The sequence below is a fragment of the Mytilus trossulus genome, chromosome 1, assembly GCF_036588685.1.
Source record: "Mytilus trossulus isolate FHL-02 chromosome 1, PNRI_Mtr1.1.1.hap1, whole genome shotgun sequence".
Classification (NCBI taxonomy): Eukaryota; Metazoa; Mollusca; class Bivalvia; order Mytilida; family Mytilidae; genus Mytilus; species Mytilus trossulus.
In genome coordinates, this window is record NC_086373.1 from 73,735,937 (window position 1) to 73,880,115 (window position 144,179).

Genomic DNA, 144,179 nt, shown 5'->3' on the forward strand with positions numbered 1-144,179 from the left:
TGATACATTAATGGAAAGGGATACAATTGTGTTGCAATTTATAGAGTTGTTTGTAAATAAATATGATAGTTATATATTTTCAACATTATTTATGGTGTCATATATAAAACTTTAAATTTAAATAATGATTTCCAATTTTATGGGTTTTTTTTACGGTTGATTTAGAACTTATGAAAAGAAAATATGGTTTTAAATACCCCGTTAATCGTCCACGTAATATTTAAAGCACAACAACAAAGTTCGACGTTTATAGGTCACTCCGTATAAAACAAACAAATTAACAGGCTATTTTGTCATTTGGTTTTGATAAAGTGAATGACCAACATGATAAAACAAGTGGATGCTTCCTATCATTGTGGAATTTTGTTGATATTTTGTGTGTTTATTGCACAAACAACTTCAAAAACATTGAAACTAAATACAACAAAAGAGTTGGATGAGGATTATTCATTTACCGGTTTACCGGGAAGCTGTCTTCTTTCACCTGTTGATCAAAACATTGCTTATAAAGTGGATAAAATGGCTGAGGACGGTGCAAAAGTTATATATATTTACTTCAGATTTCAAAACTTCACCGGACCTTTGCATGAAGAGAAGCAAAGCTCTGTTTATAGACCATTATCCTGGGTTTGGACCGTAGGCAGGCACGGAAGGAGTCTTCTTTTACTTCGACCACAATACGAGGTATTTTCATTAACATCCCTTAGTCTTGGAACAGAAAGAATTGAAGTTTCTGTGAAACAAATACCGTTGAACTGTCTGACGCAGTATAATGCAACAGTTGTATCTGATGCTCTAGGAGAATTCTTATTGCACAAATTTCAGACGCCGAGTACTTACACGTCAGCAACAATGGAGACTTTAAAGGAAACGGAACATGTTTGTAATCTTAATATAGCACCACGTAATAGTAAGGCGATATTTTATTATGTCTGTTGCCATAAAACCTTAAGTGGCCAAACTGAATGTCAAGAATTAAAATCAGACAGATATCTTACTATTTTATTTATCTGCATATTTCTGATGAACTTTTTTGCCGTCATGTTCAGTCCATTGGTAATACCTTCTAAGTTCTACAAAAAGAAATTTGAAACAACTTCATATGAACACGAACTTAATGAGCCAGTAACATTGACAGTGAGAAAATCGTCTACAAAGTCGGAAGAAAAGCATACTTTTCCTATTTCTTATTTCGATAAAATGACCGAGTTCAAGAAGACTATTGAAAGTCTATGTACTGATGTAACATACACGGTATCTGTACGAAAAATTGACATCGTCACTGAAATGGCCCGACTTCTTCCTTCAAATCGTGTACCCGTAGGTTTATTCGAATCTTTACATTCAGCTTTAGTTAATTGTGAAATCCGAAAGAAACCTTCGATGAAGGATTGTTGTGAAAGCAATGTTTGTGGACCTTGTAAACCTTGCAATCGTGTTTTTCCTTGGTATAAAATACTGAGAACACTGATGCAACTTCTTATGTACATACTGATTGGAAAAGTTTGGATTGTTCGTCTACATTTCTTTTTTGAATACGAAGAATCCGAACGAAAACATAGAGAAGATGCGGCATCTCAGCGAAATTTAGGTCTAACTTATACTGGCAATCTTACGTGGTACCTCACTCCTATTCACATGACTTTTATTGTCTGCTACTGTATTTTTGTTGTGGATGTACTTCTATTCGGAATAATTAGTGGACAAGTTAAACAGACCCTGCAGAGAGTCATGCGAAAATGTCTTCGAGATATGCGTGAAATATCTAAAAGAAGTGCTATTGGATGGTCTGTACAAATTTTACTCCAACCATTTAAGCATTGTGGTATATTTGGAATCTTCTTTGCCTGGATTTACTATATTCCCGCTATTCCGATAGTTATTTTAACAGTTGCATTTTACTGTTTTCCAACAATAAACGTCCTTGTGAGACTTGTCATTTACTTCGTGGCATATTTTCTACCTTATGGACGTAATAGTCTCACAGAAAGATGTTGTCTGAAATCAATTCAACTTTGGCGTTATATACACAAAGTTTTCCGAATGGAGATTTTAACAAGTCAGGAATCAATCGAACGTCCAGAAAAACTATCCGTAAAAAACAAAATTTTACAGCTGATTGTAATTTTTGCATGTTTGTTGACAATTTCATCGTTTGTACTTCTGGCTATGGAATGCATCGTGTTCATAGTTGAAATTGTAATGTACACACTTATCGGAGTAATAATAAACTCTGCGTATACACTGAAGTATCTATCTTTAGTATTTCTCCTTGGGTTTTATGCGCGAGACTGTTTTACTACCGTCACAGTAGAGTATTTAGCCTTTAACAAATTCTTAAATGGATATCTAGTGGATAAAATGAGAGAAAAGGTAGAAAATATAAGCATGCGAGGTGACGTAGATCAAAGAAATACAGCCTTCCAAGCCAGTCTGAATGATACAGAAGGTAGGGACGACCAGCCAGTTCATCTGACAGTTGCAAATGACAAACTTAAATGGAAAATTAATCGGTTGGTTTTATTTCTGGATAAAAATGACACACCATACGTAACATCTAAGTTTTTCTTTGATACATGCTATTTGGATCAAGCAGGAGTTCCGGGACCTTTGGTAGCCAGTCTTCTTCGCGCAATGCAACGCTTTATTATCATATGTGTTTTTCTGTTCTTCGTTGTCATTGTTATTTTAGCATTTGGAGATGAATATGGAATATCAGCAACCAATCAAATGTTTGCTACCCTAGCCGGTGGGTTTTTACCTTATATACTGAGGTGGGTTTTGTTTAAGCAACCAGAACCTGTCACTGTTGACCCTAACAATCTGAGTTTCAAAAGTAAATTTCAACGAAAAATTGAAGAATATCAACAGAACTGGGAAGTTTCTGATATTAGAATTGTCAGTAGTCCAAATAAGTTGATTCCGACAAAAGTTGTGGATGACAATGGTATTAAAACGATTGAAGATGCAACTGATGATGAAATTAAATCAAAAGACAATGATATCATGCTGGAAGAAATTAAGCCAATCATAAAGGATGAATTTACTGACAAAGTAGATATTTTGATTTATGACGAATTTGTAGTATAACCATAATAGATATAATTAATTTGCATAAATGTAGCATGTTACGTGTTGCATACCAAGAAATGATATTGTTTTTTTTATTGTACTGTGAACTGTCTAACATAAATTTCTCATATGAAGCACAATAGTTGTTTTTAAATTAATCGTCCTTTGAAATATAGGACAGATGAATATACTTAATCACAAAGTAATTCAAAGAATGAAAAAAGAAATCGATGAAAAGTCATATGAATTTAATTGTCGGATCAGTATTTCAGTTTCTGAGAAACAAACACCTGACCATACACCCACATATATATATATGTGATAGTTAACTTTAGGATCCTCCTTTGTGTGTAAAGTTTGAGGCTAAATTTACAAAGAAAAAGCAACTTTAAATTACTAGAATAATCATTTTCAAGCCTGTAACCCAAAGCCAACAAGAGGTCGACATACCATCTTCAACAATAGCCAGAAACATTTGAACATTTTACCTGAAAACAGACAATGTTTTAGCGTTGCAGATGAAGGAAAGTAGCAAAAAGACCAAACCAAGAAAAGAGGTGGGATGTTCAAACAACCAATGATAAGAGGACGTGATCGTAGACATAGTCATGGTCATAAGTGAAACAAATATTCCATAACGGTCACAAAATGTAAAGTTTACAATATGAAAGCTGATAAAATCTCTTTTGTCGCGATGGTTGTTCTCAATCAACCCTCATGGTCAATTTCTTGAAATAAGTTAAGATAGGAGGACTGTATTTGTAAAGTCCTTCATTTGAAGTTTGATTGGATAGTTTCTTAGTAGCCAGCTTGAGTGTGAAAACAAGTCATCTATTTCCCTCCGTCAACAATGATCTTCTGTAGATTTTTTGATTCACATAAGGCTGAGAGTCCTTGGAAGAATGAAAAAGAGGCTGGCGTTATCCCTTAACTTCACTTTCCGCCGTATCAAAATTATGTTCTCTAGCTATATAATTCAAAGTTTGTTGACGATGTTGAACACATTTACCACATCGATCTATTCAAAATATAGACCTCGGATTTCGTTATATTACTAAGAAAATTAACACCGATGTATAAAAGTTTACTTATGGAGATAAAGAATAGGGTCTATAATCTATATAAAAATATGTTACCAAATCGAACTTGAAATTAAAGATAAAACAGATACAGTTAAGTCTGCCTCACATCTTGATTTACATCTAAAACTTGTCAATAAGAACAAAACTTCACGACAAAAGAAATTATTTCTGATTTCCAATTGTTAACATGCCAACAGCGCCTGCATATCATGGAGTATATATCTCCCATTTGATACGATATTAAATGGACTGTCTTTCCAATCACGATTTCCTTAACAGAGGATCGCTGCTCACAGGGAAGTCCGATATACAACCAAGAGTTCCAAATGGCGGATATACCTTCTATTACAATTTTAGTTTCCCTTAAAAAAGATGTTTAATTTAAAAAAAATAATTTTCGATTTAGTAGAAAACAAAACTACTATACTTAAATAATATACCTGTATGTTTATGAAATCATAAGCAGGAGATTTCAAAAAATGAATACGATTTTCAAATTTAAGGAAAATCCATGTTTTAAAGTATTATCAGTTATCGTATATGATAGATATAACAACAGCTTTCTTCAAATGATATCAGTAATTTCAACAACCTTGAAACATTGAAACCCTTCTTCCGCGTCCCGTCTAGGTCGACGGATAAAATTATTGGAGTGTCAAAAGGAAGATATCAATGACACCTGATGCCTCTGATATCGAATAGACCTTTATACAAAAATGTTTACACACTTTTATATACGTGCTGTAATTGAGATACAAATTCGTAAAAGAAGGTTTCTGTATTCTTTTCTTTTTTATTCTGAGAAAAACCCTCATTTTAATCGCATGGAAATGTGATATCGTGTTCATTCATTACTTCCTTATGCAGTTATGTTGCGTCTTTAACATGTACACTTGTAAGTACACAAGCAAACATTTGATACGGTGTATGTCCACTTATAGTTTTATTGTTATGTTATCATAAATTAACGTTAGAAAGTATTCATCAATATACAAGTGCAAACGGAAATTTAAAGCTTCATGGTATCCGTTATCAAGTATAACAACTACATTTTTTTATTGTATTACGTAGATTTTAAAAATACTACAAAGTTGTGTGTTCAAAATGAACAAGCAAGCGGCTTCTTTGTATTTTCATGGAATTTTGTCAATATTTTGTATACTGATTGTACAGTCCATTTCACAAACTGTCAGTCCGGACAGAACAGATAAGTTGGAAAATCTAAGGACTGGTGTTCTACAAAATTGTGTTCTCGAAACAGTTGATCCGAATATTGCGACAAAAATAGACAAAATGGCTGTCGATGGCGCAAAAGTAATTTATATTGATTTCAACTTGTATAATTTCAACGAGAGTTTAATTAAACAGGACCATGATTCTGTTTACAATCCTGTATCATGGGTTTTGACCACGGGAAGACATGGACAGAGTCTTCTTCTTCTTCGGCCACAGTATGAGGTATTCTCATTGCGTTCTTTAAGCCTTGGCACAGAAAGGATTGAAGTTTCTGTGAAACAAACACCGATGACCTGTCTGGCAGACTATACTGCTACTGTCGTATCTGATGCACTTCGAGAGTTCTTACTACATAAATTTAAGACACAAAATCGCAATGCTTCAGTGTCTGTGGAGATTTTGAAAGTAACGGATCATATTTGTAACTTACATATAGTCCCCGAAAATGGTAAGGCGATATTTCATTACATGTGTTGTCATAAAACCTTAAGTGGTCGGACTGAATGTCAAAAATTGAAATCAGATAAATATCTAGCTATTTTATTTGTCTGTATATTTATAGTTAACTTCTTTGCCGTTATGTTCAGTCCACTTCTAATTCCATCAAAATTTTACCAAAAGAAATTTGAGACAACATCATATGAACACAAGCTAAGAAAACCAGTGATTTTAACAGTTAGGAAAACGTCTGCAAAATTGAAAGAACCGTATTCATTTCCAGTCTCATATTTTGAAGAAATGACCGAGTTTAAGAAAACCGTTGAAAGTATGGGAACAGATATTACATATATCGTAACTGTCAGTAAAATTAACATTGTAACTGAAATGGCTCGACTTATGCCTTCAAACCGAGTACCCGTTGGATTGTTCGAATCTTTATATAAAGCTTTAATTGATTGTGAAGTACGGAAGAAGCGTTCTATGGAGGGCTGTTGTGAAAGTAACATATTTGGATCATGTAAACCGTTTAATCGGGAGTATCCCTGGTACAAAATTCTAAAATTAATCATGCACTTTTTACTGTATGTACTGGTAGGGATGATTTGGGTCATTCGTCTATATGTCTATTTCAAATTTGAACAGTCAGAACGCTTGGGTAGACAAAATGCTGCATCGCAACGTAATTTAAAGCTTAGCTATACCGGGAATCTCACGTGGTATCTCACTCCAGTTCATATAGTTTTCGTCACCTGTTACTGTATTTTTGTTGTGGATGTAATTCTTTTCGGAATAATTAGCAAGCAAGTCAAACGGACGCTTAAAAAAGTCCTGCGCAAATGTTTCCGTGATATGCGAGAGATTTCAAAAACGAGTGCGTTCGGATGGTCGATACAGATTTTACTTCATCCATTCAAACATTGTGGCGTATTTGGATTTTTGTTTGCCTGGCTGTTTTATATCCCGGCTGTCCCGGTATTCATAGTAACGCTTTCGTTTTATTGTTTCCCCACAATAAACGTGTTGGTGAGGTTAATTATTTATTTCGTAGCATATCTGTTGCCATATGGACGCAACTGCCTCACGGAAAGGATTGCGGAAAGATTAAAACAACTATGGCGTTATATCCATAGAGTTTTCCTAATAGATATCTTAACCAGTCAGGAATCAATTGAACGACCGGAAAAATTGTCAGTGAAAAATAAAATATTGCAGGTAATAGTTATTTTTTCGTGTTTGTTGACTATTTTATCGGCTGTTCTATTAGCTATGGAATGTATTGTGTTCTTAGCCGAAATTTTCATGTACACGCTTATCGGAATAGTAATAAATTCGTCTTTCACCTTGAAATATCTATCGTTGGCGTTCCTTCTTGGATTTTATGCGCGTGACAGTTTTAATACTGTTACAGTAGAATATTTAACCTTTAACAAATTCTTGAATGGGTTCTTAGTAGACAAAATGAGAGATGAAGTCGAGAAAATAAGTATGCAAAGTCACGAAGATCAAAGAAATACGGCCTTCCAAGTCAGTCTGGATAGTATGGAAGGTCAAGACGATAAACCGGTATCTTTGACGAATGAACATGACAAACTGAAATGGATAATAAATAGCTTGATATTATTTTTAGATAAAAATGACACACCATACATAACATCAAAGTTTTTCTTTGATACGTGTTACATGGAACAAGCAGGAGTTCCAGGACCACTAGTTTCTAGCCTACTTCGCGCAACACAACGATTTATGCTTATCTGCATTTTCTTATTCTTCGTTGTCATCGTTATTTTAGCATTTGGAGATGAATATGGAATATCAGCAACCAATCAAATGTTTGCTACCTTAGCCGGTGGATTTTTACCTTATATCCTGAGGTGGGTTTTGTTCAAGGATCCAGAACCCGTCACTGTAGACCCTAATAATCTTAGTTTCAAAAGTAAATTCCGACGAAAGATTAAGGAATACAAACAACTTTGGGAAGTTTCTGATATAATAGTTGATAGATTTAAAACAAATGAGACAGAAGATGACAATGAAGTCAAAAGCACGGCAGCTGCGACAGACGACGAAAACATATCACAGAACGAAGTGATCGTTCTCGAGGAAAACAATTCAAAAGACGACACAATCATGCTAGAGGAAATTAATGCTACTGTGAAAGACAATACAGTTCGGACAGTAGATCTTCTTATTTATGACAATTTTACTGTCTGATGATCTTAATCTGTATTTTTAATCTTCTTTGTAATTACAAAATATTTTATCAGTGAATTATTTCTTCAGTGATGTTAATATAAGATCTTCTACGTCTAATATTTTCAAAGGATATCAAAAGCTTCACTCAAATATAAACAGTCGGTATGTATTTTGTCGATGTACCGTTTATTATTAGAGGAAGGTTGATATTCTTTTAACGATATAAACATATATGTATACTAACATTAGATCATACATGTATACGTGTGTATAAGTATAACAAGAGTATTTTTTAAAGAAAAATGAAAGATAACAAAAGATTAAAACTCAAGTCGAAAACAAACTGACAATGACATGACAAAACACGAAACATTGCGAAAGACAAATAGTATACAAAACACAACACAAAAAACAAAGACTGAGCCACACCAAAAATTGGGATGATCCCAGTTACTCTGGAAAGGTAAACAAATTCTGATTCTCATGTGGCACCCGTCAGGTAGCTCATGTATTAAGAACAAACCCGGTGATATGTTCATGTCACATTCGAAGAAAAGTTTCTCATTATTGATAAGTAAATGAAGAATGTTTTGAATAACTCACTTATTGTAAAGGAAAGGCTCTGTATTTCCTAAAATATAGATTCGATGTGAAAATTAAGAAGTCGGAGTGGATTTTAACATAACAAAAAATACCTACGAACAATGCCAAGTCTCAAATGTGCTTTACAACAAACAAAAAAAGACAAAAGAAAAAGACAAAAAGGCAGATTTCACATTCCTGCTCTCATTTTCTTCATTGAAATTTCGTTCAAAATTTATATTCTATATTATATAGTTTATTTAAGTACACTGATAACTTTAACTTCCAAAATCTACTTCTAGAGTAGAAAATCTTTAGATTTTATACACCAACTGGATCAACTATATATAACGATAGATATTAGTGTATAAAATCTTAAGCACTTTTATACACAAGGAAAAGGTTTGAGGGAAATATTTTGGAATTAAGAGTTATCAGTGCACTTTAAGTAAGTACCATTATATTGACTTTTATGTATTTTTTATTCGCGCTTCGCTGATGATTCTTCTGTGGAAGAAACACCCGTCTAACAGAATTATGCATAGTCCCTGCATACATGTAGTATCGTTAATGAGTTTTTATTTAATGATTGTCTTGGTTAACACACTGAATGTGATTCCATCCAAATATTCAAAGTTCATTTACCAAAGTTATATGAGAATGAAGTGAAGTGTATGGTGATTTTATTGAAAATTAATGTATTCATTCCCATAATATATTTTTAGTAAAAGGTAAAAATAACTCAAAGCTGAATTTCCTGTATTCAAAGACTCACTCAGAACAAGCTGTATTCTTGCAAACCAGATACAGATTACAAAATAGACTCTACGTGGATATCATATATTAAAAATATTTTTGATAATTGTGGTATGTCCAATATATGGAATGCACAGTTTGCTGATAAATGGGTGTCAAAATATTTGAGCAAAAACTCAAAGACCAGTTTCAACAAGAATGCTTTGCATTTGTTGCAAAATCAGCTAAAACTTTATGCTATCGTATTTCTAAAAATAATTTTCAATTGGAAAAATATTTTTCTGTATAACCTTACAAATTCATTTATACATTATGCAAATATAGATGTGGTAGTCACCACTTTCCGATTGAGTCTGAAAGGTGGCAGGGTTTATCGAGAGAAGACAGAATCTGCCTCTCTGTGACTCAAACGACATTGGTGACGAGTACCATTATATTATGAATTGTGGATCTTTTATGTTTGAAAGAAATAATTTTTTACCTACATACTGCTGGTCTAGGTTTGAACAACTGTTTATTTCATGTAAATTTTTAATATTAGAAAAACTTTGTAAAATCAAAGTTATAAATGTGAAAGTCAGTCCTCCATGTTAATTTCATTGTATTGTTCACACATGCTTGTAAAAGTTGTACCTTATAATCATATTTATGGATGTTGCTATAACTATGTAATTGTAGTTTTATTAGAAACAAAGTATTCGTATTCGATTCCAACAAGAAAAAACTCACAATGCAGAGAATATATTCGAACTTACAAGAAACATATTTAGATAACGAGGAACTTTCCAGATAAACTCGGTGATAAGAATATCTTCCGAAATGACCCATCCAGTGTTGAGTTCTCCTCTGATTCCACAGATAATAAGTTATATTGAAACTGTCTGGTTAAAACAAACGAATGACTTCTCTTTCAATAGGTGTTTTATCTGTTAGGTTCATGTTCAGTGACTCTTGTGATACTCTAATTATTTTGTTTGAATAGTTTTCAATGTTATACTTGGAGTCAATCAGAGAAACTCAGAAAAAAATTAAGATAAAACGTATGAATAATGACAGTTTTGTAATAATATGCGTCACATGCTTGGGAAGGAACAACATTTCACTAACACGGAACAGAGTTGTGACATCACTGGCAACTTTTTAAATAAACTCATGAAACTCTCACGAAATCAGCTGGAAGTGGCTTGGTCCATTAGATCAGTACTAAGCATACAAATAAATAACAAACAAGCAAATAACTTGATAAAGTACCGATTTGAGTGTACTCCGCCGAAGTTTAAAAAATAATGTCAAACTAATCAAACAATGTAACATTAATCAGTACACTAATTACAATGGATTTAGTGTAAATTCAGACCTTAAAGGCAATCCGAGAAAAGTGTAAAACTTATACTTTGTCTTTTCCTTTTCAGCCATGTCATTGTCAATTATTTGCGAATTAAAAGTTTGAATGTCCAACAAGTTGGAATTTTTCTCCTCTCTTTCGACTGATAGTATCCCCCTTTTATTATATTTTTCAGTCCCGCGAAATATCACCCCTTTGATCTAATTAAAAAAGACATTTGCTTAATCAAATAAGGAAAAAAGAAAATAACAGACAAAAACTATTTTAGGAAATGCCAGAAAATTATAAGAATAAGCCAGAGACATAGGCTTTAATTATTTTTAGACAATGTATATTCATAAACAGAAAACATAATCGGATACGCTCTATCGTACAAACAAAACATTTATTTTCCAATTCTATTTTCTTGAAGTTTTTGGTAGCTTAAAAAAATAAACAGCGCTGAAAAGTAAATTGAAATTTTACTTGAACAAAAATATTTTTAAAATTCGTTTAACATAATAATCTGGAATTTGTATTTGATTACCCAATCGGGGCACTTGCAAGAAGAAATTTGATTGGCTGCAATCTGGTGTCGAAGGTATACAAATATGGCGGACGTAATTGGGTTAGGAGCTAAAATGTCTTAACACAACTATACTGTAAATGCTGCAGCGAATGACATCACAACAGGACGCAATATTTAATGTTATAGAAGTAAGAAAACAAAAAATATAGTTTTCGACATACATCTTCCCAGATCGCCAATAAAACTGTGTTGATGACAGTAAACAAATAATTATGATGTCCTGGAAGGCTATTTTGATGTTTACTTTGACGCATTTCCCGGCCCATAAGCCTTCTATCAAAATATGAAAATACACCCAGCAGACTGCATGATCAGCTGGATTAAGATGACAAGTAGAAAATGTTGAACCAACCAAGGATTTATACCCTACAAATCCCTGAACCAATTGTTCCCCACAATGTTGATGTAATGAACATCTACATTTTGTACCAGGGGTTTATCTGGGTATTTTTGGAAAAAGGACCCTGGCCACTTTTGGGAATTTTTTTACACGATTTATATAGAAATTGGGAAAACTACAAATAAACCAGAAGTCAGTTATAGTATGTATCATACATATTCATTAGAAATTATCTTTTTTTGTGAAAATAAAGAAAAACTTCAATACATGATTCATTGTCATTTATACTTTTATTTTTCTGTCCTTTTTGTTTTTAAATGTCTCAAGAAGACGATCAAGCTTATCCTCTGACAACTCTGCTCTGTCACTGGTACCCTCTAAACAAATTCTCATAATTGACTCTAATGAGCTCTGGCCAAGTTTAGATCATCATTTGAAATTATATTGTCATTGGAAGAAACATCAATAACATCGGTAACACTTTCAATTGATTCAGTCTCAGATAACGCTGCCTCTGACTCATTACATGCAGTTGTGGCATTGTCAATTACAGCTCTTGGTTTGAAAAAAGATAAGATTTTACAGGATTTGTTGCCGTCGGTGTTTTTCAAATTCTTCACATAGTATTTACTATTGTGAGACGACATGTTTACAAAAGGAAAGAAGTTAACAAATATTTTATTATATTATCAAAATTTGGGGCTTCTTAAAGCGCACATGTGATAAGGATTTCCTGCTTTTTTACCTTTAAAGGGAAGAGCGTAGTTTTGGAAAGGCTTAATTGCGGATTTCAATCCGGACTTTTCAAATATGAAATTTTGACTACATTTGGGAATTTTTACACCTGAAATTGGGAAAAATATAGGGGTTTTGCCATTGGGAATGGGTCCGAATACCGGACTCAGTGGAATGCTAGAAAAATCCATGTGTACATTTCACATAAAAGGTCCATCAACAGACAAAACACTAAGACAAAATGCCTGTGTTTTCACCATTTAGATTCTTGGTGTTCAGACAAAACTGTACAAAAGCAATGTGCTGTCAGCCTTTATCAAAAATTAAACAGTTTTGCAGAGCTCCAGATAAGCTGCGTAATTGCGTGATGACGCAATACAAATAATAAAAAACCCAATGCAATTGCCCATTGCAGGGTTTAATAACTCAATCAATTCAACGGAAAACCCAATTATATGCCAAAACCATGAGTTCTCAACCCTTTTATTAGCTACCGTATGCGTTATTTACCCTTATCTGTTTACAGTCGTCGCATAAATCTATTTTTATAGTATTTATAATTGGAAATTTCCTTTCGTTCTAAAAATAGATACTTGCATCAAGTAGCTGAAATGGGTCCTTGTTGGAGTTTTCAGTTGCTCAATAGGTACACATGTTTTTGAAAACATTTTGATCTTCTCTGCGTTTATCCAATCAGCGTGTATCATGTAATCATATTTTTTTCGCATTGCATGGGATTTATGTATTACATTGAATTAAAACGAAAGTGAATGTCCATTAAATATATTGAATAGAAGCATGTTGTCTGCTTCTTTTGAAAAGCTGAGGGAAAGTTATGATAACAAGACTCAGCCAGTGTTTTAGGAAGTGTCCATCGAACGCACGGGTGTGTGTGCGTATCTTAACGAGAACATTGCTAATAAACATGGGGTTTCATCAAAAACGAAATCAGTTGGAAAAAGTGAAAGGCCAAATCAATTATGAAATGATAAAGAATCAAAAACCAAAAGTTCTAATAAAAGACAACTAAACCCAGATTTATGTAAATTGAATAAAACACCAAAGTATAATTAGAGTTTATATACTATTTTTTTTCATTTTATGGTTAATTAATGAATACACACACAGGCACTTGTCCCAGAATTTATTATATAACGGTATAAGACGAGTGCCTGTGAATACACATATCCATTTTTGTGAGAAAATTCAAAACTGGCAGTAGGTTTGAAATGGGACACAAATTAAACCTACAATGACTCCTGAGTGAATAAACCAAATAAAACAGCTAGCAAATAACCCTAACCCTAAACCAAATAAAACAGCTAAACAAAGAAAGAAACATATTTAAGATGGACAAAAATCTGGGGTTGATACTGCCTTAATATTCAATATTGTGTTGATGAAAAAACCCAATACATTAAGGAGCTTGGTGGTGAAATCCCAATTTGATATTAACATGAGGGGTGAATTGGAATTGATAATGCAATTAAAAAACTTAATCACCCAATTACATAAGAAAATGGTGGGTAAAAACCCCAATTTATGAATTCTTATCTGGAGCTCTGAGTTTTGTCTATGCTAAAAAAAAAAATTTCATGATGTAAAGACACCGCTAATTTTGTAAACATGTACATGTATTGATGAACCCTAACAACAGTCAGTGCAAAAAAAACCCCTAGTAACATGAGCTCTGTAGAAATTGTACCAGTATCTGTCACATACAATACCATTGCTATTTGTCCGCCATTACTGGAAATCACTTTGTACCACTTTGGGGCAAATTACAGCCCACCCACCCCACCCTGTGATCACCTACATTAGATTTAAAGGAATTGATATGATACAGCAACAGGGCTACACTCATTTGCAGAACTCACACCCTCAAAGTGAAAAGGGATTAATATAAGTTGCAAAACTTGTTTCCCAATTCACTATAAATATATATGTTTAAACTAAGCTCATTTGCATATAATTTGCACATTTTTGCAAATAAATGAAAAATTAGACATTTTCTGAAAACAATTCAGCGTGGTAAGGGTTAAGATTAGAGCCAAACAGACTTGCCCTATGTGGGGTTTTAACTCACAACATAAGTGTTGACAGGCTAAGGATACAGTAGATGAACTACTTAGACCACTCAGCCACCAAGGCTTCTTTGTAAGCAGAATATATTGTTAAAATATAGGCAATGTCACCTCATGCATCATTAGTCCTTATAATTATGACATCTTGAAAGACTTAAACAAATAAAAATTGCTGACAATTTTTTCTTACAAACTCAAATTTACTGAATGTTTGATCTATTTTATCCAGCAATCTAATATATGAAGTTCAGTGTGTAGAATTACATGTATGTTATGCTATCTGAAAGTGAAGGTTCTTGTAATGTGTTGGAAAAGATAATGGCGAATTATGTCATAGTCATCACTGGAGTTTTTACTTATTGTTTCGCCTGCTATGACTGATAGATCAATGATATATATTTATATGAAGTTACATTTATGGCTTGATATCTCAGTTTGTCAACCACCTTCAGGACCTGTCCACCAGATCATGGTTTAGTGACTGAATTGATAACCAATGTTGGTGTCCATCAGATTGTCTTTTTCAGAATATTATGTCTACACACGAGACTAATTTGGTCAACAGTTTATTGTGGTATGGAACCATTTTAAAGCATTCACACTGTCACATGACTGGCAGGCATATATCATTTGTCTGTGACCTCATTTTCATAGTTCATTGGTCAAAATTATTCAGGTCTTCTTTCAAGATACTATTAGGGGCATGAGGAATAGGTCAACTACATTTGGTGTATGGAATGTTAAAAGGGTTTATCTGACCTTGACCTCATTTTCATGGATCTTGAATAATGATTTAAATCTATACATGGATGTTAATAACTTCAAACCTTACAAAATAAAAAAAGAATACCATAATGTGTCTTTCAATAGCAATTTCTTAAAATGATAATTCATATTTAATATTTTATATTTACTATCTTGAAGAATAAAGAGCAGGAAAGCTCAAGAAAGAATGGGTCTCCAGGATTTTATGACAGTGTTCAGTAATTTAGATCCTTCATGTAAAGGATTTGTCACCTCACATCAAGTGTTAGAATTCTGTCAATCAATTTACCACAGCAGTATATCAGTTGAGCAAATTGAACATGCAATAACACAGATATGTGGTTCTACATCATCAGGAAGAGTCAGTAGACAACAGTTTATAGCTGTTCTTGAAGAAATTGAACGCAGGCGTTCAGTAGAAGAACAAGCTTATTGGGACTTCCAAGCTTTAGACTATAAAGGAACAAACAGAATTTCGTTAAAAGATGCCTTGATGATGTTTAGAGAGTTTCATGGAGACAGATTCTCATTGTATACATGGAAAGAGTTTTTGCAATCCCGAGATGATCCTGGTGAACAAGTTTACTTTGATGAGATAAGACTGTGGTTGTGTAATTACCCTTCAGGTGAACCAGCTTCCAAAGATCAGATAACTCAGGAAGAAGAGCAACTAATCAAAAGGCAATCTACACATCAGAGTGATACAATCAATAAGTTAAAGCAGATTCAGGTAAATGTTTTAAAAGATAAGTGTGTCGTATTCACATTTGTAAGTGCATGTGTAAAGCTTCCAAGGAACTATAACTTTTATACTATGACTTATCATTATGCATTTAAATATCTTTTCAGTAACAGTATCTTAAATTTCTTTTACAGCCGATTTCATTGAGTTTGTAGCTAAAGGTAATCTTTGGTTAGCTTGCTTGTTAGCTGAACCGTGAAGTGATTATTAGGTCAGGTATACTATGTATACCGTCCTTTTGAAGTAGCCTAATCCAACAGACAGACAGATTGATTATCTGCTGGAGTAGTCTACTCTTAAAGGAAGGTAGTTTACCTGAACTTACAAAAGACTTCACTGTTCAGTTAACAAGCAAGCTAACCAAAGATATTACATTTGGCTTCACGATATTTGATATTTAATATCATCAAACATTAGATTATTTCTGCAACCAACCAAAAATATTTTTGCACATTCTGATTATTTGATTTCTTAGAAACAAAACCTGAAATTGATTCATGCTAATGATAAATCAGTTTATTGATAATACCACTATAATGGTATAACAGTACTGAGTTGTCAAGTTTTTCAATACAGGAATAAATTACATGTGTATGACACATTTTAAGGATACTACTCTAACAACATGAAAACAGAAACTTTTATTGTTTTAAGAGATAAACTTCTTTTATCAAATGTATAGAATATGTACATGTATTTATCTGACCCAGTTTTGTGTACCGGCATATATTTTAATTGTATGTTTGAAGGACGACAAAGAAGAAATACAAGAGTACTTGGATAATGCTCAGTACAATGCACAGAGAAGAAGAAATAAGTAAGCATAAATAACAATTGTGACTTTGTCATTGCAATTTAAAGAAAATCATTCAGCTTTGAATTGTTGAATTGTAGACTAGAATTGTCTGTTATTTATAGTAAAAAATGTCACAGTAAAACTGAGTTTTCCCCCTTGATTTTTTAATAGCACCAGGGTTAGCAAGCCCCTTTAGCGGTTGAATTTGAAGCAGTTTATTATTATGATTTATTTACTTGTATGATAAAGCTTGATAGAAGATTTTAATTTTGTAGATGGGACAGACAAGGACTTGAAGCGATGTTATTTGATGATGGTTTGGAAGCAGACGACGACACAACATCTACTAAGTCGAAAGATACAATTACCATGAGTGATGTAAATGATGCAATGACACAGAAATATGATAAACTCAAGCCTAAACTGCTGTGGGAAATGGCTAAAATGTCTGCAGGTATAACAGTATTGTCTGTAGATTAATGTGAGAAAAAAGATGATTAGTGTTAGATATGACAAATAGAACTTTGTGAAAAAGCAAATTTTCCATATGTATATGAACAAGCTTTACTTAGTCTTAAACTAATTTTTAGATTAGACATCAATAGTCAGAAGAATGTTTTATGCATCGAATTTTGATCTAACAAAATTTTCAGACTTTTTTGCTTTAAGACCAGACTTTTGTATATAATTTTAGCAATGGAAAGTGACAGACATGAGATTTTCCAGCAGCTAAGTCGTGAAGAGAAACAGTACAGTAGAGAAGGTAGTTTACAGGATAGAATAGGTGGATTATCTGGTTCTCGTCTGGACCTTATAGCCACACTGACAGGTTTAATGGGTGAAGTCAAATCATATGACTTAAAGAGAAAAGAACAGGCAGAGAAAAAACGCGAAACACTCCGACAACAAGGCATGAAAGAACAGGACATTGATAAAGCCATACAGACAGAGTACCAGGGAGTTATAAGTGGTAAGATTTAAAAAGGCTCTTCAAATATTATCATTAGTTTTGGTGGTTTGTTGGCATTTTTACCACATCTCCTTTATAAATCTTAAGATGGAAATAAGGTCGTTTGAGAATAATATTATAAAGCTATGATTAATGAAATGTAAAAAAGTCATGGGAACAGAACACCAGAGAGTCATGACCAGTATTTTTACAGATGTAAAGAAAGATATGTCAACAGAAGATCAGGGATATGTGGAAAGAGCAAAACATGGTAACAGCAGACAAGTTTTCAAGAAGTATATTGTTTAATATTAAATTATTTTTGTTTCAAATTCATAACATTTAGGGAGTTGATTATTTTAGTTTTATAAAACAACAATAACTACATTCATGTCTTATGGTCAGTGCAAGAAAAATGTTTCTTTTAAATGTCAGGAGATACAACATGTGGAGCTACCTTAATTAACTTGATAGAAAGATTTAAGCTTGAGAAGGAAGAAACAATGATGGCAGTTAAATCTAGAGCCAGTATGTCTTCTGTTGCTTTAGAGAATGAATATTATAGGTTACTACGACAACACTTGTTACTGACAGATGAATGGGGTTTCCCAGCCTTGGCCATGGCAGTAGGATTAGCAGAGAGGCCACAACAATACAGATCACCCAAGTAAGAAAAATGTTATGCATGATATGGGATAATAAAGTCATAAGAGTACAAATATTTATTTGTCTGTTTTCTTTTAGGTAAATTTATTACATACTATGTGATCAAGTTCTAATTACCATGAGTAGTTTCAAGATGCAAGAATATGTTTTTTTCCTTAAATCTGAAGGTACATTTTTAACAAACAAAATTCATGTATATATATATCAATATCAATGTATTTCCTAAAATTTTTTTAGAAAGACTTTGGTAAGATTGATACCCCTGCTGGCTGTAGAAAAATATGCATTGCTGCTTGTCTTAAGGATAGAAAAAAATAGATTTTAGTAGACATACTCAGCTCTGTAATGCACTATGATGTATATTTGAATTCATTATTTTAGAGGGAACGATTGGGACAGGAATAGAAGTGAACAACTCTCACAGATTCAGTTGGAGGACAGGAAGGGGAGAAAACTCCAGCACACACCTGCTGATTTAGTCGACACCAACAAATTAGATGATTTGGGTTTGACAGATTTAAAGCAGCATCTTATCAAGGAAATTGTACAGAAACATTTCTATGAAAGAGAGGTATAAATAATTCCATAAAGCTTTTTATCATTTAAGCACTTTCTTTGTGTTTTTGGTTCATTTTAGTTAAATGGATTAAAATACATGATTGACTTGTGCCTTTACAGATCCCTGATACTATCATCAATATAGCACAATGAATGTGAAACAATAGACATAACAAAATATGTAATAACTCAAATACTACTAGTTATATTCCATGACAACATGAACATAAATGACACACACAATTTAAGTACATGGATTGGAGTATTTAAACCAAATGCTACTAAATTTTGCTGATGTATAAAGAGTAAATGAGGTGCCACAGTAAATCAAACATTTCAACCTGTTCATAACACTTTTATTATTTATTTAATGATGTGTATATCAGGTAGCAATTTGAGTTCAGACAAATTTATCAAGTTCCATGAATCTTATGATGAAAAATTAAGAGAAAAAAAACTTGCTTTTGTTTTTATTGTTATTTGTACTTTGTATATACCCTGTTTATTTTTGTAGGCAATGATAAACATGTTACAAGGTAGAGAGAGTGAACAACAAAAGAAGAAAGCTCATCAGATGAGCAGTCAGGAGAGAAAGAAGAGACTAAAAGTTCTGAGAAATCAGCAGATCAGTTGGTCTCAGTCCAACTCAGATGACACTCAACATTTACACCAAATCCTTACTGAAGGTAGGTCTCAATCTAACTCCGATGACACTCAACATTTACACCAAATCCTTACTTAGGGTAGGTCCCAATCTAACTCCGATGACACTCAACATTTACACCAAATCCTTACTTAGGGTAGGTCCCAATCTAACTCCGATGACACGCAACATTTACACCAAATCCTTACTTAGGGTAGGTCCCAATCTAACTCCGATGACACGCAACATTTACACCAAATCCTTACTTAGGGTAGGTCCCAATCTAACTCCAATGACACTCAACATTTACACCAAATCCTTACTTAGGGTAGGTCCCAATCTAACTCCGATGACACTCAACATTTACACCAAATCCTTACTTAGGGTAGTTCCCAATCTAACTCCGATGACACTCAACATTTACACCAAATCCTTACTTAGGGTAGGTCCCAATCTAACTCCGATGACACTCAACATTTACACCAAATCCTTACTTAGGGTAGGTCCCAATCTAACTCCGATGACACTCAACATTTACACCAAATCCTTACTTAGGGTAGGTCTCAATCTAACTCAGATGACACTCAACATTTACACCAAATCCTTACTTAGGGTAGGTCCTAATCTAACTCCGATGACACACAACATTTACACCAAATCCTTACTTAGGGTAGTTCCCAATCTAACTCCGATGACACTCAACATTTACACCAAATCCTTACTTAGGGTAGGTCCCAATCTAACTCCGATGACACTCAACATTTACACCAAATCCTTACTTAGGGTAGGTCCCAATCTAACTCCGATGACACTCAACATTTACACCAAATCCTTACTTAGGGTAGGTCTCAATCTAACTCAGATGACACTCAACATTTACACCAAATCCTTACTTAGGGTAGGTCCTAATCTAACTCCGATGACACACAACATTTACACCAAATCCTTACTTAGGGTAGGTCCCAATCTAACTCCGATGACACGCAACATTTACACCAAATCCTTACTTAGGGTAGGTCCAAATCTAACTCCGATGACACTCAACATTTACACCAAATCCTTACTGAAGGTAGGTCCCAATCTAACTCCGATGACACGCAACATTTACACCAAATCCTTACTTAGGGTAGGTCCCAATCTAACTCCGATGACACTCAACATTTACACCAAATCCTTTCTTAGGGTAGGTCCCCATCTAACTACGATGACACTCAACATTTACACCAAATCCTTACTTAGGGTAGGTCACAATCTAACTCCGATGACACTCAACATTTACACCAAATCCTTACTTAGGGTAGGTCCCAATCTAACTCCGATGACACTCAACATTTACACCAAATCCTTACTTAGGGTAGGTCCCGATCTAACACCGATGACACGCAACATTTACACCAAATCCTTACTTAGGGTAGGTCCCAATCTAACTCCGATGACACTCAACATTTACACCAAATCCTTACTTAGGGTAGGTCCCAATCTAACTCCGATGACACACAACATTTACATCAAATCCTTACTTAGGGTAGGTCCCAATCTAACTCCGATAACACTCAACATTTACACCAAATCCTTACTTAGGGTAGGTCCCAATCTAACTCCGTTGACACTCAACATTTACACCAAATCCTTACTTAGGGTAGGTCCCAATCTAACTCCTATGACACTCAACATTTACACCAAATCCTTACTTAGGGTAGGTCCCAATCTAACTCCGATGACACTCAACATTTACACCAAATCCTTACTTAGGGTAGGTCCCACTCTAACTCTGATGACACTCAACATTTACACCAAATCCTTACTTAGGGTAGGTCCCAATCTAACTCCGATGACACTCAACATTTACACCAAATCCTTACTTAGGGTAGGTCCCAATCTAACTCGCTGACACTCAACATTTACACCAAATCCTTACTTAGGGTAGGTCCCAATCTAACTCCGATGACACTCAACATTTACACCAAATCCTTACTTAGGGTAGGTCCCAATCTAACTCCGATGACACTCAACATTTACATCAAATCCTTACTGAAGGTAGGTCCCAATCTTACTCCGATGACACGCAACATTTACACCAAATCCTTACTTAGGGTAGGTCCCAATCTAACTCCGATGACACTCAACATTTACACCAAATCCTTACTTAGGGTAGGTCCCAATCTAACTCCGATGACGCGCAACATTTACTCCAAATCCTTATTGAGGGTAGGTCCCAATCTAACTCCGATGACACTCAACATTTACTCCAAATCCTTACTTAGGGTAGGTCCCAATCTAACTCCGATGACACTCAACATTTACACCAAATCCTTACTTAGGGTAGGTCCCAATCTAACTCCGTTGACACTCAACATTTACACCAAATCCTTACTTAGGGTAGGTCCCAATCTAACTCCTATGACACTCAACATTTACACCAAATCCTTACTTAGGGTAGGTCCCAATCTAACTCCGATGACACTCAACATTTACACCAAATCCTTACTTAGGGTAGGTCCCACTCTAACTCTGATGACACTCAACATTTACACCAAATCCTTACTTAGGGTAGGTCCCAATCTAACTCCGATGACACTCAACATTTACACCAAATCCTTACTTAGGGTAGGTCCCAATCTAACTCGCTGACACTCAACATTTACACCAAATCCTTACTTAGGGTAGGTCCCAATCTAACTCCGATGACACTCAACATTTACACCAAATCCTTACTTAGGGTAGGTCCCAATCTAACTCCGATGACACTCAACATTTACACCAAATCCTTACTGAAGGTAGGTCCCAATCTTACTCCGATGACACGCAACATTTACACCAAATCCTTACTTAGGGTAGGTCCCAATCTAACTCCGATGACACTCAACATTTACACCAAATCCTTACTTAGGGTAGGTCCCAATCTAACTCCGATGACGCGCAACATTTACTCCAAATCCTTATTGAGGGTAGGTCCCAATCTAACTCCGATGACACTCAACATTTACTCCAAATCCTTACTTAGGGTAGGTCCCAATCTAACTCCGATGACACTCAACATTTACACCAAATCCTTACTTAGGGTAGGTCCCAATCTAACTCCGATGACATTCAACATTTACACCAAATCCTTACTTAGGGTAGGTCCCAATCTAACTCCGATGACACTCAACATTTACACCAAATCCTTACTTAGGGTAGGTCCCAATCTAACTCTGTTGACACTCAACATTTACACCAAATCCTTACTTAGGGTAGGTCCCAATCTAACTCCGATAACACTCAACATTTACACCAAATCCTTACTTAGGGTAGGTCCCAATCTAACTCCTATGACACTCAACATTTACACCAAATCCTTACTTAGGGTAGGTCCCAATCTAACTCCGATTACACTCAACATTTACACCAAATCCTTACTTAGGGTAGGTCCCAATCTAACTATGATGACGCGCAACATTTACACCAAATCCTTATTGAGGGTAGGTCCCAATCTAACTCCGATGACACTCAACATTTACTCCAAATCCTTACTTAGGGTAGGTCCCAATCTAACTCCGATGACACTCAACATTTACACCAAATCCTTACTTAGGGTAGGTCCCAATCTAACTCCGATGACACGCAACATTTACACCAAATCCTTACTTAGGGTAGGTCCTAATCTAACTCCGATGACACACAACATTTACACCAAATCCTTACTTAGGGTAGGTCCCAATCTAACTCCGATGACACGCAACATTTACACCAAATCCTTACTTAGGGTAGGTCCCAATCTAACTCCGATGACACTCAACATTTACACCAAATCCTTACTGAAGGTAGGTCCCAATCTAACTCCGATGACACGCAACATTTACACCAAATCCTTACTTAGGGTAGGTCCCAATCTAACTCCGATGACACTCAACATTTACACCAAATCCTTTCTTAGGGTAGGTCCCAATCTAACTCCGATGACACTCATCATTTACACCAAATCCTTACTTAGGGTAGGTCACAATCTAACTCCGATGACACTCAACATTTACACCAAATCCTTACTTAGGGTAGGTCCCAATCTAACTCCGATGACACTCAACATTTACACCAAATCCTTACTTAGGGTAGGTCCCAATCTAACACCGATGACACGCAACATTTACACCAAATCCTTACTTAGGGTAGGTCCCAATCTAACTCCGATGACACTCAACATTTACACCAAATCCTTACTTAGGGTAGGTCCCAATCTAACTCCGATGACACACAACATTTACATCAAATCCTTACTTAGGGTAGGTCCCAATCTAACTCCGATAACACTCAACATTTACACCAAATCCTTACTTAGGGTAGGTCCCAATCTAACTCCGTTGACACTCAACATTTACACCAAATCCTTACTTAGGGTAGGTCCCAATCTAACTCCTATGACACTCAACATTTACACCAAATCCTTACTTAGGGTAGGTCCCAATCTAACTCCGATGACATTCAACATTTACACCAAATCCTTACTTAGGGTAGGTCCCAATCTAACTCCGATGACACTCAACATTTACACCAAATCCTTACTTAGGGTAGGTCCCAATCTAACTCCGATGACACTCAACATTTACACCAAATCCTTACTTAGGGTAGGTCCCAATCTAACTCGCTGACACTCAACATTTACACCAAATCCTTACTTAGGGTAGGTCCCAATCTAACTCCGATGACACTCAACATTTACACCAAATCCTTACTTAGGGTAGGTCCCAATCTAACTCCGATGACACTCAACATTTACACCAAATCCTTACTAAAGGTAGGTCCCAATCTAACTCCGATGACACGCAACATTTACACCAAATCCTTACTTAGGGTAGGTCCCAATCTAACTCCGATGACACTCAACATTTACACCAAATCCTTACTTAGGGTAGGTCCCAATCTAACTCCAATGACGCGCAACATTTACACCAAATCCTTATTGAGGGTAGGTCCCAATCTAACTCCGATGACACTCAACATTTACTCCAAATCCTTACTTAGGGTAGGTCCCAATCTAACTCCGATGACACTCAACATTTACACCAAATCCTTACTTAGGGTAGGTCCCAATCTAACTCCGATGACACGCAACATTTACACCAAATCCTTACTTAGGGTAGGTCCCAATCTAACTCCGATGACACTCAACATTTACACCAAATCCTTACTTAGGGTAGGTCCCAATCTAACTCTGTTGACACTCAACATTTACACCAAATCCTTACTTAGGGTAGGTCCCAATCTAACTCCGATAACACTCAACATTTACACCAAATCCTTACTTAGGGTAGGTCCCAATCTAACTCCTATGACACTCAACATTTACACCAAATCCTTACTTAGGGTAGGTCCCAATCTAACTCCGATTACACTCAACATTTACACCAAATCCTTACTTAGGGTAGGTCCCAATCTAACTATGATGACGCGCAACATTTACACCAAATCCTTATTGAGGGTAGGTCCCAATCTAACTCCGATGACACTCAACATTTACTCCAAATCCTTACTTAGGGTAGGTCCCAATCTAACTCCGATGACACTCAACATTTACACCAAATCCTTACTTAGGGTAGGTCCCAATCTAACTCCGATGACACGCAACATTTACACCAAATCCTTACTTAGGGTAGGTCCAAATCTAACTCCAATGACACTCAACATTTACACCAAATCCTTACTTAGGGTAGGTCCCAATCTAACTCCGATGACACGCAACATTTACTCCAAATCTAATGAAGGTAGGTTAACAAAACCAAAATTTGCTTCAAAACTTGAATTTTTTTTCCTCATCTGTTGTTGATTTATTATATTTGTTGGATTTCAATTTTCATGGATTCAGGGACAAAAACAAATTTAAATATTCAATGAATTACAATTTTTTTTTAAAAGTATGCACACTTTGCCAAAACCATGAGATTAAATATCACAAATATGCAAGTTTTCATTAAACCATGAAAATTGGTACAGACAAAAAAAAGAAATCTACAGCAAGATGGAAATTTGGTAGAGCTGGAACCATCAATTTTGACATTTGCAATTTGACAAATTGAATGAAGATTCATGTGTCTTGTTTACAAATAATTATACCTTATAGGTCTAGGTGAAATCAAAATACTAAAGAGAGAATAGTAATCATGCTGTCTCGACATTTCAGTAATATTTGTCCTTGAATATATTTTTTAGCTGTAGCACTATACTGTGAAGTAAGGAGAGAAGAACTTCTTCCAACTGCTAGCATTGTAACAGATAATGTGGTAGCAGAATGTGTTCTTGCTGACCTAATACAAAGACAGGAAGTAGAATATGAAGCAAGTTTGGAACAATTTGTTTCAAAACAGGTAAGCATTATAAGTTTTTGTTTAATTTATATGGTTATCTTCCAAATACAACTCTTAACAGTTTCTAAGTTTTTGTAAGTTAATAATTGCTGTTAATTTTAATTATGAACTATCTATAGTTGATCTGTCTATAGTGATTGAAATTTATGTCTTTTATGGTTTGTGAGTGGGTAGAGAGCTTCATTCTGTATTATTTGATTTTGCTGTATTTTTTATATTTTTGGCTTATTTATCTCTATCAAATTGTAATTATTTTGGCTCTGACAGGTTTTTTTTTAACAGTTTGGCATATATATAATAAAGTACTTTTTCTTTCATTTTACCAAAATTGTATTATTATGAATTCATAACCTGCTGAATGATTTATAAGTAAAAATATACATGAAAAAGCTAGCATAAAATGTGATATATTAACTTTTGTCTTTGATAGGTTAAATCTGATGTGGTATTTTTGATAAAGAAAGAAAACAAGATGCGTATTAAAGAACACTTTGATAATATATCTTTTGTTGCCCTTGGAACCATCGAGATCTCAGCAGAGGACAAAGATTATGTAGATGCTTTAGATGTTAAGTATGATACCCTACGTAAAAACATTCTCAGGATGGGATTAGAATATAAGATGGGCACTGAATGGAAACAGTAAGTTTATTATAGATTCTTTCTATACTGAACTTCTTATACTATTCCTGTTGAAACAATTGTTTCTTTTTTTTAAAGAAATTGGAATATATTCCTAAGTTTGAATTGGTTGTATTAGTTTAAAACAATCGTAATTTTTATTCTTGTTATATATTGATATTTTTTTATTTGTAAATAAGTATTTAGAGTTTAAACTGAAGTTTTAGTATATTGAAAGACTTTTTGTCTGTTTTGAAAAAAAACAATTGTTTTTACAATATTTCAAACACAACAATATAGCCTTTTGTGCTGATAAGGCATAAAGTTATCACCAATCAATCAATCAGAATTAGACCTTCAAAATATACGTTACTCTTATTTCCCCACCAACAAAAAGGGAAAGAGAAGTTTAAAAGCTGCTTAGAAATCAATTACTTAAATCAATAGAAAAAATAATCTTCTAATCTTTTAGAATATTAGCTGTTCTTTGAAAAATGCTATTTAACAGGATATTTGATATATTTTGTTCTTGTAAGTTAAAGACTTAGTTGTTAAGAAGTGCTTCAACACAGAGTAATGACCCCCCATCAAAGGGCTTAAAAAGGGACTAGTATAAAACCATTCAAACCAGAAAACCAACTTTATCTTACTTTAATCCAGATACATATTAAAACCGCATTCCTACTTTTAGACTTAATGAAAAGGAAAGAAAGAAGCATATAAAAGAAAAGGAAAAGGAAGAAAGAAAACTAAGAGGGTTGGGACAGTTGCAGGATATGGAAAGTCTCATTGGACCAAAATCAAAGGTATTTTTCCTCATACTGTATAAATTGTAGGTTTAATCAGTTTATTCATAAAATTTGTTTTGGTTAAACTATTATGATTGCGATCACTTATAAATATAGACTTTCTAATTAACAAACAAATTAACTTTCACTTTTAGTCATTACCTTCACTTAGGCAGCTTATTGGTGAAGAAAAGACCGAATATGAGAAAAGATTACAGGAACAGAGAAAAACTGGACAAAATCAAGGTATTATTATAATCATTCAATTTATCCAACACTAAGAGTATATATAACATATATTTCAGCTTCACATGAATTAGGTGACTCAGAGCCTACCATGGGCACTGGGTCATAATTGATGTTTGTATGATGATCTCCAGATAAAAAAAAAAGAGTCAATATATCTTGCTGGATTGCTATCTTTTGACATCTGAAGCATTTTTAAAACTCATATATAATAAGTGTTTTCTATAAAAAGTGACTTTGTTTAAAGTTGTAAAACTAATTCAAAGTAATTTGTAACTTTTCAGTGCTTAGCTTCAATATACAATGTTATTAATGATCTGTGTTCCCTTATAGCAGATGAACCCCCTGCAGAGAAGTTCCCTCATATGAATGTTTTGGCTGATCTGGTACCAAGATATGACAATGAACAGGAAGCCTTGTTAATATGGTTAAAATCCACCAGTACCAAACAATTACCAGTAAAAACACAGAGACTCAAAATTGTACTGCTGAAACTAGAAACATTTTGTGCACAATTGGAAGAAGATTTTGAAGTTTCAGCTCTCAGTGTTGGGTTAATTGAAAGATTAATAGCAGCTCTTCAAAACAGGTGAGACATATCATTGACTTCATATTATTCTGCTGGCTTACGTTTCAAAAAAATCTTACGCTTAAAATTGATCGTATTCTTACACAATTTAGTATACTAACAATCAATTTTAGTCATAGGTTTTTTGGTGATCTGGTGCCGAAATTGCTTTCAAATTATCAAAACTTTGTCTTGGTAGATGATACTTATTTAAAAGGTACCAGAAGTGATATGATATATGAAAATATTAGTAACTCAATAAATTTTCCATCTCTGTGAGTCGACTTTGTATTCTTAATTTGTTAAATCGTAATTTTGCAATTATAATCTCAACCAAATACTACACAACCTGTCGAATGGAGCAGCCCAAACCAGTAAATATCCCTCAAAAAATAAATATTCTCAGAGTTAAATATAAAAAATTACTGTATAGTCGTTTAACTATATGGCCCTGATCACTTATTAAAACCAGTATTATTTTTTTCAATAATAGCAAATTTGAGTTATCTCCCATGTTATTTCACGAGAATCAATAAAGTCGATAAATTATAATATTATTTTTATTTATGCGTATTTTATCAAAAATAATAAAGCACGTGTAATAGTAAATAAATATTTAATAGCCAAAACAAAATATATCAAAAGGAATTCTAGAATTTGTAAACAAGATTTTGTTTATGTACCCATTCTGGAAATTTTAAAATTTTCTTTAGTCAAATATTGACAATTTGTTTTCCAGTTGGCTTCTCTTCCCATGAAATTCCCTCTACCTTTCATCAACTGCTGCTGTGCTATTCTTCCTCCTCTAACATTTCCCTCATCAGGGAAACATTGTGGTGTTTTGCCACATTTGTTCACTTGTGAAATAGAAATTGAGCTGGATTATTGCTGCCTTTAGTACTTGTGTAAACTAAAAATTGGCCAATGGCAATGGGTTGTTATGTTTTATGAATTGCTATGGTACATGTTAGAAAGTAACTTTACATACAATTCGTGCACAATATCTCACCGCCTCCTGCACCATAGGTACAAAAGGTTAAACTTGAAATGACTCTTTTAAAGGAGTAGTGCTAGTTTTTAGACGTTATTATGGCCACGCAACAAAGTTGTCGGTGCCATATAGTTTTACCCTTGTCCGAAATTCCAAAATTCTGTCATTCCAAATACAACATACATTTTAGACAAATACCTGAGCAAAAAACATCTGCAAAGTGATGTTTTATAGCATATTTGATAGATTTACTAAATTAAAATTTTATCTTTAATGACCAATTGAGATCATTTTTAAATACATGAACAGATTTAATCAACTGAAGTAGACACAATAGTGTTAAAAAAATGTCAAACATCTTTATCAGATGTACTTCAAATTTAAAACAAAATAAGCTCTTCAAATTTTTGATTGCATTTCTTTTTAATCAACAGGCATCCAAAAGATCAGAGTCGACAGTATGATTTAGCTATGAGGAGAACTCGACTTAGATTTGCTAATTTACAACAGAAAGAACCAACCAAAAAGAAGGAAAAGTCATTAACACCAGAAAAAGGTAATACATGTACTTACATATTATTTTAAATATGCAGAAGGGTTATAGAATAAACCCTTAATCACAAAACAGGGTAAACAGTTCTCATAAAGGATTAATGCATCAGATTTTTATCTGCCTGAAATAAAAATTAATAGTACAATATGTATAGCTTTACTTCAGAGAGTGTAGAGCTTTTGACTATCAATCTCTGTCTTGGGAGACTTGAACTTTGACAGGTATCTGAAAACTAATATACTGCAAATTTATTATCATTCGTGGGATACCAATTTTCATAGATTTCGTGGCTGCACATGAGTCATGAATTGATATTTTCAAAGAATTACAAACTTTCTATAGGCATATGGCTATATGCAGACTGTTGTTATACCATGAAATCCTATATGACATGATATTGATAGTTTTTGTCGAGCCTTCGACTTTAGTCGAAAAAGCGAGACTAAGCGATTCTCAATTCCGGCGTCGGCGGCGTCCACAAATATTCACTCTGTGGTTAAAGTTTTTGAAATTTTAATAACTTTCTTAAACTATACAGGATTTCTACCAAACTTAGACAGAAGCTTGTTTATGATCATTAGATAGTATCCAGAAGTAAATTTTGTAAAAATAAAATTCCATTTTTTCCGTATTTTACCTATAAATGGACTTAGTTTTTTCTTTGGGGAAACATAACATTTAGTTTTTTCTTTGGGGAAACATAACATTCACTCTGTGGTTAAAGTTTTTAGAATTTTAATAACTTTCTTAAACTATCCTGGGTTTGTACTAAACTTGGACAGAAGCTTGTTTATGATCATTAGATAGTATCCAGCAGTAAATTTCGTAAAATTATAATTCCATTTTTTCCGTATTTTACTTATAAATGGACTTAGTTTTTTCTGCGGGGAAACATTACATTCACTCTGTGGTTGAAGTTTTTAAAATTTTAACATCTTTCTTAAACTATCCTGAGTTTGTACCAAACTTGGAAAGAAGCTTATTTATCATCATAAGATAGTATCCAGAAGTAAATTTTGTAAAAAGATAACTCCATTTTTCTGTATTTTACTTTTAAATGAACTTAGATTTTCTTCCAGTTAACATTACATACAGTCTGCAGTTAAAGTTTTCAAAACATTTATTTGATTCATTAACTATCCTAGATTTTTACCAAACTTGCACAGAAGCTTCTTACAATCATAAGATAGTATAAAGAGGAATATTTTTATTGAATTTTTTCATCACTTTTGTTGAGCCTGCTATTTACAGCAAAAGTAGGCGAGACACTGGGTTCTGCGGAACCCTTACAAATTTTATTATAATTTGCATACATAACTTTTTGGACATGGTCACTGGGGAAACTGCTTGTTGTAATCATGACAACTCTTACAATTTTGACCAAAATATTGATAATGAAAAGCAGGAGATCTTTTTTTTTAAATCTGAAGGGCAAAATGCAATCTATAACACTAAAATAATGAGGTCCAATTTATCAGCCGTCATCAGGTAAAAACGACAAATCAAAGAATTCAACTTTATATATAGCTAATATAGGACAATGGTGTAAATTAAAAATTACACCACTCCAGACCCTTTTGTTTTCCACATAATTATAGCGAACCCTATTGAACCTTTCTATAGATTCACCTGCAAGTTACCTGTCCATTTAAACTTTTGGCAGTTCTATTGTCCCATCTAACAAATACAACAGGTATTGTTCTCTGTATAGTTTATTCACTCAGACCTTTAAATTTCTTCTAAGAGAAATATATCACTCATTGATTAATCTACCTCAGTAGAAAATTTATCTGCTAAATTGATAGAAATTACATGTTTCACAGAAAAAAAATGCCTGTGATTTCGTGTTTATTAAACATTTATATTATTTTTTTCAATATGTTCAAAATAAATAATAACTTAATCATAAACAGTTTGTTTTTAAAATAAAAAGTATTGTTCATATGAAAATTTGCATTTTTGTCGAGCCTTCGACTTAAGTCGAAAAAGCGAGACTAAGCGATCCTACTTTCCGTCGTCATCGGTGTCGTCGTCATCGGTGTCGGCGGCGGCGGCGTCCACAAATATTCACTCTGTGGTTAAAGTTTTTGAAATTATAATAACTTTCTTAAACTATACTGGATTTCTACCAAACGTGGACAGAAGCTTGTTTATGATCATAAGATAGTATCCAGCAGTAAATTTTGTAAAAATAAAATTTCATTTTTCAGTATTTTACCTTTAAATGGACTTAGTTTTTTCTGCAGGGAAACATTACATTCACTCTGTGGTTAAAGTTTTTAAAATTTTAATAACTTTCTTAAACTATCCTTGATTTGTACCAAACTTGGACAGAAGCTTGTTTATGATCATAAGATAGTATCCAGAAGTAAATTTTGTAAAAAAATAAATTCATTTTTTTCCGTATTTTACTTTTAAATGGACTTAGTTTTTCTGCGGGGAAACATTACATTCACTCTGTGGTTAAAGTTTTTAAAATTTTAATTACTTTCTTAAACTATCCTTGGTTTGTACCAAACTAAGCCTGAAGCTTGTTTATGATCATAAGATAGTATCCAGAAGTAAATTATGTAAAAAAATATACATTTTTCCGTATTTTACTTTTAAATGGACTTAGTTTTTCTGCGGGGAAACATTACATTCACTCTGTGGTTAAAGTTTTTAAAATTTTAATAACTTTCTTAAACTATCCTTGGTTTTTACCAAACTTGGACTGAGAAGCTTATTTATGATCATAAAATAATATCCAGAAGTAAATTTGGTAAAAAGATAACTCCATTTTTTCTGTATTTTACTTTTAAATGGACTTAGGTTTTCTTCCAGTTAACATTACATACAGTCTGCAGTTAAAGTTTTCAAAACATTTATTACATTCATTATTTAACTTTCCTAGATTTTTAACAAACTTGGACAGAAGCTTCTTACAATCATAAGATAGTATCAAGGGGATAATTTTATTGATTTTTTTCCTCATTTTTGTTGAGCCTGAGATTTACAGCAAAAGTAGGCGAGACACTGGGTTCCGTGGAACCCTTACAAATTTTTTAGTTTTTGTTTAGTTATAGAATACTTTTAAGAAGGCCTTAATATGTAAACATCCACATTTTTAGGTTTTTTTTATCAATTTTTTTTTGGAAATAGGAATAATGTTAATTTTTTTTAGGAATCAACTTTTATTAATGTTTGAATCAGTGTTTACATTCAACAGATTGAAAATATAATACATTCAAACTCATATACAGTTTTTTATAAATAGTACACATGTTATTTCCATCTAATTTAGCAGATAAAATTTTTACTCAGGTAAATTAATCAATGAGTGATATATTTCTCTTAGAAGAAATTTAAAGGTCCTGGTGAATAAACTATACAGAGAACAATACCTGTTGTATTTGTTAGATGGGACAATAGAACTGCCAAAAGTTTAAATGGACAGGTAACTTGCAGGTGAATCTATAGAAAGGTTCAATAGGGTTCGCTATAATATTGCCAGTAATTAACAAGTTCCGGGTCGAATCGAATACTGATACCAATTATATTCACCTGTTACCTATTACCTTATCTGTACATTCTGCATCTGACAGGCGCACCACCAAACGGTGTATTTGATTTTGCTATCATAATCACAGGGTTGACACTACTAAATTAAATAATTTGTCAAATTGTTCCCTATTGTATGATTTGTAGTATTTTAATCAGTAAGACTTTCTAAGATAACAATAGGAATACTAAAAATCTGGACTTAAAATAAGCATATAAGTACAGTTTTCAATTTGTTAGCGGGCATGACGTAAAACAGTGAATCAAAGAACTCAACTTTATTGGACAATGCTGTTGATTAAAAAATACATAATTCCAGGAACTGAATATTACCAATAATTGATAAGTTTCAGGTCAATGGGTTCAAACAGAAATATTTGAAAGCAGAGAAAACTGTGTATCTTATAATCAGCACGACTTTATCAGATGACATTACCAATACTAAAATAAGGCTTACGTGCATAGTTATATACTTGAATTCAGTCAAGGACCCGCATATCACAGGTGTGTTCTAGTGTTTATATATAAAAAAGAAGATGTGGTATGATTGCCAATGAGACAACTCTCCACCAGAGACAAAAATGACACAGACATTAACAACCAAAGGTCACTGTACAGCCTTAAGCATTGAGCAAAGCCCATACCACATAGTCAGCAATAAAAGGCCCCAAAAATACAATGTAAAACAATTCAAACGAGAAAACTAACGGCTTAAATTATGTACAAAAAATGAATGAAAAACAAATAAGTAACATATAAACAAACGACAACCACTGATTTACAGGCTCCTGACTTGGGACAGGCACATACATACAGAATGTGGCTTTCATTGGCCTCTTTCTTTCTTTTCGTCAATTTTAAGTTTTTTGATAGTTCAGAAAAAGATTGATCCCACCAATCAATAATTTAGAGTTGATACTGAGCTTGAATTTTATTTCTAGGAGATTTAACTGGATGGCAAACAGCTTATCTGTATGAAGTGATGAAGAGACATCTAGATGAGAGAGAACAGTTACTGAAGTACTTACAAGACGAGTCAATCACAGAGCTAATGGAGGCTGCCTCAGAGATGTCTGCTGACGAGAGGAAGACAAGACTAGCAGAACTTCAGACAAAAAGGAGGAAATTAGATTTAGCCAACTCAGGTGAGACAAATTGTAAAAAAGTTACAAAGTGTATGAAAAAACAATGTAGCAGAGGGGGCATTAAATTTTTTCCTTGTCCTTCTGTACATCTCAAAATTGATTTGTGTTCTCTTACTTTGGCTTCAACCAAATTATATGAAACGTATTAAAAGATTGACATGAGAGTAAATTGTTTTAACAGGTGACAAAGAGGATTATATAAGTATCCTAGAAGAGGCAGTAGCAATTAGTGCTATTGGCAGGAAATCAGGTAGAACATCAATGGAGGAAGTCACTGTGACAACACTGAGAGATTTACAGGACAGACAGGATAGAGAACTTGCAAAATTGTTACAGAATATAGAAAATGTAGTAAGTATCAGAAGCATACATACAAGATCATACATTTATTTAAAAAGAACCAGTTCTTGCATGTTTGTCTGTTAACACAGTTGTATTGTACAATGTATTGTAAAACTAAAAAAGAAGCTTGATTTCATGTTTATTTCAAGGTCTCAGATCAGAAACCCATTATTACAGATTTTCATCAAAGAGCTACTTTCTTGCAGCCATTCTTTAACTGAGGTTTGGTCCACTAAAGTTAATGAAGACTAATCTTTTTAATTTTATACTTATGTGTCAAAGGTCTATGGCACTTAATAGTGCCTTTGTTATAAAAAAAATGCCGTAATTTACAAAAAAGATGAATGAATACCTTCCAACTATTAGATCATTTCTGAAGCGTAGAACTGATATGAATAAAATATATAATGGTACCGTAGAAGAAGTAAGTAAAATAAATATCATTTATGTATTTCAGACTGAAGAACAGTTAGAAACTAAACTGGAGGAAGAAAAGGATGCCAGACAACAGGGAACAGTTCACAATGTGTTTGACATACTTACACAGACAGATGATACTGTCAAAGAAGATGAACTTATCATGGTAAACTTTATAAATTTTATTCTGTGACCTAAGCACAGAGAGATGTCGGATTATTAATGCCCACTTGTAGCCATAAAAGTCAGTTTTGATAGAATAGAGAATGTGTCAAAGAGACAACAATTCCACCAAAGAGTAAAAAAACAGCTGAAGGACACCAATGGATTTTCAACACACAGAGATAATCCTGCACCTAGAGGCACACTTCAGCTGGCTCCTTAACAAAAATGTATTCTAGCTCAATGAAAATGGACATCATACTAAACTTGTAAACATATAAATGAACTAAAATTAAAAAACACACAAGACTAACAAAGGCCAGAGGCTCCTGACTTGGAACAGGTGCAAAAGTGTGACATTGTTGAACATGTTAAGCGAGATCTCATCAAATTTCTATCTTTAATATTTCAGGCATTGGAGAAGAAATACTCCAGATTACAGGATAGTTTGTTATCTGAGTGTCTATGTCAGTCATGTGGCAAGGAATCATGGGATAAAATGACTGAGAAAGATAAACTTGTAAAACAAGCTCATCTAAAAGGGCAAGTCAAAGACATGATACAGAAAGGTAATTACTTGTGTAATAGAATTTTTCAAATTCATCATTTAGTTTGATAATATTAAGATATTTATATTAGTTTAGTAATTTCTAATAGACAATTTCATATTACAAATTAAATTAAAGTAAAAAAGACAAAATCAATCATATAATATATATATATATATATAAGTAAAATTTTGGGGAAATGAACCTTTTTATGTTTTCTATACATGACGAATTCATCATTAAACAGTAGAAGATATGCAATACACCTTATCGCTATTACCCTACTCGGTCGGCCGACCCGGCCACTTGACCTTTTGACGCATTCAACAATCACTTTTCCATTGTGGCGTCAGATGTTTTGTTTTATGACGTCAAAATTTTACGGGAACCTGTGTGATATCCAGTAATGGCGGACAAATAGCAATAAGGTGTATTGTGATAGTCTGTTGACACATATTCTTATTATGATTTATTTTAGGTGACCATGTTGGATTGAAGGGTTTAGTGGATGTAATTACATTAGAAAAGTCAGTAAGATCATTAATGGGAATTCACAGACACCAGTTTCTACAAAAAGCACTGGGTATGTTTTTGTCATAATTGATTTATAACTTTTATTCCTATTATTAATGTTATATAGTTTTAGAATGCCACAAGTGAAGTGTATCGTCAGAATCATGTTGGATAATGTGAAATCATTTTCTAAAATTTATCTTGAACTTCTTTTCATCTTTGCAATTTGGACAGATTTGAATGAAATTGTTGAGATTCGTTAATTTCTGTCAACAAAGAATTAAACTAATGTGTTTTATTCAAATATTTTTAAGATGAAAGATGATTTCAGTATTAAATAAGAATTAACAAGATTTTATTTCTGGAAACTTTAATCAACAATCCATTAGATTATTTTTCTATTGTAGGTGATGACCTAATTAATGAAGAAGAAATAACAGACAAGATGAATCCCATTTTAGAAATTCACCACAGAAATCAAGGGGAAGTTGATCTTCTTTTACAAATGATTAAAGGTATTGAAGTGTGTATAAACATGTGAGAAAGACTCTTACCATATAGATAGCTATGAAAGGACAAGACATGAAAAAATGAAAAATAATTCAAATGAGAAAAACCAAAAGCCCAGGTATTGAAAATTAAACATAAAAACCAAATATGATAGACAACAACCAATGATAATTACCAGAATAAAGGCTCCTGACCTGGAACAGACACATTCTATGTTTAGAATGTGGCAGGTTTAACAAGTTTTTAAGTAGTCAAGCTCCCCCTTAACCGTGGATAGTGGCCAAACTGCACATTGTATAGAATCAGTTGAAAAAAATGACTCGAAGATAAAAATAATTAAGCATTAAACATTTAGGAAATTTTTTTTGAATTATTCTTCAGATTTTTATGTACAAATACGTTTAAGTTTTATTGAATATTGTTAAGTACGAGCATGTTATGGAAACTCTTCATGTTATGATTTTTTTCTTATAAACTAGATAACACGAGTAAAACAAGAATGTGTCCATAGTAGTGGGATGCCCCACTCACTCTATCATTTTCTATGTTCGATGGACCATGTAAATTGGGTAAAAATTTTAATTCATATCATAGGGAACATGTGTAATAAGTTTCAAATTGATTGGACTTCAACTTCATCTAAAACTACCTTCACCAAAAATTTTACTGAAGTGGGACAGACAGACGACCAAAGGAACAAACGAACAGAGGGACGAACAGACCCACAGACCCGAAAACGTAATGCCAATCTACTATTGTAGGTGAAGCACAAGAATTATTTAAATTTTTTAAAAGGTACTGGCCAAACATGTTATCCTTAATTTCTTTTTTATAACTTGCAGGGTCAGGTAGCATGTTTATGGATGAAGCAGAACAACAAATACATCTCATTAGGTTAAAGAGAGAAGTTTTTATAGGCAGCCATTTTGACTTTAGGTTTGCCACTGTTGCTATGGTGATGGGTTTAGCAGAAAGACAGCAGGCTACAGGAAAACCAAAGTAAATGAACATAAGTATAAGATTATTGTCCGATATGTAGAGGATATGCTATTTTCCTTACATATTATTAATGTAAGCTGACTTTCTTTTGCAAACTTGTGAAATTTTAATGTAAGATTTATTATTTGGCGTACCGACAGTAGCATATAAGTAAAATTCAACTGCTGTTTTGATTCATGAACCTTGAGCATGTTTTTGATATTTCAAATTGGTATTAATTGGCTGTAAGACAAAATTTAGTGCATTGAAGACAAATTACCTTCTGATTTAAAAAGAGTAAAAAATTGTTGCAAAAAAATTTGATACTTTCAAGATTTCAAATTTTTGTAACAATATATTAAGAAGAAATAATAGGCATCACTTTTAATTTTAATCACTAGTTATAATGAGATAATATGTTTTTATAGCCGATCAAATTAATGGACAGGTATCAAAAGTAAATGTGAAAACCTCTATGTTGTTCTATATATACAATGCCTTATAAGGAAGTAATGGATCACCTAGCAAATGTGCAAACAACTTGTATGCACTAAATAGATTATCTTAGATTACTTAGTCATATGTTGATGTGTTTATTTCCTAGGCTTGTTGATGATAGACAGCGAATTGAAATGGTTTCCATTGCTACAATGCAAAACTTCAAGCAAGGTCGTTTCTTGAAGAAGAAAGATGTTAGAGATGAAGTAATGAGGGGTCCAGGAAAACATCTCATGATGGTAAGTCAAAATTTAATGACTATAATTTGGCTTTGCAGTACTTTTGAAGAGGAAAATAAAATTGAGAATAGAAATTGGGAATATGTCAAAGAGACAACAACCTGACCAAAGAGCCGAAAACAGCTGAAAGCTACCAATGTTTTACGGGTGGAGCATCCTTTATTATACACTGCAATGTGATAAACATATGTACAGAAAAAAACAATGTCATTGTGTTTAATTGAAATACCATGAAAGATGTTCAATATGAGCTGATGATACACATTTTAATGGTTATCACATTTGTCATTGCAGAGTTATACAAACTAACATTGAGATTATTTCTTACAAAACTTGAGAATAAATCAAGTTTGGTGTACGCAATAATATGCTAGATTCATTGTATTATAGGAATATTGTTTCAATAGAGATAAAAAGATATATTATGAGTGCCAATGAGACAACACTCCATCCATGTCAAAATTTGTATGAAGTAAACCGTTATAGGTCAAATTAAGGCTTTTTAAACACAAAGCCTTAGTTTCATTGAACAACAAGCTATAAAGGAAAAATGACTAGTGTAAATCAATTCAAATAGGAAAACCAACAGTCTAATCTATATAAAAAACGAGAAAAAAACTGTTAAACAGCATCAACAAACGACAACCACTGAACAACAGGTTCCTGACTTAGGACAGGTGCAACAAATGCTGCATGTTTAAACATTTTAATAGGTACCAATGTTTGTATACTAATTTGACTGTTAATCTTTGTTGCAGAACTATTGTATTCAATTTGATGAAACAGTTTAGAATATCCTTAATTAATTACCAATGTTTTTATCTGTTTTGTAGGAATCTGTTATAGTTCTATTAGATAGAAGCCATCAAGATGAACAACAATATTTACTGTTGCTTTTGACATCACCACAGAAACCTGATGTTGTCATGGAGATACAGTCTTGGTCACAACAACAGAGAAAGGATCAGTTATGGAAGCTACATTCCCAAAGACAGGAAATATTGGCAGGTACAAGTCTTCACAGTAATTAATATGATAGATACATGAAGATGTAGTGTAAGTGCCAATAAGACAACCCTTCATCTAAGTCACAATTTGTAAAAGTAAACCATTATAGGTCAAAGTAAGGTCTTCAACATGAAGTATTTTTGCTCACACTAAACACCAAGCTATAATGGGCCCCCAAAATAACTAGTGTAAAACCATTTAAACAGGATAGTACTTTAAAATTTATAATTTAACTATCGAGATTGGATAAATCAGATAATCCACGAGTAACTATGTAAGAATCTGTTTCTCTAATGATTTAAAAGACATTTTCTTTTTTTGTTTACCGAAAATCCCCTTCAAGTGCCTTTCACATTGCACGAAGTTGTCAATTTCGTTAACACCTGTTATCATATTTTGGTTCATCCAGTTAGCCAAAAAGGTCATGCCCCGTAAAATCATCCAATGATCTTCTGAGATCACCAGCAACCACACGTTGATTAAATTTTTTTATACAATGGGTTCCAAAAGGGATAAATTTCCATAGAATTAGAGAAAACTTATTATAATTACAGAAGTTTTGTTAGCTTCACATACCTTTTTTTATGTCATTATTCAAACTAATTATCTTCATAGTTGTTAAGCTAAATAAATTGTTTTCATATTTTTCCTTAACATTCACAAGTTTTTAAGTATCATGTTAAGTAACTCATCAAAGTTATACATAATCCTGTGTATATTTGTAGTGCCAAACAGTCGAGAGTTTAACACAATATACAGCGAAGGTGTGATAATTAAGAAGGAGATCTACCGCCATCGTCTTAACAATGAACAGAAAGAAGAAGTTGATGATGAGATTTTACATAAAATGTTATTGGCTGATCTTTTATCTCAACAAAACTGTGATGCTGAAAAAGTTATTCAATCATTTATAGAGGTTGGTAATACACATTTAGGAAAGAGTCATTGATCATCAATTCACTTGTTGTATTGACTTTTGACAATCATCATATATGTTATGTTTTAGTGTTATTGACATTAACATATAATTATCAAGTTATTATGATTGAATCAATTTCAGTATAAATATTTATGATAGAACAATCATACATGTATATGATGAACTGTTTGATAAGCAACAATTCTTCTTATTTGCAAAAAATATAAGATAGCCCAGTTTAGGAAGAACCTGTGTTATACTACCAATATATTGTACACTGTTCCAAAATCATGCTTGATATGAGGCTCCACAGCCTATATGTGACAACAACAAAAAATCTGTTTTTGGTTTTGATATTAATAATTTTTAAATTTTGTACCATAAAAATATTTTGTCGGTACTGTGACTTGAATGCAGGTTTTGCTCTCCACCTTTTGCATTCCATTCAAAATTTATCAAACAAAAATAGAAAAAGGTGTGTTTGATTGAAATATATTGTATTTATACTTATATAAATATATGAATTGCTTAATTTTGAGAAAGTAGAGCTTACAGATCAAAGATGTTTTCATGCATTATGTAACTACTTCCCAATTCATTCACTAGACAGATAGTAGTTATCATCAATAGTTATCTCTTATAAATAGGAAGGACAAGACTTTATCAAGCTCCAGACAAAAATAATAGAAGAAAAGAGAAATGAAGTGAGAGAAAACATTGCTATAGTCCTTCTGACATCAGAGACATGTGATTCTTCTAGTAATGAAGAAACAGAAATATTGGAAGCTTTAGATGGAAAATATGATGCACTCAGGGACAAACTACTGGCTGAGGTTCTAATGAAACAGGTAAATTATATCATATAGATTACTCACTAAAATGTCTCGGTGTTCCAGCTAGGCTAAAAAACTGAGTATGAATATATTATATTTCAGTTATAGCTATCATAAATGGCTTACAGAAGTTCTTTTTATGTTTATATTTGACTTCAATGATAAAAGCGCTCCTGAAACAATTAATCACAACATCAGAAACAAACCCTCTTCAACAATGTCTCTAGATGGAAAAACATTGTGACTCGAGGGATTAAAAGTTACTGTGTAAGATATTAAACACTGTCATTATCTTAAAATGGAATAATTATAAATATAAGATATTGAAGCCATCCAATGTTAAATGATTAAACTCTTTATTTTTTAAGCTTGGAGAAACAGAATGGAATAGGTTAAGTGAACTTGAAAGACAGAAAAAACTAGCAGAATTAAAGCTTAAGGAAAGACAACTTAGAAGGGATGGAAAATATGATGAAGTTGCAAATATCATTGGTGAGATGCTGTTATAAATCTATAAGACTTGTTAAGAAAAAAATGTAACTTAAATCAACATTACTAAAAGTCATTACAACAAATAAGATACAATTTGGAATAATGTGTTTTTCCATGTACAGAGTAAGTTGAATCTAAGGTCACTTTCACTGTTCTTGAGTTATGTCCCTTTATAAATAATTTTAAAAATGCTGAATTTTCTGTTTAAGCACTAGAACTTTACTTTTCCAGAAGTAACTGGTTTTAAAAGTGAATGTTTATTACATAAGAATGTACTACCAAACACAGATCAAATTCAAATTAGGGTGGTGTCATGTTCACTGTTCTCAAGTTATGACGCTTTATAAATGGAAATTGCTTAGTTAATCGTCTAAAGTTTTGAATTAGAACATTGACTCTTGCTATTTGGAAATATTCTTCTTTTATTTATACTTTATGAACCAGGAAATGGTAATTTCTACATATAAATTCATTTAAAAGGAGAAGGTTCACAAAGATTTAAAAATGGCACTAACTTTTAATGTTTTTTCAAATCAGGCCAAAAAATTACAAATATCACATAGAAATACTTGTGATGATACTATTAAGAAAAAAAAAAGTTTTTATATAGATGAATTCTATATCAAAATTGGAATCTTTTGGTTACAACATATTTTGGATTGTAGGTGGTAGCCAATGCGTTTTTCAAATGCTTTTCAGTCTGAAAATTGCACAAAATCATCATATTTTTTTCAAAATGTCCAAAATGGGTTTACTTTGGAGAATGTTATGTACTTTTATGAAAAGAACTGATGTATTTAGCATTAAGACTTTTAAAATAGGATAAAGTTGATATTTAAGGGGGCTCGCAGGTCTAAATCAAATTTTTTATTTAATATAAGATTTTGCTAAATTTTTCTCTAAATGAACTTTATTTTTTACCTAATAGAAAAATGAAATAAAAAAATGGGGTCACCTGTCATTTACGCTCACAATATGCCTTCGAAAGAAGCATACATTTTTGTTAATGTCCATTTTTTTCTGTTGAACTAATAGGAGAAATAGCGGTAATATCGAAATAAAAAAAAGATCTAAATTACAGAAATCGCTTAAATTTTACAATTATTTAGTTTAACGTACAGCTTATTAGAAAGCAATAATAAAAAATATAGGTCACCGATGAGTTAAAAAAGATATTTCAATTTTTATGCTAAAAAATTGCATTTTTGCACCAAAGGGAGATAATTTGGATCTTTTTCAATGATATCTACATTTTAAAAGTCACCTTGGGCCAACATGTATTGAGTTTTTGGAACGATTTTTGTACCATATGATAAAGTAACAACTACTAAAGGTAATTAATAAGGTTTGTAATGAAAAATAAATGTTTGATTTTTTTCTGAAAATTTTATACCCGCGAGCCTCCTTAAGCCATTTTGAGCCATAAGTAAACCTTGTCCTTTCAATTTTGGGATGTTATAAAATTCTATTAACCAGGATTTTATTTTTTTTGTATTTGTAAAATTATTACTTAGACTAGCGTTAGATCATCCAATCTTTAGATTTCTGCTGAAGTTTTGTGCATATACAATTAGGAAATTAAGTTTACTTTTGCAAAATGAAGTTGAATATTAAGGTTTAGTTGTGAAGTGCCTATTGAGAATGCAACATTGTATATTTAAGGTGCTGCATTGGAAGATCAAGAAACTTTAGACAGATTGTTTGGAGATAGTAAGGAAGAACAGGAAAGAAAGATGAAAGAAAGACTACATAGGAGAAAGCAAAGATTAGCTTCAGGTTAGAATTAATATACACTTACCTTCTACTAAAAGGATTTTCTTATGTGTTCACCTCCATCTTGGATTGAAAATGACAGCCAATTATCATTCCAGATGTTTACTGAAATAAGAGGAATTTGATGCTGTAATGCAATTTATGTGTGATACTTTTAATTTAAAGGAGATTATCGTATAGTTTTATCTTCAGTGATCGGGAAGGACGTGCGCCCTGCGCCTATAGCGCATATCGACCAGAAATGGCGCATATAGTGACTAATGTAAGCGCCCACGTGGCGCATGACATTTTCACTTCATTTCGAAACGTTTAGATATCGTCAAATGAATTTCAAATCGTGTTCCGTATCGCCATGTGTGTAATGTTCCCCTATATATTTTTGGGATGTCTCGATTGTCGACGTATCGGGTGTTTTCTTATTGTAATAGAACCATGCGGTTTAAAGACTCTGGTGTTTTCGTATGGTAATAATAGAACCATGCGGTTTAACTGATTACCCAAAAAATGTAATTAACCATCATTCTTGATATATTTTTTTGTAAACAACTTTAAATTTGTGAAATTTGGCTAGTAAAGACGATTGAAAAACCCCAAAGCCTTTAATGAATATAGTTTATGTCTCCATAAAAGGCGCTTAACTGTCCTTGTCATTTTTTGGTCTTTGGCTCGTTTTGACATCTTGTAAACATTACTTCAGCGAATTGTTGTTTTGTTCTATCAATTAATGATACTCCCTACTGTTAGTCTTGTCATTGTCATGAAGTAATAATAATACAATAAGTGCAGAGGAAATGCCAGAAATGTCCTCTGATAAGGAACGTCTGGAATAACTATGGTTTCGACTAAGACCCAAATTTAATAAACAAAAAAACATGAACATGTACAAGGCAACAGAACCAGTTTGAATATTGTAAATAATTGTTATCTTAGATATTGTCCGGTTTGAAAAAGTTAAAATAACTTATTGTACATTCATTTAAATTGAAATTACAAAATCACAGGAACAATATCCATGATATAATTTAAAATCATAAAGGTAAGTACCACCACCTCTTTGCACAAATATACTGATACTTTTTTTTTTTACAGTAGTCAATTTAAATGGCCCACTCATTTGACAACATGGCCCATTATTTTTTAAAATGGCCCATTGAATTTATTTTTGGGGGGCCCTGGGCCCATAGTGAAAACATCCTTCCAGATCACTGTATCTTATACGTAGAAGATATTTTTCTGTACAGATAATGAAATTTGGTTTTAGCTGATAAAAAAAAATTAATTATAAGGGGAAATATTCTGTTAAAAAAGTTATGAAATTTTAATTTTTCATGTATCAAGAAGGCATGTGCTGTGACTTTTTTTTTTCTTTAACTTTTAATTTTGAATATCCCATTGGTATCTTCCTATCTCATTTTTATGTAAGTAAGTTTTATCTTTTGTGTTTTAGGTATGTCTGAAAAGGAATGTGATGAACTTGAAGCTGAAGAAATTAAACAAGAAGAGGAGGAAGAAAAGAAAAAAAGAAGAAATATATTGTTAGATTTGGATAAAAGATGTGAACAGGTACAGTGACAGTGACATTTTTTATATCCAATGCTGATTTTTTTTGTGATAAAGTGTAGTCATATTCTGATGTCAATATCAATATCCATTAACATCTGTTTTATAAATAGATCTGCCTAATATATTGAGCTAGCCGTTTTTGATTGGAAGAGACTGACTGAGAATGGAACAATCTATGCTCAAATACAGCTGTAAAACCAGGTTTAATCCACCATTTTCTACATAAGGAAATGCCTGAATATGACAGTTGTTTTCCATTTGTTTGATGTTTTTGAGCTTTTGATTTTGCCATTTGATTATGGTCCTTCTGTTTTGATTTTCCTTGGAGTTCGGTATATTTGTTGTTTTACTTTTTAGTGAAGCATTTGATCTTGCACTTCATTTACCAAAAATTAAGATTGATTTGTTCAATTTGTTTTATTTGTAACTATTTTTGGTCTTAAAAATCTTAGTATGGTTTTCAGAAATAACGGGTTAATATATTTCTATTTATACTCAAATAATTGTTTAATATTTGTAATGTTCAGGAGAAAGAGGAACTCATGAGAAGACTTAGAGAACAAAAAGATAGAGTATCTCTAGAAAGACAGAGACAGTTAGAACTAATGAAATTAAAGCATGATGAGAAGAAAGCAAGGAGAGAGGAGAAATTTAATTCTGCTGCTCTAGTCATAGGAAGGGCAAAAGATGAACAGAAAAGGTATGTGGTTTTAAATATATTAAGATATGTTTCACAACTGGAGAAGAAACGAAAAACAACTAACACGTTAAAAGATTTTGGTCAAGATAGTTAACACTGAAGTTGTGGTCACTTTAATTTGAACTTATTATATGCCACGTTATAGTTTTCATTCCAATTACAAGGTTCCCTGAACATGGAAATTTTGAATGTGATAGTATGAAACCAGAACATTCTCAGGTCAAAGGTTTTTGATATGGTAGTTTATCTTGAAGTTGTGGTAATTTTAACTTGAATCTTAAAAGGATGTTTATTTTGATATAAACTTTTTAAAGTATATGCCAAATTACTGTTTTGGGCCCCCTATTTCATATTTCACTGAACATGGAAATGTTGTTGTAGAAAATGGACACATTTTGTTGTTCCTTCTTACTTTGAACAACAATATTGGACATGATAAAATTTCTTAAAGAAGTGTGGGAAAGTCTTTAAACTTAGTTATAATGACATGCTTTCCAATCCTTATATACTTGAAATGCTATTATTTTCACAAAAAATGTTATTTAAAGGGAAAAATGATGACCTTTATAATCCTCTTTTATTTAAGATTGGAACAAAATCAGGATGATGAAAGGCAAAGACAAGAAAGGTTAGCAAAAGAAAGATTAGAGGCTGCTAGGAAACGTAGAGGAAAGAAATTGCCCCCTGAACTAGAAACAGTGACTGATATGGAGGATAAGTCTTCACTACAGGATTCAGTTGGAGAACTGATTGACAGACGACATAGACAAGAAAGAGATCTCTTAATACAGGTATACAGTTTTAATACATTGTGACGTGTATTGAGGGTTGTCTCATTGGCACTTATTACGCATCTTCTTTATATAAAATAAGGTTTTATTATAAATTTTATTGATTTTTTCTCTCTTTTTATTATGATAATTATTTAGAATAATAAAAAAAAATGCATTAACCACTGCATATTTTACATACTTGTACTTATAAATGGGGAATATATACCTTAAAAAACAGTAAATAAGCAGCATGTACTGATGCAGTCTATAATGAAAAAAAATCAGCTTGGAACACTGTCTGCACTTGGTAAATTTAAGAATATGGATAAGTCCCAAGTAAAATACTTAGGATACGTTTAACTGCAGAAACAAGTAAAAAAGCTCTCGACAGCATAACTTGCAAATACTTAACATATGTTTGGATCTATTTGATGGAATAATTAGTATGATAACAAGTACAATGGTATTGCTGAAACATAATTTTCATTTTGAAGTTTTAACCATCTTATTTATATTGTACAGTTACTGGATGATGCTACAACAGATCCTAACAGACAATCAGTAGCTGCCATGACTGAAGGGGAGAGACAAGAAAATCTGGAGAGAATCAGGCTAATGAGATCAAACTGGAGGTCAAAAGACGAAAGAAATAAACAAGATCAAGCAGACTTACTAAAAGTATGTAGTCAATTTTGCAATTAAAACTTTTGAAAAAATAAGTTGATGCTCCTTTCACATTTTTTATATCAATAAAAAGCAGAATTATTATATTATAATTCATTTGCAAAATACACCCATTTTGGTCAAGCAAACACAAATACAAACATAGCTTATACAGATAGTGAAGAACTACAATTATAAATATAAAAAAACATATTATACAATCTTTTTTTTTCAAATTATTATCGATCCAAAACATCTCATATATGTTTTATCTTAGTTATCCTCCCTTTATGAGACGAAAGATGATGAAATTTATTTTTCTAAATTGTAGGAAGCTGCTGTGTATCTTTTAGAGAGTAAACTTCATCAAATGAGGACAGACGGCCTTGATGTCTCAGATGACAAGGTCAAGGTTCAAATTGTTGTAGACTTTGAGGAAAAGCAAAATGAACAGAAGATGGTCCAAGGCAAGGAGGCTACTGATGAAAATGTTAAGGTGGACGTTCTTTCAGATTTGCAAGAGATACAAGATGGGGAATCAAAGTTCTTACTGACAGATCTATATGATAAGGTATGATCACTATCATTAATTAGTTAATTAAGTGACATATTCTAAGCACCCCATAGTTAAGTTCAATAAAAAAGAAAACTTAAACATATATTGGTTCATGCAAGAAAATATTGTTCTCTGATACTTAATTTTGTAAAGGAATGTATGTAGACTGGTATTTATTGAATTTAATTATTATGACACACAGTTCTTGATTGTATAAATGGCAAAAGTAATTCCATTAAAAATAATGAAAAATCAAGAGTTGTCTCCCATTTTAAAGTGCAAATTGGTGTGAAATTCAATAGCTATGTCTGCGATTCATTTTTAATTGATATTTTTTATGACAGGTTTGAGACTGTGGCCAGTTTGTAGTCAATTGTGTGTTTTGATGTTCTTTATGAAGGAACAGATATTTTCCAGTAATTAGCATACATTTAGTTTTCATTTTACTTGTAACTGCCATGACTAACTTATTTTGTAAATCAGGATCTAAGAACACTTCAGCAGATGGTTAAACTACATAGGAAGACATTAGATAATGGTCACCATGATAATGTATCATCTGTTGTCCTTGGTGATGATGATGTCACTATTACATCAGACGACAGTGATGTCACAGAAGAACAGATCAAGAAAGCAGTAGAACAGAAATATGACATTTTGAAAGGAAAACTTTTAGAAGCTGTAAGATAATAGACTACCTTGTTTATTTCTTCATTATTTTAAACAACTGGGTGCAATAAGGGTCCTTTTTGTCATAACTTTTTATTGACCTAGAAATTTTAATTGAAGATTTCCATTTATTTCTGTTTAAAAGATGAGGCAAAACAAAGATTAACAGTAGGGGATTATGATTGACACAGAAAAGGTCATTCTTTACTTTTTCACAAAACATATTGAGATTTGGGTCATTTTTCAGATAGTTAATGGATTCACATTTATGGGCAAGTACCAGTAAAAAATAATTAACCACAACACTAGTCTAGGTGAACAAAATCTATCATGGTAATACTTTTGTTTTACATGTACTTGCATATTTTCCACTTTCAAATATGAGTGAAAATGCTAATTTCTCTTTGTACAGACATTAATCATGCAAGTTGGTGAAAATGAATGGTCCAAACTGACTGAGAAAGAAAGAGAGAAGAGATTGATAGAATTGAAAATGAAAGAGAAGAAATTAAGACAGGAAGGAAAGAATGATGAAGCAACAACTCTATTTGAAAACCTTGTAGAAAGTGATGAATTTGGTAAAGTTCTATAATTTTGATAATTAAGGTAGAATTGCAAAAAAACTTTCAAAAGTTGAAACAAAATGGTTCCAAAAGCATTAGATGTCACTTGGTAATTATCGATAAATAAATGAAAAATGCTTGGATTTAAAAAAAAGTTTAGTGTCAGAGTGTCAGACATACTATGTTAATTGTCAGCTGAAACTATAAGTAAGAGTTAAAATCAAAGAAAAAGGTTTATATTTTATCTTTATAGATTTCAGAATAAATACTGTTTATATAAGAAATATGTATTTGAGAAGCAAATAATCAGTATCATTTAAATGATATAAATATTGGATCATGGTTTTTTTTAATTGAATGATTACATATTTTATTGTTTGATCTGCTAGAACCAGAACCAGGTATGTATAGAAAGAGTGAATGATAACAACCCCAAGCTATTCCCAAGTCTTGCTTAATCCTGGATATTGTCTTGGTCTGTGAAAAGATTGCTTTCTTTCATATTATGCCGTATTTCAGGATAACTCTCAGCCTCCAACATCAAGCAACTTATTTCTCTTTGAATTCCAAGAAAAAATGCAAATAAAGGAAAAGTCATCCATTTGATATTAGAAATTTTTATATGAGCAATTGAAATAATAAGGCTATAAGGTGTTAGTAAAATAGAATCACAAATTTTACTTGAAAACTAAGTGAGGGGGACTTTAACAAAAGAACCTAAACATTCTATTGTAGTATGAACCTGGAAGAACTGTGTTGATTGATTTAGGGAAACTATATTAAAAGCATGAAGAATATCAAAGTGCATGTATATATATATATATGAGTATTTATAATAATATAAAACAAGTTATGCATGAAAGCATTAATCAAAAATAAAAAAAATAAAAATATGACTGAAAAATATTTGACAAATGTTTGATTTTTAGTACATGTATAAACATCTATACTGGCCATTATTTTTAACAATTTTTAGATGGAGGTTGTTGGTTAATGATTTTGTTTTTAAGTGGCATGAATATCAAAAGACTTTTATGAATACATTTCGTAGTAGACATCATATTACCTTGGTTACAAAAATTGATTAGGGTGTTGATATGTTTTTTAGCAAATTAATGTTAACTGGATGACCTGCAGTGACATAATATTGAAAATGAATGCACTAAAATGTATATTGTACCACATCCAAGCATGCATCACTAAACAATTTGTAAGAATACTGGATTAACAATAAATTACAGTGTGAATTTTTTAATTGTTTTAAAATTTATAACAAAAAAAAAACATATACCGGTAGTTTACAAGGCAAAAGGTGAGATGTTTAAGTTGATTTTTGTGCATCATTTATGGACATTTTATTTTTATGCCTCACTTACGATAGTAGAGGGGCATTATGTTTTCTGGTCTGTGCATCTGTTCGATCGTTCGTGAGTCTGTCTGTTTGTTCGTCCATTCGTCTGTCCGTTCTCCTGGTTCAGGTTAAAGTTTTTGGTCAAGGTAGTTTTTGATGAAGTTGAAGTCCAATCAACTTGAAACTTAGTATACATGTTCCCTATGATATGATCTTTCTAATTTTAATGCCAAATAAGATTTTTTACCCCAATTTCATGGTCCACTAAACATAGAAAACAATAGTGCGAGTGGGGCATCTGTGTACTTGGGACACATTCTTGTTTGGTATGTGTATCTGTTTGTTCATTGTCCTTTCATCCGTCTGTCCTGCTTAGGTTGATGTTTCAGGTTCAATTTTTGAATGAAGTTGAGGTCTAATCAACTTAAAAACTGAGTAGTTAGTACACATGTTCCCTTTGATATGATCTTTCTAATATTAATGCCAAATTAAAGTTTTGACCCCAATTTCAGAGTCCACTGAACATAGAAAATGATATTGTGAGAATGGCATGGATATACTATGGAAATATTTTTGTTTAACTTTATAGCATGGAAGCATGCATAAGTTTTTTAATCATTGAACATTTGAATTTGTGGTTCACCTGTACACACGAAACCCATGAAAATTGGTATCCAGCATATGATAAGAACTCAACAGTATTTACAAAATATTTGATGAATTGCAAAGAAATTTCTTCTAAATTTGAAGTAAATATAATGTTAAAGGACTTATATCTCCCTTAATAGTCTGTTTTAAGCTCACTTGGCCCTTCAGGCCAAGTCTGCTTTTCCCATCACTTTGCGTCTGGCATCGTCGTTAAATTTTACAAAAATCTTCTCCTCTGAAACTTCTTGGCCAAATTAAACCAAACTTGGCCACTATCATCATTGGGGTATGTAGTTTAAAAAATGTGTCCGGTGACCCGGCCAACCAACCAAGATGGCTGCCATGGCTATAGATAGAACATAGGGGTAAAATGCAGTTTTTGGCTTATAACTCAAAAACCAAAGCATTTAGAGCAAATCTGACATGAGGTAAATTAGTTTATCATGTGAAGATCTATTTGCCCTGAAATTTTCAGATGAATCGGACAACCCATTGTTGGGTTGCTGCCTCTGAATTGGTAATTTTAAGGAAATTTTGCTGTTTTTGGTTATTATCTTGAATATTATTATAGAAAGAGATAAACTGTAAACAGCAATAATGTTCAGCAAAGTAAGATTTACAAATAAGTCAACATGACTGAAATGGTCAATTGACCCCTAAGAAGTTACTGTCCTTTATAGTCAATTTTTAACAATTTTCATAAAATTTGTAAATTTTTACTAACATTTTCCACTGAAACTACGGGGCCAAGTTCATTATAGATAGGGATAATTGTAAGCAGCAAGAATGTTCAGTAAAGTAAGATGTACAAACACATCACCATCACCAAAACACAATTTGTCAAGAATTCATCTGCTTCCTTTGTTTAATATTCACATAGACCAAGGTGAGCGACACAGGCTCTATAGAGCCTCTAGTTTTCTTTTTTCATTGTTATTTTGGGGGAAGGGGTCTAAAAAATTACTCGTCCCTATGATAGTGCTAGATACTGCAGTTACTTTATATTGATATGTATGTATGTTGCCTTAAGCTCAATTTCTATCACCGATATTTTGTTTGGAAAGATTGGGTATAGAAGCAGAATTTAAAGAAATATATTAGGTTTCCTTACAGTTTGATCATATTGGTGAACATGTTAAGTTCAACATCAATAATATAAAACATTTATAAAATATAACATAATATTAATAATAAATAAATTGAAATATACATCAACTGATTTGTACTTCTCCTTGACAATACCTTTACTTTTTTTCTAGTCATCTCAAAGAAAATTATTTTTCTAGTTTTCTAAGGATTAATGAGGTTTCACTGCTTGATATTTCATGCTAAAACTTTATTTTGTATCTCTTGTCACTGTCTCAACTGAAAAAAAATGGGGCCAAATAATGAGTAATTGAAAAATCCCAAATAACTAATAATGTAATTTCTTTGTTCTACAGCTTTGGAAAATTTATTTGGTGAGGAGGAAATAGATGAAGAACAGAAAGCCAGGGAAAGAGAAGAGAGAAAGAAAGAATTACAAAAAGAGAGAGAAGAACAAGGGCTTCCTACAGATGATGCTGAAATTGACAAACTATTGGATGAGGAAGAATCTGAAGCAAAGAGACAGAAGAGAAGGGTATGCAGAAAATAAATCTTTTATTTGTATTTATGCTTCATCATTAATAAGTCACTGTATATCGCTTTACTCCTTTCTTTTGTTCCATCATTCTGTTGTCTCTCCAATTGTAACAGTTATTGAAAATGAATGATGGTTATTAATGAAACTTTACACAGTTGTTCAACCAAATCTGATGATGTGCATTAAGGAATGTATTATTTTGCATTTGTATAATAATGTCCATGGTGATTATATTGTCCTGCTCTCTCAGTCATTGTTCTGTGACTTAAAATTATTTGCATAGTTTATATTTTATAGTTTGTGAATATGTAAGTTTTAGAGGAACTACTTGCAATAAGGCAATGATATTTGGTATGCCTTTACATTAAATTTGACAATGCCCAATTCCTGGAAATTCCTTGATCTTATGATCTCAGACATGGTTAATTGTCTTTGCATTATAAATTTGCCAAATTACATACTGATGAAAAATATCTCTGTAAACAGATTATTCTTTTCATCCTATAAAAAAGCTTAATATATGTTTCTCATTATTTAGAATGTCCTTGACGGTTTACAAATGATGTTAGAAGATGAGAAAGCAGCCTTACTGAGACAACTGAAAGAACAGGTCAGTGGCATTGATCAAGAGCGACAAAGACAACTAGCCCTGGTTAAACTGAAGATGGACAAGAAAAAGATGGAAAGAGAAGAGAAATATGATTCTGTAGCTCTTGTACTAAAACTTGCAAAGGAAGCTGATGAAAAAAGAACTCAAAAGTAAGTTTATTAGAAGTAGATGTTATATAAGTATTATTAGTATGAGGATGTTTTTTTCACAATTAGAGGCTTTTTTCTTTATAAGATCTTGTTTGTTTTCATTTTATCAATGCTTTCAGTGTGCAGAGATTTTTATATACTGTGGATTCATTATATTTGTGGAATACCAATTTTCGTGGATTTTGTTGGTACAGGTGAACCCTGAAATCAAATGTTCAAGGAATGGCAAATTAAAATAGGCTGGTATGCAGACTGTGGCAAAACCACAAAATTAAATATCCACGAATATGCAAGTTTTCCTTTATCCACGAAAATTGGTACCCACGAAAATAAATGAATCCACAGTAGTTATACTTAACATAAGAAATGGATCTTAAAAAGGCTAGCAGGAAGAAGGTTTATTAGTCGTGCTTGCAATTTGTTTTTGCATCTCAAATATAAAAACACAGAAAAAATATGTCTCATCTTTTCCAAACAAAATAAAAACAATTTTGGCAAGATAAGATATTCATAGATATTCAGACCAATCAATTACAAATAAAACAGTTACTGTTGTAAATAAAAAAAAAAATCAGATGAGGTATGACAGCCAATGTGAGAACTGTCCAATAAAGGGCAAGGGACAGGGATGTAAAGAAATACTCATATCTGTATCAAAAGAGGTACCCGACTCTCTTGACCTGTTTATTAGTAATTGACAGCTGTGTATAAAATAATATAGATTTTGAAACGAATGTACAACAGTTCATTAAACAACACAAAAGAAAAACTTAGAAGACATTGCTATGTGTACCACATCATAATGAAGTAGTAACTTTTTCTGAATATAAAAAAAGATATGGTATGTTTGACAATGAGACAACTCTCCACAAGAGACCAAATGACACATAAATTAAATTTATAGGTCACTGTAATTCCTTGACAAATGAGCAAATCCCATACCTCAAAGTCAGCTATAAAAGGCCCGAAATCACAAATGTAAAACAATTCTAGTGAGATTAGTTGGTTTTTCATTGATACATTTGTACTACATGTAGTGGAGATTTAAAGTAAAGGTTTCATGTATCATATCCTTCTTCTATTCCTAATAGTATCACAGCTGACAGAGAAAGACAGAAAGCTCTGGCTAAAGAAAGATTGGAAGCATTACGTCGTAAGAAACAACAGAAAAATAAACAAGATAACTTAGAACAGAGACTCAAAGAAGAAAATGAAAATAACAAGTTGTTAGATGCTGAAATGTCATCTGGTAAGAGAATGATGAACAAAAATTAGATCTTCTTTGTTTTAGAATAGCAAAAAAAACTTTAAAAATGAAAGAACGAAATGGAAAAAAGAAAAATGCACTTGATTTAAAAAAAAATTAATTGTAATTATAGAATTTTTCAAATATTTTTTTTAATGATTTTAAAAACTGAAAATTTGATGAATAGCCATTCTTAGGGCATTGCCAATAATAGACAATATATCTGTGATGGGTTTGCCAATTTAAAAATAACCATTGCCAAATATTTATTTTGCCTCAGATGTGACCAGAATTCAAGCTGCCATATTAGATACCATAGACAAAACACATACAGAAGAAAGAGAGCTAATGATGGAATTAGTTAATATGGCATTGCAAAATAAGTCTCTTGGTAAAACTGCCAATGGTATGCAACAAGAGGTAAGAGAAACAACACCATTCACAGCAAAGAGGAGGTCGAAAATTTAATTGTTTTAAGTTGTGTAGAAAGAAAGATAACTTTATCAACAGCAGAATAAATCATTTTGATTAGTGATAAACTGTTACAGGGTATAACTTTTGTAACCATAAAGTCATTGCTCTTTTTTAAATCATATAAAAGAGAGAATGAGTTTTTAGAGATGAATTTAGTTGACCACCATATATCTCTTGGTAAAAATATCTGAAAAAGACATGTCATATGCCTGTCTAGCTTTTCTAGATCTCCTCCATGAGATTTATTCCTTTGAGGGAAATCAGAATCTCTTTGACATCATAAAACAAAATATATTTCCATAATTTCCCCACATTATCTGAGAGATTAAGCGGCTATTTTGATAAGGAAGATCGAAATACTGTATAATGGATATTTTTCACTATGAAAAAAAGCAAACGTTTTATACCTACAATATCTGTTATTATTAATAATGGATTTCTTAATTCAGCATGTATATTTGACTCCTAAATGACTATTTTAGGAATTAAAAGCAGAATTATCCAAATTAGAACAGGACCATTCTAAATGGAAGAAGAAATCCCAACAGATCGCTATGTCTATGGATGACAGTACTATTACACCAAAGGAAGAAAATAAACACCTCAAAGATGTAGCTAACAACCGAAAAGAACAAACCAAACTTCTGTCTGAAGCATTGGTCTACAGAATGGAATGTAAGTTTGAGATATTTTGTAGAATTTAGAACATGGAGATGTATGGTCCTTTGTAGATTTTGATTGATGCATTCACATTGTATTTGTAATTATTGCAGTATAAAGCATGATTCAAAAGTGAAACTTTCTGAACCAAGGATCAGTTTGATGATATTACCTATTTTATTTCTTGTCCCAGTGATAACACCTTCATTAGTGTCTTCAATCTTCTTAAAATTTAATGAACGTTTCCACTCTTCAAATCTTGATTAGTTTTATAATCAGAAAATTGATTTTTTTTTAGGAGTGACTTTAAGAGATATCCCATATAAATTGTTGTTGGGATATGACTTTCACATGCCATTGGCTCCTCTTCAAATTAAGTTGAAGATTTCCACCATATTAAAACCTTGTAGGAGCTCGATATAAACAATTTGACATCTTAGACTTTTATATATTTAATATTATTTTGTTACAGTGGAAGAAAGATCACTTAAGACCTTGAAACCAGAATTATCTTCAGATCAAATTAAAGAAGAATTAAGTGTTATCTTGCTAGCAGACTTACAGGATCAACAAGAGAGAGACAGCACAGCAGTACAAAACATTATACAAAAACAACAGGTCAGTTGGAATAGATTGAATGGTAACAAGATAGAACAGCACATAATTCAGAAGGATATAATTGTTATTGAAAATTGAAATTAGTCTGTTTGTCCATTCATTGGTTGGTTTGTTCAGCTTAAAGTTTTTGGTCAAGGAAGTTTTTGATGAAGTTGAAGTTAAATCAACTTGAAACTTGGTGCACATGTTCCTTATGATAATTTTTTTGATCTGTCTAATTTTAATGCCCAATTAGAGTTTTGACTCCAATTTCATGGTCCACTGAACATAGAAAATGATAATCCTAGTGCGGCATCTTTGTACTATGGATACATACTTGTTACCCATTATACAGTTAAGTTGACAGAAGATAAGCATTATATTTGTATTATAAACTTTATAAATGTGTATCCCTCTAAAAGTAAAATCTTGACTTACTTGCTTACTTTATAAAAAAATAAAATTAAATTCTATTGTTAAACTATTTACATCCCAACCTATGCATATGTTTAAGTCAAGAAAGAGGTCAGTTTTATTATTCAGACAAGAGCATTGATGGTGTAATCACCAAATGTAAAGTTGTCTAAAAAGATTCATTTTAGAATAAGCAACTATTATTTACATTTGATATTTTGAATGTAGTTGCATTAAAATTTATGCATCTTTATTTCAAGCTGACTTTGTATAGTGAAGATTCAAAAAAAGTAATGATGTATTTTGCTGCAAAGGAAAGAAGACATATCTCTGTTTTAATGTTTTAATTCCCAGATAGATAAAGCCTGAATGTGAATGAATTAAAAGTTAAAATTATTGTTAATTCAAATTTTGAGAATTTTATTTTCTAATTTATATCTGATTCAATTAAAATCTCCTTGTGAATAGTAATACAAATCTATGTTATTGATATTTCTCCAGAGCGCTGAAGATCTGAATAATTTGAAGAAAATGCAGCGATTATCTGAACGTGAGGGATGGTTTAACAACCTGAGTAAGACATTGTTCCAGTTATCAAGCCAGGAGGACGATGATGACTCAGATGAGAGTACACAGGATGCTATAGAGAAAAGGAGGGAAATTCTGGAGAAAGAAATCGCTGAAGAAAGAAAAGCTAAACTTCAGGAAGGTAAGATATAATTATGTTTTTTATTTCATTTATCACAGGAACACACAGATCTATTTCCATTATCTCAATTTACCTCACGTATTGTCTCAACTATGAAGCTTTTCATAGGAGGCAATGTATAGGTTTACTTCTTTTTATTAAGCAGCAATAACTGCAGATTTAAAAAAAGATAGAAATGAAGAAATGTTATTGATTTGATTGGTAGACCTGTATCCATGATTTTTATGCCCCATTTATGGGCATTATGTTTTCTGGTCTGTGCATCCTTTTGTCCATCCGTCCATTGTTCATCCATCTGTCCCTTTTGATGAAGTTGAAGTTTAATCAACTTGTTACTTAGTACAAATGTTTCTTATGATACGATCTTTCTAATTTTAATGCCAAATTAGAGTTTGTACCTTAATTGTGCAGTCCTCTAAACATAGAAAATGATAGTGCAAGTGGGGTATCCATGTACTATGGACACATTCTTGTTTTTATTATTATTTTCAATCATATAATTTATTTATTTGCATTATGAGAAAAATAGATTCTTATGTTGAATTCAAAGAGACCAATCAAATTGCTTTTCTTATTCAATCATCACAACTGACAAGATTTACTGAGCTTTTACTGAAACTATTTAACTTGGAATTGAAAATTTAAAAAAAAAATAGGTCAACTACTGAAAATTCATTTGCTATACAGACTAGATATCTCTGTTTCACCAGTCTAATGTCAATTTGTGCACAAAAATCATTTAATCTTTAAAATGTTTAAATATTTAACATACCTTTATGACTTCAACTTTCCCTATACCTATCAGTTAGTTTTGAAATGCAAAAACCACATGATGGTATAAACAAATGTACTTAAATTTTCCAAGCTTTAACCCATCTCTTCTACAAATGTTGCACATGATAGATGTCAATCAGTCTATATTTGTCTTAATCCTTTATTATGTTGTTAAGTACAGCTATTTGTAAGAACCAGGCAGAGTGCGATACATGAAGGTTTCAGATTTTTTCTATAATTGGTCTAGAAGAAGCAATAAATGAAAAATGCTCAAAAAATAATTTTGAGTGGGAAAATATAAGTGGTTGCCATGGTAACTGACACACAATTTTTTGGTTGTTAAGCGTTGTAAAATCTTTCAAAAATCAGCTAAATCACCACATTTCAGAGCCTGATTATGAATAGAATAATGCATTTTTCCGTTAATTTTCATATGTAACATTGATAGAACCTGGTTTAAGCTTCATTTTAGTGAAGATTGCATGTCAACCAAATTTGTAATTTTTTTGTAAAATTTTGTGAAAAAATGCATATTTTCAACTTTTCTGAAAATTGGATTTTTGCTGAATTACCACATTTTCTCTGGTGTTTTTCAGAAAAGTGCAAATGTGTACAGAATAGTTAGCACTGTAGTTATGAAGTTTGGATACTACTTTACCAAATTTAATAGAAAAATGTGTGGGATTTTTTTTAGTTTTATCACCATAGCAACCGATTTTTTCCTTGGAAACAGAGTTTTCATTTGCAGAATATTGCAGTATAAGAGCTTAAATGTCCTGATTTTTTCATAACCGATAAGAAAAATACATAAAAGCTAACGCAAACTTTAAATTACAATTGTCAAGTGTTGTTGACTTCAATTGTTACCACGGAAACACATATTATCCTTAGCAACATCCACTCTGAAATTGCATAAATATAAACTTATGTAAAAAAATACATAAATAGAGGGTGTTTATTTTCAAATTGGAATATGACTGCTTTGCTTCACTTACAGGCTATTCTGTTTATTTCATACGGTCCAACAAATGTAATATATAATGTAATATTATGGTTTGAAGGTTAGAAAGAAAGGGGGGGGGGTGTTAGGTTTATTTTTCTAAGATATCATACATGTAGATTCTTAAAAAGATTATGTTTGGTCTGAGAGCCTGATTATAAATCGAATCATTTTTTTTTTCAGAAATTTTATATATTTGAGATCGATAATCTATAACTTGGGTTTAGCTTCAGAGGTTTGTTAAGGTACATTGCAGTTCTCTTGCCATGTTTTTGATTTTTTGTCAGATTTTCGGAAACCTCAGGTTTTATTCATTTGAATGCCATAAAAAAAGGCATTGCCCCCATTTATCTTTTTATAAATCTTTTACATGTATAATGATAAGCAATCTGTAAAAGTTTTATAAAATTCAAATTATTTTTGGATAGTTTTGAGAATGTAAACTTGTCAATGAAATAGCTAAGAAAAGTCAAGAGAGACTATTTTTCCCGCCAAAATTTCAATGGCTAATATCTCGAAATCAAGCACATTGATCTGTATATTTTTTTTAACTCTTTTGATTCCATTATTAATCCCCTATCGATATCCACTTATATTTAAATTGAAAGATCCAAAATAATGTCATACAATTGTGAAACTCCAAGTCAAATGGACAAATTTATCTTTCTGCTTTAAAATGAATTAATTCTCAGAATATGATCAAGATTCTTTGATAGAAAGTCATTGAATTTTCATTTCGATATAATGAATTATTTTTAAGATGCTTGGATAGCAATTTAAAAAGAGAGAACATAATTTTATTAATAAAACATCTTAATTCTATATAGATTTCTTGCCAACCTACTTTACACAAACGAGATCTTACTTTGGTAGTATATTTATATTCGGTTATAGCTATATTAGCAGGGTTGATTTTTGTTTTTCCGTATAACCGCAATTTACTCAATTTTCTTTGTAATATATATATACTAGTAGTAACAAGGATATTGTTTCTGGGGGTCTTTATAGTTTGTTGTTCATGCAGTGTAAGCTAATGCTCCGTGTTGAAAACCGTACTTTGGCCTATGATGGTTTACTTTTAGGAATAGTGACTTAGATAAAGAGTTTTCTTATTGGCATTCATACCACATTTCATGCTCACTTCATAACAATTTGAGGGAGGGACTCTTTCAGCACATTTCTAGCACATCTCGATGTTAACACAAGAAAACTTGACTATTATGGGGGATACTGACGATTGTATTGTTAAAAAATAGTTCTTTTGAATTATGTAGTACATGTCTTGATACTGACTGTTATTTGAGAAATATAGTTGGGTTTTTTCTATTTTGTTTTGGCTCCGATTGTGAATGAGGCTTATGGTGCTATAAAGATAATTATATCATATTATTATTGTTATAAAGTCTTTATGTTGTTCCAATCATTATACCGCCGCTTCAAAAAAGTGGGGTATACTGTTTTGCCTCTGTCTGTCTCTCCGTCCTTCCATCCGTCCAGTTCATCCCTCCGTCCCATGCATATTTTCGTTGAATTTTTTCATGAACTACATTACAAGGATTTCTGAAAGGTTTATTGAAGTCGGCTATATTGTGTGATAAGTTTTCAGATTCGTCACTAAACCACTTCCTGTTTACCGAACACTTTTCACATGACAGCCAAGTTAAAAAAAAAAGTAGTTTGCACCATCACTGGTTGTTTATATGCTTTTTATAGACCCTTTAATTTGGAAAAATAAAATATTCTGTTCTGTTTTATACTATATACAGATTTCGAATTGAGTATATAGAAAGTATTCGAACTACCTAAGCCTGATGTTATATATACGGAATTATTTCTTTAAAAACATGTTTTTATACTTAAACGTAATAATACAGACGGACAATTTTTTTTATCCTGTCACCCTTATGCTTGACTTGATAAGTGTTGGACTTATGGATTGTCGGAGTATTGGGCTGTCGGAGCAATGGATTGTTGGACTATTGGGTTGTTGTACTAATGGGTTGTCAGACTAATTGGCTGTCGGACTAATGTGCTGTCGGACCAATAGGTTTTCGGACTAATGGGTTGTCCGACCAAAGGGCTGTCGGACTAATGGGCTGTCGGACTAATGGATTGTCGGACCAATGGGCTGTCAGAATAATAGATTGTAACCTGTATGGCCTGGTTAACTAAAGACATTTCTAAAAGTTACCATTTGATCTTAGGAGAACCTTTCTGCAGCCCTCTTTTCGCCATACATACACTACTATATTTTTCGACTTTCATGTAGATTTTTTTTATCTTTTCTGTTAATTTAAAAAAGAAGATGTGGTATAATTGTTAATGAGACGGTCACATGCCATTATTCCGAAAAGATAAAAAAAAATCTACATGAAAGTCTAAAAATATAATGGTAGCTTTTAGAAATTTCTTACGTTAACCAGGCCATATAAGGCAAATTATACAGTTAACAGTGACACCAATAACATTCAAACTTGATCTCTGTGTATACATGTTTCATAAGATTTAATTGAGGCAAACCAAAATTATAAAATAGAAACCAACTTTGTGACAACTAATGCACTGACGAACATGGGTTAAACCTACTACAACTCCCCCCCCCCCCCCCCCCCCCCCCCCCCCCCCCCAGCGGGAAATGCGGCATGAAAGTGTTTATTTTAGTTTTTGCCCTTGTACCTTCGCATGACCTTGAATCGATCAAATATGTGCACAAAGAGTGGGACATTGGAAATTTACTTTTTTTATTCCACATGGGACACTGAAGTCTTTTATTCATGAATGTTTACAACTTGTTGAGACTACAAAACATTGATAATTACAAAGAAAAATAAGATTAGTATGTACTGCGCTGTTTCTAGTGTTGCAGTTAATTGAATGTGTGGAATTTGTATTCAAATTATTACGGTTATTAATCTTGTATTTATGCAGACATTCTAAGCTTAGTGGTTCCATTCCAAATCTGGGGATTAATGCAGTCTTTTGTAAAGGTTACAGAGACAGATACAGAAAATAAGGGCGTAATTCATGTAAAGGTTAAAAAAAAACGTTGAGAATAGCAAAACATTTTGTTTTGAAGATTCATCATAAAAAAATGATACCTCTATTTACCGGTTTACTATCTTTAAGGAAAGGGGATTTCAGAAGGATAAGAAGTGTGCTTCAGCTGAACCCCCCTCCCCAAAACACACACACACAACAAGATATTATGTTATCGGAATCTAGAACTTGTGAGATATATGTAGAACGACGCATAGTAAGGAATGATTCCTTATTGATACAACTATATTGCTTGATAATTCTGATTTGATAGTTTTGCCGGTAATAGCATAATTATTTTTACCGGGATTAGCACAATTCCAACTTAGCAGATGTATTATATTTGTCTATCTCGGAGATCCTGAATTTCAATTAAGAATTGAATGCTTCTTTTTGTAAATTTATTGGGTGGTAAAAGCGTTGACCGAAGTACATTTTGTATGAAGCGCGGAAGCGCTTCATTCTAAAAATGTACGCACGGTCAACGCTTTTACAACCCTATAAAGTTTCAAAAAGAAGTATTCAATACTTATAATTACATTTTTTTAGCTAAAATCATGAAAACACGATTTTTATCCAGTTTTATTTAATTCACCTGTTCACTTTTTTGTGGGACCTCGTGTCATCATGCATGATAAATGTTATTGTCTGATGCAATTGTTTACGGAATAACATGTTAGCCAATCAGAATAACGTATTATAATGAAACTTACATCTAATGTAATTATTTGCGAATAGTAGTACAACAAAGCAGTTATTGATGATATGTTAATAGCTACATGTATATATTAAGAGGATTCCATTATACTGGACTTCCGATATTAGCTATCACCCATTGCCTATTATTATTTTTAAAATCACCACCAACTTAAAATGTGTTCAATTTGACTGTCCGTCTATATCCGCCCGTCCATCACACTTCAGTTTCAGTTTAGAAATGCTTTGACCAAATGATTCTATTATTGGTTTGTTACTATTATGTTACGGATCAATTTTGTGATTTATGCTGGTGGAATAACATCTCAGACGGATGTCTGCCATAAGAAATTAAGAATTTTCTTACATTTGTTAGGGCCATATATATCTTGCCTTTCTGTAAGCCAGGTTGACCCGGCTATTGCAATCCCACGAAGTTCATCATCTGTCAACCTTAAACCAAATGCTCCACAGGGCACAGCTTTATACGACCGCAGAGTTCGAAGCCTGAACAGTTTGGGCAAGTATGGACACAACATTCAAGCTTGATACAGCTCTGAATGTGGATTGCGATTAAATAGTTGACACAGCATAGTTTTCTGACACAGAATAAATGTGGTCTAAGAACTTGAACTTAACAACTTAAAAATTGGACATTTACCTATTATGGTCCAATATCCAAAATCTAAATACATGGTTAGATTCAGCATATCAAAGAACCCCCAAGAATACATTTTTTGTTAAAAATCAAACTAAGTTTAATTTCGGACCCTTTGAACCTTAATGTAGACCAATTTGAAAACGGGAGCAAAAACTAAGAATCTACATTCACAGTTAAGATTAGGCATATTGAAGAACCCAATTATTCAATTTTTGATGAAATCAAACAAAGTTTAATTTTGACCCTTTTGGTCCCTAATTACTATACTGTTGGGACCAAAACTCCAAAAATCAATCCTAAACCTCCTTTATTGTCATAAACCTTGCGTTAAAATTTCATAGATTTCTATTTACTTTAAAGTGCGAAAACCAATGTTTTTTCCGGCGTTTTACGTTTCCGCAAATTGACATTACTTTTCCGGAAAAAAAATATGACGTTTCCGGAAAAAAAGTTTACAATTCCGCAAATAAATATCTTACTTTTCCGGAAAAAAAGTTACTATTCCGGAAAAATCAATTATTACTTATCTGCAAATAATATTAAAAGTAACCTGTTGATGAAAGCAGAGCCACAATAAAAAATATTTATAAGTTAAAGGTCTTCATTACATGCAAGTAAAATTCATCATTAAAATGTATATATATCAAAGCGTATGTTCAATAGTCAGCACTTATCAGATATATCTTGATATGAGTTCATAAGTCAGTTCTGGCAGACTATTTCGGTGTAGCCAACACGTCTTACAAAGTCCACAGTAGTACATTCACCGTTTACAAATTTTGTATTGTGTTCGAGAAGGAAATCCATCTTCTGCTTTTTATATTTCCCAACGGATGTGTTTACAGTTAGAGTTCTCATCTTTATGTACGATGTTGTTTGTAGTTTCAATAACACATCGACAAAGACAAAAATGTTAAGATGGGTAGTGTAAAACTGCTCGTTCGGGTGGGCATTAAAGGCTCGCCACCATTCGTTGTTCTCTTATCCTTTGGTCAGGAGGTGATGTCCAAATGGTTGGTGGTAATCTCGTCTTTTCATCTTATACACAATTCCAATATATAATCGGCAAACTTCATGCATGTATCCAAGATGGAGCATCGGCTATTAATTCAACAAAGCATTCTTCAATCATGTCAGTTTGAAAGTAAGCCAAACCAAAGAAATGTGTTAGCAATTTAACAAAGTCCGAATCTTTGTCTATGTAATCGGCACTCAAATAATATATTTAATATATTCAAATATTTAAAAAATTTACCAGCTAAATTTCCGGAAAAGTAATAAATACAAATTAGCGGAAATGCAATACGCCCGTTTTTTTCGGACGACGAAACGCAATTCTCTTTTCAAGTATCTACTTGTATGCAACATTTAAAAAAATCAACTTACCCCTTCCCCTTTTTCCAAGCCCCCCCCCCCCCCCAACCCTAATGTTTCATGACATATTACATATATTGAACAATCTGAAGAAAAATCCCAGACAAGACTGTGAGTGATGCAAAGAATAAAGTCATATTCCAATTTGAACCCTTTATTTATATATTTTTTTTACATAAATTTCTATTTATGCAGTTTTCTAGTGGATGTTGCTATGGATAATATGTCTTTCCGTGGTAACAATTGAAGTCAACAACACTTAACGATTGTAGTTTAAAGTTTGCGTTAGCTTTTATGTATTTTTCTTATCGGTTATGAAAAAACAGGACATTTAAGCTCTTAAACTGCAATATTCTGCAAATGAAAACTCCGTTTCCAAGGAAAAAATCGGTTGCTATGGTGATAAAACTAAAAAAAATCCCACACATTTTTCTATTAAATTTGGTAAAGTAGTATCCAAACTTCATAACTACAGTGCTAACTATTCTGTACACATTTGCACTTTTCTGAAAAACACCAGAGAAAATGTGGTAATTCAGCAAAAATCCCAATTTCAGAAAAGTTGAAAATATGCATTTTTTCACACAATTTTACAAAAAAAATACAAATTTGGTTGACATGCAATCTTCACTAAAATGAAGCTTAAACCAAGTTCTATCAATGTTACATATGAAAATCAATGAAAAGTGCATTATTCTATTCATAATCAGGCTCTGAAATATGGTGATTTAGCTGATTTTTGAAAGATTTTACAACGCTTAACAACCAAAAAATTGTGTGTCCGTTACCATGGCAACCACTTATATTTTCCCACTCAAAATTATTTTTTGAGCATTTTTCATTTATTGCTTCTACTAGGCCAATTATAGATAAAATCTGAAACCCCCATGTATCACATGTATATGACACACTGCCTGGTTCTTATAAAGAGTTGTACTTAAATCTTTAAAAAAAAAATTTTGAATGATTCCAGTAATTCAAAAAGGTAAGTTTTGGCTACAGGGTGTTTGATTTCAAAGGTAGTCAAAGTTTTGTGTGTTTTTTTGTATGTGTGTTTTAACTGTTTATTTTTAAAATGGCAAGGTTACACTTCATTCTATGCATACATATTATTTAAGAATTGTACTGTACGTGTCTGACAAATTTGCCAAGTTTTTGTGAAAGATTTTTTTTAGCCTTTTAAATAATGTTTCAAATATTTATGCCTCTACTGCACTCTATGAGTATGGGCTATACTGCAATCACCTTATCCATACACCAGTTTGTCCAACAAATATTTTCTCATCACACTTTACTCAGAAACTGCTTAATCGACTTGGTATTAGGTCAACAGCTTGTTACAGTGGTGATCTGTCAAATATCTACCTGTTTGCCAATACTTTTAATTTTCTATATATTGAATGAACTTCATATTTTTATCTCGCATATATGAAAGACTATTGAACAGAATGATTGAATTGTTGGTAAGCAGCCGAAGTAATGAGTTTAAACATAAGTAAGAACTCTGCAGATCTGTAAGACACCAACTTCCCGTTTTCCCATACTTTAATTACAAGTGGGGCTAAGCTAAGCATTCGTGTTTGATTTAATTTATACAGGAACAAGAATGAAGTACACTTTAAAGTTTATTGTTTCATCTGTAAAATACATTATGCTCAGTATTAGTATTGCATGTATCTTGGTTAACAAATACTGATATGAAATACTTAATGTTTGTTTTTTGTTGTTGTCTCTGCTTTATGATGCGCTTTGCAGTGATTTATTTACTGTTCTTTTTTTTACATTGTCATCACAAGGAGAATTTTTTTTGTTGATCTTGAGATTTTTGTCTCGCCTTGACAATAGGTATGATGATTTTGGTGCCCAACAGCGGTGTCAACAATGTATTAGTTTGTGACAAGTCTAGTTTATGATGATCCACTAGTGTTAGATAAATAATATTTGGTATGCAGTTGTATAAGCATTGGCACATCTCATTTCCATGGAGATAATTTTGCCCTCCTCTAAGTCATGGTTTATTGACTTTGAAAATTTTGCTTAGTTTTCATGTATTCCTTTGTGATAAGGTCAGCTAAGGGGGAACTGTTAGTGGTAGGCCAATGTAAGTTAGTATGCAATTGTATAAGCATTAGCACATACATCTCATTTCCATGGTGAATATTTGGTTCCATGGAGATTATATTGCCCCACCCCTCATGATCATCATGGTTCATTGATTTTGAAATGTTTACATAGTTTGCAAGTTAATGTTTGTATTTAGGTTTATTTTAAGGGACCAACTTATGATAAGTCAATGGTATCTCATTTCCATGGTGATTGTTTAGACATGTACCTTCAGTCATTGTTCATAGACTTTGAATATTTGCATAACTTACTTGTTAAAGTGTTGTTATTTTATTTCAACATTTGCATTATCAAAATAACAAAAAGGCAAGACATGGCACAATGGCCAAAGGATGCACTGTTGCTAGCACCTGTTATCTGTATGTCCATTTATTCAAAATTTTCATTTGTTTCTTCTCCTGTAAGAAAATACTGGTAAGTAGAATTTGAAAAAACAAACTTAACAGAATTAATGTTTTTAATGTCCTGGAGTGAGTATGATGATTGAAACAGCAATGATGTAACTTACATTGTACCCATTGATCCTTATTTAAAATCTCAGAAACTTCACCTGACAAGTGTAAACTGGATTTGACTGTAATAGTGTGCTGTTATCACTTTTCACACAGTGTTCTCCCCAGAAATTGCATTTAGCATCATGGTAAACAGGGAAATTTGAAATACCATCTTGCTTCTAAAAATTATAGAATCACATCCATAACATAATCTATAAGAAAACCAATTCAGATAGCATCACAGATATAAATTTACCATCACATTACCCTGATGCTAAAAGGCCTTGGGGAGAACACTGTCACATATAAACTCATAGTTACATTGTAATTTTTGGGATTGACAGACTTTACAATTGAACTTTAGAATCCATTGATTGATCAAGAAAATTTATGTTCTTGTCATCTCAATTAAGCTTATTTTCTGAATATAATTTTTATGCACAAAACTAATGTCAGTACAATATATTAAATTTATGCCCAGCAGATTTTATGTAAAGAAAAATCTTAAAATGTTCAAATCACAAATTTAAATAAAAGATTTGTTTGATGGTATAACAGTTTTTCACATGTTAAACATTATTTATTTTGTTTAGTATGATAAACAAAATGATTACATAACATTGATCAACATTATTCTGAAAAATGTCTCTGTTTATTACCAGCCATGAGCGCCAAGATGGCAGGTGAAGAAATAGATATCCAGGCAGAGCTTAAACAATTGGAAAAAGAACAGCAAGCCAAAAGAAAAGTATGTACATATAATTGTAATTAAATTTTTCATCTTAGATAAATCTTAAAATAGATGATTTTTGGTATTGAGATGTATGTCTTGTTATTGTTTTTTCAATAGTTGCCAAAGTTTGGTTTTTTTTCACACAAAAGAGAGTTCCTAAATTGTTGAACATAATGTTTAAGCCAATTTAAAATTATAAATGGTGTGACTCAGTTGATTGTTGATATACAACTGTTTAACCATGGATATAGTAACTTAAAGAAAACAGAGCAAAAAAAAAAATTTGATATCAGATTATAACTACAATAACTTTCAACTTGGAAGATTTGAAATGATGACAATTTTGCTTGTGAAAATTTGCCTTGTAAGCACTTTACTTATTGCATGAAATAGCTAGCAGCTATATTTCTTGATTCAGGAGAACATCTTTGATTTCTTGATTAATTACATGATTTGTTTACTTATTTTCAGTTACTATGTATTCTTTTTTTTTTTATAAGGCCCTTGATGAAGAGCTAGCCAAACAAAAACAAGCATTGAAAGACAAAATAAACAAAAAGAAGAGAAAAGGACAAGAAAAGGAAGAAGAGGAAATTGAAGCTTATCATATCTTGATGCTGCAGCAGAGTCAAGCTGAAAAATCAAAACAAGCTGTTGATGGAGAGAAAAGTAGACAAAGCAGCAAAGTGTGTACAAATACTTTGAAAAATTTATGTTATGATTTTTCCATTTTTCCAATTTTCTGGAACTGCATTTCAAAATTGTTTGAATTTTCCCACTTAAAGGTTATGGTAACATCACTGTTATGTTTTGAAAACTATAGGGCTGGTAAATGAGTATGTTCGATAAGGTCCTAAAATGGCCCCCTTTTTTAACGTTAATTTCAAATTCGAATTTATTTACCAAAATCACGACAAATTATAGCTAATACATTGACTAGATAGGATATAAGCAATTTTGTTGAAAACTTTACATTTCTGCGTTTCATTATGACGTTACAAGTTGTACTCATATTGATTTTTCACCAAAAAAATCAATGAAAATGGATAAATTTCCATATATTATTGGACAGGAAACATAGAGCACATACGTGGACAACAAAGATCTTTTAAAATAAAGTTTGTGATGACATTTCTCATGTCTCATTTGAATATTAAGCTTGTCAACGCTTGCGCTCTATGTTTCCTGGTCCTTTATTTGGTTGAAATCCAGCTGATTTTGTCAAATTTTACCAAAATCCCTTATGCTGACCTTTTTGGGATGTAAAAATCAACGTGTTAGAATAAAACTTTGACAAAAACAGTTCTGTTCAACTTTCTGTCATGTCTTTACGGTAACTTAAAACATGTATTGTCTTGTTACTATGAACTTGATAATCAGGGCCAAATACGGCCTTTAGCGAACTTACTCCTTTGCCTCATAAAATGATAATAAGAAGAATCTTATGTTTATTTTGATTCATCATCGCTCTTCATACTATGGGAAGTTGGATGATATGTTCAATATCCTTTATCCATATTTATCTACTTTTATTTTGTTTTCCTGATAGAATTAAATGGTCTGGGTTCCGAACCTGTTAAAAATCTGCTGATTGACATTTTAATTATAACTGATGTCATTATTAAAATTTGTTTCATTGTAAAAGCAGTGCTTTGGTCAGTTGTTTAACATTTGAGTTTTTCCTACCTGTCATTTTTGTTTGCAAAATTGTAATGAATCTTTGCTTTTCCACCATATCAAGTTGAGATATTTATAAAGATTCTGTTTCTGTTCTTCAAATAACATGATGGATCACAATGGAAATAATAATAATTTCAGCTTCAGGATAAGATCAGGCTCCGTAAGGAAGAGAGAATTCGTCTCAAACAAGAAGCTGGTATGCATGTATCTGAAGAAGAGAGCAACTCTCGCCCAAGCACAGTTGATTCAAAGGTAAAATATTCAAATTCATTATTTGAAAAAAAGACATAGTTAGATTTTCCTAGCATGTTGATTTTTGTCTGATCTGCAAGGAAACTTGTGGAAAGCAAGACATAGGGATATAAATTTATTTAGCATTTTTTCAATTTTAAATTTTGATACGCCCGTTTATGGGATGAATAATAGTAAACTGTTGACTGTCTGTCCATCCGTCTGTTGTAAATATGTTGGACATTAACTCAAAAACAATTAAACAGATATGCATGAAACTTGGGGGAATTCTTTATATCTATTGACATGAGCTCCCTTCTGTTTTTTATAAATTTCAAATATACCATCACAAGTTTTGGGGTTTTATTCATTAAAAAAGGGGGGATTTTACAGTTTTAGGACAATAACTCAAGAATTCTTTCACCAATAAACAAGAAATTTTGGTGGATTTTTTATATCTATTGACATGAGCTCCCTTTCAATTTTTATAAATTGTAGATTTTATGTTCGGTTTTATTAAAAAAAAAGGTGGTCTCATATTTTCGGACAATAACTAAGAAATTTTTCAGCAGTTGTCATGAAACTTTGGTGAATCGTTCATATCTGTTGATGTTCGGTCCCTTTAGAATTTTATAAATTTTGGATTTTAGATTTCTGAGTTATGGGGTTTTATTCATTAAAAAAGGGGGATTTTACAGTTTTTGGACAATAACTCAAAAATGCTTTCAACTTTGGTGAATTGTTTATAGCTATTGATGTAATCTCCCTATTGATTTTCATAAATTTCAAATATGACATTGAGAACAAATTGAACTTCATTTGTTCATAGTCTGACAACAGATTTACTATAAAGTATTAGGCAACAGTAAGAAATCTTTAATTGAATATAAATTCAATTCATATAACCAATTTCAAGTTCTTTAGTTACATTTATTCAGAAACCTATAATATGCCAAATATTTAATTACAATCCAAATTGAGACATGTATCAAGCTTGAATATTGTGTCCATTTTAGCCTAAACTGTTCATGGTTGGACCTCTGCAGGGGTATTCAGCTGCACTCAGCTAAGCAGTTTTTTCTAGTTATACATTGTTAGGAACTTCTTACAATAAACACAGTTTTCTTATATAAGTTTTATAAAAAAATTTCATCTCAGTTTTTTACCCCATTTTCAGGCCCAATCCACTAGTAAAACAAATATACTGCATTGCTCAGCTAATCAAACTTAATCATTCATTGTAGAAAACCCCTCCACTATTTGCACTTCACAGAGAGAAAACGGTGGTTAATGTGGACATTACAGAAGATCAGAAACAAGCTGTATTTAATAAACTTGTACGTGAACAGACAAGTCTTCATGATAAGATCAAACAACAACAGGAGCAACAGCAAGAAATGGTGAGTTATATCCAGAACTGAAAGAAATTTTTTTTTTGTCAAGTATCCTGACATGCGCTTGTTCTTATTAATACCGGTACTTTGCATAATGTTCAAGTATTTAAGATTTACAGATTTTGTTCAGACACAGACACAGATGTTGCTGTACTCATTTGCAGAAACAATGCAGTCTAATAGTATCTGTTATTGTTTAACAGTTACTATAATATGCAAGTCTTTACTTAGCTTTTGTTTTCCTCCACTAAATACATGTAATGAGTAAAGTTTTGAATGTGTAAGTCATTTACAATTAAATTACAGAAACAAGTAGGTCCAGTAAGACCCTTTTAGGCTTCAAAATATAGCAGTTTTACAAAATTGTTAAAATTAAAACTTTTACCTATTTATTGGAAAGTAGAATACTTCTGCTACATAAATATGGGCTGTTTTTGACAAAACTAGCATCATTAAGTCATGCTAAATTACTGAAATCTTAACAATTTCAGCATTTGTGTTAAATTTTTTAAACGGTTTCCATTGTAAATGGAAGTGGCCACATTTGGGTTCATTTTTAATATTTAAATGTTAGTTGTATTTGATGATAAATAAACATATATAAAATTTGAGAGTGAACACAGATGTGGCTTATTTCATTTTTGACAAAAAACATCTGAAGAGTGACGTATTATGACATATTTGATAGATTTTCGTTCGTTAGTTGCATAGATTACCTTAGCCATATTTGGCACAACTTTTTAGAATTTTGGATCCTCAATGCTCTTCAACTTTGTACTAGTTTGGCTTTATAAATATTTTATTATGAGCGTCACTGATGAGTCTTATGTAGTCGAAACGCACGTCTGGCGTACTAAATTATAATCCTGGTACCTTTGATAACTATTGTATATTAAAGCTTGAATTTAAGTGTCTTTAATTACTTAATCAGTTCAATTCTTTCACTTTAACTAATTGAATCGACTGAAGTGTTCAAAAAGTGTCCAAAATCTTTTATCAGATTAATCTGAAATTTGAGGCCAACTCCTTTATTTAAAAAGAGATTTTGAAATATAATTGTACTGAAAGAGTGTTCATTTGTTTGATTATATTTCTAGTTGAGAAGAAGATTAGACAAATCCAGAGGAAAAAAGGAAATGCAAGCAAAAGAAATTATGGATATGTCTGAAAGACAGAAGAAAGAATATCACAAAACAAAAACTGTAAGTAGAATAGCTGTTACTATTAAAATGTACTAATATTATAAAAGCTTGAAAAAACTTGATCACAAGAGAATGGATAGCACAAGTTATTTAAAATATGTCAGTTTTTTTCATGGACAAATGCAGATTGTATAACATGGCTCTCTATGTCTGATTTCCAGTGCTGATAAGGGATATTGTTTAACAGAGGAAATCTAAAAAAAAGAAAAGAAAATCGGAACTTAAATAATTTGCGCATAAAAAGACTCAGTATTGTACATTTTGAGCATGTTTATAGTAGATTCCAGTATTTTGAATTGCTATGAATTTTTTCTTGCTTCCAAATAAAATAGGTAAATTCATTCTGTCATAAAATTAAAATATTTGAGTTATCTCCCCTTATATGAAAATGTTTCTAAAAAATTTAATCGAATAAAAAAACATCAGAAGACTCACAATCTACCTTAATGTAAATTTGAATATTGTCTTTGTTGTCTGTTTATGTTAGTCTTTGTTTAAATTGGTATTGTAATGGAGGAGGTGGGTATGTGTTGTTCACTAGGTGTTAAACTTTTTAATAATATTTCCTGTTATTATTTCTATGCATTTTAAAACATTAATGATTGAATTTACAGGAAGAACGTGACAGACAGTTGCAGCAAATGCAACAGAAGATTGCCAAGTCCAAACATAGAGCAAGATCCAGAAGTCCAAACAACATGGGAGCTAGTCCTATCCCAGAAGATCAGGTAAAATAGATTTAGCTACTTTCTGTGCAGGGTAACATACCATCAATGTTTGTCAGTTTGACCCCATATATACCCAATACTTTATTTAGTATCAACTTGAATGTAAAAATTTTGTGTTAGCTTTAGTTTATTTGTTGTCAAGGTAATATTTTTATCATCAAAATGTATTTGCTATAAAGTATTGTACCATTTTTAAAGTAAAAAATTGGAATCACTAATTTATGTTGGCGCTTAAATTTTCAATTGTTTTTTGTGTGGATTTTTTCACCATATTAATCTTCCTATCCTAAACATTGTATATGTATTGTCTTAAATTATCCACTGTGTCACTCATTGCTTGGAAGATGATAATATCTGGCTTCCATCAATTTGTTGGTCTTTTAAGGGCTCTCACATGTACAATTCTAACCAAGTATTCATGAAATTTATGGGAACAATTTATATTAGCAATGTCTTGGACAAATACTGAAACAAGTTTGTAAATGAACTTTGTCCTTGGAAAAATTAACTATATGGAATATAACATTGAAAGCCTTGTCAAAACTACGTTACTTGAAGAATTGTTAAGAAATTTACATTGAATGTTTGATATCAACAAGGTCTCTGACGAGTTTTAGAAATCAGCTCTGATCAATTATTAGCTCACCTGGCCCAAAGGGCCAAGTGAGCTTTTCTCATCACTTGGCATCCGTCATCCGTCGTCGTCGTCCGTCGTCATTAACTTTTACAAAAATCTTCTCCGCTGAAACTACCAGGTCAAACTATACCAAACTTGGCCACAATCATCATTGGGGTATCTAGTTTAAAAAATGTGTGGTGTGACCCGGCCAACCAACCAAGATGGCCACTATGGCTAAAAATAGAACATAGGGGTAAAATGCAGTTTTTGGCTTATAACTCAAAAACCAAAGCATTTATAGCAAATCTGACTGGGGTAAAAGTGTTTATCAGGTCAAGATCTACCTGCCCTGAAATTTTCAGATGAATCGGACAACCCCGTGTTGGGTTGCTGCCCCTGAACTGGTAATTTTAGGGAAATTTTGCTGTTTTTGGTTATTATCTTGAATATTATTATAGATAGAGATAAACTGTAAACAGCAATAATGTTCAGCAAAGTAAGATCTACAAATAAGTCAACATAACCAAAATGGTCAGTTGACCCCTTTAGGAGTTATTGCCCTTTTTAGTCAATTTTTAACCATTTTTTGTAAATCTTAGTTATCTTTTACAAAAATCTTCTCCTCTGAAACTACCAGGCCAAATTAATACAAACTTGGCCACAATCATCATTGGGATATCTAGTTGAAAAAAAGTGTGACGGGACCCGGCCAACCAACCAAGATGGCCCCCATGGCTAAAAATAGAACATAGGGGTAAAATGCAGTTCTTGGCTTATAACTCAAAAACCAAAGCATTTAGAGCAAATCTGACAGTGAGTAAAATTGTTTATCAGGTCAAGATCTACCTGCCCTGAAATTTTCAGATGAATCGGACAACCCCGTGTTGGGTTGCTGCCCCTGAACTGGTAATTTTAGGGAAATTTTGCTGTTTTTGGTTATTATCTTGAATATTATTATAGATAGAGATAAACTGTAACAGCAATAATGTTCAGCAAAGTAAGATCTACAAATAAGTCAACATAACCAAAATGGTCAGTTGACCCCTTTAGGAGTTATTGTCCTTTATAGTCCATTTTTAACAATTTTCATAAAATTTGTAAATTTTAGCTAACATTTTCGACTGAAACTTTTAGGCCAAGTTCAATATAGATAGAAATAATTGTAAGCAGCAAGAATGTTCAGTAAAGTAAGATGTACAAACACATCACCATCACCAAAACACAATTTTGTCATGAATTCAAATGCGTCCTTTGTTTAATATTCACATAGACCAAGGTGAGCGACACAGGCTCTTTGGAGCCTCTATTTTTTTTAGGAGTTATTTCCCTTAGTAATGTTAATCTGTGGTAAATAGCATTGGTTGTGCTCTTAAGAGTACAATTCTTGTTCAATATTTATGAAATTTATATCACATGTTTATACCAGCTATATCTCTGATGAGTTGGAAAATCAGCTCTAATCAACCTTTGGAAATATCATTCAAGTGATTCTTCTGGAGGGAGTCAAAATCTCTTAATACTGATAATGATATATGTATATGAAAAAGTTGCTTTGTAAGCAGTCTCATGCCTACATTTTTGGACAAATATCTTATAAACAGTATAACAAAGGATGTTATTAACAAGCTCTTGAAGAATGTAAACAAACTGTTTTTACAGGAGCTATTCCTCATGTATATAGAAATATAAGGAAAGTAATAGTGTTGGCAATCTTAGTATAAAATGTTAGTATCTATAACATGGGGGACATTGTTAGACTGTTTTATATATTCAAGTTATTATTGATAATATTGTTATATATACAGTTGTCAGACAGTGACTAATAATGCATGGTAAATATGTTGTTATACCTTTTTACCTTCCCTTAAAACCTCAATCTTTGTTTTATCATTTATAAATATCTTTTGTTGATTATCTTTATATCTCTATGAGTATTTCACTTATTGGGTCTGGTATGATTTTGGTTTTTATTGTTTTTTATGGTTAACAGCTTTTATTTTAAGTTTTAATTTAGCTTACCTTTTATTTCATATTTTGTTCACTAATCTGAAACAGGGAGTATTCATTCTTTTCTTGTCATTGGGGTATTTGCCTGTAAATGTTTTTTTTCTTGACCTTTTTTTTTTTAAAGTTACACAACCAGATGAATATGATATGACTGGAGTGTTCCTTTTGTAATTTTCACTGAGTTTGTGTTTTTGTTCCCCTCTGACTAATCAATTATAGGTTATAACTTGCTGTCGAAACATTATAACTCTTTTTAAAATTGAATTGTTGGTCCAATACCAAGCAATGGCAAGCATATTCATCTGAAATTTAACATTGTCACTGCTGGAACATTAGTTCTACATAAAATCCTCTATAGAAAGATTAGCTGTCTGCTTTTTCATACATGATCAACAATATTGTGCCCAATCTTGATGCCCATTAGAATTTTTTTTAAATGGTCACCATTGTGTAGAAATCAAAAATGGTCACCATTATGGCACATAGTTTGGCACATAGTTCAAATTGTACATCCCATTTGGGTCTTTTGGTTGATATTATGGTCAAATATGACATAAGACTATAAATGTCAAAAAAACTCCTGTATAGTAGCAACATCTTATTAAGTCAGTAGATAATAGATGTGTGATTGCATATTTTAAAGTTGATGTTTTACCCTAGGTTTTGTTGTTAGGTTGCTGTCTTATAGACCTATATTTTTTTTTTATTCATGAATGCTCTTGAATGGTTTAAAGCAAGCCAGAATCAATATTTGGAACACAGATTTTTTTTTCTGCCTAACTCAGGTTATGGTAAAGATTTATCAAAAGAAAAATCAGTGTTTTACTCATAATTTCAAATAGCACCATGGAAATTAACATAGCACTGGTTTTCCAAAAGTCCCCTATACATTCTATAATCAAATCACCTCTAATTAAGCATGGTGGAAGAAAAATATAGCACCAGGGTACCAAAGTGTTTTAAGGCCCTGGGATTTATTGAAAAATTCCATTTTTTAATATTAAAGTCATTACAGCAATTCTTTCATCAGTGCTATTAGGATACTTTCTTCTAAGATTCTTTAAATATAAACTTTTATATCATGTTTCTGATTCTTATACAGTTAATCAGATTATTACTAATGTATAATTTGTATGCAAATCTTGCCTTTACTCTATATACCTTCTCTATGATAATATTTTAAAATATATTTGGATTACTTCCCCTTGCAAAGATGACTGAGAAATTTCAGTGTTGTACCTATTAATTTTATAAAGTTTCAATTAATTTTGAATTATTGAAATATGGATTATTTCATGCTTTGAGATAATGTTAGAATTATTGCCCTTTAACTGACACATGATAAAAGGTTTACAATACTATATCATCCCTACCTCAGATTTAATGTAAATACTGAAATTTGACACCTGCAAATATAGAAAAAGATCCAATTGTCTCAATGAAGACATGCAAATAAAACAAATAAAAGAATTAATTGATTTTTAATTTACGAATATTTTGTATCTTTAATGTTAAATAATTCACAGGAATTGTGTGACCTACCCGTTAATAACCAGGAAATATTTACATTGTCAGCTTCAGTCATCAAAATAGTTATTCATAAACACAATCTCATTGAATTATGATTTTAATCATTTACATGTATGCTTTGCGTTGGTCTTCAAATTATTTTGCATCACCCATCATTATCTGTGTATGTGTTGTTCACCCGTGCGTTAGTCCAGTAACTTTTTTACATTTAGGGCCTTTTAGGACCAACATAAACTTACAAATATGTTTATTATAAAAAAGAAGATGTGATATGATTGCCAATGAGACAACTCTCCACAAGAGACCAAAATGACACAGAAATTTACAGCTATAGGTCATTGTATGGCCTGTAGTATTAAATAATAATTTTGTATTGGAAATGCTCTATCTTTCAGATGTTGATGCAAACATGTAGTCAAAACATCCACACAAGAATTTTCTTTCCTATTAATCAAAAATGTATAAGAAATAGTTTCCAAGTATAGATTGAAATGCTTACGTTGCATGTTAATCTATAGAACATAGTAAATCTCATTTAGAATGATCAATTATGCCGTTATTTGATCTTGAGACCAATGAGAGGTTTGTGATATGGTGCATGTTATCATGCAATTAATATGCATAATGGGAAAGTTTTTAGTCCTAATTAGGAAATAGCCATTAAGTAATTACCTGTCTTGTACAGTCAAACATGGGGTAAATTAACTTTATGTAAATTTAAGGTTGCAATGACTTTCCTTAGTGATATCAATTGATAATTTTATAAAAACATGATATTTAAGAAATATTTACTTTGAATCCTTATATTTGTTGAGGTCAAAATATTAAGTTAGTTGTTTTTAAATAAATGACCATGGACCTGACTTTGTAAACTACACACCCTTTATTGTCCAACTCAATTTAGTTAATTGATAATAAGCACTCTCTTTGAAGTTGTAAACAACATGACAGACTTGTTTTTAGAAAGATGATAAAAATATTACCATATAGATAACCAAATATATTCATTCAGGCAACACATTTAATAAGTTAGGTTAGTCCATAGGCTCAAGTTTTCTGTCTTTTAATTGGTAAAAACAACATGTCAAATAGGCCAAGATATATCTGTTCTATTATTTTTTTTTAGACTAGATGGATATTCTTGAAAATTTTGTACCATGTTGATAAACTTTCAGAAAATTATATAGTTAAAATAGTATATTGCACTATGCTGACAGATGGTCTCAAACTTTTGCTGCAGTTCAATAGTTAAAAAATATGTTAAATTTTCATTGAAAATATCAGTTTACAGGTTTTTGTTGATAATAAGTACAACATTGTATAATGAAATTGAGACGTTACAGAATCTGTTAATTTCGATATGAATTTCGATATGCTGGTGAATAAATACAAGCCTTTCCTGTTTAAAATTGTCATAATACAGATTTATAAATATAAGTTAATGGTACTCTATAACCTCTTAAAAAGCAACTAAACTATGCAAGAAAATGATATTTAGAAAGGAAATTTTATAATTAAATAAATGATACTTTCAGACAATCCTTTAATATTCAGGAAAGAGGGGGCACAACTATTTCTTGGTTACACTGTATATTAGCAATCCATACTTGTTATTTATGGGGTTAATCTAGTTAATGATAAGTCTATAGTCATTAATTACTTATAATCAGGAGATTAAATGGCATGACAATATAAAACTATAACAAAAGATTAATTTTATATTATAAACATAAAATCAATAATCCTTCTTAATAAATATAATGCATGTTCATGTGTCTTGTTTCATGTCCAGTATTTCTTAGGATAAGTCTTTAAAGGTGGCAAACATCAACAGCTAAATTTATTCATGAATGTGATTGATTTGATTTGTGCTGGTTTACCTTTGTAATACAATGTTCCTAAACTGGGATTTAGTTTCCCTAGCATGTACCCTTTATAATAACCAACACATTAAAGTTGAAAAGTATCGTCTTTATTCACCCAAAAAAATGAAAATCATTACAGCTGGTGTGGACCACTAGCAGCTTTTATTGTCCTGTTACTGTTAGCTGAGAAATGACTGTTTATGCATACAACACCTTATTTAATCATAACTTAAGGCTGAAATCTTTTGGGGGTGGGGTCCACTTCCTATATATAAGGTTATAGGACATGTGTGAATGATTGAAGACTAAGTTATGTGATGTTTTTTATGGGTTACCTAAGGATCAAAGTGTAAAAACGTCTCTTTACATGGAGCTCTTCAAGTATGTTTCAATCCTTGGCTTTCACATTTTGGGTTTTAAGTGTTTTTCTGATAAAATTAAATCCAGAAACCTGCTTGGAACACACATACCAAATTCATAAAGTATTATTTTTTGTACCATTGTTTAACTGTTACCCTACTGTTATGTAGTTACTCTGATATAATCATGAACATTCAGAGATTTAAACCTATTTTTTCATATTGATTAAGATAATAGAACCTAAAACTCACCATGCAGAAACTTGGAGATTAAACCTATTTACAAAAGAATCAATTTTCTGATAGATTGTAAACAAATATTTGATAAAGGACTTTTGAAATTCAAATAAGTTCCAGTAAAAACGTTCAATATTTCATTATTTTTACTAGCCACTCATAATTGAAAATCTACTTATTTATAACTTTTGTGTAAATAATAGTGCTGTAGTTTTCTGGGACAATTCAATATAAAAATATTAGATTTTCATATGGTCCAGGAAGCCAATGTTCTTGAAATGACATAGTTATACAAAAGCATATGAAAATAGATGAATTTGGAAGTAAAAATTGACAGAAGTTAGTTTGTTCTTAAATGAAAGACTCAATTAATGTGATTCAGTTCTGATTTATAGTCCAATTAGTTTGTAATAACAACCAATCAATATTTGTTTGAAATTAACAAAGTCACTTAGGCTGACTAGGATAGACCAGTTTACTCAGAATCATCAAATTTTCTTTTAGAAATTTTTATGGTATATTTGTGTGTCTTAGAAAGCATTTATTAGTATTCAGTATGCAAAATATGTTGGTCAAAATTGAGATTTGCTTTTTGGCGATGAAATAAACTAATGAACAAATGAAAAAGTTACGATTATAACCCTCAACTTGTTTTCAGTGTAGTATGTTGATTTATATGATGTTAATTGCGTCACCTTTCAGCATCAGGAAATTGACATAGTTATAACAGCAGGTAGTCAGACAATTAAATAATTATTCTGTCCTTTCTTACCTCCAATTAAAACATCATGCTTAAGTGGCATTATGCTATAAGTGATAGCACATAAAACATTTTCTATTGAGAATGATAATGGGGGCAATTAGTAGATCCTGTAAAGGATTGTCATTTTTCTAGAACAATTTAAGAGTTAAATGTTATGATGAATGAACTCTCTGTGAAATTAAATACTAAACCATGTCCAGTTTTTAACTAAATCAACAAAATCAGCCTTGTTAGCATGAAAGTGAAAGATTTTTTTTCTTTTTTTTCTTAATATTATAGGGTTATTGCATGAATATTGGGGAATATTGTCCAGAGTAGAATTTTATATTGCACGAGCTTGCGAGTGCAATATATGTTCTCAAGGGACAATATTCTCCAATATTCATGCAATAACCCTTTTATTATATAGCAATATTGAAATATTTAAAAGTAAAAATTGGTTTAAACTAAGATTTTTAAAATGTTGATGACGTCATGAATTTTGAAGATTTATTGCACTAGTGCAATATTAGAATTTATTGCACGCTAACTTTTGGTTATGTTCTGTGGGAAATGTTATATCGCTATACAATATTATACAATTACTGTCTTTTGATGAGGTAAATGTGTGGTTTTATTGACTTTTGAAAAACTGATATTCACTGAGGCCGTATTCCGAGAGAAATTAATGTAATAGAAAATATTTACCAAAACCAATTGTAAATCAAACGTTTTTTTACCAAAATTGTACACGAAAAAGCACGCAATGTTTTGCGCGGTGAATATCCTTTTTCCGCAGGTGAATATGCTTATTTATTCAAAATCCCATTTATGTAAAAAAAAAACTACTAATAGTTTAAAAATATGGAATAATAACATTTATTAACCTCTTTTCAGGAATGACAGTTCTACAGATCAAAACCAACATAAGAACTTTTCTGCTGGCGGTGATACAAGTTTTCCTTGTTATTGTTAACAGATGACTTTTATTACTTTTATTCGTTTTTGCTAATACATTTATACTAATGGTTAGAAATTGATTTGTTTTGCTAATACATGTACATTTATATACTTATGTTGATTTCTATACATTTTTATCAATTAAAATTATTGTAATATAAGCTGTTTACAATTCAACTAGAATTTTTCTCCTTTTGAAAAAAAACTGTTTGTAAATGATATTGAATGAGCATGACATTAGATATGATTATTATTCTATATAAATGGTTAGTATCACCTTGATCCAATGTCATTAGCTATCTATAATATATTTCAAACACATAAAGAGATCTAAAAGAGATCTTTTATGGTGTGTCTAACATTCCAGCTATTCTTTATATTTTCTGAATTTCCAATGAGGTATGGTACTTCAGGAATTGTCAATTTTATTTTTTTCTGAAGTTTTTACTCTGTTCCTTTTCATTTTAGTTTAGGAAGATGAATAGAACATTTGCTAGTTCTAAGCTTTAAATTTAAACTTGCATTAGAAAATTATGATGTAAATTAACATGTTAATGATTATTTATAATTACAATTTATTATGTTATTTAATCATATTTAATGATAATGTTTTATATCTGTGATAAATTTTATATGTTACAAATCAAACTTATGTGCAACTATGAATCAACTTGCAATATATATTGTTAAATTTTTTTATATTTATTCCTGCAGGTCAGGTATCCTGTTATATTAACATAGTTATGTAGCTTTATATTTATCAAAACCGTCCATTTTATTATAAAATTAGTCAGATGTTTCTTCAAGACTTATCTTCATTTCAAATTAACCAAAAATTTAAATGACAATATATCCTTTGTTGGAATAAAAATAAGTCAGTTAAATAATAGTAGTTATGACTATATCAGGATATTTTGATTTTATTTACAGTATACAGTTCAGTTATTTACTCTTAACAATTAAAGCATTGTTACATCAACTTTGATCTTTACTATAATAAAATAAACAACTTGGAAAAAAATTGAACCTTGTTGGTTAAAAAGTTTTTGTTCTTGATTTCGGTAATAAACTTTTATTTATGGCTGTTTCTAATATTCCCTTCCTGTAAAATAATAGAGAAAAAGGTTCAGAAACCATAAGGTTTGGTTACTATTGTTATATTGTTACCCATATCAGTTTCATAGTAATTTTTTGTGTTCCTCTATTTCTACAGGAGGAAAGATAGTTCAGTATTCACAAAATCAAAACCATCAATTGTTTGCTTTTTTGGAGTAATGAAATTCTAAAGCATAAAAAAAATAACTTATCAAAATGTAAAGACATGTTAATGTCAGGCTTAGTTTTTTTTCCATTTAAAAGCTTGTTGAGAAAGAACATGGTTTGTAAAAGTAAGAAAGAAATGATTGGCTAGCCAGTATTGACCTATTTGTTATACAACGAATCTACTTATTGTCTCATTTATTCTGTTCTTTTCTATAATAAAAATGAAACATCATACACATTTTGTTGTTTTTTTATGTGAATAAAATTGAGAATGGAAATGGGGAATGTGTCAAAGAGACAACAACCCGACCAAATAAAAAACAACAGCAGGAGGTCACCAACAGGTCTTCAATGTAGCGAGAAATTCCCGCGTCCTTCAGCTGGCCCCTAAACAAATATATACTAGTTCAGTGATAATGAACGCCATACTAATTTCCAAATTGCACACAAGAAACTAATATAAAAATAATACAAGACTAACAAAGGCCAGAGGCTCCTGACTTGGGACAGGCGCAAAAATGCGGCGGGGTTAAATATGTTTGTGAGATCTCAACCCTCCCCCTATACCTCTAACCAATGTAGAAAAATAAACGCATAACAATACGCACATTAAAATTCAGTTCAAGAGAAGTCCGAGTCTGATGTCAAAAGATGTAACCAAAGAAAATAAACAAAATGACAATAATACATAAATAACAACAGACTACTAGCAGTTAACTGACATGCCAGCTCCAGACTTCAATTAAACTGACTGAAAGATTATGATTTCATCATATGAACATCGGGCACAATCCTTCCCGTTAGGGGTTTAGTATCATACCATCATAGCATATATGAGAAGAACATAACCCGTGTCATGCCAACAACTGTTTTTAGAATAAATGTCTTTAGTTCCGACGCAAAGACCTTATCAGTGACTCAATATTAACGCCAAAATATGCAATACTACTCAAAATACTCAAAATGAATGTACTCAAAATACCTTTTTGGTTGTGTTGTTGTTTGACAGATTCCCAGTTTCCATTCTCAATTCTAAGTATTAGAATTAAAAGGAGTATCTCACTTAAGATAAAAACCTGATGTATGTCTTACTTTCATGAAGAATAAACTATGTTCATATGTCTGGTTGTTTGGATTTTGTTATAAAAGAAGTTGATATAAAAATAAGGAAATAAGTCAATTTCTATTTAAATTTAAGCAAGTACTACATTACCCATGTTACCAAGCAAAAGAGGAGGCTAATATGGAAAGAAGTGGTTATCTATCAGACAAGCAATAATAATATGACTCGCTTATGTATCATGTGACTCATTTCACTAAAAAAACTTCTAAAAAAATACACACAAGTCATGAACATTTCAGTGTAACAAACTCATTTTTTATCGTAAGATTTGTTTTGTGAAAAGGGCCCTTCACTCTTGTTTGTGATTTGAATTTCAATAGGTAAAGATGTGAAATGGGGCAGAAGTAGGACCAGTAAGACAGTAACACAAGTATTCAAAACAAAAAGACATCTACAGGTCATCCTTTGGTCTGCAAACCTATAAATAACCTCAATCTGGACAAGTAGATGTAACAAAAAATATCAAAGATCTGCCATGAACACCAAATATTCCTATAGACTAAACAACATTGAGATAGTCTCTAAACAAATATTGTGAGTTATACATATTTTTTTCCGTATCACATATAACCCTTTTGATATTGATTTGCAGGGGAAGGGGGGGGTCTGAATAGAAGTTTAAATTATTAAAATAACAAAAAAGTTGTCACTACAGACAGTCAACAAAAACACAGGGATTATGTTTTAGAACACAATCTCTTAAAAGTTAAACATGTATCACAAATCAATGAATAATATTTTGCACTTTGGGTAAATGGTCAAAAATAAGGGGTCTCCTAAAATTTACTTTATCTTTATCCTTTAAAAAATATAAGCTTTACTTTCACATGATCCTTTACAAAATTGTGCAAGTGTTTATTGATCATAAAATTCTAAGGTCAAGTGGAAAACAAAAGAAAAATTGATTTTCTTGCCTTTCTTGATTATAATTAAGATAAAGAAGCAAAAGACTGTTTATATTGGCAACCATAATGATAAAAATTTATTTTGAAATCACAAATGCATTATTTTCCTGTTATTTGTTTTACTATGTTATTTGATATGTGCATGCATTTATGTATTGTTTAATTCCCGAAATTGCAAAAGTGGTTTCGTGGTATCTTGCTTGCCTATGTCAAGCTAAAAACAAAATGGCACAGGATGTACAGTGCCCTCTAAATGTAAACTTCTTTGTTATTTGATCTCTGGTTGAGTAGTGTTATTTGAAATCCTATCATATCTTCTAATTTCTATATTTTAATGTATTGCTTTTCTGACATGCATTCAGGCTTTGTAAGACAGAGCAAATAGATATAAAGACTGGAAACATTGAATATGTCTTGAGTAACAGCATGAGCATGTGTATTCTTGTAGACTGATATCTTGAAAGCTCAGTATGTTGGTTAAGTGCAAACCAGGGCTTATTAATTTATTATTCATGTGTTATACTACTAATAAAGATATATACTAAACATGAATATAATATAATATATATATAGGATGCTAAACGGATTTTGGTTTGATAATAAATTAAAAATCTGGAGAGTTCAAGGTATCATATAAATGCAGGTATCATAAGTACTGGGCAATGGCCCACTGCAAGTAGGTCATGGTTAGTTAAATCCTGAAAGACAGACAGTCACACCAACATCACATGCACAATCGTTTCACAAACCAAAAGTAAGGGTAAACCTAAAACTATCGAAGAAATTTACCTTTTAACAAAAGTTGATCAATAATCTATATAAATAATGTTTTCTGGTATTGCTTACTATAAAGCAACATTCCCTACTTTACAATGATTCAATATTTTATAGGCGAATTATTAAAGTAATCATGTACTTAAAGCTAGGAAAAGACATCACTGAAATTTAATCAGTGAACCATAAATATGAGGTCAAGTTACGGGAAGGTTGTTTTGCAGACATGTTTACAATCTAATAATTTCATAAACAAATATTTTCAACGTATCTGTATTGCTTGTAGAAGCTGAGAAACCAAGAATCATACCTAATGACTTCAAATAAGGGTGAAATAAGGCTAAGTGTACCTTTAAATATTTTATAAACCCATGATAAGTGACCTATTACGCAGCCCCCCCCCCCCCCCCTTTTTACACACACTTTCAAAAGTGGTTTAGCAATATACCCCCTTTTTCGACCTCTACGTCAGTGTAACGCATATAATGTGTTTGAGAAACTGATGACATTGGCGGATCCAGAAAGGGGGCGGGGGTTTTGGGTTTGGAACACTCCCCCTTTTTTGGGCCGATCAAAAATTTGAATGGGGACAAATATTTGAACCCCTCCCTGGATGAAGGATGGAAACAAGATAAGGTTAAACCTTACCAAATTGACTTTTGCCACCTAGATTTATCCTAAAGCAAAATCCAGTTCACTTTCCTCGCAGTAAGTGAAAATCGTGTAAGTCGCTCATGACTACTAATGTTTGCTGAAGTCGCCGATCCAGTTCGGTTTTTACAGAAGAAATCCCAAATAACTTTTCAATATAAGGAAAAAAAGTTTTCACCATGGATGAGATCAAAATAAGCACACGAGGAGTACCCAGACTACTAAAAACCTCAACCCACACAAAGCTACTGCCTACTGGTCAAGGCTCCATTCCATCATTCATACTAAAAACGGCGACAGAACAACTAGCTCATTTTCTTTCAGAATTGTATCAAACATCACTCAACATCGGGTGGAATCCCGCAAGATTGGAGTGTTAATGTGGCACCCCTATTCAAGAAGACAAGAAGACGAAAGACTTCAGACTACAGACGGTGTCACTTATTAGTACCTCCATCACATTGCGAGTTCTTAGAACACAAAGTTCATAGCAGCATAATGGACCATTTAAACAGACATACAATCCTTACCAATGCACACTATGCATGCCGCAAAAAAAAAAAAACGATCATGCGAAACACAAATTATCATTACCATCAACAATTTTGCAAAAAAAAAACTAGGAAAAGGATATCAAGTCGACATCGTCCTTCTTGACTGTAGAAATGCATTCGATGGAACCACACCATTGCATATTACACAAACAAGAGTAATATGGAGTTAACACTAAAACTATCAAATGAATTCGTTGCCTTTCCTCAAAAAAAGAATGCAGAGCCAGTGGCGGATCAATGACTTATTACTGCCATAAGATGGGGCCCGCTACAGTCATACTTCAGGCTGATCCCCTATATTATCAACAATATTTTCACTCAAACCCCGACCCTCTAGATCCGCCTATGAACGCGTAACATAATACAAGGTAAAGTTCTTGAACCGCTTTTAATTGTGACATTCATGCTCGAAACATCAAAACATCTGAAACCAAACTACATTTGAATTTGCAGATTGGAGCTCAAGTTTCTCTATAGAACGATCTACAACCAGGCCGATAGTGACCTTCTGTCTTACATCACTGGAAGATTGGACGAATAAATAGTAAATGAACTTCAACGCCTTAAAATGCATAATAATTAGGATATTTAGGAAGAGCAAAGAAGTAATAGATAACTCATTCAAACTACTTCACGGACATACATTCGACAATGTTGATGCCAAAATATAACTAGATGCTATGTGACCTTCAGCGACTTGTTAACCTGTAATCTTTTGAAAAAAAGTTTGTTTCGAGTTTTTGGAGAAAAAAAAATGTTTTTGATTCTGAGAAAAAAAAATGTTTGTTTCACCCTCAGCTGTCACTATATGTAATGCTAAAATTGAAAAAAAAAAATTGTTTTCGAATTGTCCAGAAAAAAACCCATAGCTCCTCCCCCCCCCCCCCGAAAATCAAATGGTTGCTGCCTTATGTGCATCAAAATAAGATGGTTAAGTAATACCTATAGACTGATGAGTTTTAACTATAACCATATGACGTTTCCCAGTCGTGAAATTTTTATAATGATCTTTTCATGTGTTTCTGTGTATTGTTGGGTAACTGTATTTAAGTTTATCCCACGGTTCATTTTAATATGTACAATAAGGCGTTTCTGTTTATGTTTGAAAAGAATCGTATTTCTCCTCCATTTAACACATTTGCCAAAAATAAATATCCATTGATATGAAACTTCATCACGAATTACATTGAATTGCTTTTTAAATGTATGTGTATTGATCAATATTGGGTGCAAACATTATTTGCTGTTTTTATATTCAGTTAGGTCATCTGAGCTTGAAATTTAAATTAGAAATATTTTACCTATTATAAACTGAGACCATTTAAAATTTAAAACATTTTCATAAACGTGTCTCGACGGCCACTTCTATAGATCGATTGAAATCCCGTTATACTTAGGTTGGTTTTCATACTAATATGTACTGAATACGTATATTTAAAAATTTATTGACTTAATTCCATGTTTAAATATTTGTAACCAATAAACACACACAGAGATAGATACAATATACGTGTGCTCCTAAGACCATTTTACGTCCTGAACAAGGTTTATATTTATTCTGAATTGTTCAGATGTCAAAAACGATGGAGGTGGTATTAATAAATCAATCTATTATTCAGTAAGATGAGAGGATTTGCATATATTAGAAGATGAGGTTTTATATTATGCTTTTTTCAAATACGCTGAATTGTTTTAAGGTTTTTCTTATTGTATTTTTCTTATTGTTGAGTGACTAGACATTCCGTCTTGAATGTAGTAACTCGTAAGATATAGATCTGTGTAGAAATGAAGCAATGGAATGTGCTTGGTTGTTACTAGTTCAACATATTATATTGATTTTAGTCCCGTAGAGAGTATACTGTGACCCGAAAATTGTTCGCTCAAAAATTATCCTCTTAGATCTGGTATAGCATGACATAGGATTGCATGACCTTTTGGAAAAACAATATAGAAACCTTATTTATAACTGCATGTTTTTCATTTAAGATTACAAATAAACAGCAATACTGCATCACAATTAGGAAAATATATATGCAAACAGCTTCTGCTAAATTGTCAATGGTTTGAATAGAAATGAGTGTCAAAATTTGCATTTTTTGTACTAATCTGAATGAACCAATGAAGAATAAGTTGCTTAGACACCAGTAGTACTTGCATGCGGCATATACATCAGGCCCCTAAAGGCATGGGAAAGGCGAACGGAAAGATGCAAGATGTATGTTTCAGATGGCAAGAGAAGAACATATTTCCCAGTGCTGTAAATTCACAATAATTCATTTTCAGAATTAGCTAATGTTATGATATGGTGAGATTTTCTAAAAAAAAAATCAACAGAAAATGAACAGATAGATGTTTTTCTTTCGTTGTGTTACTTGAATCGGTTTGGAATTTTGTAAGTTGAATACACAGTTTGTTAATCTAAATGTCATCACATAAAACATGATGTCGCTTTATCTCTGATACTTGATGGTAAAAGAGGGATATTCCCTCCACGCTAAAGACAATAATGGAAACACTTTGTTTTGCTTCAAGTGGATAAACCAAAAGAATTTCGCACGGGTTGTAAGAGTCAAACAATCGTCCATTGAATGTTTGTTGTATTAAGTATCAGAACAACTTGTTACCCGTATCCGGGACATTAGATATTTTGATGACTCTTCATAGATTAGATATTCGTTGGGGTGACATTTATATAGACTTTATAGTGTCTTATCAAACAAACAAACAAAAATCTCGAAATTTAATCGATGTCTGAGATTTAATATTATTTCTAAAATTAAAATAAATTTGTGATAAAAATGTCGAGTGTTAATACGTCTTTAAAAGGGACCGGTTGTTCCCCTATTCCAATGATTGAATAAATTAGTTATTTCTGATAATTTCTGACAAAAATATATACTGTATATAATTCTTGAATAGCATTACAGAAACTCATTTTTTTTTAAAGACACTGTTTCTTAAAATAAATAAATAAGTGGACGGTAAAACCCTTATTTACAGCTCCATGGTGAAAGTTTGATAAAGATGAAGTATTCGGTTATTAAAATGTTACTTTAGAGGACCAAAACACGATATGCACAGATAACACAAACATGAAAACAAAAATAACTTGAATAGTGCACCAAAAGCAATGTAGTTTCGTTCAAAATTAAGTTCCAACTTTTTGAATGAAGTGCTACTTTGTGTATTTGATAAACCCCTTTACATTTCTGTTTTCTCTCCATCATTCAATGGACCACATCTCTGACTATGTGCTCGTGACGTTTTGCGTTTTGGGTAATTTCCATTTTTTTAATTAGTTTTATTAACTTCAATCAATGTGAGAGCTTAGATTTATATTTGCATTCAAATTTGCTGTAAACAAAGTTTAAATGTCGTGTTGATTGATGTCGATATAAAATTATTTGTCATAACTGCCGACGAATCAACAGTCTGACACGCGACGAGGGGGGTACAGTAGAATATGAAACTCAGAATTACAAGCCGTCGATCAATGATTAAATATTCAACTCTGCGAAATAAAGAGAAAAAAATCATATCCGGAATGACAACAAACGTAGAAATCCTGACCTCAGTTCTCAATACATTTTTTTTAGATTCATCTATATACGTATTCTGATGATTATTCATCACCGTTTTTTTTTTATAATTAGAAATGTAGAGTAACCAACAATCATCAAGTTTAAAACCTTTGTGTAAACTGCAACAAGAAACAAGGATACATATGACAATGATATATTTAAACAGTAACAACTTGAGCTGTCTCGAGCTTTATACTCCCCCCCCCCCTCTTGTAGAAGTTGGCAGTGATACTAATTTTGTTACAATTTCATGGCTCAGTATTTCTGTATGTTTAGAAATAATGGCTGGTTCATTCATTACACATATTTTATGTCCTGAAAGTCCGCTCATCCACCTATCAAATCAACTTTTTTATTGTTGGTTAAAATTGTATTTTTACTGTACACAAACTAACGTATTTAATCCACGTATTTTCGTTGTATACATATGAATAAAATTTGACGGTAGATATTTTGCAATTAGTCGGGTAAGTATTGAACGAATAATACGCTGTTTCAGATGAAAAATTCATGAACTATCGCTTTTTTGCAGGTAACATAGGTACATGAAACAAGTTCAGATCCTTAAATCAATATCGTTCCGAAGAGAGTTTTCCATCTTATAAAAGGAATCGATTTGTTTGACAATGTAATCCCATGATTTGCACCTAAGCGACTGATAAGAAAGTTATTTTAATTTATAGCATTATAAAATAAACATCACATACACAATACTGACAATAGGATAGTAACGTGTATGCAATACGCAGGAATTTATATTTTTACTATTCATTGAATGTGGACACATTGCCAAAGATATTAATTTTTATTTGAAAGCGGGACCTTTTCTGAATGACAATTCGATTGTTGTATTCTCCAAACTTTATAAACGCAAATTTCTTAAAGAATAATGCAGAGTGTCACAATAACAAAAATTTAATATGAATATGAGACATTGGAAAATATATTCGAAATGATAAAAATATTGTATAAAATCAAAGTATATATATATACAAAATATTTATGTACAAATTCTGCCAACTGGACGGACTGGCACTGGTAAGGGCTAGAGTATACAATACTCTCCACAAAAAAATCAAATATTCTTAAACAGTTTATAGAAACCAAGGACTTAAAATATATACGTCCCTGTAGAAACATGCAAAGCATAAACAAATAAACATGACACATGAGCACACAAGCTGTGAAGTGTTTGAGCAAATGAAATAATACTACATGTAAATCTCCTCGCAACACAATTGATTAAAATCCATAACCATTTAATTATTTCTACATGACAATTGAGTGTAATTACTCTGATTGTTATTATTGTGAAATATGCACTAGGCAACAAGAGTTTGACTTTACAAAAGAATCACAGTTATTGAAATGCGGAATGGTTTCTTTTAAAATTTTCGCCTTCAAATCGGGTTTATACACTTACACGTGGATTGGCAGGTATTCCTGTTCGGGTATAAAAAGTGTCTGCTACAATTTTTGTACGCCCGTGCTGAGGTTTTTTAATGTCTTCTTTTGGAATGACATCCCCAAGTCTCCAACCGTATTCCCAAGAACTAAGAAGTGGGAAAGAAAACTTATCTTCAGGACTGTCCTTGTACCTTGAATGTAGATATTGATATCGTCCTTTTCCTTCCTTTGTAAATCCGTCGTATAACTTTTCCTTTACTCTCAAATCCACAGGCCGCATTTCTGCAACAAGTTGCGCAAGTCCTTTTTCTGATTTTTCGTTTTGTAAATCTTCAAAGTTCGACTTCTTTTTGTTGAATTGTTGTGGAGCATAATCACCTGATATTTTGTTGAACATGTCCTCGGCCGGTTTTGGAGCATTTTGTATTTTTCTTCTTGCAACTTCAGATTGTTTTGAAGCACCAATGTTGGCTCCCGAATTTTCCCTTAATTTGTAATACCACTGAAGTCTGGTGTCTCTTTCTTTGTTATAAGACTCCTCCAAAAATTTCTGGACTTGTGTATTGGCAGGATAGTTCCGTGCCATGTCTGTATTTGGTTATTCACTTTCCCAAAACTTCAAAAACTATTTTTTACACTTCGTATCACTGTTTGACAACTTACCGGGACACTGCACGAGCGTTTAAGATTCCTATAGCAACCCGGCGTCACAATCTCGCATCTCGCGAGAAAACGTGAGAGTTGAAAAAAAAACAAATATGGCGCCGAATTGTCCTGAAGAAGTCGATGTTTTCACAATTCCTCATTCTCGAATGAAGGAATTGGTCAAAAAATATCTTAACATGGTACACACAAAATCCCAAATACTATCATTGTTTTTCTTAAAACCATTACTGCTGTCGTTTCAATAACTAATGAACAGATCGAAAAACAACAAAAGTCACTACCACATTTCAGCAAAACTTGCACAGGCACTAAGTCTTGTTTCTATCCATTGGAAGACCCACTATCAACGTATATTTACGAGAAGGTACCCAACTACTTTTTTCACCTGTCCGCTTAAAACGGATCTCCTGTAGTTGGTGATCGCAATACTGGTATACCAGTATTGTCCACAATACTGGTATACAATTTTTGTACCAGTATTGTATTCCAGTATTGTACCAGTATTGTGCTTTTTTTTAAATAAACAGTATAGGTAATTAATCATTTATTAAAAGTGTCACATATATGCATAATGAAATTAGCATATATGACAAGACAATTTTATTAGGAACAATTGTCATGATTGTGTTTAACTGATAATGCCATTGATGGTACACTGTGATTGTCATCAAATAAAGTTTCAAATCATTCTGACTCAGCATTTTAACAAACTCTTTACTTTCTTCTATGTTTTCTTCCATTTCTCTCTTTCCAAGACTCAATATTATATTTTAGTGAATTTTATATTGACACTAATTCTGTAATAGCTTCTGTATAAAAAAAAACTATTATCATCATTGGTATTGTCTATTTTTTCTTCTGATGTGATTTCTGCTATCCCTCCCCCTTCCTATATTGGCATTTAGGTATTCAGTCTCTGTGGACTTTCTCTAAAAGTATGTGACTTGACTTTAAATCAACACAGAAACATTATAAATATATGATAACGGATTTGTAATATAATTGTGTGTGGGTAGGATCTCACTGTGTAAATAGTCTCAGCACTGCAACATATTTGGTGGAGGCATCACTGTATATAAGAAAGATCACAAGTTATACATACTAGCGTATGGTTCCTCTACAAAGGGGGTTAAACATACAGAGGTAAGGTACATGTAAGGTAAGGATTATAACCAGGTTCCCCTATACAGCAACTAATTTTATAATTGATATCTTTTGTTGTGAGAGATTAATAAGAAAATAAAGACAACTGAAAGAAATGCACAATATGACCTTAGTACACAAAAAATTGATACATGTATTAAATATCTGTCTGTAATAATTTGCTTGAATTTATTAAATATTTACTCAGATAATTAATAAGCGTTTCTCCTATTTTATCTATATCATGTATATTGAATTAAATAAAGTAAAGAAATATGATAAATTATTAGCAATTGTTTAAATAATAATGATGATATTAATTGAGTTTATTTCAATAATCCTTTGTTTATTTGTGCCAGTATATTAATGACTTTTAACAGGTTGTTAATTGATTTCACAATTATCCTCTATAATCTTTTTGAGTTCATTTAATCTCCCTTTGATCTTCAATATAGTCTAGTCAACAATACAACTACAATACTGGTATATCAGTAATGTACCAGTATTGCTGTTTTTTTAATAAAAAGTTACAATACTGGTACAAAATTTTTATACCAGTATTGTGGACAATACTAGTATACCAGTATTGCGATCACCAACTACAGGAGATCCCTTAAAACCCTTATATCTCTGTCAATTCAGTCTCAAATTTTTTGTTCAATACACCATTCGATTCATGAAAAGTTTATAAATATGGATCACGTTGATAGTGGGTCTTCCAATGGATAGAAACAAGTGCATGTGAAAACTTGCTAAAGTCTATATTTAAAAAACTGCATGAACACAAGCTCTAGTGACCTTTCAAATCAAAGGAATAACAAATTAATATATGCATACAAACGTCATGTTATGTAAACAATACGATTTTAAACATCCTTTTATAGCTGTCGAAATAAGCTGTATCAGGTCTGTTCGGGCCCAATATACTTTCACACCCTACACGTTCGCACCTCGCACGTTTGCACCCAAAGTCTGTTCGCACTCCACACGTTCGCGCCCAGTTTTAATTCAAATTTCAGTTGAATAATTGAAAAATCAAGATTTTTGTTTTTAATTACTTTGGTGTAAATACTGAATGTAATTATAGCTGGGTATGAGTAAAAGATTGAAGATTTTAAATGAAAAACACAAAAGATAATTGTTTTAAACAGCTTGGTCCCTTTGATCTGAAACAATGAAACAATAAAATATAGCAATACACTATTATAACCAGGGTTTCCCCTGGTTCAATTATTTTTTTCGCCACTTCTTTCGTCAAAACAATATATTTTTCGCCACTTTATTATTTTTTTCGCTAAGTAATACAAATATATTTTTCTTTTAAGTTAAAGTATATGCTTGAAACACGTGTATCACTGAAACGACTTTGAAGTACCCACTCAAATCAATAATATATATGAAAGTTAAATGATAAAGTTTTAAATCAGAGACCTTTCTTGCTTTTGAACATTTTTCATCATAACAGCAATTTTCTTTTCTGGACTATCATACAAAAGAAGGAGAGGAAGCGTAAAAAATTTGCTTTAAACACGTGCGTCGCAAAGTGGTTAAGAAACCTTTTTGTGACATATGACAGAAGCCATTTAACTATATCATTTTGTCATATCATACAATCAACACCTTTATTAATTAGTCCTTTGATGTCGATAGCTATGAATGCAATCAGCCGCTTATTGATTTTCGGTCAAAATCTGAACGAGTTCAAGGTGAATTCCGAGTATTGTCTGATCGGTAAAGTCAGAGTTATATATTTCTTTCGCCAAATTCTTTCACCAATGACAAATTTTAATCGCCACAATTGTTATTTTTTCGCAAATTGCGAAAATGGCGACCGCCAGCGGAAACCCTGATTATAACCCAAATATGATCAAACATGTTAAAATTTATCCAACACACAAAAAAACGTAGTCAGAATCTCACTCAATTTGAAACAAGTCAATGAAACAAAGTTATATAGCAATACACTAACCAAAACATGATAAAGAGTTATTCAACACAAAATAAAACGTTGACAGAATTCCTCTTTATTTAGAAAGGAATAAAAAAAAATAACAGTACACTATCCAAAACATAAGATTTATTCAACTCAATAAAAAATGCTGTCTCACTTTATATTTTGAGACAACGAAAACAATTATAGGCCTACCTATAAAAATACTACTTGCCAAAACTTGATTACAAATTTATTAAACCCAAAACCAATTTTAATTGGGTGCGAACAAGTAGGGTGCGAAAGTGAAAGGGGGCGAACATGAATGGGCGCGAACGGACCCGGATTCGAAATAAGCAGTATGGGCTTTGCTCATACACACAGCCTTCCCCCAAGTATTGTGATGAGCGCCTCTTTAGAGTCGTTCAAAGTAGCCGTCTTAAACTACACCTACAGCCCGTAAATTCATCATGTGTAAATGTTTTATCTTAATATTTAAAAATAATAAATTAAAAAAATGCACTACCACTATGTAAAAATTTTTTGTTTTTTTGTTTACTATCACAAATTTGTTATATTTCACTGTATACATTTGTATATATCTTCACAAAGCAATGCGCTGTACAAGTGACGTTAAACTTCAAATTGTTGAAGGTGGTCATTATATAGTAGAAGTACATCTGACCTAGCTTATCCCTATTTGTCAACCATTACTGGATATCACACAGCCACAGGTTCCCGTAAAATTTTGACATCATAAAACAAAATATCTGACGCCACAATGGAAAAGTGATTGTTGTATTCATCAAAAGTTCAAGCAGCCGGGTCAGCCGGGATTAGCTGTTTATAAGTTGTATTGTTGAAGGCTGTATTGTGATATATATAGTTGTTAATTTCTGTGTCACTTGGTATATTGTGGAGAGTTGTCTCATTGGCAATCATTCCAAATCTTCTTTTTTTACACTGTAGGGGGCATGAAGTTTTACCCTTGTCCATCTGTTCGTATGTACCAAAGTTGGTTTCCATACTCTAACTATAGTTTGTCTCAACCAAATGCTATGAAACTTATACACACTACATATAACTATAAAACATAGATCTAGTTTGAATTTTGGTGGCACCACTTATCATTCTAGAAGTTATGCCCCTTTTAAAAGTGGAAAAATTGCTGAATTTTTAGTTTCTGTTCTCTAACTTTAGCTTGTCTAAACCAAATGCTATTCACTTACACACAATGCTGACTACCATAAAACTCAAATAAAGTTTTAATTTTGGTGTCGTCATTTAAACCATCCAAAAATAATGCCCCTTTTCAAATGCTGAATTTTTAGTTACAATGTACTGTTCTCTAATTTAGTCTGTCTAAACCAAATGGTATGACGCTTTTAAATTACATTAAACTTATTACCACAAACACTAATCTAGTTTGAAGTTTGGTAGTGTCACTATAATAGGTCTAGAGTAATGCCCCTTAATAGATGGAAAAATATAGGTCTAGAGTTATGCCCCTTAATGGATGGAAAAATTGCTGAATTTTTAGTTTCTGTTCTAATTCCAACTTTCTTTTGCCTCAACCAAATGCTTTGAAACTTATACACAAGGCTTATTATCACTAAACATAGATCTAGTTTGATATTTAGTGGCGTCACTTTATTGGTTCTATAGTTTTTTTCGCTTTATATTAGCGCAGCTGGATATGACAGCAGAGGAACAACCATGAACAGTTGGGGCAAAATTGGTCATAATATTGGGGCTTGATACAGGCCTCAATTTGGATTGTAATTTAATATTTGACACATAATAGGTTTCTGAAACAGAATACATGTAACTGTAGTTTTAACGATTAGAACTTTGAATTGGTCATATGATTTTAATTTATATTCATTTTTTTGCTTTTTGGGCTGCTGGGTCTTTTGTGCAATACACTATGCTGTTTTGAATTAAACCGACCTCATAATCTCAATTCAAATTACCAATGGAGTTTGCAACCAAAATTACCCATTATAATTTTGGTGGTGCCACTTGTTGTCATTCAAGCTAAGAGTGAGTAAAAATTATCCATGCCCTTTTGAAAGTTGAAGGAAATACTAGCTTATATTGTAAAGTTTCTTCATGTTCTTTCGTACTTTAAGTTGTCAGCAAGATTACATTTATAGAATCATTTAAAGAAGTATGTAACCTTAGTCCTACTGACAATGGTCTCCTGACCTTGAGATGATTACTTTCAGACTGGACATTGTGTAAAAGATCAGATATAGTTAGTCAGTATAATGAATGATATACATGTTAAGTTAACTTGTCAATCTAATAACTTTGGTTCAGTTATATTCACGGTTTATCATGTTAATGGAAGAATACATGTTGATTATAGTTAATATTTTTCAGGTATCAGAGATCAATTTTGCAGACATTTCACATTTGACAAATCTGTTGGAAAACCTGGTGAATACATTTAAGGAATTTAAAGCACATGAACAAATTGAGAACAAATACATCATGAAGAAACTTAAAGACAAACTGAGAGCATTGTCAGTTAGGAATACTGCTGTTTGCAACTGTCATTCAGACAACCAATTAACAGACATTTTAGAACTGGTGCAGGATGGGTACAAATGTACACAAAAGACAGAAACAGATCGTAAAAACTTTGGTACAAAGCTGAGGAAGGCATTGGAAGACTTTACAGAGACATTTATTCCTCATATGGAAGAAGAAGAAGCGGTATAATTATTTAGATATTTTTTGTTGTATTCCTTTTCAACAAAACTAAATGAGATATGCCAATTACTTACATCATACCATACAAAGAGACTTTTTATATAAACAGTTAAGTTTACAATGTTACATAAGAACTGTTACTAATGAAAATAAGACCAGATCTACCATTGTTTCCCTTCACTTAGAAATAAAAATAAGCCACTAAAGCCTTTTATGATAGTCTTGCTTTAAATAAATAAAACACTTTGTGACAGTACTCATGATTTTGTGTTGTAGGTGTTTCAGCCAATGTTAATCAAGTATTTTACTACTGATGAACTACGCAGAATTAAATTCAAAGTTTTGGAAAAACACTTTTGTCAGAAGGATGATTGTGGAAAAGAGAAACTTCCAGAGAAAACAGATTTTGTACTAAGTAAGTATATTCATGGAATATGGTTGTTTCTATGAACAGCTTAGAAACATTAATGCAACACAATAAAAGAAATAACAACCTATTTGAAAAAAAAATTAACAAAATAGTTGCATTGTTTCAGAATCCATGAAAATCTGATTTTGTGATAAAGATTGCATGCAATCAAAACCTTTATGGGGCTAGCCTGACAGTTTTCAATCCTCTAGATTTTATCACTATATTTGATATATACAATACAGAGCATTAAGCATAACATTCTATACATCCTACCTTTTTAAATTTATAGTAATTTATCAATGAAATATATCCTTACAAATTTAAGTTACAAAATAATGTATTTGTTTATAACAATACTTGTCAAGAAAAATACATAAATTATGCATTGTGCATTAAGCTAGTATCTATAATGTATTTTGAAAACTTCGATGATGTCATTGTTAAAGTAACATTAAAAATTGGAGTTATGTCTCTATACATGATTGTAGAAGAAATACTCCCAATTCATAATAGGTATTGCCTCAAGAGATTTATGTATGCATTTTTAAAAAAATGAGGAAATCTAATTCAGCATGACATACTTTTTCAGTATGATGCCCAGTATTTTATAGGGTATGCTAAATAAGAAAGGTCTTACAATGTCTCCAAACTATTTCCAGGCGATTCATCAGATGAAGAATGCACAGAAAAACTTGAACCCACTAAGGAGGATGTTGTGCCTAGCGTCAACAGTTGTGTAGTAGATAAAGTACCTGATGAGGTGGCAATACAGATATTTTCTTACCTTAATCCACAGGACTTAGGCAGGTGTGCTCAAGTCTCACATCGCTGGAATAGACTTGCATTAGACACTAGTTTATGGAGAAACTTTTTACCTATACAGTGGTCCAAAGGTATAATGGGTTATAAAAAGAAATGTAATCATATGTTTTTTGATTGAGTTAAGTCTGCCAATTGATATTTTATCGTGTGTTTTTCTATGTTGTGATGTTATGCTATTGTTTCAGAAAAAGGGAGAAGGTTTGGATCCATTAAAACGTTTAATCCCGCTGCAAATGTTTGCACCTGTCCTAAGTCAGGAATCTAATGTACAGTAGTTGTCGTTTGTTTATGTAATATATACGTGTTTCTCGTTTCTTGTTTTGTTTATATATATTAGACCATTGGTTTTCCCGTTTGAATGGTTTTACACTAGTAATTTTGGGGCCCTTTATAGCTTGTTGTTCGGTGTGACCCAAGGCTCCGTGTTGAAGGCCGTACTTTAACCTATAATGGTTTACTTTTTAAATTGTTATTTGGATGGAGAGTTGTCTCATTGGCACTCACACCACATCTTCCTATATCTATATATGCTGAAGATATAATATAATACCAATATGAAATGATTATTATACCCCACACAAAGGGTATAATGTTTTTGACCCGTCCATCCATCAGTCAGTCCTGTTTCTTGTCATCGCATCTCCTCTCAAACCACACAACAGAATTTCACGAAACCTTTTAAGATAATAAGGACATACTATGTAGATGTGCATATCAACAGAAAATTACGATTCAATTTTTTTCTTGGAGTTACACCTCTTTGAACTTATTTGCTCTAAGGTACTTCTTCAACAGTTTGTCAACTCAACTCTCGGAAACCGCAACAGAATTTCATGAAATTTTGTAAATAATAAGCACATACTATGTAAATGTGCATATTGACAGGAAATTATTATTCAAATTTTTTTCTTATACAATTTTTTTTTCTTACACTTATTTAATTTCTCCAATGACAAGGTGGGGACATGGGGTATGTGAGCGTGCTCACCAAGGTTCTTTAATTATAACAGGTTCTAAAATACAATTCCAATTCGAAATGTTTATTTATAATTTAATACTGTAAGGAATTCTGCATCTTTGTGATTATTCTTCTAAGTTTCATGAAAATTCCAGTTCTTTATACTAGGTAACTAATAATATGTTTGGAATTATGTGACATTTGATGAAATATAGGTCAATATGACTTACATGTCATGCTTATTTAACTTAAAGTTATATATATTAGGTCTTAGATTCTTTAATTCAACCTTCAATCATCAATCAGAAGTGATTTAATTGCTGTCACTTATATGGTTGAAAATTTATATTTGAAAATTCCTGTATGTGTTAGCAGTTACCATTATGTTTTTTACAAAAAAATATCTGCTACTTTTCATTTCTAAAGCATCTTTTAGCATCTGAAATTTAGTATAAAGTTTTCTATATTTGAGATGTTGAATTACAACAAATATCAAATAAGACTAGTAAACTTACCCAGTATGTATTAATAAGATAGTATAATTTTTAGGAGTTTGGAGTTTTACTCCCATAGTAGATATTGAAGTAGAAGAAAAAAGTTTGTTAGAGAATAAATACGAATCTGTAGCCATATATTATGATGAAGATGCAGACATTGATGAATCTGAAGAAGATGATGATACTAAGAGGATAAAAAAGGTAAAAAAATATTATATTTCATTTGACCTTTGCTTAATGGTAAAACATTAGGGAATTAAAATGATGTGTGCTTGCATTGATCAAGTAAATGGCATTTGTAAATGATAAAATCCTAAAGAATTTAGACCTCATTCGAAACTTCACTGCAATTTATTTTTCACACGAGCCATGTTACTTGTGCAAACCAATAGATTTAAATTGCTAATTAGTAAAATGGCATACATGAAACAACATTGATCTTTAATGATAAGTAGGTTTTACTATGTTTTATGGCATTATAAAACTTGCCAGAATGATTATTTGTAGTTGAAAAAATTACATAATGTAAAAGAAATTGATGTACAATCATTGTTTCACACCAGTTTATATTCATCTTTACTTTTTAATTCATTATATAAATTGTGATAAAACTTTTCATAAAAAGCCAATGTTACACCATTTTATTGTCTGACAGACAAATGCATGATGGACATACACTTTTATTCTGTTTTTATTTAAGATAAAGATGGAAACCAGCATGTTGACAAGTTTGACGAAGTATCTGTTACCTAAAGTAGGATATGGTGTAAAAACAATCAATCTGGCTTTTAGTCAAGGCCTTGTTAATGGTTTGGTACGTATAATGATTAAATATATATAGAGTAACCATAAATTGTCTCGAAATATCAATGTTATTTGTACAAGGCTTAGAAACAGGTAGAAAGCCAGGCTGTGCCAAGCATTTCTACCTGTTTCAAGCTGAGTACAAATAACATTAATATTTAATCTAAGAGTAGCATAGATAAAATAATCGAGACAATGTATGGTTATTCTTATTATGCTGCAACTCTTATAAATGTTCTAAATGAAGTATTTACGGTAAAAACCATTATTTCTTAATTTTGAGCGGAAGACATGCAAATTTTTGGGACCCTGTGTTTTATTGACATCATGAATAAAACTCTACGGAAATGCATTGTCAATGTCATAAACAAGGTGATATACAGTCAGTGAGTGTATTACACATATGAAAATAGGGTCAATGCACTTGAACAGCTCAAATACACAGCTGCAGTATACATTAATATTATTAATTGGTATATTTTAACAAATTTGATTCGTTAAGGGATAGTCACATGTTAAACTATATTTTGGAAGGTAGAGAGAAAACGGTGGAAAGCAAAATGCATATTGACCTGCAAAAAGCATATCGCACGGTTAGTTTTAGAATATCTAAAAACCGATATACTTTGTGAGATCATGTAATGAATTTCAGGATATTGTTTAACGTTCTGAAACACATGATATCTGTGATCGATTATTTGACGAAAAAAATCTTCGAATACATAAGATATAAAAAAAAAAGTAAATGAAATAACAACTAATATGTTGTTATTGACAAGGAGACAATGTAATATCTATAAAATTCCAACAAACCTAAATGACGATTTTGATACAAATATGGTCGGAAATTAATAATAAAACAAATATAGCTTTTGTATGAGGTCAATACAGGATATATCGACCCAAAGAAGTATATCGACCTCGGACTTCGTCCTCAGTCAATATACTTCTTTCAGGTCAATATATCCTGGTATCGACCTCATACAAAGGCTAAATTTGTATAGTATCGACCTCATACAAAGGCTATATTTGTATAATGTATAGTATAAGGGAGATAATTCTATTTTGCAGTTTGAAATTTACACATTTGGATATATTTACATATTACATTGAAGATAAGGATATTTTGAAATGTTGTCAATGCTTCTGAAACAGCAATGGTTGAATAATCAGTGAATCACACAAAGTGTATCTACTTAAAGAAAAATGTCCCTTTGATTAAAATTAATTGTTGAAACCTCTCATATTCTGCATTATATTATGAGTCAATCATCTTATTTTAACATTATTATTTTTTCTAGTTGTATAAGATGCTGTCATTATGCCCATTAGTAGAGAACCTAGATTTAACTCATACTATGGTGTCAGATCTTGGATTTAAAAGGTTAGTGAAACATTAAATTCAAGCACTATTTGAATGAATTATAATATGTTGTACTGACTGAAAACATGTGAAAAATTTACAAAGATAACTTTGTACAAAAGCAATTTAAACCACTTGATGCTGATTTAGGATTTACTCTTTATCTTGATACTTGAAAAAGGACAAACCAACTTGGTGGATTTGTGTTAATATATGTCAATAAAGTGGTAATTCAATAGTTATGTTACCCACTAGGTCAAACCAAAGACTTAAAAATGATATATGTAGCTACACAGTCAAGAATGCACATTTAGGAATAAAGAAACACTGTCTGCTTCAGACCAAAAACATTATATTGGTATCTAATCAGACCAAAAACAATATATATGTTGTTCCAGTTACCCAACAGACCCTGGTTTAACTTAGTTATAATAAATAAATACATGAACTATGCAAAAAGAATTATTACTCATTTTTATGAAATAAATAGCTGATGCAGATTCCAGTTATAAATTTGTGGACTATGGTTTTTGTTTTTCAGCCTTGGTCGAAATGGGTGTGGAAGTAATCTAAAAAGAATAGATTTAGCTGGCTGTAAGAATATTACTGATGTGACTTTAGAAAGATTGTCCCAAGCATTACGTTCGAAACCTGAAATCAGACATGAAGACTGTGATGATAACAATCATGAAGAAAAAAATGAAATTGAACTGAATGAAAAGGGAGATAAATCTTCAAAAGATTCAGACTGTCATGTGACTTGTAGACAGAATATCAATGAACAAATAGTCGATGAAGACTGCAATATATCTTTCATGAATGACATTGAAGATCATTCTCCAAGGACTTCTGAAAGTTTGGGAAACCAGAAAGGCAGATCTGTTGACCTAACAGTGGCAGCAACCCCAAAATTAAAGGTTGGCTATATAACAAAGGAATCTCCTAGATTGACTTTAAACACTGGGAATATTTCCTTGGTTAGACAAAGAACTAGTTTATGTTGTCCTAAGAATTGTTGTTTGGAATCTGCATCAGTAAAACATTTTGATCAGCTTTCTAAAAATGTGAACTTCAAACATCTGAACAACACAGATGAATGGACTAAAATCTGTGCTGTAAAACATGGACATGAATCTGAAATCATCTGTGATAAATTAGAATGTGGACTTGAATATCTCAGTTTATCTGGCTGTTCTCATATTACAGATAAAGGGATAAGGTAGGTTTAGGAGACTGGTAGATGATCTATGTAAACTGCAGGAATTTAAATTTTGTTTTAGAAGTGTGGTGCAGAAAAGAAGAAAATTTAATGAGTACAGTGTAATTATTCATGACACGTTACCAATTCACACAGAAAAAAAACCTCAAAGCAAACAAACTATAATTCACTGAGTTTGTAACCATTTTTAAAAGTGTGTATGAGGATCTCTAGATTTGAATTACATAATAAGTGGCCTTCTCAGTTATCTTTCTTGAAGTTGTTGTCTGCAATTTCTTTTTTATCAGAAATTTAGATGTTGTCTGATATAGCAGTTGCTTTGTAATCAAAAATTGAAATTACCTCTTGAACTGCTTGCACTATTTTGCTACCTAAACAAATTCAGTTGGCTATATATTAAAACAAATGATGTTTTTTTCCTCATTAGAATAAACAAATCTAGCTGATGCATATTTTGGAATTATACTTCCCTTTTGGCTAAAGTTCTTGTTGAATTTTACCGAAAAAGGTCATCTTTTAAAACTAAAACACAAACTAAACAAGGAGCCAGCCAATCTTTTGGATGATCTTAGAACAAACTTTAATCATTTGTTAGTTGTTATGATAAATTGAATATGCAACTAAACTTGTAGAGCAAATAGTTTCTTGGTAAACTTTTGAGTTTAAAGTGTATTGTCAGATAAGGCAAGTGCATCATTTTATAAAAAGTAGATACAAATGTATAAGGGAAATGGCAATTACATGAAAAACCAAAAAATATCAAGTGGTCAACTTACAGTTTTCAACAAAATTCAGGCTGGTCATGTTCTAAATTGCTGGAAGTTGTGACTAGATATCATTAACAGAGATTTGACAGTCACCACAAACTTACCATTTGACAAAAATATTAAGACAACTTTTTTAAATTTTGGATCCTCCATTCTCTTCAACTTTGTACTTGTTTGGTTTTATAAATATTTTTATTATGAGTGTCACTGATGAGTCTTGTGTAGATTAAACGCGCGTCTGGCGTACTAAATTATAATCCTGGTATCTTTGATAACTATAAAGAGGTAATGACAAAAAACAACCACTGATAAGGATCCTGACATGTAACAGACACATACACACTATTCTTATAAACAACTAAAAGGAATGAAGTCATATTTGGTCAGCACGCAGCAGCTTAAAAAGATATCAGTTGTAAAATGTGAGCAAAGTTCTGTTCTGTTAGACACTTTTATCTTATTATTTTTCAATATTTTGACTGAACTTTGTAAAATGTTTTGTTTCAAATTAGGCTGTTTCTCAATTGAATTGTTTTGTATTTTTCATGTGTGGATGTATTATAGCCGACTATACTGTATGTGTTTTTCTTATTGAGTCATTGTTGGAGGCTGTACATGTACAGTTGCCTATAAAAGCTTACATCCACTACATTGGAACCAAATCTCCTTATTTTATATTTAAAAAAATTTTGTGACACATTTCTTAAGTACATGTACTACTGAACACATTGACTTAGTCAGATGCTTTAATAGCATTGATAAGTTTAATGTATGAGAACTTTTCAAATCAGTCAAAACTGTTTTCTATTTTCAGAAACTTTTCTTAGATCAATCATACATGTCCTTCCTATTTTCAGATATTTTGATTTAGGAGTGGGGGTCTTGTTTTGTATGGCAATTAAATTAGCTTGTATGACTAGTAACAGGGTTTAGATATTTCATTAGTAATGTCAATAATTTGCATGATAAGTAACAGTTAATGATAGAAAATGAAAAAAAATAATATATCATTTTTAAATCATCTATATTTAGTATGATAAATACTTTTCATTAATAAAGCTTTGAAAAAGGGAAGTTCGCAGGTATTTACTTTAGTTACTTGCTCTGGTTATGCTGAAAATAGAAAACTTTAATGTAGAGAAAACTGAGTCATAATTGATATTAAGTTTTGGCTTTGATTAACAAAAGGCTAATTTTTGTCTTACCTTGACTCAGTCAAAATGTGAGACTAATGTGTGCTATTTCTGGTGCTAGCAGATTTGTTTGTGATTAGGTCAGTTTATGGGGAACCACTTATGATATTACAGTCAATGATAATTAATATGCAGTTGTATTAATACCAGTATTGATACATCTCATTTCCATGGAAATCATTTGCCCCCTCAGTCAAAGTTTACTGAATTAAAAACTTTAGTCTAGAGTAAACATGGTAAAGTTTGTGATTATGTCAATTTAAGGGTATGCAGTTTCATAAGCATTTGTTATATCAGTAGATATTTTCACAGAAATTATTTGGCCCTGTACCCATAGTCATGGTTCATTGGCTTTGAATATTTTGCATATTTTACATTTCAAAGTACATGTATTGCAATTCCAATTTCAACAATTGTGTTTTACTATCAAAAATATATGCAGGCTAGACAAATCTCTGTCAACAGTTTATTTTAAGTTTTACAATTATATTAAACAACTCTAGATCTATTACCATGTTTCTGAGGAAAACATTTACTAATGAAATAATTACCCCGGTATTTGAAATAAACCCAAATTTGAAAGTGGCAAAGGTACAAACTATTAAGAATGAATAAAAAAATGAAGACATCTTCTTATGTCTTTGACAATAATATTAATTTCCAATTTTTAGGGCATTAGTGATAGACCAGCAGACATTTCCAGCATTGCAATTCCTTGACCTATCTGGTTGTGATAAAGTGACTTCTCTAGCTCTGACTGACCTGGTCAGTGTGTGTACCTCACTTGACCATCAGTTCTTATATTATTGTGACAATGTAACAGCAGATCCATATTCTGATTCTGCCAGTGGATGTCAGAACTTAGAATGTCCGACGAGAGCTTGTTGTCGTACAGGATGCTAGGTAGGTGTAAATGTGTATATGTTCAAATTTTGTGTTTTTGTTTTTAACTCACTGTCCAAATTATAGTCATTTCAGAATTTGTTGTTGAATGTTCAAGTTTTTTTTTTTTTATTATTTTATACCATACTCACTGTTTAGAATAAAGTCCAAACTTATTGTCATTTCAGAATTTGTGGTATGTTTTATAAGTAAGAAAGCATTAAGTTTATTGTTATTCTAGATGTAAAGTATATATTTATAAATATGAAGCCATGACTATGAAGGTGTTGGAATACTATGTACCATGGAATTGATGTAGGGAATAATGATGACGGTTCAGTTATTTGGATTATTAAATACATTAGAACTTGTTGGTCATACTCAAAGCAAAAGTTTTTAACCAGATTTTTGACGAAAATGTCGGTTATTGATTTGGGGATGTACAGTGGGCGGATGGCTGCAGTCAAATGTTGTCAGTGTATTTACTCCTGAACCACTCAACCAAAGCTTTTAAAATTTTAATATGTTGTTGCTGACAACAAAATGGAGGTCAAGTTCAATAATGACCATTTAGACTATTACCGTTCAGGAGTTATGGTTTTTGAAAAATTGACAAATGGTGTTTACAGTCATGTCGTTGGATTGTGATCTCATTTACATATATATATATATACCAAGATTTCTTATTGATATAGAATTGCTATATGTAATATAAATTACAAGTAATGCTTGGTCTTAATTTGGATTATCATAAAAAGTGTTTATTTTACCACCATGCTTGTATATACAGTATTAAATTATCAGACTTCACATTCAGATCAATAAATATTACTTTGATCCAACCAACATTAGAATATTGAATTACTTCCCTTTTATCATGTTTGTCTTCATATAAAATGCTTTTAGTAATCAAAACAGACTTTGTTTTCAATCTTTCACTCATAATATTTGACTGAGAACAAGTATAGATATGGATAATTATCTGTTATTGAGAGCTGATAGATGGTGGTCTTTGATGGCTAATTATTGCATATTTGTGTGTACCATATCGAGTCACACAATATACCAATTAACTTGTAATGAAGAAGATGTCTGAAAAGGAATTTGATATCGTTATTCGGGATAGATAGTAAATGGGGATATTTGATACTGATACAATGGTTTTGTTTATGCATAGGTTCTTAATATGGAATAACCAAATATTTCATTTGTTCAAGGTTTAGAATAAGTTTGAAGTGCAAGGCTTTCAGAGCATATAAATCCTGTTCTGTTCATGCTAAATACGTTTTATAACATAGAAAATATAGAGTTATTTTCTTCATACTGCATTGTTAATTGCAAAAAAAAATTGGGAGAAAACTGAATTTGGTTCACAAAGCAAATATCTAACAATGTAAAATCCCACCTTCCTGTATTCCAATGTATTCAATCAGACAGTCCTTTCTCTATACTCAAGACAAATGCTGAAAGTCATGCTATATGATGTTATCACATGGGCATTGGTTTCACTGATACATTGAATATTTATGGTTTTTATGTATATTCCATAAGCTGTAAAATGTATTGCTTTGGAATAAAGAATTTATTTATTCATATAAATGACCTAAAAAGTTCTCTGCAATAATAAATATCTTTATCTTTTGTTCTTTGAATTGAAAGTAACATTTCAAACTGTTTAAAGAATTGGTATCATTCCCTGTATATGTATTAGTGCTTAAGTTGATGCTAAGGATCCAAATGATCTTGCTATTAGTATATCTCTTAGCTCATAATATCTGTTAGCTCATTAATGCAGCTTTGCTGGATATCAACAAGAAGAAAAGAACAGAAACATTGCTCCTTTCATAATAGTTTAATTCCAAGGTTATCTAGTGAATTTTGTCTTCTATAGCATACAGCATGGTGCCATAAATAATCAACCTATTAATGGCTGCTTATAACTAAAATGTGAAATGTACTTTTATATTAACTCGCCTCACAATAAAGAACTATACTTTTAGCTCACCTGGCCCGAAGGGCCAAGTGAGCTTTTCCCATCACTTGGCGTCCGGCGTCCGTCGTCGTTAACTTTTACAAAAATCTTCTCCTCTGAAACTACTGGGCCAAATGAAACCAAACTTGGCCACAATCATCATTGGGGTATCTAGTTTAAAAAATGTGTGGCGTGACCCGCCAAACTAAACAAGATGGCCGCCATGGCTAAAAATAGAACATAGGGGTAAAATGCAGTTTTTGGCTTATAACTCAAAAACCAAAGCATTTAGAGCAAATCTGACATGGGGGTAAAATTGTTAATCAGGTCAAGATCTACCTGCCCGTAAATTTTCAGATGAATCGGACAACCCGTTGTTGGGTTGCTGCCCCTGAATCTGTAATTTTAGGGAAATTTTGCTGTTTTTGGTTATTATCTTGAATATTATTACAGATAGAGATAAACTGTAAACACCAATAATGTTCAGCAAAGTAAGATTTACAAATAAGTCAACAGGACCAAAATGGTCAGTTGACCCATTTAGAAGTTATTGTCCTTTAATGTCAATTTTTAACCTTTTTTCGTAAATTTTATAGATCTTTTACAAAAATCTTCTCCTCTGAAACTGCTTGGCCAGATTATTTCAAACTTGGCCACAATCATCATTGGGGTATCTAGTTTAAAAAATGTGTGGCGTGATCCGCCAAACCAAACAAGATGGCCGCCATGGCTAAAAATAGAACATAGGGGTAAAATGCAGTTTTTGGCTTATAACTCAAAAACCAAAGCATTTAGAGCAAATCTGACATGGGGGTAAAATTGTTAATCAGGTCAAGATCTACCTGCCTGGAAATTTTCAGATGAATCGGACAACCCGTTGTTGGGTTGCTGGCCCTGAATCTGTAATTTTAGGGAAATTTTGCTGTTTTTGGTTATCTTGAATATTATTACAGATAGAGATAAACTGTAAACAGCAATAATGTTCAGCAAAGTAAGATTTACAAATAAGTCAACAGGACCAAAATGGTCAGTTGACCCATTTAGAAGTTATTGTCCTTTAATGTCAATTTTTAACCTTTTTTCGTAAATTTTATAGATCTTTTACAAAAATCTTCTCCTCTGAAACTGCTTGGCCAGATTATTTCAAACCTGGCCACAATCATCTTTAGGGTATTTAGTTTAGAAAATGTGTGGTGTGACCCGCCAAACCAACCAAGATGGCCACCATGGCTAAAAATAGAACATCGGGGTAAAATGCAGTTTTTGGCTTATAACTCAAAAACCAAAGCATTTAGAGCAAATCTGACATGGTGTGAAATTGTTCATCAGGTCATGTTTTATCTGCCCTGAAATTTTCAGATGAATCAGAGAACCTGTTGTTGGGTTGCTGTCCCTGAATTGGTAATTTTAAGAAAATTTTGCTGTTTTTGGTTATTAACTTGAATATTATTAGCTCACCTGACCTGAAAGGTCAAGTGAGCTTTTCTCATCACTTGGCGTCCGTCGTCCTGCATCCGTCGTCCGTAAACTTTTACAAAAATCTTCTCCTCTGAAACTACTGGGCCAAATTTAACCAAACTTGGCCACAATCATCCTTTGGGTATCTAGTTTAAAAAATGTGTCCGGTGACCTGGTCATCTAACCAAGATGGCCGCCATGGCTAAAAATAGAACATAGGGGTAAAATACAGTTTTTTGCACAGAACTGAAAAACCAAAGCATTTAGAGCAATTTGTCAAAGGGTAAAATTGTTGTTCAGGTTAAGATCTATCTGCCCTGAAATTTTCAGATGAATATGACAACTTGTTGTTGGGTTGCTGCCCTGAATTGGTTATTTTAAGGAAATTTTGCAATTTTTGGTTATTATCTTGAATACTATTATAGATAGAGATAAACTGTAAACAGCAATAATGTTCAGCAAAGAAAGACCTACAAATAAGTCAACATGACCGAAATTGTCAGTCAACCCCTTAAGGAGTTATTGCCCTTTATAGTCAATTTTTAACCACTTTTCGTCATTTTTTGTAACTTGTACAAAAATCTTCTCCTCTGAAACTACTAGGCCAAATTAAACTAAACTTGGTTACAATCATCCTTGGGGTATCTTGTTAAAAAAATGTGTCCGATGACCCCGCCTACCAAACAAAATGGCTGACATGGCTAAAATTAGAACATGGTGGTAAAATGCAGTTTTTTATTTATATATTTGAAACTAAGACATTTAGGGTAAATCTTACAAAATGTAAATGTCCATCAGAAAAAGATCTATTGCCTCACAAATTTTCAGATGAATCTGACAACTCGTTGTTGGGTTGCTGCCCTAAAATTGGTACTTTTAAGGAAATTTTGCAGTTTTTTGTTATTATCTTGAATACTATTATAAATAGAGATAAACTGTAAACAGCAATAATGTTCAGCAAAATAAGATCTACAAATAAGTCAGCATGATCAAAATTGTTAGAGGACCCCTTAAGGAGTTATTGCCCTTTATAGTCAATATTAAACAACTTTTTTTCGTCATTTTTGTATTTTGTACAAAAATTTCTTTTCTAAAACTATGGGCCATTTTTAACCAAACTTGGCCACAATCATAACTAGGGTATCTATTAAAAAAGTGTCTAATGACCCAACCTACCAACCAAGATGACCGACATCAGTAAATACAGTAACAGGTGAGCGACACAGGCTCTTGAGAGCCTCTAGTTATAGATAGAGTTAAACTGTAAACAGCAAAAATGTTCAGCAAAGTAAGATTTACAAATAAGTCAAAATGACCAAAATGGTCAATTGACACCCTAAGGAGTTATTGTCCTTTATAGTCAATTTTTAACAATTTTCATAAAATTTGTTATTTTTTTACTACCGGTTTCATTTTCCACAGAAACTACTGGGCCAAGTTCATAATAGATAGTGATAATTGTAAGCAGCAAGATTGTTCAGTAAAGTAAGATGTACAAACATATCACCATCACCAAAACACAATTTTGTCATGAATCCATCTGCTTCCTTTGTTTAATATTCACATAGACCAAGGTGAGCGACACAGGCTCTTTAGAGCCTCTAGTTATAATTAGTTATAAAAGAACTTGTCTGCGTCATAGAAAAAAGCTTTAAAAGTGTGTCGGATGTCTTGCCAAACCAAGCACACAACAGTTTATTCCTAAGCATTTTTATGCCCAACCTACGATAGTAGAGGGGCATTATGTTTTCTGGTCTGCGTCCATCCCCCCATTTAGTCCATCCGTCCGTCTGTTCGTTTGTCCCTCTGTTATTTTATTCATCAGAAGTTAGATATTTTCAGTAAGATTGGTGTCAAAGGAAAACAAACATTCTGACAATGTATATTTAAGCATGCCAAATCTACTCTGTTGGCATAGTTATGAGTCTAGCATGATAGTCGGATGACTTCTTCAATTCCCTCTTTTATCCTGTACACCATCTGATATTATACTATTGATTACACAGCATGTTTTCTGTTACTGACACTAAGTCACATTACCTTGAAAATATCTACAAAAACATGGTTTGTATTCATAGAGTTCTGTCAAAGGGGATTTAACATTCATGACAACCTTCTTTTGACAAGTTAATCAAAAAGCAATTGGCCTGTTTTGATACAAAACACCTTATCACTATTTGCCTTATCAGCCGTCCGACCCGGCTGCTTGAACTTTTGACGCATACAACAATCACTTTTCCATTGTGGCGTCAGATATTTTGTTTTATGACGTCAAATTTTTACAGGAACCTGTGTGATATCCAGTAATGGCAGACAAATAGCGATAAGGTGTATTCAGATGAGGGTTACTGATTTTGATTGCAACTGGAAATCAAGGGTATCTTCATCTTTACTTTTGAGGGCTTCTTCCTTTCTTTCTTTCTACATACTGTGGATTCATTTATTTCCATGGGTATCAATTTTCATGGATTGAAGAACATTGCATTTTTGAGGTGATTTGATTTTGTTGTTTTGCCAATCTCTGTATAACAAGTCTATGGAAAAATTGTAATTTCGTTGAACATTCAAATTGTGATTCCCCTGTACCAAAGAAACCCAGAAAAATTTGTTTACCACAAATTATAATGAATCCACAGCATACAAGATTGATGCCTTGCCATATGGAATTGTTTGGCTTTTAATCCTTTTTTCCTAGTGATTCTGTGGCAGAGGTGTATGCTGTCCCTACCTTCAGTTTGAATGAGTATGTAATAATACCTGCTGTTAAACTGTCTTGCTTTTTAAAATCATTTGATTTATATGTGAACCTGTATCAAGTCTAGATATTTATGTAACCACGCACAAAGCTTCTGTCAGTAAAATGTTCTCAATTAGAACCAAAGGTTTTTGTGCTATCATAAAGAGAATTGGGTTTTAGTAGAGTATTATATACAGCAGTGTTAGTTGATAAAGTATGTGATATGGTATGATGTAACAGTCTTATGAAATACTTGAAAATAACCCTGTAGGAAAGGAAATTTGGGATATTCTCCAATAAGGCAACAATCAATAAAGTTTTTATTAGTATAAATTATGATACATTCTTTTCTTTTTTGATATAAAAAAAGTTCTTTGTGGTACTAATTATTCAAATAAATTCTGACACGAAGAGAAAAATATAATTGTGTATCTAAAAAGGAATATTGAAGGCAAAACTGAAACAAATTATTTTATACTAATTGTATTGTCAGTTATGATTTAAACAATAGTTTTAACATTTAACATTGTATGGATGTTCTTCATTAGCATATTTGTTGGGGCCTAAATTAATATATTGTTTGTTTCCCCAATCCCTACCCTGCCAAACAAGGTGTGGGTAGGTAGGTAGGGAAATAATTTTATTTTTCTAAAAAGCTGGAACAATATCGGTCGTTCCAGCAAGTCTAAAAATCAGAAATTAATAAAACAATAGTTTGCTTAGTTTTGACAATAAAATTTTGTGAGTCGGACCATTTTTGCAGGGTCGGTTGGGATTGGGGAAACAAACAATATTTTATTTTAGGCCTGGAAGGTCCTCTGCTTTAGATTTCTCTCCTTATAGCAAGATAAGGTTGGCCTCTAATTTTAAGTTTAAAGGTACTATTTGATATACATTGTAATTTGCTACATTTGTCCTTAAGTTACAGATGTATTTAAACCTTGTTCTACAAAAGTAACAATCCTCCACTTACTAAGGACTTGAAAAAGATAATCATATGCACATTATAACAAGGCATCAAGATGATTGATTGAGGATTGCTTTATGTCCAGTGGCAAATATTTCATGCATGTTCAGGGCAGAAAAAAAAGTTTGCAAAGAGAAGATAGTATGACGGTTTGTTGAAAATAACAAATATAAAAAAGAAGATGTGGTATGATTGCCAATGAGAAAACTATCCACAAAAGAACAAAATGACACAGACATTAAAAAATATAGGTCACTGTATGGCCTTCAACAATGAGCAAAGCCCATACCACATAGTCAGCTATAAAAGGCCTCGATAAGACAATGTAAAACAATTCAAACGAGAAAACTGAGGTCCTTATTTATGTAAAAAAATGGAAGAAAAACAAATATGTAACACATAAACAAACAACAACCACTGAATTACAGGCTCCTGACTTTGGACAGGCAAATACATAAATAATGTGGCGGGGTTAAACATGTTAGTGGGATCCCAACCCTTCCCCTAACCTTGGACAGTGGTATAACAGTACAACATAAGAACGAACTATAAAAATCAGTTGAAAAAGGCTTAACTCATCTGATGGACAAAAATAAAAGTGGACGTGGCCGGGTACTTATACATCCCAACACTTAAAGACACAATGAACAGATCTGAGAGTACTCGCAGTTATCTGACAGCTAGTTCAAAGCCACTTACAACTAATAAAAAAAATCAGACTAAACACAGCTTTTTTTTTCTAAACACTGTATCATAGAACAACTAAGGATATGGGGTACCATCCCTAACACAAAATTGGTTCATGCACAGCAAAAAAACACACAAACAAGAAGCAAAGGAACAGTGCTTTTATTGCTGTTCTTCATCTCAAAGTCACAGTGAGGCTTTCAACATAGAGCAAAAATAACTGTCACCTCATTCAAGTTTAAGATAGTCCCTAGCTAGTTTGTCATTCTGGTACCCATCTTTAAGATATTTACATAAGAAATGTATCAGTATTTATGCCATGTTTTCAATTACTGATAGTTTAGAACCATTGCAACACCTTAGCATTTCTGAATTTAATTTTCACACATCAATTTGTCTTGTAGATAAAATGTTAGTTTTACAGAAACTTACAGTTTACTCTGAATTGTCTTTTGTTAATTGACAAAGAAATGCTTACCAGAGCTTGTTACAATCAATATATTTACTGACATTGATTTCTTACTTAGTTAATTTGATTCTTTTAATATTAGAGAATGAATACATTTCCCCGAAGAGTTTATCAATCCCTATTATTAATTTTACACATCTTACAATATTGAAATTTCTATTCAAATTAGTGCTGAGGACAACCAGAGTTGTTGACAATATGTTGTTGCTTGGAGATAAAAACAAAAAAGTGAATATTCAATATAGACTTAGTAGTAAGCCTATATTATAAAAATGGATTGCAGATTGAATTCTTTTATTGCATGGTGCCCTAGTATGAATAAAATAGGTTAGATAATAAGTGGAAGATACAGAGTTAGAATCCGGTTCTTGATGCTGTCAAGCAGCTAAGGACAATGTTTTAATCAACACTTTGTTGGTAATTTTCACCTTTCATGGTATAACGTTACATGTGTAATTAATTTAGTGAATAAATGTGCAATCATTGCACAATTAAAACACTTGAAGGCTTTCTTCTTGACAAAGTCCCATGGCAATGTGATACTATTAACAAACTGAATTATTGTTGCCATCCACTTCAATTTTCTATTATTTGACGTAAATAATTCTGAGAGGATATGTTCTTGTCAATAATGGATGACGTAAATGCATGTTATTATGAAAGCAATTTAATTTCACAAAAGATTTTCTGAGTTAATGATTGTAAGTGACAATTTACTAATGGGATTCAAAAGTGAAAAGAAGAGAATGTATAGTGTTAGGAGGGGCCTTAATGATTAAAATTTTAACATTTGTCAATGATTTTTCTGATTATGTATGTTTAAAAGTAGTACTTATGTGGTTAAAATAATAGGATTTCTGGTGTATTTAAAAGAGAGTTGAATATAGTAGACCATAATGCCTAGAATTCTTTTTGATATTATAGCATCTTGTAAGCATTGTTGGGACATAATGGTTGCTATCCAGAAGAATATCCTAAGCGATTTCAATATCACTTGGTGTCATGATGAGATTGTTTGATCTAACCTTTACCAAATTTTAAATAGGAAATGACCCTTGAAATTATCCAAAGAAAAACTAAGACCCCTATTGGTCTTTAAGGTGAATCATTAGATCCAAGGTCAAAATCACAATGCTTATGACTACAATGAAATATAGGGAAAGTTTTGTTTCCAGGCAACATGTTTTGAGCATGACCAATCAAGTTAACAATAAACATTGTAGTGAAAAAAAAAAAATGTTTTAAGGAATTTTGGTCACATGCAGCACAAAAGGTGGATTAAAATTTTTGCTTCAATGTGACCTTTGGTTTCAATTTTATGCTGTAGTTAAAAAGTTAAACTTTTAAAATTTATTTTTCAAGTTTTATTTTTTTGTAACAATGCCTGATTGATCAATAGTTTTTGTCTCTCAATTCTGACATAGGAATTTTGATTGGGAGGCTTTGATTTAAGCTTCATACAAATGTACTTTAGGGGCTAGAAGACCATTTGTCAGATGTCCATTGTCCTTGACCTAATTTCATGGTTTAACAACTTCATAAATAAATTGTACAGTTATTTTCTTTTGCAAATTTCTCTCTTATTATGAGTTGTTAGATAATTTAAGTTCACATATATTGGATGCTTGCAACATGTAAATAATCGTCAGACAGGGTTCATTTGACCTTGACACCATTTACATGGTTCATTGGTCAATGTTAAGCATTCCTGGTTAATATAAATAAGATGTGGTATGAATGCTGTTGAGACAACTCAAAGGGCTCCAAAATGACTAGTGTAATAAAAATTAAACAGGAAAACAAGTGGTCTAATCTATATAAAAAATTAGAAACACTTATGAACCATGTCTGTCTAGCAGGTATCAACAGAGCTTAACCTTTGATTCCTTGGCCTATGTTAAGTTTTCATAGGGAGGTCTAAGCAACCAGTTAACTTTTTTGGTGTATGAAATGGTTGTAAGGTGTTCCTGTCTGTCTGGCTGGGTATACCTAAACTTGCCCTCATTTACATGACTCATTGTTATTATGTAAGATTTATTTTTTGTAATAAAACCTTCATCTTCAATGTCAATCATGATCAGTGAGGCAGGCAAGACATATAAGGGTGTGCACTTTAGTTTTTAATGGTCATATCAACAAACATAATAAGTATTTCTTTCATATATCTGTAAGAATTCAAATCAAATTCAACTTAGTAGCCCAAAAAAGGATTAGGACAAGTTTACAATTCCAATTTAAGACTAATGATCTATATAAGATTACTATTACTATTTTGATGATTGTTATTAATTAAATGTTATGGATTAACGGCTAATGTGCGCATAATTTTAATATTTTAGATTTGTATTAAGGGTTCAGCAAACATTAAGAAATATTTGGCTTATAAATTGTAACTATGTTGTTGTTTTATTCAATATATTATTTTTTTAACACTTTGTGGGTCTTATTGATGAATACTATCAAGTTTTATATTATTGATGTTCATCTTCAAATTAAAATTCTCGTAAAGATTTTAGCAGTTAGAATATTTAATTTGATGGTATCGATGACTTTATCATTTTAACTATAAAATAATTTCTTTGTTTGCTGTTAAATGCCATTAAAATACATGAATTTTGGTCGTCAAATAACAGGGTAACGTTGAGACTTTAGATGAGTTGGCAAGACATAGCAATGAATAGGCTCTTTTGAAAATACAAGATTTATATATTTTCTGTAATTTGACACTGGGCAGTGAATCAGTTTATTCCACAAAATTACAAACACAAATATGATTTAAAGGTAGTACTTGTCACCAATATGTAAATACTGTCCTTGTTCAAGATTTAATTTTACAAATAATTTGTTTAATTGACTTGCAAATATCATGTAAGAGTTGTTTTCCTTTTAATTGAAAAATAAACTTATTTTGGATACTGCAAATTTGTGGAAGTTTTATCATTAATTTCATATACCAGAATGTCAAGTACATTTCTACCAATTACATTATTAACGTGAATGGCCACATCTGTATATATTATACAGTGTATTTGTGATTTGTATGCACTTGATGCTTCCATCGCACAAAGGCATTTCAAAATTAAACATATGTTGCCATTATACAATAACAGTCTTTCTTTGGTGTGATGTAACATTATTGTTTTAAGCAAGGGTGAAGGTTGGTATCTATTAAAATGTTTAAAACCACTGCATTTATTTGCACCTGTTTTAAGTCAGGAACCTGATGTTCAGTAATTGTTGTTTGTTGATGTGGTTCATAAGTTTCTTGTTTTTCTTTTTTTATATAGACTAAATCATAAGTTTTCCTCTTTGAATGGTTTTACACTAGTCATTTTTAGGGCCCTTTATAGTATGCTCGTTGGTGTGAGCCAAGGCTCTTTGTTAAAGATGGTCTTTGACCTATGCGTTGTAATGGTTTACTTTTAAAAATGAACTTGGTTGGAGAGTTGTCTCATTGGCCCTCATATCACATCTTCTTATATCTATTTCCACACATATATCAAAGGGATATGAGAAAGCAATTGGCCATATAGGCCTAATATTTCATTTTTGGTATTTCTATTTGTACCCCTTACTTTTTTGTAACTTTTTTTTATCAAATACAGCCTAGAGTGACAATAATGTGTTGTGGGCTGTTTCCTTGTGAACTATCACATTTATGATCCTGCGCTGCTTGTTGGTCTAGTATATTAGGGTTAATATATTGATATCCCATTAACATGTTCTAGGTGTGTCAATATGCATACTATTTATTACTGGAAGTGAAACATCAAATTCAATTACCTTTGGTAACCCCAAGATTTTATTGACATCAATTTATACCCTAGACTTTTTTATGACATAATATTTTTATACCCTTTTCATTTGGATAGCTTACTATCTATTCCCACCCCTACATATTTATGGACATTATTTACAGTATTTTCACCTCCCAACATTTTTATGACATAATCGAATTGGTTTTAAGATTTATACATATCTTGTTATATTTCAATCTTCCTTTAAAGATATTAAGACTTGTAAATCGATTTCATCATAAGGAGCTTTAATAACATTTTTATACGACCGCAAATTTTGAAAAAATTTTCGTCGTATATTGCTATCACGTTGGCGTCGTCGTCGTCGTCGTCGTCGTCGTCGTCGTCCGAATACTTTTAGTTTTCGCACTCTAACTTTAGTAAAAGTGAATAGAAATCTATGAAATTTTAACACAAGGTTTATGACCACAAAAGGAAGGTTGGTATTGATTTTGGGAGTTTTGGTCCCAACATTTTAGGAATTAGGGGCCAAAAAGGGCCCAAATAAGCATTTTCTTGGTTTTCGCACTATAACTTTAGTTAAAGTTAATAGAAATCTATGAAATTTTGACACAAGGTTTATGACCACAAAAGAAAGGTTGGGATTGATTTTGGGAGTTTTGGTTTCAACAGTTTAGGAATTAGGGGCCAAAAAAGGGCCCAAATAAGCATTATTCTTGGTTTTCGCACAATAACTTTAGTTTAAGTTAATAGAAATCAATGAAATTTAAACACAATGTTTATGACCACAAAAGGAAGGTTGGTATTGATTTTGGGAGTTTAGGTCCCAACAGTTTAGGAATAAGGGGCCAAAAAGGGACCCAAATAAGCATTTTTCTTGGTTTTCGCACCATTACTTTAGTATAAGTAAATAGAAATCTATGAAATTTAAACACAAGGTATATGACCATAAAAGGAAGGTTGGTATTGATTTTGGGAGTTTTGGTTCTAACAGTTTAGGAAAAAGGGGCCCAAAGGGTCCAAAATTAAACTTTGTTTGATTTCATCAAGAATTGAATAATTGGGGTTCTTTGATATGCGGAATCTAATTGTGTATGTAGATTCTTAATTTTTGGTCCCATTTTCAAATTGGTCTACATTAAGGTCCAAAGGGTCCAAAATTAATTTGATTTTGACAAAAAATTAATCGGTTTGGTTCTTTGATATGCTGAATCTAAAAATGTATTTAGATTCTTGATTATTGGCCCAGTTTTCAAGTTGGTCCAAATCGGGGTCCAAAATTAAACATTGTTTGATTTCATTAAAAATTGAATAAATGGGGTTCTTTGATATGCCAAATCTAACTGTGTATGTAGATTCTTCATTTTTGGTCCTGTTTTCAAATTGGTCTACATTAAAGTCCAAAGGGTCCAAAATTAAACTTAGTTTGATTTTAACAAAAATTGAAATCTTGGGGTTCTTTGATATGCTGAATCCAAACATGTACTTAGATTTTTGATTATGGGCCCAGTTTTCAAGTTGGTCCCAATCAGGATCTAAAATATTATATTAAGTATTGTGCAATAGCAAGTCTTTTCAATTGCACAGTATTGCACAATGGCAAGAAATATCTAATTGCACAATATTGTGAAATAGCAATATTTTTTTTTAATTAGAGTTATCTTTCTTTGTCCAGAATAGTAAGCAAGAAATATCTAATTGCACAATATTGTGAAATAGCAATATTTTTTTTTAATTGGAGTTATCTTTCTTTGTCCAGAATCAACTCAAATCTTTGTTATATACAATGTATATTCACTTTTTACTACCAACTGATAAATTAAAATAATCTTTACCATTCAGTGATAACAAGCAGTTTTTTTACATCTTAATATTTTATGATGTATTTAAATGAGTAGTTATTGTTGCAAACTCCATTAGAAATTTAATTGAGATTAATTTGGAATAAGGGAAAGGGGGATGTGATTAAAAAAATTGGGTTCTATTTTCTCATTTGAAATGAAATTTCATAAATAGAATGAAAATTTCTTCAAACATTTTTTTGAGAGGATTAATATTCAACAGCATAGTGAATTGCTCTAAGAGAAAACAAAAATTTTAAGTTCATTAGAAAACATTCATTCTGTGTCAGAAACCTATGCTGTGTCAACTATTTAATCACAATCCAAATTTAGAGCTGAATCCAGCTTGAATGTTGTGTCCATACTTGCCCCAACCGTTCAGGGTTCAACCTCTGCGGTCGTATAAAGCTACGCCCTGCGGAGCATCTGGTAAATTATACTGTAGAAATATTGTATATTATGTTATGGTAATTATAAGATAAGATTAAAGGTAGGGATTGGTTGATGTAATACAGAGATCAAAACTTTAGAACAGTCTGTACAAGGTCAGCAAACTATCTGCTTTTCCTGATAAATCAAGAAAATATGAGAATTGGGTCCTCAGAGTCAACTATAAATTAACACAGGTTTAATATCAAAATGAAAATAAAGATTCATTTAGACAACTTTGACAATTGTTAATCAGGGCTCTGCCCAGCCAAATGGTGGACGCCCTTTAGTGATCAGTCTGTCTGTCAGTCAGTAACAAATTGTGTCTGCTCTATATGATAGAACTGCTCTGATTTCAAAGTTTATACTTGACATGTGAATTAACCAACACCAGAGGGTGTGTCCTAAGGTATGTAAAAATTCCTAGGTCAAATATCAAGGTCAAAACCTTTGGTTTCAGTTAACAACCCCTATGTTATAGATGGTGTCTGCTAGATATCTTGAGAACTGTTATGATTTTAAAGTTTATACTTGACATGTATAATAGCCAACACCAGAGTGTGTTTTAATGTTTGTACAACAACCTAGGTCAAAGATCAAAAACTTTGGTTCAGTTGACAACCCCATGTCCAATGGTAAACACACATTATTCAAATCAGGGCCCATACAGATGACTCCCATTTCAATGATGTGAGATAAAATAAACATTTTAAAAAGAATATAATTTCAATTTAACACTTTATCATTGGAGCAGACCAAGATTAAAAAAGGATGGGAAAAATGTGAACTTATCAAACAACCGTATAAGAAAGTTGTATGTTGTGTGTTCTTGTGGAAGACAAACAACCACTACATACTGTAAACACAATCAAATGTCACATGGGTATATAACTATGGTCACATGGGTATATAATTATTGTCACTTGTCTGACACTTCTGAAATCTTGTAAGAAAACCCATTCTGTTTTATAGTCTGATTCACAATTATGTTCTATCAAATGCAAACATTTGTTTAATCCATTGTTCAATGTTCAACAGTGGCTAGTCTCATTTCACAGTTGTTCTTTCTATCCTTGTGTCCACAGGACCTTCCTAATTGATTAACTGTTAGATATCGAAGAATCCTAAATGAAATTAAAATAATTGACACTGAAGTAAGAAAACAACTGAAAGTTACTTCTAGCAGTTCACAGAGAGATAGATTTATCCACCAGTCAGCAGATTTTAGAGTAATCTGAGTTAATAGTACTTCAGTACTTTGATTGTGTAGCTATACATTCTTAATATGGTTACTGCATATAAATACATAATATACATAATTTGAATATTCAATTTTGGGATTGCCTTGATTTAAAAAATAACATGTAGCTTACCTCTCCTTGCAAATAGCATATGTCTAAAGAAAAATTGATGTCTTTTTCCAAATCTTTATGTACTTTATTCAAATATATCACTTTTTAGCTCACCTGGCCTAAAGGACCAAGTGAGCTTTTCTCATTACTTGGCTTCCATCGTCGTCGTTAACTTTTACAAAAATTTTATCCTCTGAAACTACTGCCAAATTTAACCAAACTTGGACACAATCATCATTGGTGTATCTCGTTTAAATAATTAGTCCGGTGACCCAGCCAACCAACTAAGATGGCTGCCATGGCTAAAAATAGAGCATAGGGGAAAAATGTAGATTTTGGCTTATATCTCTGAAACCAATGCATTTAGAGCAAATCTGATTTAGGTTTAATTTGTTGATCAGGTCAATATATCTGGCTTAAACTTTCAGATGAATCAGACAACCCATTGTTGGGTTGCTGCCACATAATTGGTAGTTTTAAGAAAATTTTGCTGTTTTTTGTTACTATCTTGTATATTATTGTAGATAGAGATAAACTGTAAACAAAAATAATGTACAGCCAAATAAGATCTAAAAATAAGTCAACATGAACAAAATGGTCCATTGACCCCTTAAAGACAAATCCCTCTATTGTTTATGCGCATATACAAGCGCAACAGTACTATGCCGTCAGCGTTTTATGACGTCGTATTTTCCGCGAACTCAAAACGTTAATGAGAGTTATTCCTCTTTGAGCCGATGGAGAGAGTGACAAACGTTCGTGTTGATAAGTAGATTTTCCGAGAAGGAAATAAACATTGTTTTATATAATAGACATGTTCCAGAATTGGAGATAACAATTAATTATGTGAATTAAGTGTATCTGAAACATTTAACCAATAAAACAGCAAATGATAAAATATATGAATAAAAAGAGAGTCAACTAAACAGCAAACTAACAACTGTCAATTAACAAAACAAAAATCTGGATACTCGACAACAAGATGGAGGGAGATAGATAGGACTTTTATCGGGACTCCAGGATCGGGTGTTTTTAAGCTCGGGATTTCGGGATCCGAGAATCTTTTTTAACTTTACTTTTTTTAAATTTGGGACCTCCGGGATTTCGAAATGGGTCAATCATATAATATAAAACTAAAATCCATAATTTGCTTCGTGTATGGACTTATCTGTTCTATAGAGACAATCTCTTTGGTAGCCTAGGTTGTAAATTGTATTCATATTTCCACAAATTATAAAGAAAGTACGAAAATCATCAATCAAAATTCAATGTATCTATAGAATTAGAACCTTACGTACCTACAGTGGCGGATCCAGAAATTTTCATAAGTGGGGGCCCACTGACTGACCTAAGAGGGGGCCCGCTCCAGTCACGCATCAGTGATTCCCTATATGAGCAACCAAATTTTTTCCCAAAAAGGGGGGGGGGGGGGGGGCGGGATCCCTGCCCCCCCTAAATAATAAATGAAAAATTCTGAACTTATGTCGTTTCATTCACTTTTCAATTCTTTTACAAACACTAAGCTGGTCATGAAAAGAATGGAATGCTTGTCTCGGAACGTTAAACATCAAACAATCAATTAAATCAAATGCAAACCAGAAACGCCGATTGTTGTCAGCAACATTATAAACTGATAATATTCTTTTTGAATGGCTAAGGGAGATAAATCGAACGCATATATTCGACATATATGCAAACGAAACTCAACGTAAGAATACGTATCATTCAACAACCGAAAATAAATTGGAATATCGATGTTTTACCGCAAAAATCAAATGCAACATTGCAAAAAGACTATGTAATTGTTAACTGTTGCATTTCAACACACTGCAATATCGGTGGACATGTGTCATGGATTTTATTATACAAAATTACTGCTCCTTAATGATACGTTCGTCCAGTTTCGTCCGTTCGTTAGATGTTGAGAAACCTCTAATATTAAGCGAATACGGAATGAATAAGAACGGTATCAGTCGAGCATTGAAACGGGTAAGGAGCTTGTGAATAAGTAGTTGTCGTTAAAGTGTTACATATTTGTTTTTTATTTATTTACTTTTTGTTCATAAATTAAGCCGTTATTTTCTCGTTTGAATTTTTTTTCATTTGTCATTTCTGGACCTTTTATAGCTTTATATGCATTATGAGATTTGCTCTTTGTTGAAGGCCGTACGATGACCTATTATAAATAGTTCCTGTGTCAATTGGTCTCTTGTGGAAATATGTATTATTTGCTATCATAAATTTATCTTTCAGAAAAATTATGCAAATAAACGTCGTATACATTTTTTTTTATCTTCATGTTCTGTCAAATCTTTTGAGTATACGGATGAAACTCTGAAATCAGTTACTTATTAGAATACATTAAACTGACCATGCGCAGATTTATTTTCATATCTACATAAAACATTTTGAATTGTAGATCGATTTATCTAAGCGTTTAAACTTAAACAAAGATCAGGGTTGCGTTCAATATCGTAGTGGCTACATAGGGCTTCGTAGATTTATGACTATTGAACATGTAGCTAGCCTAGTTACTCGTTCATAAGATCAAAATCTATGTAGCATTACGTAACCCGGTTCATAAAACTACATTTGGAAGTGGTATTTTTAAGTCCGATCTTTCTCATATTTGCAATATCGGCTCGTCGATCTTTATTGTTAGGAGTCTATTGATTTTAAGTTATTATCATCAAAATAAAAAGGAACACCATTCTTAACCGCGAAATTAGAATTCATGATATTGAAAGCAAAGGTCTGTCTTGTCTTTCAGATATACTTTGACTGAACTATGAAATGATATAACAAATGTATTCACTATTCTAAGAAGAATTTCTGTTCAACACATAAGCACTATAAATAACCTGAATAGAAATGTTGTTCATAGAAGCATAATCAATTCGCGTGTACATTTGTTCAATGCATTGTTTTCCAACCATCCACCACATTTACATTACGTGTAGACCTGTGAAACTGACTAAAAACTAAGTACGTCTATCACGTGTAAATTAATATGCATTAATAGTAGTTGAAAACAAACAAACAGCATAACAGCAAATAACGAGAACTGTGTTGTCCGTAATTGGTATCGGAAAAGTATAACGCCCAAAACTGGCGGAACGGCTTTCGACGTTATTTAAGAATTGGCGCAATGTATTCCCGCCATTTTAAATTGTTAACCCTTTTGTAGAAATATCTCTTTTTCCATGCCGGTGACCCCATCTCTTTATTTCATGATTTTATCTAGAAATAAACAACGCATATTCTGTTGAATACTCATCGAGAAATTATTGGTCAATTTTTTTTAAACATCATTCTTTCATAGTTATTTCACAATAAATAAAGGCGGGAAAATTATTATAGCAACTTATCGCTATTATTTTGCCCTCAGAAATTGGTAATATTATTAAAATAGTTTGTATTAACAATTTGGTTAACAGAACAAACAAGTTTTATGGGAAACCAACTTAAAAAAAAATATTTCACTGCTATTGACTAGAGGTCCCGATTTCCAAATTCCATGAAAAAGACGGCGTTCTAAATCGAAAACGAGGTCGGTGACCCCATTATTTTATTTGCTTATTTTGAAGCTTTTACCTAACCTAAAGTAAATATAAAATATAAAGAAGATATTATTGGTAGATCTGAATAGAAGGATTCGTCTTTAAGGAGTTATTGCCCTTTATAGTCAATTAATTTTAACAATTTTCATAAATTTTGTAAATTTTTACAAAATATTTTCCACTGTTACTACTGGGCCAAGTTCTACAAACACATCACCATCACCAAAACATAATTTTGTTAAAAAAAACATATGTGTCCTTAGTTTAATATGCACATAGATCAAGGTGAGCGACACAGGCTCTTTAAAGCCTCTAGTTTGAAAATACCACTGCCAAAAAAACATGGCCATTAAGAACTTTTTGCTCCAGGAGGTTTAATATTGTAAAATACATAAAGACAAGATATTGCAACCCCCTACCATACATGTATTTGTTTGATGTCTAAGTATGATTGTGCAACACCTTATGTCATCATTTTCCCACATTGTTACTCAACTTCATACATTATATTGCCTTAAAAGATTACTTTTGAACTTAATTGATTTTTCCTCAAGGAATTTGAAATAATGTACATTTCACTACTTTTAAATAGACTTTTGATTACACATTTTAAGTGAAACATATCATTGTCTAATTATACTAAAGAAACTTTTTCTTTTTAATTTAAAAATAACAGTGTTTTGATATTTACATTTTCAAGGATAATTATAGAGAAATAAATATAGTAATGTGATTTGAAAGGATGAAATGGAAAATATTATGGCAAGTGCTTTTGAAAACTACTGGGGTCTGCCATCCCAATATTTCACACATAAATACCTCAAAGCATTATAAATATTAAATTTACTGCACATTTTTACATACTTACCCAATACAATTAAGGTTTAAGTACTGCTTAACCAAATAATTTTTGAAGTGATTGACAATAAATTCAAATATGTTAAGTTTTCATAAATTTGACTTTAATTATTCAATAGTAACATCTCTTTCTTACCTGAAGATTTTGTGATTTTATCTTTGATCTCAAGATGATCTTAATATACAGTCTACTTTAAGCTATTAAACTTAGAAAAGAGTGAACAATGACTAGGTAGTTGCAGATTACAGACTATATGAACAATCTGGAAAAAAAATGACCATCAAAAATGAACATGATATTTGGAAAAATTCTTTGATTGAGCTACATGTATTTCCAATGTGCACCAAACTTGACCAGAATAGAATTTCAAGTATATAAATCATTTAGACAATCTATAAAGACTATTAACGGATGCACAAAAATGATTTCAATGCTTGAAAATTTGTCATTTTATTATCCCCCACTATAGCTTACAGATTTGGTTATTTTAGTTGAACAAAAAATGTGAATATGTCCTCTAATTTAGACTGGTTAACATACCAGACACTTGATAATTCAATTTCTTTTGAGTAATAATGTGACAATATACATAATGCATTATAAGGTTGTGCAACAGATTCAGCCTTATTATGTCTGACAATTCTTATGTAAATGCCACTTCAAATTTTTACCAATATCAGTTTTGTCTTAAAGGGCAAACAGTACTGTATTTAAGTGAAGGAAGTAAAAAGTAATTTGATTGTAAAAGAACATGCATCATGTTTGGATTATCCAAGTACATGGATTGATTTTGTATCTAGTAGTATACTCTGACAGCAGATAGAATAGTGCATACATTTAACAGTTGACAATAAGTACTATGTATATCCCTTATATACATATTTTATTTGTATTGTTAGGTTGCTTATAATTATACTGCAATCAGCTATTTTACTGTACAGATAAAGCTATACGTATAAACGTTAGCTTTATACGTCAATGACCCCAATTGACCTATAAGCCCCGCCTCCTTATTGTATTTCATCAACAACATCACGTCACGACCATGACAACGTAAAGTAACAATGGTCAAACTTTTTTGAATTTAAACTTTTATGTCTTCAAATTGGTTATTTATATATCATGTTTATCAAATGCTATTAATTAAGTTCATTTTCCCTTTATAATTCCTTAATACGCCATTGTCTTACCACCTGGACTACGCTCATAGGGAAATACCCCAAAATGGTACCCCAAGAGGGAAATTCCAAACACTTTTTTTAACAATTTTTGTTACATGTTTTTTTCATTTTTCATTTTTTTTTCGATTTCAGTATAAAGACAATATACGTATAGTGTCTTGAAATATGAAATTTATTTGTATTCGGCACGAAACGGAAAAATGCTCGGTAGAACCTCGCATTTTCCCGTTTCTAAGCCTCATACAAATAAATTTCATATTTCAAGACACTATACGTATATTGTCTAAATGTATGTAGCGTACCCTTATCCTGTTCTGTTTCCCATGGTCTCTATATACTGGTAAGGCATTTCTATCAGTGATGGCTTTTCAGTATATATGTCATTTAAAATGAGATAGATGGTATCATTGAGAATTAGATATAGTCTTTTCATATCTGAGTAGCATTAGCCACAGATATAGGCCAACTTTATACAAAGCTCATACATAGAAGAAATAAATGATTATTTTACTTTTCTGTCATTCTAAAAAGAGCAATTAGTTTTGATATAACAGAAATAGTGTCATTATTTCAAACTTTCAGAAGTAGATGTTTGATAGATATATATGGATTTGGATTTTGAATGAAATCTTAATTGTGTCTATTTTACTGTCATCACGTTGAAACCTTATCACTGCTTTTCTATGACAGTATGAATTGTTGTTCTATCTTGATTTATTTTAGTTTAATTGCCAAAGCATGAGTTTTTTGCTGATAAATGATAATACTCCTATGTAAGCATACTAAGCAATGATACATGAGATCTACATTTTTATGGCATTGCTTCCTTAAGGAATCCTCCTATTTGAGAGAATCAATTAGTATGTTTCTCCAGATATCCATTTTAACATACTATCAAGCTTACTAATTGGCTTTTATAATGACAATCAGATGTCTTCATGTTTCTTGTCCATCTTAAATAGCAACATTAAAGGAAGAATGGTCATATGAGATTGTCTGAATCAATTCAAGGTTATAGAATTTACAACAGAATTGATGTACATATTTAGTTTATTTTTAAAGATTTTCACTTCATGTACCCACTTGTAAGTAAATCTCAGATGTCTAAAGATATTCAGTCAGTGGTGGATTTAGGGGTTGGACTGGACCCCCCCCCCTTTTTTTTTGGACGATCAATGCATTTGAATGTGGACAAATGGTTAGAAACATAACCCCCCCTTTTCTCATCAAAACGCCTTCTTTTAAAAATAGCTGGATCCACCCCTATTCAGTTGAGTCCTTTCTTCTTTGTATCCATATAGCAACCTTGCAAATCTTTATACACAATACTTGCCCTACATGTACTTAGTTCAAAAATACTATTTTATTTATTTGTGTTTACTGGGTTTGTTTAATTTTAGTTTTGAAAGTAATAGGATGTTCACATTGATCCAAATATAAATTTTCTATTTGATGATGCATTGAAATCACTTAATGATTTGAATTTTTAATTACATAAAAATTCATTTGCTTTGTCATTACATTTTATTATAAGTTTACCAAGATATTGTCAAGGTACATGTAAATAAAGCTTAATTAAACATGTATAGTTGTATGTAAAATATATATTTCTAATCTATACCAATATTTAATCCTCTTAATGGTTTAGTTTCTCTAAAGCTAACATTATATCCAATGCTATTGATTGCTATTTCCAAAGCAAAGACGTCATACATGTATGTATCGATACCATCAGTAAGCCATTAATGTTTATATTTGTTTATAGAAATTAAAAATAAGCTTGTCTGATTATAACCCTTGCTTTTAAAACGTATTACATTATTTATGTGTTATGATCCATGAATTATTGTTACAAGATTTAACTAAGTATTCAATTTTCCATTTTGAATTATGGTCTATTGTTTATAAGGGTCGGTGGTTGTGTTGAATTTAAAACTTATTTATAGCTTGCTACACAGGGGGATATAAGTTTTACATGATAAACATTAATTCTGCCAACCATGTAATTGTTTCAACAATTTAATCGCTCATCTGTGTGCACTTATCTTACCAGAATTTACAGAAAGGTCTCAACAGCCATGTTAGAAACAATGGACACAATTTAACTCCTGCATTGGAAGGGCTGCTTGGTTATCGATTTGTCATGTTCGTGTTTAGAAATATTTTGTCCTTTAATTATCAGCTTAATTAGTACAAATGATTATTTGTTAGTTACAAGTCTTTATACTGCCAAGTTCTAATTGATTTTAGGCTTATAATTCCCTATGAACCTTTCCTGTTATGATTTATTCCCATAAATTGTGATGTACATAAATCAGGATACATTCACAGGTCATTAAATATGGTGTTATATCACGTTCAAAGTACTTAGGATCAGTTATAGAACATCTACCGGTATATTATTGACTCTTTCCTAACTTAAAAGGCATTAAAATCTCCTTTTTATAATAATCAGAAAGTATAGATATTTAGATGTAGTTTGGAAAAGTCTCTGGCTTTGGCCAGAACAATTGCTTGAGTTGATAGTGATGGCATGTCCTGTTTGAAAATAAATGAGATTATTAATGGTGAATAAGAAAAAAATATATAATTGCACCTGGTCATTGAAAAAACATAGTCCAACTAAATAAGATAATATAATTCATCTTTTGCTGTAAAAATAAGTGATGAAAGTCTGATTTTGTGCTGGTAAACAAAAATCAAATTTAGAACACTACAAAATTAGTATACTCTAAGATATTAATTTCTTTTATTTACAGATTTTCCTGTTGGAGCAGTATACAGTTTACCAGTAGACAGACCTGACCAAAGATAACATTACATGTATAACATGTTGAAGAAAGACAATATCACTGTGTTTTGATTTTATTCCTTTCTTGAGCTTCAATAGATCATTGTACTATATATTAGCCAGAGTATTTGTGGTATTTGGATTTGCTTATATTGGGTGCTAATTGGTATGCTAACTAGAAACAGATTTTTTAAACAAATTGTTCCATAAAAATTAGTAGGGAGCATTTTGAAGGCATACTTGGTGTATGTGTGGAACATAACAGATTGGGTTACAATTCACTGTGAAATCTTTCCATGGAAGAATAACACTTGCAACATGACACCCTAAACAGGGACTGTCTGCAATGTTTAGAAAAATGTATTTTAAGTTCAATTATGTCTCTTCGAAAACAAGAAACAATGTCAGAATTTTACTTTGTCAAAACAGAAAAAATCAAAAAACTAACAATCTGTAAGAAACAAAGGAAAAGTTTCAGCGACAAATTGTTCCTACATAAAGACAATCTGAGACATTGAAAGTGATGCTGTATTATAACATTTTATGGACATTTTTTACTGAGTCGCTTAAAGACTGTCTTACAGATTATCTTATTGTTAAAAAGACTTAAAGTCTATTAGAGACTGCAAGGTCAGCTCATTTAAAGTGTAAACTATATATATTATTTAATTAAGATTTAATATGATATAATCAGTTTGGAATTATAATAGCAAAACTGTGTACTCCAGTGCAAAGATTTTATATACAAGATATAAGATGTTTTATTGAGCCAATTATGGCACCCAATGCTGATCATAGTTCATAACAAAACAAAATATATACATTAAACAAAATTTAAATTTTTGATTAACAATTATTAGTTAGAATGAAATGACAAAATAAAACATAAATCGTGATGTAGTAGTAAGAAGTTACATTCTCATTTTCCCATTTAAAAATCTAGACTGTGTAGGCTGTTAATGACAAGAAGATAGCATCCTTCCTTGAATAAAGCATTTTGTCCTTAGAGAATGCTAGGTTAAGTTTGGTCTTTTTTCATTTCTTGATATTCATTGAAAAAACGTACTATCGACTCAACAATATTAAATGCTTTTTGTTATTTGCATAGGCAGCTAAAACAAAGATTTGATGATAATAAAGTTAACTAAGACAATATTTAAGCATTATGTTGCTAATTGTTTCCTAGATATAAAATTAACAGTATTGTGTTTGTTTTGGTTTCTCAACAATCACTTCCTGTAAGTTTCCAGAGTCAATAAAAGTACCCGACCTAGTTTTTATGTAGTGGTCTAATTGAAAAATGACTACCATTTCCTCTATTTATTACAATTGTTTTCGTGTAGAGACCAAGTGGTGTGATTGATTTTTTTTTCTTACAGAATTTCTTTGACCTTTAGATGTAGTTAATGTAAGGAAGACATAAATTATGGATATAAGTAATTAGTTTAATGGCGTAATCTGTTTTATGCAACCCTATTAAAGTGTTGTTCCATGCTAGATATGAACAGTCATGGTCATTTGGGGTATAACTAAATAAAGATTTTGTGCAATTAGAAAAAGAATTTTTCAACAAGCATATTTATTGATTTTTTTCAACATTAAGCTTTCTATAAAGTAAAGTATTATGTGATCTACTATGTGTTAGTCTTGTCTGGCATACAGACCTGAAGAATATGACATGATTTACCCAGCATGCATTGTATGCTAGTTGAAGCTGTCCTATGGGATCATAGAAATTTTGAACATAAATAGACTTTCTTGTTTAAGTCGTTAGTATTATTTAAAAAAAAAAAATCACATTTTGTTATGAGGGCTTTAACAGCTAACTATACACGTAACAGTATGGATTTTGTTCATTATCAAAGGAAGAAATTGGCCTATCCACATCATGTGGACTCAAAAAGACAGTTGTCTCATTTGCAATCAATCACACCACATATCATATCTCTTGTGGGTATTTGTCTTACGACAGTAGTACCACATCTCCTTATTAACAATACAAGTCAGCTGCTCTAATTGATCAGGCAAGACATTTTGCTTGAAATGCAATGTATTAAGACTCCTCACAAATCTGTATCCATTCTTTAATATTTTTTTTGTTTTACTGAAAATGTTTAAATAATATAAAGCTTTCAAACTGTAGAAGGTTGCATTGTAAATAATTCATATCATTAGGTTAAAGAATCCTATATGCAAATTACGCATACTTGTGTTGCTTCTTGATATATTGTTACTAATGTACACAGCAACTGTGATGTATAGATATATGTATACTACATTGATCAGAGACTGTAGACAGATTGATTTTTGTTTAATTACCTTTTTATAATCATGTTTAAACAACTAAAAGTATATATTAAATATTATTTAAGGGATTTAAATGATTTAGCTTTGTTCATTTTAATAAGAATGTGCTGTATTTTATTGAACGGAATCTCTATGAAGCATTGTACTGTTAAGATATTCTTTGATCTGGGAACAAAATTTTGATTACTGATTAGACCTAAGCAATTCTTTTCTTTGCTTTATTTTTCCCAGTCAGTATGAAGGATTTTCATGTTTCTTAAGTATTACTTTAGTCACAGAACAAAACTAGTTTAAATATTTTTCATTTTTCACTGTTTTATGTATGTCATTTTTATTCCCAAATTTTCTAGGAAAAGAGAGTAGAGCATGTACTGCTATCTTTTAAATTTGGTTTAGTTTTGCATTCTATGGATGATTAAACTCAGATTTAATTATTGGAACTAACATTTTGTTCAATTTTCTAGATTACCATCATATTCCTATAACATTGCAAAAAATAAATAATTCTGTTTTTGCTAAAGTTTCTTTTGTTATTTATTGCATATAAGTCCTAGTCATAGCTTATTCACAAATATATCTATAGAAGATAGGGCAACTACCCTAAGTCTTTTAATGTTGCTGATAATAATCTTGATGTTGTAAGCATTTATAATGAAAAACCATTTGGTTAACCAACAATAGTGCCAATACTTGTTCAGTATTAAAACTTACTTCAGCATTTTAAACATTATTACACTGATTCTATATTTTATTTTGTTTTTGAATTATTCAGAATTCATTTTCAAACATATTTTGATTCCAATAGATGAACAATAGTTTTGTTAGTGACACTGGGAATTTTAGTTTTCACGCTGTTGCTGGCATTATCAGCAGTGTCTATTGCTTATTATTTTTTGTTTTATCTAAATGAGTAGAACCATACAATAAAGAAATTGTCCTTATATGTACTTTTCGAAACACTGACTTAAGTGGTTGCATCACATTGTGGAAGTTGTACCCTTTGTAAAGTATACTCACATGTTTGTTTCAAATGGGAATTATTTTTTTTGCAACTGAAGAAGAACTATATATACTTCATTATATTGGCAAATGAAATATTGCATCATGTACAACTATCATTATCATTTTAACCAAGCTACCGAAATTCAAAGTAATTACTTTATAAGAATAAGTTAAGTGATGATCATGTCCACTCCAATAAAGATACAGTTATATGGGCTATAGCAGTTTTTCAAATTATTTGCTTTTTTGAAAGTTTTTGGAGTCAAGACATTTATTGCTATATAGATTTTGGAAATTTAACTTTTTCACAGTTTTTAGTCTTTACTTTATTAACATACTTCACCCCCTTTTCACTTATCATTTCAGCTATTTTCCTGAGTATGTGATAACAATTATTGCAGGAAACTGAAGGATATAAACTTTTTTATCATAGCTGTTTTAATATATTTATTACATAAACCATAGGCGAACCAAGGAGGGGGGTTCCTGGGACCCCTCTTTTGTGAGGAAAATTCAGTTGGTTATATAGGGAAATAGGGAAGCATGAATGTATCGGGCCCCCACATAGGTCAGTCAGTGGGCCCCTCTTTATGAAAAGTTCTGGATTTGGATCCGTGAATGTAAACTTTTGGATGATTTTAACCTGCAACATTAAATGGTCTAAGCTTTGTGATAATTCCTCAGATCAGTAATTAAGTAAAACTACGTTTATACACAATTTTGAGAATAACTCTTACAATTTTGTACATATTTAGCTGTACTAATGTACTGTTTTTATGTTTGAGAATAACTCTACAATTTTGCACATATTTAGCTGTACTGAAGTACTGGTTTTATGTTTGCTTTATTTATTGTCTTTCTGTAAGATAAAATGTATTATAAGAGACAAATGTTTATATGCATCTCAAACTAAGCCTTTGTTCATCATGACTCAAAGTGCTAAAGTCAATTGTTTTCTATTATTTATACTGGTTTGTTTTAAAATAGAATTGTTATTAGATAAATAAACCATTTGTTCATCGCAGCACAGTGTGTATTGACTTGTTTTTATTACCCAGAACTGGAGATCAATTTTCTTCAATGAGTCTTGATATTAATAGTTGGGTTAGTATCTGTAATTATTATTGGAAAGGAGATATAGACGGGTAAATAATGGCCATTTTGATGTACTGATTTGATATGATAAGCAACAACAGACATGCTGTAATGGATGAAATATCCTATTTTATAGTATTAAGGATGCAAGTTCTATTTATGTTTCGATAATTTTTTTTGTTATCAAATTAACTTTACCTTCTATATGTGTATAGAAAATTTTACATGATAATTTTAATCTCTAATCTCTTATTTTGATTTAAGGGTAGGCAAGATCGGAACACATTTAACATTGACTACCAAATATCTAACAACAACACTAAATTATATATTGTATTAAACACTTTAAAAGGGGGAAGGAGGCGTGTTATTACATTTTTTGGAAATAAAAGCACTGAATTGTACAATCCAGAAAACAGAAAAGTTTTTCCGTTGATCACGAAATATTCTGAAGTCTTTTAAGTAATTCTATCGTCCAGTAAAATATTTTTCTTCCCTTCACTTGAGATAGAATTTGATTGAAATGCCAACTTGTGTCTTCACGTCACTTACAAAGTTCTAATAATGCTTTCTATTTTCTGCTTTGATGAACATTTTTGGGATCTTACAGTTTTCATTTAAAGTTTGGAGTTTTAAATTTCAATTCTGGACAAAGTCGTCTAAACACAGAGTAAAATAAAGCAATTTCAGGTTTAAGGAAGTGAAGCATGGCTGTAGGATCTGAACTTATAAGTCATTACAATTATTGACCAGGTTCTTGACTAGGGACTACAATCGTGACAAGGGCCAAATCGTGCAGTACATGCCTAGATCATGAAAGTTGGCAAGTATGGGGACAAGGACATTTGTATTTAGCATTTTGTGCACTTAATTTAAATCAAATCTGCTCATGTGCTTTGTGTGCTTACCAATAGATATGAGTAATCCAATTGTATAAGTAATTGGAGAATAAATAGATGGAGGTGACAGCTTTTCCTGGGCATAATTTAAGTGCTTGGTCCAGTTAAATATATTTTGCTTACAAATACTAAATATTATAAGTGCAGACTTGATTACATATGATGAAGTAACACACAACAGATAAATTTTCAATGACACATTTATATGATGTAGGTCTTCATCTTTGACACGTTCTGCTACTTTTTAGCTCATATGACCCAAGAAAACGTCAATATTTTCTACACCTGAATGGCAATTTGACTTTGAGTAACTTAGTTGCATAACTGACACAAATAGCAAGGATGATCTATTACATTACTATGCATCATGATAAGCAAAAATCTACTACCCTGAAATTACAGAGCAGACAGAGAGTAAACGACTGCAATCATGTCATGGTTGTCTTGTTTCATAATCATATTTCTTATTAAGTAATGACCTTCAATTATAGAATATGTCATATGGATGCATCAAAGGTCTTTAGTAGTATTTCATGAAAATTTAATCATGACCTATATTTTTGTTTCTTTTCTGTGTATCAAGCTTAACAGTCAAGGTCAAATTTTGGATACGAAGTGACCTACAATCATGTAAATCGGTGTATGGATACATTTATGGTATTACAGTAGCATCTTCGAAGGGTGTGGAACTCTGATATTTTATTGAAGGCTCAGTCCAGAACACCCACTGTTCTGGTCCAGAACAGTGGACTTTCTCCTTTTTCAGTGGAATAACAGACAAACAAACAAAACAATACTTGTATGCTTTCATGTAATTTTTTATTGTTAGGTTAAGTCAACACGATATGTGACCTACAAGCCACCGTAGTCTTTCTTGCAAAATGTAAAAACAAAACTTAAGCACTATCGTAACGGTCGAGAATTGAGATACTGCATGGTCAGGGCAAGGCTTTCTGTACCCATTATCATCAAATGTTCCGTAAATATATGATATCCCGTCTTTATGGGGACGAAAACTCTAACTAATGATTTAACAGTATTACATCGATTACTCTCATTGAAATCTAATTCTACAGACACGAGCATAGCGAACGAGTTGGAATTATACTAGATAGGTATCAATTCGTTCTATAACAACTTATAATTTGTTTATTCCGAAGGCATAGTGAAGATTTTACAGTAGGGACAAACCTGCGAAATCACGACACACCCCATTAAAATGATACATCGCCCAAAAAGGGAAAATAACAATAGAGAACGAAATTTTTTCTCTTTTATCAAGAATTTGCCCGTTTGAAAGTGAAATGTCAATTTCTATCCGGAAAAGGAAATACTACATTGATTTAAGTAAATTTCCCCTGGGTAAATTTTGCGCAGTATGATAAGAAAAATCTTGAGTATCTTGAGCAAAATTATCACCAAGTTAACGATAAGTGTTATTAAATTGATCAATTGAATGGAATTAAGACGAATCTTTACTCAGCTAGGCCAATGAGCGCATTTATAATATCCTAAATGCACTTAGGGCATACAAGACACATAAATCATACATAGCAAATACATATGGAACACAGAAACATCAAGCTAAAAGCATTATTTACGATTATTTGTAAGAAGTTATACTGTTGATAATGTTTTCAGAAACTTCTGAAAATAAAGTTACGAACATTTTAAACATGCAATACAAGTGCGTGTTTTACCATTCCAAAAAAACAAATGTGAGGATTTTGAACTGATACAGTAGTTTTGATTCCTTCATAAAGATAATTCCAGAAAACTTGGACAGTATATTCCAGAGATTGTCTCTGTTCCTTATTGCCTTAAAATTTGAAGTAAATTAGTATATCTACAAAATCAACACAAACAAATCTGATAAAACAGATGGTGCTAAAGTCATTCGTTATGTTAAGTTTCCACATACATTATTCTGATATCTGATCCGTCAATATCCAATATGTAAGATAGATATTTAAGATTATTATATGGTATTTTACATTGCAATTATACTGTACACATCTTAATGTTATTTCCTGTATTTTTATACGACCGCAAATTTTGAAAAAAATTTTCGTCGTATATTGCTATCACGTTGGCGTCGTCGTCGTCCGAATACTTTTAGTTTTCGCACTCTAACTTTAGTAAAAGTGAATAGAAATCTATGAAATTTTAACACAAGGTTTATGACCATAAAAGGAAGGCTGGTATTGATTTTGGGAGTTTTGGTCCCAACATTTTAGGAATTAGGGGCCAAAAAGGGCCCAAATAAGCATTTTCTTGGTTTTCGCACTATAACTTTAGTTTAAGTTAATAGAAATCTATGAAATTGTGACACAAGGTTTATGACCACAAAAGAAAGGTCGGGATTGATTTTGGGAGTTTTGGTTTCAACAGTTTATGAATTAGGGGCCCAAAAAGGGCCCAAATAAGCATTATTCTTGGTTTTCGCACTCTAACTTTAGTTAAAGTAAATAGAAATCAAAGAAATTTAAACACAATGTTTATGACCACAAAAGGAAGGTTGGTATTGATTTTGGGAGTTTCGATCCCAACAGTTTAGGAATTAGGGGCCAAAAAGGGACCCAAATAAGCATTTTTCTTGGTTTTTGCACCATAGCGTTAGTATAAGTAAATAGAAATCTATGAAATTTAAACACAAGGTTTATGACTATAAAAGGAAGGTTGGTATTGATTTTGGGAGTGTTGGTCCCAACAGTTAAGGAAAAAGGGGCCCAAAGGGTCCAAAATTAAACTTTGTTTGATTTCATCAAAATTGAATAATTGGGGTTCTTTAATATGCCGAATCTAACTGTGTATGTAGATTCTTAATTTTTGGTCCCGTTTTCAAATTGGTCTACATTAAGGTCCAAAGGGTCCAAAATTAAACTTAGTTTGATTTTAACAAAAATTGAAACCTTGGGATTCTTTGGTATGCTGAATCTAAAAATGTACTTAGATTTTTGATTATTGGCCCAGTTTTCAAGTTGGCCCAAATCGAGGTCCAAAATTTAAACATTGTTTGATTTCATCAAAAATTGAATAATTGGGGTTCTTTGATATGCCAAATCTAACTGTGTATGTAGATTCTTAATTTTTGGTCCAGTTTTAAAATTGGTCTAAATTAAAATGCAAAGGGTCCAAATTAAACTAAGTTTGATTTTAACAAAAATTAAATTCTTGGGCCTCTTTAATATGCTGAATCTAAACATGTACTTAGATTTTTGATTATGGGCCCAGTTTTCAAGTTGGTCCAAATCAGGATCTAAAATTATTATATTAAGTATTGTGCAATAGCAAGTCTTTTCAATTGCACAGTATTGTGCAATGGCAAGAAATATCTAATTTCACAATATTGTGAAATAGCAAATTTTTTTTAATTAAGAGTTATCTTTCTTTGTCCAGTATAGTAAGCAAGAAATATCTGCAAGAATTTTTTTTAATTGGAGTTATCTTTCTTTGTCCAGAATCAACTTAAATCTTTGTTATATACAATATTCAATGTATATTCACTTTTTACTACCAACTGATAAATTTAAATAATCTTTACCATTCAGTGATAACAAGGAGTTTTTTTACATCTTAATATTTTATGATGTATTTAAATGAGTAGTAATTGTTGCAAACTCCATTAGAATATTTTAATTGAAATTAGTTTTGGAATAAGGGAAAGGGGGATGTGATTAAAAAATTGGGTTCAATTTTTTTCCTTTGAAATTTCATAAATAAAAAGAAAATTTCTTCAAACATTTTTTTGAGAGGATTAATATTCAACAGCATAGTGAATTGCTCTAAGAGAAAACAAAAATTTTAAGTTCATTTGAATACATTCATTCTGTGTCAGAAACCTATGCTGTGTCAACTATTTAATCACAATCCAAATTTAGAGCGGAATCCAGCTTGAATGTTGTGTCCATACTTGCCCCAACCGTTCAGGGTTCAACCTCTGCGGTCGTATAAAGCTACGCCCTGCGGAGCATCTGGTTCTATGTTCTTTTTATGGCAATAATTAAGTTAGACGTTGTTAAAGTACGTACAATAGGCGTCGTAGTAACCTTTTTGCCTAAAGCTTTATATTTCAAATGGTAGTAGACCTAGATACTTGTTTGCTGATACCTGACATTACGAACTTGTTTTCTTCTGTCATTTGTCCATCATCCTTGACCTTATTTCCATTGTGCAGTAACTGTATGTGTATGTATGTGTACATGTTCGTCAGATATGAGGGGGGAATACCTTTTTGTGTTAACCTGTTTTGACCCTTTTCAAGGTGTTGTTAACTGTTATCTGAGATCAATTAAAGTTGTTAACTGTTTTCAGCATTTTTGCATTTCTTGTTAACTGTTTTGGCCAAAATCGAGGTGTTTTCAACATGTTAACGGACCCCCTATTGCTCCACCCTCAGAACAAGGTTGACCTCGACCTCATTTGATCAGTAATCAAGGTTAAAGTAACGTGAATAGGTGTGTTTCTCAAATACTAAAAGCAGTCACTGTAGGTCAACTACGTTGTAAGGGGCACATACTAGTAAATGGCAAATTTCATCTGACCTTGAACTTACTTTCATGGTTCACAGGTATAAACTAACCTTGACATCATTATAAAAGTGCATTGGTAAATGTTATTTTTTTGTGTTTTGCCTCATTTTTTTCGAAAACTATAATCAGTAGGTCAGCTATATTTCGTGTGTAAAATGTTTATAAGATATATGTCTGTCTGGCAAATATGATCTGACCTTCTAATTATTTTCATGGTTGATTGGTCAATTTTAAGTTTTTTTTATCGGTTTGTATTATAAATATATGTACTTTGATATTAGATCAACAATATTCCAGTGGTGTATGAAATGATTGTTAGGTATGTATGTCTGTCATCCGGTTAAATCTGACCTTGACCTCATGTCAATGGTTCATTGGTCAATTGTAAGCTTTTTGAGTTTTGGTCTATTTTTCGATTACCATAATCAATAGGTCAACTGTAGTGGAATACATATAAGATGTACATGTCTGTCTGGCAGGATGTATCTGACCTTGACCCCATTGTCATGTATCTTAAAACGTGTTGGATAACATTTACTTTTAAGACTTTCAACATCAACTCAATGATCAGTAAAGTTGTCGAGACATTTCAGCGAGCATGTACATTTTTAGTGCTATATCTCATCCACCTGATTAATACCGGATTATAGGAGAAGCCGCAGAGAATATATATATATTTGGATCTAACATTGTTGGGTTGATGTTGACGAATTATATATACAGGACGTATTGTCAGCCTTGTATCACCATCACTGCTGGTGATTCGATGGATAATTCTGTTGTAGAGTTGTCACTGGTTTAGACGTACTTATAAATATAATTATTTCTGTGACTGTACCTTGCATTAATTTGTAGAATCCCTAACAATAGATAATTCAGCTGATCTGTAACAATTCCATCTTTATGCCTTATATATCATGTTCTGTATTACGACGCTAGATTAAAACTGACGAGGAATGGTAACACCCAGCCACCGAACGCTTTACTATATGAGAAGCCTAGGTAGCCGAGTGGTCTAGCGTATCGGATACAGTGCAAGGCGATTTGATGTCACGATATCTCAGAAGCATGAGTTCGAACCCCGGAAAGGGAATAGCAAAAAATTTACGAAAGCAAATTTACAGAACTAACATTAGCCCAACAATACTAGTATTTGAAAGCAAATTTACAGATCTAACATTGTTGGGCTGATGTTTCCAAACACTATTAGATCTGTATATTTGTTCTTTGTTGGCGCAATCAGGATAACATTATGGCAGTCCGACAATTTTACCAGTAGGAAAATTCAACTTGAGTCTTCATAAAAGTGTTTCAAATTTCTTACACATGATGCCCCCCCCCCCCCCTAAAACATTGTAGGTCAACTGATAAGATTTGACAATTATAATACAGTCAATAATATCTAGTAATGTTTCCCATTTAGTCAGGCATGACAGATCATAATGTGTACTGATCTCCAATCAACATATAATTGATCCGTTTAAGATATTTCTGATTTGAATTATGAATTTATATCAATGTCAAACATACAGAAATTGACTAAAACGACATCAATTTACACAACCAAAACGAATTTCCGGACAAAAATAGAAATAGTTGTATAATTTTTTAATTAACCAAGAGCGCAATTTCCTGAAAGGGTGCTTAATTCCAGAATACAGTAGATATACAAAAGCAAGGCGATAAATATGTTAGACGAATTTGTGCTTTAACAATCATGCCGTCAACCGCCACCCCAATATCCCCAGGCGGTCCGTCACTGGTATATAAATTCCCAACCAAATATATTATACTCATCATGTTAATGTGACATCATGTATACCATCACTTTAACAAGAGTGCACACCCTGAAATGTTTCGTCTTCTTTATTTATCATTGATATTATGTTGATAGTTCTGCATATAAAGCTTTATTACAACTGTCACATAAATTTAACCATGACAAATAAAAGTAAACATTGGCCAATAAACCATGAAAATGAGGTCAAGGTCCGATGAACCATGCCAGCCAGCCATGTACGGCTAACAATTCTTCCATACAACAAATATAGTAGACCTATTGCATACTGTATAAGAATAACAGACCAAACACAAAAACTTAACAATAACCACTGAACCATGAAAATGAGATCAAGGTCAGATGACACCTTGCCAGTTGGATATGGACATCTTACAGTCCTTCTATACACCAAATATAATAGACTTATTGCTCATAGTATCTGAATTATGGACTTGACCACCAAAACTTAACCGTGTTCACTGATCCATGAAATGAGGTCGAGGTCAGTTGAAAACTGTCTGACGGATACGAGGACCTTGCAAGGTACTTACATACCAAATATAGTTATCCTTTCACTTATTACAAGAGAGAATTTAACCTTACAAAACATCTTAACCTTATTTTCAAGTAGTCACTGAACCATGAAAATGAGTTCAAGGACATTGGACATGTGACTGACGAAAACTTCGTAACATGAGGCATCTATATACAAAGTATGAAGCATCCAGGTCTAACGCTGCCGCCGCCGGATCACTATCCCTATGCCGAACATTCTGCAACAAAAGTCGCAGGCTCGACAAAAATGGAAATTCATTTTCAGATACAATTTTGTAGACAAAAAATATTTTGTAACCGTATGAAAAAATCTATAAGGTGAGTCT

At 31.9% G+C, this 144,179-nt stretch overlaps 3 protein-coding genes across 5 annotated transcripts; 2 read left to right on the plus strand and 1 right to left on the minus strand.

The window, feature by feature from the left end:
• Positions 1-11,239: 11,239 nt before the first annotated feature.
• Positions 11,240-82,143, plus strand: LOC134684705 (trichohyalin-like). 3 transcript variants are annotated; one of them, XM_063544013.1, is made up of 49 exons: positions 11,240-11,403; positions 15,359-15,929; positions 16,691-16,758; positions 17,013-17,191; positions 17,432-17,707; positions 18,122-18,353; positions 18,734-18,923; positions 19,425-19,596; positions 25,737-25,891; positions 26,322-26,533; positions 27,204-27,318; positions 27,456-27,546; positions 27,880-28,135; positions 29,540-29,661; positions 34,140-34,343; positions 34,525-34,694; positions 35,143-35,268; positions 35,677-35,833; positions 36,291-36,395; positions 36,733-36,840; positions 37,678-37,834; positions 38,418-38,550; positions 39,384-39,558; positions 40,284-40,474; positions 41,125-41,325; positions 41,679-41,802; positions 43,465-43,578; positions 45,023-45,138; positions 45,666-45,838; positions 46,425-46,629; positions 47,134-47,289; positions 47,606-47,845; positions 48,314-48,511; positions 48,912-49,077; positions 52,504-52,682; positions 53,224-53,444; positions 54,536-54,693; positions 54,971-55,110; positions 55,647-55,839; positions 56,297-56,442; positions 57,337-57,544; positions 68,366-68,451; positions 68,937-69,122; positions 70,255-70,368; positions 71,592-71,747; positions 72,839-72,943; positions 73,558-73,671; positions 76,096-76,122; positions 81,928-82,007. In XM_063544013.1, exons 2-48 carry the CDS (start codon positions 15,387-15,389, stop codon positions 76,111-76,113), a joined length of 7,854 nt encoding a protein of 2,617 aa, XP_063400083.1. In that variant the 5' UTR covers positions 11,240-11,403; positions 15,359-15,386; the 3' UTR covers positions 76,114-76,122; positions 81,928-82,007. The 3 variants fall into 3 exon arrangements, with proteins under 3 accessions (XP_063400083.1, XP_063400091.1, XP_063400098.1); XM_063544021.1 differs by having other exon boundaries at positions 27,883-28,135; positions 81,928-81,992; XM_063544028.1 differs by lacking the exon at positions 76,096-76,122 and having other exon boundaries at positions 81,928-82,143.
• Positions 82,144-92,083: 9,940 nt separating this feature from the next.
• Positions 92,084-92,963, minus strand: LOC134684739 (protein SPMIP1-like). Its single transcript, XM_063544049.1, has one exon. It carries the CDS (start codon positions 92,832-92,834, stop codon positions 92,253-92,255), a length of 582 nt encoding a protein of 193 aa, XP_063400119.1. The 5' UTR covers positions 92,835-92,963; the 3' UTR covers positions 92,084-92,252.
• A 1-nt stretch (position 92,964) lies between these two features.
• On the plus strand, positions 92,965-136,024 carry LOC134684728 (F-box/LRR-repeat protein 5-like). Its single transcript, XM_063544038.1, has 10 exons — positions 92,965-93,093; positions 98,373-98,708; positions 98,982-99,120; positions 99,777-100,010; positions 101,447-101,595; positions 102,095-102,208; positions 103,500-103,582; positions 104,103-104,780; positions 107,412-107,643; positions 131,652-136,024. Exons 1-9 carry the CDS (start codon positions 93,007-93,009, stop codon positions 107,641-107,643), a joined length of 2,052 nt encoding a protein of 683 aa, XP_063400108.1. The 5' UTR covers positions 92,965-93,006; the 3' UTR covers positions 131,652-136,024.
• The last annotated feature ends 8,155 nt before the right edge of the window (positions 136,025-144,179 follow it).

Coding starts and splice junctions, on each gene's coding strand:
- LOC134684728 (XM_063544038.1), top strand. CDS start 93,007: ATGGCGCCGAATTGTCCTGAAGAAGTCGATGTTTTCACAATTCCTCAT. Junction 102,209..103,499: donor AAGGCCTTGTTAATGGTTTG/GTACGTATAATG, acceptor TATTTTTTCTAG/TTGTATAAGATGCTGTCATT. Junction 103,583..104,102: donor TCAGATCTTGGATTTAAAAG/GTTAGTGAAACA, acceptor TTTGTTTTTCAG/CCTTGGTCGAAATGGGTGTG.
- LOC134684739 (XM_063544049.1), bottom strand. CDS start 92,834: ATGGCACGGAACTATCCTGCCAATACACAAGTCCAGAAATTTTTGGAG.
- LOC134684705 (XM_063544013.1), top strand. CDS start 15,387: ATGGGTCTCCAGGATTTTATGACAGTGTTCAGTAATTTAGATCCTTCA. Junction 47,846..48,313: donor TGACAGATCTATATGATAAG/GTATGATCACTA, acceptor TTTGTAAATCAG/GATCTAAGAACACTTCAGCA. Junction 54,694..54,970: donor AGATGCTGAAATGTCATCTG/GTAAGAGAATGA, acceptor ATTTTGCCTCAG/ATGTGACCAGAATTCAAGCT.